The sequence below is a fragment of the Anas acuta genome, chromosome Z (assembly GCF_963932015.1).
Source record: "Anas acuta chromosome Z, bAnaAcu1.1, whole genome shotgun sequence".
NCBI classification, from domain to species: Eukaryota; Metazoa; Chordata; class Aves; order Anseriformes; family Anatidae; genus Anas; species Anas acuta.
Window position 1 is genome coordinate 73167498 of NC_089017.1, and position 144179 is coordinate 73311676.

The following is a 144179-nucleotide window of genomic DNA, read 5'->3' on the forward strand; positions in this document are numbered from 1 at the left end:
CATTTTAAGAGTCCTTTTAAATCTTTTCAAAGGCTTTGTTTTATGTGTTCATGAAATAACTCACTATTTTTTAGCTTTCAAGAATGGTAATTGTGGTAAATCTTGTAAATTAGCATAAGTAGTAACAGCAAGACACTCTGTTAAAATTCATCTACATTGTTGTTGGAATATTTATTATGTAGTAAAATATTTAAAGGAAACCTACAACTACTACAATTCAAATCACATTTTGCCTCAGAAAGACTTTTTTTTATAGCACTTAGTATTATTGTTTTGTCACTGTATAAAAAAGCATCTAATCCAACTCCTAATCTTCAACAGAAAAATTTCTTTTCATTAGATGGCTGAATGAAACCATTGTATTAACTGGATATTCCCTGTTGCGTTTTATCAGTTTGCACAAGAAAATTGCACTGCTTATTGTAGTAATTGACATATTCAACATTTGCACATACAATAGAAATGTTAGTACCACTTATGAGCCAGTTAGTTCTTGATAGATTAGTGACCTTCAGAGGTCCTTCAGTATGTATTTTCCTAGCTACAGCTGTAGCAGCTGCAGACATAACCTCCCCCATTTTCTCATTACGATCCCATACCCTCTAGTGCCCCTTCATGTCAGAATCTCCAAACTTGTTCCAGCCCAACTGAGTTAGCAGACACCTATTATTTAAATTTTTAACATTCACCTCACTCACTCCCCTCCCCTCCCCCCTCTTTTGCCTCCCTTAAAATACATTTGTATTCTCTGCTCTAGTGGATTTTCACAGGAGTCAAGGCTTTCTGTCTATACTGCAGCACTAGCTCCAGCTCAGCACAATGTCAATGCATCTGCTTCTCAGGCTCAGTTCATATTTAGAATATGTAAACCTGAGCTGCTTTGAACATTAGACATCCCATCAACGTTAGTATCTTTTATAAGCTCCTCACGAAGCAATTCAGAATAATGGCATTCCAACAGATGATTATCTTGCAAGTTTCTCTGTAGAAGAGACCATATACTACTTCATTCATATTTTAAAAGACATTACTATATAAAGATCAACCTCATATGCTGTATTTTTCCTTCTCCATAAGAAAGTGAACCAGAGAAAAGAGCTGCACATATGGACTTGACCTCTTCTGCTTGCTTTACAGGTAAATATATAGCCAATGACAGAGAAGAAAATAACAGAATTTGGTGTGTCGCAAACACAATCATTAACATAATATATTAAACTGTAGCTCTTAACATGATTGTTTGTGGGGTTGCTTTAGGAGCAAAAGCCACAGAAAACAGTGAAAAGTAAAGATAATCCAAGTAACGATTCATTTTCAGTATGTGTAGAGTTTCACATTCAGCTCCCCAGAGACAGATGAAATGAATTTCTGAACATCTCTTCAGTGCTAAGAAGGTAAGATACAAGCACTTTGCAGATGGAAAACAATCATCATGCTGTGTATGTAATGTTGCAGGTAGTTCCTCCACTTCCTCTCCCCCACTCCACACCCCCCCACCCCCCAAAAAAAGGTGTTTTGTTGTTGTTGTTGTCGTTTTATTTTTATTTTATTTATTTATTTATTTGTTTTGTTTTTAAGAGACACCATTTGCTCTGTATTTGTTTCTGAGTAGCCTAACCTAACTTCAAGTCAAATATTAGTACAAAAAATGGAAATATTGGCAGGGTCTGATTTTTTTTTTTTTTTCCGAACTTTCTCTTCCATCTCATGTCATTGGTACAGGAACTTTCAAATAAGCTTTAACTGGTTCTCTCAATTATCATCATTTATATATACCTGTGGTGAATGCAGGTCATACAGGTCTTGTATCTGCTTTCCTTGGATAAAACTACCAGAGTAAGACACAAGGCAGCAGGCAGGATTTTCACCCTATAAGCTCTAGAAAACCTGTTGAGCTTGCTATCAGGTATCCTATAAATTCTCACAGATCAATGTTTTACACTATTAGATGAGTCTGTATTTTTATCTTTCCTCAAACAATTCATTTATTGAATTGAGGCCCAGAGTGACTTTTTTCTAACATTTAATTTACATCTTTGCTAAATATTATCTTTCTTCCACTCTTATCTAATATCCACAGAAACAGGAGGATAATGTGTTGTCTTACTTTCAGAAGTTTATAACTGGGTGGGTGAGGTTTTCTGTAAGGAATAATGCTTCAGCTGGAAATCTTTTTCTTTCTCTTCTGCTTGACATCACTGCTTGACATGGTTGTAAGAAGGACCTGCCTTCTTAAGCAAGGCAGAGGCTTACTTTTTCACAGGCTTTAAAATAAGTTGTTTTGAATTAAAATGAGTCTAAACCCAAGTAAACAAGCTCCTATCAGATAACGCTCATTTTCAGTTTCTTCTCTAAAACAAAAAGAGAGAGCACAAAGTCCAAACAAAGTATTTACATTCTTCACCTCATGAACTGTCAGAAACAAAGTCCTCTCTGTTCACTCCAGCAGAATCTTAAGTCAAAGGCATCAGAAACTATTGTTCCACAAGGTTAAGAATGGAGCTATACATGTAAGATCTTTATGGTCCTTTCCAAACCAAGCTGTTCTATGATTCTATGCAGTGTTTTGTTTTGTTTTGTTTCATCTGGAGAACTCTCTGGTAATTCTAAGTCCTGATAATTCTGAATCCTCCATCTCAAAACAAGGGCAGTTAAAGATTTGAAAATGTCCACTCTGTAAAATAAATCCTTTGATTTTAGCTTCTCACTTAGAGGTATTCTGGTAAAAAGTATCTCAGAGACTGATACACAATTTTCATTTCAAACCATTGGGAAAACAAAACAAAACAAAACCTTTACAGTTGAAAGTATTACTGATATATCTGATATATACTGATATATCAATGATTTCAAACATTTTCCCAGGAAATTTCTCTGGCTCCAGTTTCAGAACAAAAAAGAAGAGAACAAAAGAATACTCTTCATGAAGGAAGATTCTACCTGAAAATAGCCGCTTTTTTGATTATGGTATTTATAGCCATATCAAATTATACTGTATATATGCAGACTTATATACACACTGCACACTTCATTAAGTTATCATTACCTTACTCATTAATTTAAGGTGTTCTTTCTGTCTGTTTATACTGCCTGAGCTATGTTGGATTTATTCATAACATTCCCACTTTTCTAACTATTCCAGAAAACTGTGAGTAAACACCTTACCAGCACAAATCTGAAGCTGAAGCCAACCAAGGGAGGTTCAAAGCCAGTATCAGGAAAAATAATTAATTTTGCTGCAGGGTAAAACAAAGAATATATGCTCTAGTGAGGACATAAATCTGTGACCTATACAACGACCAAGGCTTTGAAGCAATCTCACAGCAAGAACAAACTCAAACTTCAACCTGTGGTTACAGCCAAGTGCTACACCAAGCACTGACCACCAACTGGAAAAGTTTCCTCACATACTAAAAGTTATGAAAATAAATTTACTTGTTACTCCTCATCTGGTCAGCCTTACTCCAGCATTAACCTCTAAATAAAGGGCTGTAACTGAATCTCTGATAGAGTCTCAGAGATTGTCACTTAGCTAGCAATGGAAGTACGGTCTTGGACTGACAAACAAGCCAAAATTTCAGAACAATCTGGGTCAATAAATGCAAATTTGCACTTTTGTAATTTTGAGAATTTGGATATTTTGAAGTTTTAGATTAGTTCTGTAAACTCGAGCTCTAGATGGGCTCTGTACATAATTGCAAAAAGACTCCCAATGCTCATCACATTTCGCAGAAATGAAGCTTTGAGACAAGATAACAAAACCAAAATATTCCGTTAAGAAAAAATAAATATTTCTTTGTTATATCTGCTACTCCTTCCTCCTGGATTCTTCTTGCACAAGTCACCCCTATGGCCCCCTGCTACTAGAACCTTGCCATGTAAACCCACTACAACATGTTACCTCATTTTGCATATCACTATATTTATAACCTTACTCTTACACAGCAGAACTTATAGTAACTACAATTCTTATGTTGATCATCACCACAAACAGCTTTTCTTATGAAGTACATGCACTTTTGAAGCTCACATGGGAGGGTATGGACACTGTACTGGCATTCCCTAAAAATAAGGGCATAGCTTTGATTTCAGAGTACTGTGATCATTCAGAAGTGTTTTAACATAGCCATTCTGCCATACCAAGTAACATGTACAGGTTCTATGTGCATTTACGTGCAAACAAAAGATTAACTTCTTCTGCTCTGGAATGACACCCATTGAATAGAAACAAGAACAGTTCATTATCTTTTGACATACTGTCATTTAAGTCTCCTCAGTTAAATTAAAAAGGTTATAAAATATCTGCAGGCAAACAGAAATCTAGTCACAAACCATAATATATTGTTTGGAAAAAGAAAAAAACATTTATTTAGTTAGTTATTTACAATTTGCCCTGAAAAAGAATCGTTAGAATGAACTGCTGAGGGAAGTCTGGAGTCAGGGAAAATATTAATACATGGTAAGAACAGCACAGAAAAACACTATACATCAGCAGAACACTCTCCGCACCTGTGTTTTCTGAAGCAGTCTCATGGCCAAGTCCTACTCATTACTGTATTACTGCTCCACTCAGTCTGAGTGGAGTAATACAGTCCTACTGTATTACTGCTCCACTCAGTCTGAGACTTGACAAGACTACCTCCAAAGATTATATAGCATCAGGCGCAAGATGAAGAATTAAAATAAGCTCATTCTTTACGTGCATCAAAGAGCATAAATCCATACAGTCAGCAGCTGCTGCTGACCCTTTCAAATCTAAACCACAGATTAAGGAGAAATTCAGATCCAGACTTTGTGTAATGAGGTTATCTTTTTATGCTTACCATAAATTCAAGCATAAACTAAAAGCTGATCTGATCTACTTGTGCCTTACATAAGGAATGAAGATGCCTCAGAATGAAAGAGGCCTTGAAGCTACAGGACACCTGAGCAAGTGACCTGATATTTCCTTTGAAGTAAAGAGCCAGGTAACCTTCATAGCTGATCAGCTGAGAAATTGTGAGAAATATCCCAATAACTTTCTAAGACCGGCTCTCTTGTGAAGCTAATTTGTTTGCAATTGCAACGGTGGGTGTCCTGCAAGCAGGAGCACACAATGGAAGTGTAGCATAGCCCTATATCCCCTACTACCCAACTCCTGTCTCCTCATTGGCTGAGTACTACATCTTCACAACCTACCTGACACTTGTTACTGTGCCCTGTATGTACGGTTTTATTTGACCAGTCTTTAATTTCCCCATTTTTGGGGACTGGAGGGGCCCATGATTTTGTAGCTTCCTGTTCTTGTTGATTCCACACCTCTTTGTCTTGTTTTTCTTAGCCATCCTCCTTATTTTGTGACAGTGGGACCTTACCCTGTCCCCTTATCTGCTTAATGTACCCTGCACTGTTATGACTCCTTAATTGCTTTTGTATATACAAGGTTAGTGGAATTTTTCCACTGCAAAAACACAACTTTAATTCTTACACTATGATCGAAGGCTTAGTCCTGAGAGAACAGTTGTATAATCACAGCTCAAACTTCTGATAAATTTGTTCAGTTGACAGAAAAAAAAAAAAAAAAAAAAAAAAAAAAAAAAAACAACCTATGAAAAAGCCCATAAACTACAGACATGAAAGATAAGAAAGCTAGAATTACAGATAACGGCAAAACAGTTACGAAAAGAACAGTTAGCAGGTCAAGATTTGAAGAGGAAAAAGATTAACACAAAAAGGTTCTTAGAAACATAACAATATAAGTGGATTCATAAGACCAGGCACAGAATGCTAACAGAAGAAAATAAGACAAATGGAGCAAATGGTTATTTCTTTCTTGCTTTACTCTTGGAAACCTAGGGAAGGAGAAAAACTGCATATTCAGTGACATTTTTAAATAGGAATCAAAATTAAAATTCCTTTCCAGTTCAAAAGTTATTGTTCTGATAATTATCTGGGAAAAAAAAAAAAAAAAAAAAAAAAAAAAAACATCTATATAGCTCCAAATTGTGGATGGCCATAGATTTTTAAATTTATTTCATATCAATACATATCTATAAGGAGATGAGGAAGAGAAAACTTTAGTAGAATATATGTGCATATCAATAAGCTTACCGTATGTTAAATCTAATTTTTTCACGTAATGGGAATATAAAAATATAACTAACCAGAGACAGTTGGTATCTAACTGTAAAATATGTTTTTTATATTCACTGTGCAAAAGCGAATTGCAGGATGAATCTTTCAACAGTGTCAAAGCAATTAAAAACTACAAACTAACATAAGCAAATTTTATCATAATCTCATGTAGCACCAGCCAAGGTTTACCTCCATACAACATCCAGACATTGTCTTACTAATGAAATGCTTAACTAAAAGAGCAAGAAAGGTAAAAAATATTTATACTCTCAACAAATATATTACTCTCAGTGGGAGGCAAAAGAATAAACACAACACAAAGCACAATAAATAAAACCTGAAAGTGTTCATTATATTGTCACTTCCCATTCCAAAGGTTTTAACAGTTAAAATGTTTGTGTGCACTTTGGAGATTAATTGGCAGAAGTATGTATTGCTATTTTACTTTTATCTAGACACCAGTTCAGATACACCCATAAAAGTGGGCTCACTTATAAGGTCATTCTCAGTTTCAAAAGCACGTCAGCAAATACTTGAATACCACATATTCGTACAGTAAAAAGCCTTGCTGAATCCAGGCTTGAATGGTAACACAAAACTCAAGCTGATGCTGTTGAACCCATGGATATTCAATATCCACTCCACTAAATATATATGTCCTTAGTTTCATTCTCATTTATTTTTTCCCAAATAGACTTCCCTGATGTATTTACCTCCAGCCATAGTCCTCTGCTTCACTCCTCCGACTTCCCTGAAACCACTGTCCAGCTATCATAGAATCACAGAAACATTAGCCATTGTAACTAGCCTGGAGCAGAAGAATGGGTGAAAGAAAAAAGCGAGAGCATACAAGTGGGGAAAACCATCTCCACCTGTCCCCTGCATAGATTGGCTCCCTGAAGAAAAAAGGTCCTTGAAATATCCTCTCCTGAGGTAGCCTATTCCAAGGATGCACGGAGCACTGGGGCCAGTTCCAACAGGTGTGCTTTTGCCACTCATTCCCAGTTGGGCTCACGCTGGTATACACCTTGGGTAGTTCTTGAAGCCCTTATGATATCTTGCTCTCTGTCTTCCTGTTCCTCTGATGGCCCAGCCACTCTGGAGTAGCCTATCTCGTCCTCTTCTCCCTTCCCAGTCTGAGCTGGAGTTCCTCTGCTTCCTAAATGACTTGATTTTCTCATCCCTTTTCAAAAGGGGCATGATATTTCCCTTTTTGCACTCACCAGGGATATCGCCTGACTGCCAGGACTTTTCAACTAGGATGGAGAGAGGCTTGACAGCTACACCAGCCAGTTTCCTCTGCACCCTGGGATTCATGTCAACAGCTCCCATAGAGCTGTCCCTGTTTACATTCATCAGGTGGTCTCAAACCCCCTCTTCCCTTACCGTGGGTGGGACTTTGCTTTCCCAGCCTCCATCTATGGTGTCCTGGTTTCAGCCCCACCCCACCCCGCCGCAGAGCCGCTCTCGCCCCACACCACCTTTATTGAGCCCGTCACAGCCTGGCCATGACATGCCACCCCTTTGTGTCTGGAACAGCTGCAGGAGCTGCAGGTTGAGCAGCTGAAGGAGCAGGAGGAGGAGCTGCAGCGGCTGCAGGAGCTGGAACTGTAGCAGTGCAAGTTGCCCCTGCAGAGAAGGTGGAAAAATGATATAGAGATTCAGGTCATTTAGAATGCAGAAAGTCTTCTGTTAAGTCTAGGTATAGAGAAGATGATGCTGGGCCATCAGGGATTCAGGAGGAGGAAGATGAGGGTGTCAAAAAATCAACAGTAACTACCCGAAACCTATACCAGCGTGAGCTACGAGATGTGCAAAAAGATTTTGGTCACTGCCTAGGTGATCAGCTTGTCACCTGGCTGCTCCAGTGCTGGGACACCAGAGCCAATTGTGTGGAATTAGAGGGCAAGGAAGCCAGGTGGCTGGGCTCCCTTGCTAGAGATGCAGGCATTGACAAAGCAATTGCAGATGGAGCACGATCTCACAGCCTCTGGAGGTGTCTCCTCTCAGCTGTAAGGGAAAGGAAGAACGTGTATGTCTACCAGGCAAGTAGACCACTATGGAGAAGGTAATCCAGTACCTGGGGGAATTAGCCGTACGGGAAGTGATTTATGAGGACACAGACCTCAGACAAACTTCCACAGATCCAGATGAAGTCAGGTGTACACGCCCCATGTGGTGGAAGTTTGTATGGAGTGCACCATTATCATATGCCAGCTCATTGGCAATAGCGGACTGGAAAGAGGATGAGGAACAGTGGATGAAGTGGCAAAACAACTTCTGCAGTATGAAGAAAGTCTCTCTTCTTCCTTACAGGCTTGCATCTCAGCTGTGGAGAAACTTTCTGGAGAGTTTCACCAACTTAAAGAGAATCTGTCTTCCTCCCCACCTGAACAAACCAGTGTCCACCAACTGAAAGAGAACACTTGGGAGAAATTGTCTGAAAAGTTCGACCAGCTTGAAGAGAGATTATTTTCCTCCCCACTCGTAAAAAACAGTGTCTCAGATATCTTGGGTAAGCATTCATCCGCACAAGGAGGATGATATAGTGGGTATACACCCTGTGCCACCCTGTGGCTTTACCTGCAAGACCATGGAGAGGACATGAGAAAATGGGATGGAAAATCTACTGCGACCCTAGAGGCACGGGTACGTGAGTTGCAAAAGAAAACAGTCAGGGAAAAAAGGGTTCTCTGAAAATCTTGCTGCTCCAGCTTCCAGCAGACAGTCCTTCAAACACAGGAATGAAGAAGATTCTGACCAGGATTAGAGGGGCCCTGCCTCCAGACAGGTGGAGGAAAGGGACAATCGAGTTTATTGGGCTGTGTGGATTCGATGGCCTGGCACATCAGACGCACAAAAGTATAAGGCTTTAGTAGACACTGGTGCACAATGTACTCTAATGCCATCAAGCTATAAAGGGCCAGAGCCCATCTGTATTTATGGAGTGATGGGGGGATCCCAGCAGTTAACTGTATTGGAGGCTGAAGTGAGTCAGACTGGGAATGAGTGGCAAAAGCACCGCATTGTGACTGGCCCGGATGCTCCATGTATCCTTGGCATAGGGTGTCTTAGAAGAGGATATTTCAAGGTCCCAAAAGAGTTCTGGTGGTCTTTTGGCATAGCTGCCTTAGAGACAGAGGGCATTAAACAATTGTCTACCTTGCCTGGACTCTCAGAGGACCCCTCTGTTGTGGGGTTGCTGAAGGTCGAAGAACAGCAAGAATTGCTACCACAACTGTGCACCGACAGCAATATTGCACGAACCGAGACTCCCTGATTCCCATCCATAAGCTAATTCATCAATTGGAGAGCCAAGGAGTGATCAGCAAGACCCATTCACCTTCCAATAGCCCCATACGGCCAGGGCGAAAGTCTGATGGTGAGTGGAGACTAACAGTGGACTATTGTGGCCTGAACCAAGTCCCGCCACCACTGAGTGCTGCAGCGCCGGACATGCTGGATCTCCAGTACGAACCGGAATCGAAGGCAGCCAAGTGGTACGCCACAACTGATATCGCTAATGCATTTTTCTCCATCTCTCTAGCAGCAGAGTGCAGGTCACAATTTGCTTTCACTTGGAGGGGAGTCTAATATACTTGGAATAGGCTACCCCAGGGGTGGAAACACAGCCCTACCATTTGCCATGGGCTGATCCAGTCTGCGCTGGAGCAGGGGGAAGCTCCTGAACACCTGCAGAACATCGATGACATTATTGTGTGGGGTGACACAGCAGAGGAAGTTTTAGAGAAAGGGAAGAAAATAGCCCAAATACCTCTGAAGACCGGTTTTGCCATAAAGCAAAATGACAAAGTCAAAGGACTTGCAGGAGAGATCCGGTTTTTAGGAATAAGATGGCAAGATGGGCACTGTCAAATCCCAATGGATGTGCTCAACAAAATAACAGCTACATTTCCACCAACTAGCAAAAAAGAAACACAAACTTTCCTAGGTGTCGTGGGGTTTTGGAGAATGCACATTCCAAATTACAGTCTGATTGTAAACCCGCTCTACCAAGTAACCCATAAGAAGAGTGATTTTGAATGGGGCCCTGAGCAACGACAAGCCCTTGAACAAATTAAGCAGGAAATAGTTCATGCAGTAGCCCTTGCACCAGTCCGAACAGGACCAGATGTAAGGAATGTGCTCTACACCGCTGCCGGGGAGAACGGCCCCACCTGGAGCCTCTGGCACAAAGAACCTGGGGAAACTTGAGGTCAGCCCCTGGGGTTTTGGAGTTGGGGATACAGAGGATCTGAGGCCCGCTACACTCCAACCAACAAGGAGATATTGGCAGAATATGAAGGAGTTCGATATGCTTCGGAAGTGGTCGGTACTGAAGCGCAGCTCCTCCTGGCACCCCGACTGCCGGTATGAGGCTGAATGTTCAAAGGAAGGATCCCCTCTACACATCATGCAACTGATGCTACATGGAGCAAGTGCGTTGCACTGATTACTCAGCGGGCTTGAATAGGTAACCCCAGTCGCCCAGGAATATTGGAAGTGATTATGAACTAGCCAGAAGGCAAATACATTGGATATCATCAGAGGAGGAGGTGGTACATGCTGAAGAAGCCCCACTGTACAAGTTACTGGAAAATGAGAAGAAATATGCCCTGTTCACTGATGGGTCCTGTTGTATTGTGGGGAAGCATCGGAGATGGAAGGTTGCTGTATGGAGTCCTACGTGATGAATTGCAGAAGCTGCTGAGGGAGAAGGTGAATCAAGTCAGTTTGCAGAAGTGAAGGCCATTCAGCTGGCTTTAGATATTGCTGAACAAGAAAAGTGGCCAGTTCTCTATCTCTACACTGATTCATGGATGGTAGTAAATGCCCTGTGGGGGCGGTTACAGCAATGGAAGCAAAACAACTGGCAGCACAGGGGCAAACCCATCTGGGCTGCTGCATTGTGGCAAGATATTGCGGCCCGGGTGGAGAACCTGGTTGTAAAGGTATGCCGCATAGATGCTCATGTGCCCAAGAATCGGGCTACTGAAGAACGTCAAAACAACCAGCAGGTGGATCAGGCGGCTAAGATAGAAGTGGCTCAGGTGGACCTGGACTGGCAACTTGAACGTGAATTATTTATAGCCCGATAGGCCCATGACACCTCAGGCCATCAAGGTAGAGATGCAACATACAGATGGGCTCGTGATCGAGGGGTGGACCTGACCATGGATACTGTAGCACAGGTTGTTCATGGTTGTGACACATGTGCTGCAATCAAGCAAGCCAAACGATCAAAGCCTCTTTGGTATGGAGGACGATGGCTGAAATATAAATATGGAGAGGCCTGGCAGATTGATCACGTCACACTCCCTCAAACCTGCAACGGCAAGCACCACGTACTTACAATGGTGGAAGCTGCCACCGGATGGCTGGAAACATATCCTGTGCCCCACACCACTGCCCAGAACACTATCCTGGGCCTTGAAAAGCAAGTCCTATGGCGACATGGCACCCCAGAAAAAATAGAGTCAGACAATGGGACTCATTTCCAAAACAACCTTATAGATCCTTGGGCCAAAGAGCATGGTATTGAGTGGGTGTATCACATCCCCTATCATGCACCAGCCTCCGGGGAAGTTGAACGATACAATGGACTGTTAAAGACTACACTGAAAGCAATGGGTGCAGGGACATTCAAAAACTGGGATACGCATTTGGCAAAGGCCACCTGGACAGTCGATACTAGGGGATCTGCCAACAGAGCTGGACCTGCCCAATCAAACCTGTTACGTACTGTAGAAGGGGATAAAGTTCCTGTAGCGCACGTAAGAAATATGCTGGGTAAAACAGTCTGGGCTACTCCTGCCTCAGGAAAAGGAGTAGTTCCCATTCGTGGAATTGCTTTTGCTGTTTGGATTTTGCTTTTGGATATTGCTTTTGGATGCATTTGGAGGGTAACGCAAAAGAATGGGGAGGTCCCGAGTGTACCTCAAGGGGATTTTAATACTGAGTGAGAAGAGCCCATGAGTCGAATTGTATCATGTCAATTATTGTATAATACTGTATGTCATCACTACCATGATTGCTATATACCCTAGATGAAAATGGTGATTAATTAGAATGTATGAGAAAGAGTGTAACCTGAGCATGACATAAATGGTATGGAATAAGGGGTGGATAGATGTCCTGGTTCCAGTTAGGACAGAGTTAATTTTCCTCCTAGTAGCTGGTAGGGTGCTATGGTAGGGCTTAGGATGAGAAGAGTGCGGATAACATGCTGATGTTTTAATTGTTGCAGAGCAGTGCTCACACCAAGCCAAGGACATTTCAGCTTCACCCTGTCCTGCCAGCGGGCAGGCTGGGGGTGCAGCAAGAGCTGGGAGGGGACAGACCCAGGATAGCTGACCCCAACTGCCCAAAGGGGTATTCCATATCATCTGGGGTCATGCTGAACAATAGATAGGGGTGGCTAGCTGGGTGAGGGGAGGGGGGGGGGCGGACTGCTCGGAGTTAGGCTGGGCATCGGTCAGCAGGTGGTGAGCAATTGCACTGCGCATCACTTGTTTTGTACACATTAGTCTCCCTAATGCTATTATCATCATTATTGTTATTCATTTTATTGATATTACTATTTTTCTGTCTTCATAAAGCGTCTTTATCTCAACTCACAGGCTTCACTTTCCCGTTTCTCTCCCCCATCTCAGAGAGGGAAGGGGAGGGGGGTGCGAATGGCTGCGTAGTGTTTAGCTGCCGGGTGGCATAAACCACAACATACAGGTTCGGGGAAATGAAAGACTTGGGAAGCCCACCTAGCGGTGCAGACGGAGGCAAAGAAGCAGTTGAGTACCTCAGCTTTCTCCACCTCCGTCGTTACCAAGTACTCAGCTAGAGAAACTCATGCCTAGGATAAGGAATTAGCCACCTCCAATCGCTTACACACTCCTATTTTCACCCCTCAGTCTAGTTGCATAAATGGTTGAGGTGCACGGTGGCCCTCGGGGACTCCTGCTGTCACCCCAGTGCAGCAGCCCGAAGGAAGCTGGGTCCTCTCTTGTGCTCTTCCTCCAGGCTCTGCACAGAAGGGATGCCACCTATGGCACAAGAGCTGGGGGATGGGAAAGAAGTACTTGCACAACCCCTGAGAATCAGCAACAGAGTGGTTTATTGCCGGGACGTCTTGCAGGTAAACCTGTGGCATGTCCATGGTGTTTGGGAGCACCATCGCAAGCTAATGCTTGCATTAGCAGGCTCTAATGCTTGCGATAGAGCCTGCGCGGCGACGAGTAGGGGGCTGGCCGCGCACTCCTGCGACGCTCTTTGTGCGCTTGGAGAGTAGAGAGCAAGGACGCGCCGCGGGAGTCCCAGCTCAGTTCTGGCGGAGGTGGATCCACATCCATTGGTTCCTCCACGTCTCCTGGTGGGTCCAGCTCCATGGGCTCCTCGGTCCTGGGCAGAAGGCAAAGCCAGTCCCTGCCTGGGACTGCCCAAATGGGATGCCATCCACTTGGCATGTTTTCAGCCCAGGGTGCCGAACCAGGGGCTCGTCCGGTTCCACGCCTTGCTGCTGTGCCTTCGTTGGCTTGATTTTCCTGCGTGGGTCCGACGCTGCCGTCTGGTTTTTGGCTGGGTCCTGCACTGTGTTCCGTATGGTTGGCATGCCCGTGCTCCCTGTGTCTGTCTGGCCGATGGTCCTCCTTTTGCCCCGTCCCATCGTGGTGCCTATGGGAAGGCCCAGGCCCCCTGTCGCTATGTGGTGGAGGGGATGGCCTGTTCCCTGAATCGCTGCGGTGCCAGTGGTACCGCTGGTAGGTGTCCGGGCTTCTTCGATAGGCACACATCTGCTCCATGCGGCTGTCTGCCCAATGGACGTGCCTTTACCCTGTGCCATCGTGGCGCCTATGGGAAGGCCCAGGTCAGTGCAGAAGGAGGGGGAGAGGTGCTCCAGGCGCCGGAGCAGAAGTCCCCTGCGGCCTGTGGTGAGGACCATGGTGAAGCAGGATGTCCCCCTGCAGCCCATGGAGTACCACGGTGGAGCAGGCTTCCACGCTGCAGCCCGTGGAGGAGACCACGGTGGAGCAGGTGGCCCTGCACCGACGGAGGCTGCCACCTGTGGAAGACCCCTGCCCAAGCAGATTCCGGGCCGGACCTGTAGCCCGTGGAGAGGAGCCCATGCAGGAGCAGGTGACCTGGCAGGAGCTGCTGCCCGTGGGGGAGCCAGGTTGGAGCAGTTTGCTCCTGAGGGATGGACCCCCTGGTACGGACCCATATCTGGAGCAGTTCTGGAAGAGCTGCTGCCTGTGGGAAGCCCACGCCGGATCAGTTCATCAAGGACTGCATCCCGCGGGTGGGACCCCACAGCACAGGGGACGAGAGTGACCGAGAAGGAGCGGCAGAGAAGAAGCGCTGTAGACTGACCATAACCCCCACTCCCCCGTTCCCCTGCACTGCTTGGGGGGAGGAGGTGGAAGAGGGTGGATGGGGGGGGAAGGTGCTTCTGTTTTCTTTCCTTTGTTTCTCACTTCTCTAGCTTGTTAGCAATGAGCAATAAACCTTACTATCTTCTTATGCTGAATCTGTTTTGCCCGTTGCAATAATTATTGCGTGATTTTCTCGTCCTTATCTCAACCCTTGAGCCCTTTTCACATATTTTCTCCCCATTCCTCTTTGAGGAGGGGGAGTGAGAGAGCGGCTGTGGTGGAGCTCGGCTGCCCACTCGAGCGGAACCACGACACTCCCCCGGGCCATTTGGCTTGCCAGAAAGAAAGGCTGACTCCCTGCCACAGGGACTGCCCTGCATGTCCTATCCTCTGCCCTGGGTTTATTTTTAAGAAGAATTTCTTCCATACGTCACATCTAATCTAAACCTCCCCTCCATTTGTTCTAAGCCGTTATCCCTTGTTCCGTGGCTACCCTCCCCGACAGAGTCCCTCTCCGGCTTTCTTTTAGGCCACTTTTGTGGGTGAGGTTAGGTGTCAAAAATGCAGGACCTAGCAAATGGCAGCCCCATCTACCTTGTTCCACACGTTCCACATGACCTTATCCAGCTCAGGCTCTAGCCTCTGATCAGTGTAACACAGAGTCATAGAAACATTAAGATCGGAAAAGACCTCCAAGATCATCTGGTCCACCCATCACCCTGCTACCAATGTTAGCCACCAAACCATGTCCCAACGCACCAGGTCCAACCTTGCCTTGAACACAGAACCACATAGAATGGCAGAATCATCTAGGTTGGAAGAGACCTCCAAGATCACCTAGTCCAGCCTCTGACCTAACACTAACAAGTGCTGCACTAAAGCATGTCACTACGCGCTACATGTAAACGTCTTTGAAAGACCTCCAGCAATGGTGACGCCACCACTTCTCTGGGCAGCCTGTTCCAATGCCTAACAACCCCTAGGTAAAGAAGTTCTTCTTAATATCCAACCTAAACTCCCCTGGTGCAACTTTAGACCATTCCTCCTTGTCCTATCACCAGGCACTTGGCAGAACAGACCAATCCCCACCTCACTACAGCCTCCTCCTGCCCAAGACAGCTCCCGACCACCACATCTCCCACCAGTCCTTTTCAGTTTGTGAACAGAGGGCCTAGTGGGGCACCTCCCTGGTAGGCTCACCAACCAGCTGCATCACGAAGCTATCTTCCACGCTCTCCAGAAACATCCAAGACTGCTTCCTTTGAGCTCTGTTCTATTTCCAGGATATGTCTGGGAAGGTGAAGTCCCCCATGAGAACAAGTGCTGGTGATTTTGCAACTTCTGCCGACTGCCAGAACTCCTCATCTGTCTCCTCATCCTGGTTTGGCAGTCTGAAACAGACCCCCACCGGCATTCTTGCCTTGCTGGCCACCCTGCTGATCCTAACCCATAGGGACTCAACCTTATCGTTCCCAGTCTCGAGTTCCACAACATGAAAACACTCTCTAATATAGAGAGCCACCCCACCACCCGTTCTGTGCTGCCTGTCCCTTCTGAAGAGCCAATAGCCAGTCACTGCAGCACTCCAGTCAGCATTCAACACCCCCAGGGACAGTGACGCCACCACTTCCCTGGGCAACCTGTTCCAATGCCTGACCACTTTTTCTGAGGACAAATGTCTCCTGTTACTTTGAATTGTTGAAGAGCAGTGCTTACACTGAGTCAAGGACTTTTCAGCTTCTCACACTGCCCCACCAGCGAGGAGGCTGGGCGTGCAGGAGGACCTGGGAGGAGACAGAAGCAGGAAAGATGTCCCCAAGTGGCCAAAGAGATGTCCTGTGACCTATGGAACTGCAAAACTGGGAGAGTTGTCTGGCAGCTTGCCACTCCTAGGGGAGAGGCTGTGCATCGGTAAGTGTGTGGTGAGCAATTGCATTGTGCATCACTTGCGTTGTTCATATATATGTTATTATCAATAATTAGTCTTTTCCATTATTTTTCTTTTCTAATAAACTGTTATGATCTCAACCCATGAATTTTACTTTTTTTTTTCTCTCTTTTTTTTTTTTTTCCCTAACTCTGACCTTTATCCCACTCGTAAGCTCTGTTGTGCTTGACTGCCTGCTGAGTTGCACCACAACGACCACAAATGAGAATGGCCAGGAAGACCAGAAACATATCCTCTTGATGAAACAAAGATCCAAAATGATATGACGAAATCTTTGTACAATGCCTAATGCCAGTAACCTTTTTTCACATCTTTAAAAACAGATATTTGTGTCATGGGGTAATTACGTTTGTGTACAAATGGTTTGGTATCTTCTGTTTAGTTCAAGGAACTCTACTTTTGTAATTTCCTCATTGTTATGCCCTTTGCCTTCTTCAAGAAAAGCTTCCTCCTTTTTCATGCTGTGCTTGATCTCATCTTCCATTCTTTCGTTTATTTTTGAATTCATTCAAGCTTCATGTCCAGAAGAAAAAGACTAGTCTAATGCATGTTATTCAGTTTCTAGGCACTAAAGATAGTCTATAAAAATACTTAAATTCATGTTGCAAATAGTTAAACCAGAAATAACAAGTTGAAAAACGTGTAAAATGAAAATGGAGCATCACTCCAAGACATTAGTAAAAAGGAACGATTACGGTTATAGAATTGCAAAACGCAATTTATTTATCACTGAATTAGCTGGAGATGTTATTTACAAATTCTTTAAATGTCCAATATCTTTCTTTGAGATCTGGCTTTGTTAAAGCTAAACTTATGATGTGAGAAAAAAAAAAGTAAAAAGAAGGGCAACAGTTATTTTATACTGTTATTCTCTGTTGTAGTGGTTAAGTGTATTTCATCTAGCTAAGGAAAACACAATGGAAATATTAATTCAGTCATACATAATTGTGTTGTGAACTGTGAAAGCAAATGCAAAACAAACATTAAAAAATCAAGCTACAAAGAAGGATCTGGGCATTTAAGTATAGCTGCTTATAGAAACCTCTCTGATAACCTTTATATTTACTTCATTCCAGTAAGAGTCTAACTTGGAGAACCAGTCACACCATGACAACAATGCTTTTTTGCCTCTTTCTCCTCCTTTCCCATACAAAAGCTGAGATCCATGAAGAAATTAAAATAGGTTAAACCACAGTTCTCTTCAACAGGCAGAGATGGTTTTTCCCACTTGTTCGCTCTCCCTTTCTCCTTCACCCACCTCTTCTGCTCCAGGCTAGTAACGACAGCTCTTCGGGTCTTTGAATATCCTGGGGATGTTCAGACCACCATGTTCTTATTGTGATGTCTCCTGAGTGATGTCTCCCACAACAGCCAGAAGCTTACCTGTTCACTGGACATTGAAAACACCAAAAGATGAAATGGGCCCCAGGAACTAGGACTAGAAACAGACTTTGGATTTGGGTGCAGGTTCGAGACCCTCCAATTAACGGCGCGGGGAAGCAAGTGATCGACTCAATATGAGTGGTAATACAAGCTTCAACTTTATTGCGCAGATATCCATATATTTATACACACAGCTATAATTATGCCTACTGCTCGCTATCCTATTGGCTAAGCCTAAAAGTGTTGCAAAAACACTTTTTCTCCTACTTGCGGTTACAGCGCATAAGCTACGCCCTCATCTTCCCAGGCCTCAGATCCACCTGTTTATCTCTCTCTCAAGGACAGACTACTCCTTGCATATTTTCACAAGAATGCTTCTCATCCAGCCTACTGCATGGCTATAAACTCTGCATTTTCTTTGCCTTGCTTGTACAATTCCTCTAGGGACCCGTGCCCTTGCTCTTTGAGCCATTCTTCAACATTTGGGTAAAGATAAAACATAGAATATATTTTAACTCTGGCCATATGACTGGCAGAAATAGTTTTTGGTCTACATTCTCAATCTCAAGAGACAAGAAGTTTCTTCCTCTCACACTTCAGACATAATTTAATAGGAATTGCTTCTGGTAGCAAGGGTCTCCTGGCCCTGCTCCCCATTCTGAGTCAACAAGTTTAGCCAGAATTATCTATGTTTTAGTGCTGCTGGAATAGTAAGAATCAGGTGAGTATCAATCTGCTTGGGTTTGCGTAGTTTTAAGTAAGAATAAAACTTTATTCGTTTTATATTCTGATCAAGACAGGGTATAAATAACCTTTGATTCAATCTGACTGCGCACAGATAAGGAAAACGAGATTTTTCTGCTTCAGATTTCCTCGATTTCAAGTCCGGTTATTTTTGCAAACAAGAACTACTTGCTCAACAGTAATATGACACTCTTGAGCTGGATTAAATACAGTGTATTATTGCAAAGTTAGCCATTTTTACACTTGAGTAGTCAAAGCAAAAACTGCAAGTATCTTACAACTCCAGTCAGGAGTCAAGTTTCCAGCTGTGAAACGAAATTCTGTGAAGCAATTGAATATGTGCAGTAGAAAAATAATAATAATAATAATAATAATAATAATAATAATAATAATAATAATAATAATAATAATAATACTGCTACCCCTATGGCTAACCTGTAATAATTCCGTTATATAAAATGTATTGAATTGTCATTCACAAAATGAACTGTTTTAAAGGAGAGAGCTGGATCCTAGCAACAAGCTGCTGAAACGATCAAATTCTTCAGAGAAGCTTAGCACAGATTTCCTCAAGACACAGAATAAGATGAAGATGACACGTAAAAAAAAAAAAAAAAAAAAAAAAAAAAAACCTCTCAAGCCACAGAAATTTTTCACGGTGTTTGATAAATAAATACATCAAGCATTTGATAATTTAGAGACATATAGGATTAAAAATGTCAGTAAATTCACTGAAAATCAATTTCAGGGTGTATTTCTTCAGACATTAAAGAGGCTTTTTTTTTTTTAATTTTGTGAGTAACTATTGGGTTGATTTAAAAAAAAATATATAGATGTTTAAGTAAAGCTCTGAATAGAGATTTTGGAGTTTCAGGTTCTACACAGCCTTCACACAAGGTACTGGATGCATCCTCAGGGCCTAACACTCAAATGTTAGTACCTCCATACTGTCATGAATGCTCAGGCATCAATTTCCATTTGCATGCAAACTCACCTTTGTCTGCGTGCTGGTTCACAAGCTTGACTGGGAGAACCGACCAGCTTCCAACCTGTGAAAAGAAAGGGGGAGAGAGACTGTATGGCTGGAGCTGTGACACCACTCCTTCTCACAGTCAGGCCACGTTTGTCAAAGAAAACAAACACATATGTTCTAGCTTCATTTCCCTTCCTGATGGACTTGCAGTCTGTCTCACTATCAAGCTGTCCCATTTCTCAAAGATTTAGAATTCTATTACTAAACCCATACCCTGAGGAGTATAAAAAGTCTTTTCACTTCTAGAGAGCATTTCTAGGCATTCTGTCAGGTGATTGATCAGTGTCAAATGAGTGTACAGAGAGTTCAGTTTAAGCATTCTGAGATAAGAAGGGCAAATCTGCATTTTCATAAAACCAGGTGGCTGTTTCAGGACCCAAGGTAGTGCCATCCTGAATATGGATCTGTATTAAATTTAAGCAGAGAAACTGCCATGGTCTTTTAGCAATACATAACTTCCTTACACAGCAAATAGTTCAAGTAGAAGGGTCTGAGCTCTAAGGCTTTCTAAAGATCAATCCCTTTGGACTCCTGCAGCGTTAGGTAAAAGATGTACTGACATCCAGACATGGACAAACCAGGTTCTAGCACTGACTGATGTCCAAGAGCCTACTTGTCAGAAGCCTTAAAGAGTGACCCTCCTGATTGCTTAGCCTTCTACAACAGACCATCAATATAAGAAAGTTTCCACAACAAAGTTTGTGCAAAGCCCAAGGGCCAAGTAACTGATTTTTTTTATTTTTTTTTTCTTAATGGGAATGTTAAGCACATCACTTGCTGCAGCCTGTGGCAGCGATCTGTTCTTGTGATGTATTCAGGTGACTTACTGGAAGGTAAGCTGGATTTTGTTTCTGTGTGAACTCCTACTCTGGAATGCCCTGTGCATGCTTTTCTCCCCCACAAAAATAAGGAGGTATCTTTCTACTAGAAAGCAATGTTTACTTTGTTCACACTAAGGTACAAAGGAACAACTGTATCCTATGTTGAGTTTATATGGCAAGTTTTCAGGAATGGGGGGCAGACATTAGCTCTTTGTTGACCTCATAAGCAAAGGTGTAAAGTGACCTAGAGATGCTGACACACAGCATAAAGTAGAGACCATCGGTCCATTTTGCATTCAACATTTTGAACAGTTGATATTTCAAGATAGTGATTATATAGATGACACATTCAGTTTAGCCAGCGTGTTACAAAAACATTCTTAAAAAACAACGTTTAGAGCACAGATCAAAAGCAGACAGGTCAGTGGAGGGAGCGAATTGTTCTCCAGTAAATAAAATATCTTGACTGAGCTGAGATGTTAGTAACTGAATCAAAGTATGATAAGAAACGCACATAGTTTAAGGTGCCATATTTACAGGAGGGAGAAACACTGCTTCTGGAAAACAAAAAGGAGACTCCTGGGACATCATATTAAATGGTGCAGTATAACTGTAAATGCTGCTTCTCTTTTCTTTAATATATATATTGGTATATATATATACATTGCAGATACATATACACACACATGTATATATAGGTTTATAGCTATATATATAAGATCAATGTGAAGCAATAGAGCCACATTAGGTTTGTCCTCTAAAGAACCCTCAGTACGGAGGTTAACAATAAGCAAACTGCCCAATCAATATCATCACTACCACAGAATCAATGAGTATTTCAACACATTGTCAGAGGAGCTCCACTTGCCCCAAGGCAAAGCGGAGCAGCTCACTATTTCTCCTTACGACTGTCAGTAGATGAACAAACCATCTTCCTCAAAAAAAAAACACAAACCACACTGCAGATCAAGAGAATATATTTTAGACGTGGGCTTTGATGGAAGATCCAGCTCTGAGCCCTACGAACTAAGATATTAAATTCTTTTTAAATCCTCAGCAATGTCAAAATTGAAATCACATAATTTCACCTCCTGTCAACACTGACATGTCTGCTTAGGGTATCTCAAAAATACTTTTTAGAAACACCAGCTACTACTCTTTATCAATGTAATTCTGAAGTAATTCCATTGGCAGCATCCTTGTAAAACACACAGTTAAAAGCTGTTGTGTATGGAATGTCACAAGTGAATTTATAGTCTGACAACACAGAAACAAGAAAAATGAGAGTAATACTTGCTTAACCGATGAACAATCTACTGCTATTAAGGAGAGAATTTAATAATACAGATAGCTATTGCTTATGACTAACTACAAGTTTCTGAACATGTCGAACCAGAAAGTGCATGCTGAAAGTATTTAAAACAATAGCAACTAGAGATGTAACTGCATTGGTCCAATAAATTACAGGCAGATTCAGTCTGGCATTTTTTTTCATAAAGAATATAAAGATCATCCTTTTTCCACCTTTATTTCCATTTATTTTAACTGTAATTTTTTGTTGGTTTCATTTCTTTTTATTTTAAACCAGGTGTTTGTGGTTTTGTTGTTGTTGTTTTGTTTTGTTTTCTTTGAAACTGAGTGTTTTCACAGAAATACTAACCAGCTAATCGGTTTAAATATCAAGGGACAATGAGCCTGCAATCAACTCAGGTTTTTGTAAGTCCCACTCAAATTAATTGCAGTTCTCTTTTCCCTTATTCCCCAAAATATTATGTAATAACATAATAACATTGGTCTAAATTTAGAGCTGAACAGAAGTTTAAGCAAATGGCACTTCAGCAGCCACATCATTCCCTAGATATCCCACCTGCAGGTTACGTCTGTGCTGCAGTCCAAGTACAATAACCACTTACTTTTATGCCTCCTCTGCACTCTGTTATCTGATCTTTGTGTAACAAAGCCAGAGCTCCACCTGCCTGCCAGGTTGGTCACAGCAGAAGCACTATTTCAGACACCATCATGAAGACACTGGTCAGTGGGACTCCTGCCTCATGGCACAAGTTTAGTCTCCCAGGCACTCATCTTCCTTGAGTCATCAGCACCCGCATGGTGCACGACCACTCAGCTCCCCCTACAAACACAAGCAAAACACATTGTGTGTCCTCTGTAGCAGGCAAGCTTCCAGGCAGACCCCCCAGCCTCCCATCTAACAGCTTCCAGCTCTGACCACCTGCCTCCTCTACCCTTCAGCAGTCCTGACACATTCTTGGTGCAAGGATGTGCTGGTATCGGCTGGAGTGTGCATAACATCTAAAGGACTTGATCGCTTCTCAGCAGGCCGTGCTCTTTCCACAAGGCTTACATCAACCTCACACTGTACGGGTCTTCATAATGAGGGAAGATGCTACATCCCTGTCAGCCTCAACCATGAGCCTCTGCATTTCTTCACAGTGTTTTAAATCCAGGTAGTTTCACTTCTGGTGAACAAACATGCCCTTTTATTGCCAGAACCACTTTTCGCCAGGTACACATAAAAAGCTTTGGCAGGTGATTATTCACATCCCATACTGTGGAGTAAGTTCAGCACCAGCAAGATTTTATTCTGAGTAACAGTCAGAATGCCACACACATATTTTCAAAGCTTTTAACATTTTAGCCTCTTTTTTTTTTTTTTCATTTTTTATTAGACTAGTTAAAATAGACCAAAATAAATAAGTGAAGAGCAAAGGACAAACAGTCCATGCTAATGATAATCATACTTCCACCAACACAAATTCTCACTGCAAATTACTCCACACATTTTAACTATTAATTTTGCAGTCTCTCTAGCCTGGGCAAACTCCATTCCCCTTGTTAGGCTCAACACCTAATGTTCAAGGGCAGCCTAATTTGCCCAATTAAATCCAGAGGTAATCACAGAACACGTAGTTACCATGACTAAAAAACAAAACAAAACAAAACAACAACAAAAAAAAACACATTGATCACAGTTTTCATTGATCACATGTTTCTCAATTTCTTTCCTACACATTGTAATTTCTTTTTGTGGTGATTACATGAACTTTGTAGTATCCTTTGTCAAATATATTTGCAAGTGACCAGAGAGTTCAGATTTTATCCAAGGAGGCATATAAACATTCACACATAGCACAGTAACATTAGTTTCACTTAGGCTGTAAACACGACAAAAAAAATGCATAACATGAAAACCTCAAAAGCTAGGTAAAATTTTGGAGGCTATCCTTAAGACCAGCTACCTCTTTGTACCATACTTCACCATCAAGTACTAACGTGTTATTTTTAAGCTAAGATCTCCAAATATCTGGAGTTTAAGATATCACAGAATCACAGAACTGTAGGGGTAGGAAGGGACCTCGAAAGATCATCGGGTCCAACCCCCCTGCCAAAGCAGGTTCCTCAGAGCAGGCTGCCCGGGTAGATATCCAGACAGGCCTTGAATATCTCCAGAGAAGGAGACTCCACAACTTCCCTATGCAGCCTGTTCCAATGCTCCATCACCCTCACCGTGAAGAAGTTCTTTATGACCTTTTACTCAGATTTATCAATACTTACTTTAGGCATAGTAAATAAATAGGTATCACTAATCTGCTTTAAAGTGTGGTGGAGGTGTTGTTTTTGTTTGTGTGGTGTTTTTTTTGCGTATGTGTGTGTGTGTTTTTTTTTGTTTGTTTGTTTTAATTAAAGTGCATATATTCGAACAAGCTGTAATCTGCACATAAGTGTCTAAACATGCGAGTGAAACTGACAGCTGACATAAATCAATATGCTTGACAGGAATGCCCGTATTGATGTAAAGCACCTCTTTTCTACCAATAGCATTTGTATTCATGCTATGTATGTGATACCACTTTACCACGTATACAGTAGGCCGGGTTTGGTACACTAACAAGCCCTTTTCAATTCACTGTACATCAACCTCTTGATTTGGAATTTTGAGTGTTATTTGGTCTCTTAACTATCCACAGGGAAAAAAAAATAAATCAATAAAAAATAATAAAACAAACAAGAAAACCTTCCTAGGTAGGTTAAAGACCTGCTTCAAAACTCGACAGCATTTGTGCATTACACTAGGCTTTTCAGTTAACCCAGAATCCCAGAATATCAAAAGTTTTAGCATACTATAATATATACTGCCTTGATACAATACTGGAAGAAACAGTAAGACAACTTCTAACCCTTCTGATGGGAAAAAAAAAAAAAAAAGAGAGAGAGGTAGAAAAATTAAGGGCATTTTGGGTTATTATTAGCTATGTAAATTGAGCATTGTGCCTGCAAATACATTTAGGATAAACATGATGATTGCAGGGCTCACAGATTTTCTAATAGCCAGGAAAGCTCCTTGAAACAAAAGTTTTAGTAACCAAGTCAAGATTGTTACAATGAGATAGTTCAAAATGCAAGCAATTACAATGGTTCTCACTGTAATTATAAACCATTTCTGTCTTGGTGAACTCTGACAACAAAAAGGGAGCTTTAGATACATCATTTTACAGGAAGACTTCAAAACTAAATGAATACTATAAAGTAGCTCAGACCTACCCTTTACATGATAGATTCTTGCAAAGCCTCTAAAATACATTCCATATAACAAACGTTCCAATACCTATTTTATGTGAACTTCTGTGAGATACAATTAAAGGGCTTTAAGAGGCTGACAATTTAAGGGTTGAAAGGGCTTTGAGGTTAATGAAAAAATCTGTCAGGGTAAAACATTATTGTCAGACACTCATTTTTGCCTGTGAACCATGTTTTTGCATATACAAATGAGACTTCACATCCATAAGGAATCATTTATATGAAGGAGCAATTTTTTTTTAAATCCCCCATTGTGTGAAAATAATTTATCTAGGTATATTGCAATATTGTAACTAAGCACAACCAGATTCAACTTGCTTTCATAAGTAACATTTAATCCATAAATGTATGCCCACCTTCTTATAATACCTGTGCTCTTCAGAAAGATTTGCTACAGTCTTTAGAAGTGACTTGTCTGCCTAATACTCAGGAATGCCACAAAGAAGTTCCTATGACTTTCATAGTCGTGATTTAAGAATATGTATTACACTGGTACAGTGTTACTTCTAATTGCAATCCTAACAGCAAACAAACTGGTACAAATGGTAAACAAACTAGAGCAAACAGAGTAAATATGAACACATAGACCTTCTTTCAGGTTTCAAACAGAGAAACCACAGCACTTCAATTCAGGTTGAAAACAGAAAATCTAATTGCTTATTTCTGTTCTTTAACATTTACGTCTGATACAATAATTGTAATATGTCATTAATGGTAATTACACAATTCTAAACAAAAACTTGAGTTGCATATGTGGAGCAGCAATTGATAAAGACAAAATAAAACAAAAGGCAGATGGCTCACACAAAAGTGTGAGATAGACTTTTGCATGTAAAGATATTCCAGTACAAAAAGAAATCCCAATGATTTTATCCTCTTGATTGGAACATGTCAAGATAAATTGAAATCTATATATAGAATCACAACATACTGTAACATCTATCAGAGTAATATCTTAGCTTGAATATCATCAAGGATGGTCCTAGGAAATAAAATTTATAATTGCACTGAACATTAAGAATCTGCAACTCAGTAGATAATTGATTTGTGCATGTAATAATATTCTCATGTCTTAATCCTTAATAATCTCTCAATGCTCCTTACGTGACTATATGTATCCATCACTGAAAGGATAGTTGTACAAACTTTTTGCCAAAATAAAGTGATGCAGCCACCAAGAAAAGCACAAATTCTATCCCCTCCCATTTCCAACTTTAAATTGCTACAACTATTCCACACCTTTCTGTGGACCTGCATAAAATTTTATACAGCTGTATAGTGAACTGGATCTGTGAAATGGTCCACTCAAAAAATAAAAGAAAAAAAAAGTAAATAAAGGAAAAAAAAAAAAAAAAAAAAAAAAAATAAAATGAAAAAAAAAGAAAAAAAAGAAAAAAAGGAAAAAAAAGAAAAAAGGAAAAAAAAAAAGACATGGCAAAAACAACCAGCATCCTTTGAACTAGGACTTACATAAGTTATTTTCAGTCTGTATATATCTTCAGAAGTTACTGCATCAGTTTCAGACCTGACAATAGGCTTGCGCATCTGAAAGCTTAGCAGTTTCTAACAGCTATAACCAAAATAAAATATTAAAAGATCTCACCCCTTGCAGTGACCCTCTGTCACAAGCATACTTTTACTAACAATGCTACAACTGTATTGTAACTGTTTCCACAGGACAACAACTCTTACTAGTTGATTTTACTTTCCAGTGACTTACAGGGGATCTTTGGAAGCAAAGAAAGTAACTTCTTAAAGAATTATTTTAAAGTAACAATCTTTCTTTCCTTTTCCAGTTTTTCAGCCTTTCCTTGTGTTAAATACAGATGCTTCACAAGCTATCACTTTTTCAGTTGGTGATCCCCATATCATTTTTAATACTATTCTTTCTTCATGTATTTAATACATTTTTAAAATTTGGAATATTCACTTTGCTAAAAAATAGACCTGCCATATATAAGGTAAGCTAAATTACTGTTATGAAAGGAACTCTTCTACAGTTGTGAAATTAGAGTGAGACACTGGCAAATTATCCTGTTTCCATCATGGATATTTCTGTTAGCCTACAACTTTACTAGGAATATGTAACTAATACCAATTATATAGCACCTCTTATAGCTTATTTTCAACCTTTCCCTTTCATTATTTGAAATTTAATAATTGCTTGAGCTTATGGTTAATAAGTCAGTTTTAGGTGATTCATCCTGACCTTACAACCAGAGTGAGGGGATTTCTAATTTTAACTGTTACACAAAATAGTTTATCTTGCCAAAAAATACGTGGGATGATTTCTAAAGAAAGCTAATATTTTCCTATATGTCTTACATAATAGTTGTTTAGTGTCCTGAGGCCACTGTCCATGATACTACTAAAAATGTTGGGAATATATGCTACTAAAATATTTTCATGAAGTGCAAACAGGTGAATTTAACCACATACTATTTCAGTACTGAAAAATACCCATTTACTTCACTCATAAAACAGGACTGAAAAATCAATATGACCTGTATCTTGGTACCATTTTATCTGTGACTGGCACAAGGAGCTTAGAAACAGATGGCCCTGCTAAGATGTCCCTAAGCTTTCTATGCTTCTTTCATCAAGATCACAAAAGTTAGACATCCAGAATTACCTGCTTTAGTTACCTGTTTTTCTTCCTTACTTGGATTTTCCCTTATAGCTCAAGAAAGGCATTTTTTTTCTAGTGAAAAGTGAGCAGCAGTGAGAAGCAGCACCTGAAAGAATTTATAAGAAAGTCCTATTCACAAGGAGAAAAAACATAATCTATAATTGAAGATAAAGAAGATAACCTGACAAATCTAAAGTAATAATTGATTTAAAAAAAAAATAATAATAATTGTACATATAAAAAGATGGATATAAATTAAAAGGCTAGATTGAAATATCTGTAAGTTTAAAAGCCGGAGCGTTCCATTGTACTAATCTGTTCTGGCCCTCCACATAGCACAGGCCAGAGAATTTTACCCAGCAATTCCATGTGCAAACCCCACAACTGGTCTGTCTGTTAGACAGTATTTTTACAAGGGCACCCATGGGAAAAATTACTATCTCCTACAACAATCCATTCTGACACTGATTACCCTCATTATATGTATCACTCACACATATATATATCACTCACAAATACAGTATATATATCCCTCATTATAGTATATATATCACACTTCTAATAATTTACACGTCACATTTCTAATAATCTGAAAGCCGAGGCGATCGGCTCCAGGGCAGACGCATTCTGCAGCGGAGCAGGGGATCAGGACAGCCAGGGCTAATTTTTCCAGCATCAAGCGTATTTGAGGGAGCCGCCAGGACCCGGCAGCCTCATGAGGGAGGCTGATGAGGTGCAGGTGGAGCCAGCAACATCCCCTCCCCCCGGCCATTCATAAGCTGCCCCTAGGGAGTGCAGCGGCTTGGGTGTGGTGAGGCAGTTTGAGCAGGGAGGGCAGAGCGCTCCCTCCCACCCATACGAACACCTCCTATGGCAGTCTACCACTAGCTAGTCTGCGATGGTCTCCACCAGGCACGGTGTGCTCTCCAGGAAGTCAGTACACACCCAGACTGACTGCCCATCCAAAAATGCGGCAGTTCAGGTCATTGGGTGCAGGGAGTGCCTGAGCCCTTTGCTGCCATCAGCGGGAGGCAGAGAGACTGTTCTCCACCTGCTCTGCTCCACCAAGACGCACACCAGTTACATCAAGTAGCTGATTTTTATGCTCCTAGGCTAATACATATTCATTACTACTTCTAAAAAAACAGGGTTATTATAATTAGTTTCCGGAATCCAAACCCTCCCACTGGAGCATGCATATCAGTCTCCGGTGGTCCCTCTGGGGGTCTCTCGTGCTGAAGGCTCATAGTCTTCCTCCCTCTTGTCCTTCTCCTTGGCTGTATGGCAGAGACTTGTGCAATGTCCCCTGCAAGCTTTGTCTTTTAGTTGTTCTTCAGCTCTCCCTGTCTCCTTAATCTCCTGGCTAGATATCAGAGACTTGCATAGTGTCATGCAATAGTCATAATAGTTAGCAGTTATTCTGAAACCCCCCCAGATACCAGAGACTTCAAGGAAAAGCCTACAAATACATTTACCTTCAAGTTCTCTATTGACACGAAATGCTAAAACATTCCTTTGCAAAATACAAGAATTATATACATTAACCACTCTGTTTTTCTTAGACTTGTGGTTATTCAAGGGTATGTAAGACAAGGTCACATTCATCATACAGTGCAGCCCTGGTATTGTTCCATACTGACACGAATCAGATGATCATATCTCACACCGTTAAAGACAACAAAAAATCTTTTTTTTTCTAACCCAACGCTTTGTTGGGTTAGAAACTGGCTGGATAGTCAGGGCCAAAGAGTTGTGGTGAATGGAGTCAAATCCAGTTGGAGGCCGGTCACTAGTGGCGTTCCCCAGGGCTCAGTGCTGGGGCCTGTCCTCTTTAATATCTTTATTGATGATCTGGATGAGGGCATCGAGTGCACCCTCAGTAAGTTGGCAGATGACACCAAGTTAGGTGCGTGTGTTGATCTGCTCGAGGGTAGGAAAGCTCTGCAGGAGGATCTGGATAGGCTGCACCGATGGGCTGAGGTCAACTGCATGAAGTTCAACAAGGCCAAGTGCCGGGTCCTGCACCTGGGGCGCAATAACCCCAAGCAGAGCTATAGGCTGGGAGATGAGTGGTTGGAGAGCTGCCAGGCAGAGAAGGACCTGGGAGTGATGGTTGACAGTCGGCTGAATATGAGCCAGCAGTGTGCTCAGGTGGCCAAGAAGGCCAACAGCATCCTGGCTTGTATCAGAAACAGTGTGGCCAGCCCGGCTAGGGAGGTGATTGTCCCCCTGTACTTGGCACCTCGAGTACTGTGTTCAGTTTTGGGCCCCTCGCTACAAGAAGGACATCGAGGTTCTTGAGCGAGTCGAGAAAAGGGCGACGAAGCTGCTGAGGGGCCTGGAGAACAAGTCCTACGAGGAGCGGCTGAGGGAGCTGGGCTTGTTCAGCCTGGAGAAGAGGAGGCTCAGGGGCGACCTTATTGCTCTCTACAGGTACCTTTAAGGAGGCTGTAGCGAGGTGGGGGTTGGTCTGTTCTCCCACTTGCCTGGTGACAGGACGAGGGGGAATGGGCTTAAGTTGCGCCAGGGGAGTTTTAGGTTGGATATTAGGAAGAACTTCTTTACCGAAAGGGTTGTTAGGCACTGGAACAGGCTGCCCAGGGAAGTGGTGGAGTCACCATCCCTGGAGGTCTTTAAAAGACGTTTAGATGTAGAGCTCAGTGATATGGACTTGTTAGTGGAGGACTTGTTAGTGTTAGGTCAGAGGTTGGACTCGATGATGTTGAGGTCTCTTCCAACCTAGAAATTCCATGATTCTGTGATTCTGTTAAATTCTGTGATTCTGTAGTATCTTTCGTTTCTTTGCCAAAAAGGCAAATGAGTCTATTTTTCTAAACTCTACCTGCATGATTTTCTCAAACCCTGGACTGGACAGCATTACTGTATCCTGTTAATAGGCTGAGGTACTTCATTTCCTAGTTCACATTTTGAAGACAAACAGATGGGAGCCATCATATTAATTTCTTCGCCAGGAGTAAAACAGCTACTCCTGAAAATTCACCTCTGTTTATGTCTAGATAGAAAAGATCTGCAAACCATCAGGTATAGGAGTAAACTACCATTTCTAATAAAAGCCTGCAACAAACAACACAGAATCCACTACATGAAGAGAGGGAAAAAAAAAAAAAAAGGAATAAAAATTCAGAAATTATATCTTTGTAGGTGGCATGGTGACCACAGAAGGTAAGCAGACTACCATGTAAGAAGCAGAGCATCATTGCAGTATTAACTTCAATTAGGAAAGGCTTGAGAATAGGTAGAAAGAGGCCTGGCTGGGCTAAACAGCAAGAGAAGCTAGCAGAAACAGGAAAGCATTTTTGGAAAGTGAAGAAAAAGAATTGTAAACTCTGACACGTAAAATTAAAAACATAACTAGAGAGAGGAAAACATCTGAAACACAACTAGCTAAACGCCAACTAAATCTGCTGACTGGAAAATGGTGTGCTAGAGATCTGTATTGCCTGTTAACGATCGAGGAATAAAGAAGCACTCACAAAAGGCAAGTTGACTGAAAACAAGCTTACGTGTATCCTTTGTACTATTACTCACTGCTGAAAAAAAAAAAAAAAAAAAAGAAAAATGTTTAGGTTGTATGTTGTGGTTCAATCTGGCAGGCAGCTAAGTACCACCCAGCCGTTTGCATCCCCCTCCCCCCTCACTGTGAGGTGGGGGAGAAAACCTAAAATACAGGGTAAAAACTTATGTGTTGAGATAAAGACAATTTAATAGGACAGAAAATGAAGGGTAAATAATAGTAATGATCAAATAATAAACAAAGCAAGTGAAGCACAGTGCAATTGCTCATCACATACTAATTGTTGCCTAGCCATATCCTGAGCAGAAAGTGCACATGTGCGTGCACACACACGTGCAGATTTATTGCTGAGCATGACGCCTTATGGTATGTGGCATCCTTTTGGCCAGTTTGGGTCTCCTGTCCTGGTTGGGTGTCCCCCAGATCCTTGTGTGCCCAGATCCTTGCATGCCCACGACCTCCTGGTTCATGGGGCAGTGTGAGAAGCTGAAAGTCTTTGGCTCTGTGTAAGCACTGCTCTGCAACAACTAAAATGTCAGTGTGTTGTCAACATTGTTTTAATCCTAAATCCCAAACACTCCTCCATACCAGCTACTAGGAGGAAAATTACCTCTATCCCAGCTGAAATGCACTACACTCTGCTTTTGTGAAAGATGCAGCACAGGACCTGCATTAAAAGCCTATGGTAGATCTGTGGACAAAATAAGCACTAACAGATAACCAAGACCAAATTACATGCTCATACAACCCCTACGAGAAATCTGTGAAAACCAGATGAATGACTAATGATTAGGTTAAGCTCCCCATAAAAAACTTACTCGAGCGGCAACTACAATACACATTTATTCCAAAAGTTTCCAAGAACTACATGATTGTAAGACTGTAAGCCATACAGTACATTTTAGTAGATGTATAACAATTCTAGAGCAAGCAGGTGTCTGAATAAATAAGATCATGGCCACAGTAGAGGGAGGAGGTGACTAATGATATCATTTCCATAATGAGAAGTGCTGCATTAGAGATCTCTTGAAGCTCTATGACAACACCAATAAGGGTATAGATGAGGATGACTAGACTCAAAATTCTATTTTCCAAATAGATTTCCACAAAGTCCCTATACAGTCAACAGAACAACAAAGCAAAAAAAAAGTTTTTTTTTTTTTTAAAAAAAAAAAAAAAAAAAAAAAACAGTTGGTGATATTCCCTATTTTTGCAAAACATTCAGTTATAACTACACAGCTAAATTATATTACAGATAATTCAGGAACTACATTCCAAGAAAGTCAAAGATACATCTTGGCACACTTTATTCAAGAAAGTCTTTATGTGTCTTTTCTGCGTCTTCTGCCTGAATAGATTTTGCCTCTCAGTACAACCTGTAATAACAGCTCCTTGCTGTTCCTTAATTACGCTATTTTCCAGAACAGATTTTCTAAATAAAAACTAACATAATTACGTGTCACTGCTCAAATTTGCAGTCCAATTAACCCACCTATACAAATGTGTCAACAAGGAAAAAAAAAAAAAAAAAAAAGAAATCCTGGTTTTAATACTTCCTTAGATACTATGTAATTATGCAGAAAAGCTTTGAAAAAAAATATATATATATTATAAAATATTATATATATTATATTATATATATATATATATATAAAACAAGAATGGTGTGGGGGGCGGTGTGCCGCGCTGCCCGCCTCACAGCCCGCCTCACAGCCCGCCTCCATTTCCCGCCCCCCACCTGGGGCGGCCGCCGCTCCCCTTCCCCTACGGGGCGCGGCACCGCAGCCACAAAATGGCGGCCGGCCTCCATCAGCGCCGAAACGGCCCGGGGCCGCCTCGCGGCCAATCGCGCCCCGCCGTTCCGGCCACGTGACCGCCGGCCGGACTACAACTCCCATCGCGCCCCGCGCGGCTCCGGCTTCCTTCCCCTCCTCCCCGCGCTGCCGCCATTTCCCAGAGGGCGCCGGGCCGCGCTGCGGGAAGGTCGCGCAGGGGAGAGGCGGCCGCGCTCCGTGTCGCTACCATGCTGGCTGCCGGCGTCCGCAGGTTCGCCACCTCCGCCCTCCGCAGGAGCCACTACGAGGATGGGCCCGGGAAGGTACCGTGAGGGGAGCGGAGGAGGCCCCGGCCCCCTGCGGCGCGGCGCCAAGGTCGCGGGGCAGGCCGCGGCCCGGCGGCGGGAGGGTGGCGAGGGCTGGGGCTGGAGGCGAGCATGGGGGTGACCCCAGGAGCCGTAAGGAGGCCCCCTGTGCCTCGGGCGTGCTCAAGGTGAGCTCGTCCCTCAGCCATCCCCGCCAAGGTTTTGGCACTAAATCGGGTTTTAAGGTTCCGGGGTGCCCTTGTGAGTGCTCTGCTGCCGCTTCTGCAGCTGGTATCCAAGGGGATTTGGAGCCTTGAGGTGTTGCTGTTATGGCTGCAGCAAGCAGGGTGGTGCAGATGGCTTCGGTGTCCTTCTGGTTCTGTGGTGCAGATGATGAGCTTTTGCGGTATGAGGAGAAACAGTGATACTGTAAACGCTTTCTGATGTACCTTTGTGCTTAGCACACTCTCTTAAAATCTACACCTAAAGCTTAATTTCATGTACTTCACATAATAAAAACATTCTTTGTCAGGAAAATAATGAAGCAATGGCAAGAGTTGCCTGGAGGCTGTGGGGTCTGTGTCCTCAGGGGCATTGAGACATTTACAGTTGACTGGATGAGCTCCTGACCAACCTGGTTTCCTTATTCCCTAATGTGAATTGTGGGTGGGAGGGGTATTGGACAAAATGACCTCCAGAGGTCACTTCCAAACTACTGCAAGGGCAGGGTCAATTGGCCTGAAAGGAAGGGAAAATGTTCTGAGAGTGAATATTTGCAGTCAGTTGTGATCTGACTGTTAGCACTCTGGGCCTCTCGCTACTGTCAAGCAAATGAGGAAGTAATTTAAATGCACTGTATTGATTGCAAACTAACATTCATTTTTCCTTTTCTAGAACCTTCCATTCTCTGTGGACAACAAATGGCGATTACTTGCAGTAATGTGTGCATTCTTTGGAAGCGGATTTGCTGCCCCTTTCTTTATAGTCAGACACCAGCTTCTTAAGAAATGAAGGGGACAGACTGTAATCATGCTAGCTGGGTAACTATCTTGTTTGTTATTCTAGTGGAGTGGTTGAAACAGCTTGAGAGAGTGTAGCCTCACTTATAAGCAGTATAACTTTTAACACCTCCCAGACCAGTCACTTGCAGTTTGCAGTTCCTTCTAAATTCAAATGATGAGTAGGCTTGAGTTTGCCGTGCTGAGCTGCGGAACTCACTGATTTGTGAACTTTGACTGCCCCAAAGCCACACCTCTCTAAGTGCAGCTTCTTGATAGTCTTAAACTGGCAGTGGAGCGGTACTAAATTGGATGATAACTAAAAAACAAACCTATACCTTACACAATGTGTATGGATATCTGGCATACGTGATGTGAACAAAACAGTATGAGAATCTGTGATACTGTAAACGCTTTCTGATATGCCAGTTAAAACTCAGAAAACAAAATCCCTCCATTTCCAGCTTGATGTCAAAGCAATCACATCAGCATTAAACATCCATATTTACTTTTAATGTAAACTGCATTTAACATAAGGTCATTAAGAGCAGATGCTGTTAACTGATGCTTATTGATGATCTTTTTGAAGACAAAACAAGCCTCAGACATTGTTCCAGCCTCTGGAAGCATGTTATTTCCATTCGGAAATCCACTTCTGTTTATCTTAAACTGATTCCAATTTGGAAATACCTGATTATGTTAATTCTGTAATCTGAAAAACAGTAGTTTTGAAGAGCTGGGATGACCTATGTAGCTTTTGGAATGAAATACAGTGATTGCTGGAATGTCAGAGTTGGCACAAATTGTAAAGTCACCTGTATAGTGCTTTTGCCAACCCGATGGCTTTGTTACCTTAAACTTAAATAAAGAGAGGACCTGTGCAGTATTTGAGCATTTAGGAATGTATGTAACATTCATATAAGTAAAGGCCTTTACTACAGAAGTTTGTGTTGGATGAATTAAGGCATGTCAAAACTAATATACGTCATCAAAATTAAATTTCTCCTATAGCTTTTTCTAGATGCAGAGGTAATACAGAGTCCTTAAACTTGTTAATTCTTCTACATTTTCTTGCAGAGTTGAAGTCTTCTATATGGCAACTTTAAATGGAAAAAAGGATATCTGCAATTGTGTACAATGCTGAAGGTGTCTAAATAAATGTTAAATCTTAAGGTCCTGGGCTGTGTATTTTGTGAAGTTCTTGAAGTGCTTTTTACAACTGGTTTATACTGGGAAGCCTTTCAAATTGTGCTCCATTGACATTAAGTTAAACACTACTAGTCTAGGAAAATGGAAACATCCAGGTTTAAAATCGAAGTTGGGCTTAAAATAGCCAGCTGAATGCTTAAGTAGTTTTACTAAGCTATGTGGTCATCTCTGGTAGTCTTTGGACTAGTCAGAGAATAACTATTTAGGATAGATTATATTTTATAAGCCTGACAATAGGGATATACTGTCACCATAATCCATGCTGCACTTTTTTTTCAGGATTTTGGGCTGACTAGTTGAGAACATTTTATTTGACTTTGCTTTTACTAAGTCATTCCGAAGAGCTTGTGTTACTGTAGCTCCTTGCTGTGCTGCATTACTGTGGCTGTGAGCCCTCCAGATCTCATTAGCCTTCAGACTAAGATGATGCTGTAGCCTTGAAAACAAGTACAGCAACAGTAACTATGACATTGAATCTTTGTTACCAACATTTTCTAGTCAATATCAAAGTCTTGGGCAAGATAGTACTTCAAATTAGTAGCTATTTGGAAAGAATTGATAGCTTCACAGTAGAAGCTGTAGTCTCTGCATGCAAGGTTATGCCTAATATTGGGCCTGTGTAGTGGACATCAAAGAATTGAAGAATGCTGCCAGGATCTCTCTTCCAGGTGGAGCATATCTTCAACAGTCCTGTTGACAGCATGGGTAGAAAGTTGCTTTCATCTCCACTGTCCTTATGACTGCCTCATTGGCTAAATAGGGTGTCTGAAAAGCACTAATGTAACCCAGTAATTGTTACTGTTATCTACTATAATCATAGGATATCCTGAGTTGGAAAAGACCCATAAGGATCATCAAGTCCAACTCCTGATAATTATTATTTATAATAATGTTAAGTGGTAACTATTCCAACTTGCTTTCATTAAGTGATGTTTTCTGGTTTATTTTTTCCCCTCAAACAAGTCCATTTGTTCTAGCAGTGTATTCAATATAGCTTGCGACATGTCAGCCATTCAACTGAATGGTTGATCTTTAATAGAAAAGGCTATTTAATAGAAAAAAATAATAGAAAAGTCTAAAGTAAAAGTCTCAGAGGAAAGATCCCAAGCAGCTATAAAGGATTTGGTAAGAATGCTGTATGGTCACAGCTGAGGTGTAGTGAGGTGTAATGGTATGTGGTATAACATTTCTTGCTGAGTATGCCCTTGCATCTCAAAAGAGCAACCAGTGTGCTTATTTGCATCGGTAACAGACTGATGTGACACTTGAAGGATCTTGAAAAGTTGACCATGTCTTGGTCGAAAGTAAGGACTTCATAGGAGAACTTAGGTGCTACGAAAATAACCTTTTTATGCAAAAATCAAAATGGAGCTCATAAATGACAAAGTTGTCTCATATTGATGATGAGGAAGTTGAATGTACTTGCAGCTGGGTTGTTTCCAGGATGAACCTTTCAGTCTTGTTTGTGCAAGGCAGGTTCTAATAGAAGCCTTTTTTGTCTTAATTTTCCTCTGAACTCCCAAGTCCTTGATGCATTTGAAGGGATCCAGTGTCTTCTGTGAAAGTTTATTTTGTGGGCTGGGCAAACTCGTGCCTTTAATCTGCTTAAAAGATCTCCCTTCACCTCCTCAATCGAAGCACCACAGAATGGCTGAGGCTGGAAGGGACCTCTGGAGATGATCTGGTCTAACCCCCTCTTGTAATCTTGTACTGGGGAGCCCAGACCTGGACACACTACTCCAGGTGAGCCCTTGCCATGGCTGAGTAGAGGGGGAGGATCTACCTCCCTTGACATGCTGGCAACACCCTTCTTCATGCACCCCAGAATACCTTTGGCCTTCTTGGCCACAAGGACACTTTGCTGGCTCCTGGTCAGCCTGCTGTCCTCCAGGGCTCCCAGATCCCTCTCTGCAGAGCTGCTGCCCAGCGCGTCAGCCCCCAGCCTGTAGTGGAGCTTGGGGTTATTCTCCCCTAGGTGCAGGCAGGATGCTGCGCTTGCCGTTGTTCAACTTCATGAGGTTCCTCTTGGCCCAACTCTCCACCCTGTCCAGGTCCCTCTGAATGGCAGCACAGCCCCCTGGGGTATCAGCCACTCCTCATAGCTGTGTGTTATCAGCAAATCTGCTGAGGGTGCACTCGGTTCTGTTGTCCAGGTAGGTGATCAATAAGGTGAGCAGGACTGGACCCAGTGATGTCTGGGGGACACTGCTAGCTACAGGGCTCCATCTAGACCCTGCAGCACTGGCCACAACCATCTGAGCTCTGCCATCCAGACAGTTCTCAATACACCTCATCATCTGCTCACCTAGGCCATGCTTCCTGAGCTTGCCTACGATGATGTTATGGGAGACAGTGTCAGAAGCCCTGCTGCAGTCAAGGTAGACAACATTCACTGCTCTCCCCTCATCCACCCAGCCAGTCATCCCAACACAGAAGGCTACCAGATTGGTTAAGCATGATTTCCACTCAGTGAATCCATGCTGACTACTGACCACCTTCTTACCCTCTGCGTGCTTGGAGATGACCTCCAGGATGAGTGATTCCATCACCTTTCCAGGGATGGAGGTGAGGCTGACTGGCCTGTAGCTTCCTTGTTCCTTTTTCTTGCCCTTTTTAAAGGCTGGGGTGACGCTGACTTTCTTCCACTCCTCAAGCACCTCACCTGTTCTCTGTGACCTTTCAGAGATGATGGAGAGTGGCCTAACAATAGCATTGGCCAGCTCCCCCTGCACGCATAGCTGCATCCTGGTGGAGCCCATGGATCCGTGGGTGTCAGGATTGCCTAAATGATATCTAGCCTGGTCCTCCTCAGCAAGGTGAAGCCCTCCTTTCTCCAGACTTCCTCTCTTGTCTATAGGGTCTGAGGTTCCGGAGGGCTGGTCTTAGTGATGAAAACTGAAGCAAAGAAGACGTTCAGCACTCTGCCTTCTCTGTATCTTTCATCACCAGGGCTGCTGAATGGATTTAGCAGAGAGCACTTGTCTTCCTTTTTCTCCTAATGTATTTGAGGAAGCCCTTGTTGTCCTTGTAATCCTGCCCCCTTGCAATGGGCCTCGCCCTTCCTTGTTGCATCCCCACATATTCTGGCAGTATCCCTATATTCATCCCAAGTGGCCTGTCCCTTTTTCCACGTGCTGTATACTTCCTTCTGAGTTTTGCCAGGAGCTCCTTGCTCATCCATGCAGGTCTCATGCCACTCTTCCATGCCCTCTTACTTATAGGGATGCACTGACCTTGAGCTGGGAGGAAATAATTCTTGAATACAGACCAGCTGTCTTGGACCCCCCCTTCCTTATAGGGCCCCAACCCATGGGATTCTTCCATGTAGGCCGCTGAAGAAGCCTAAGTTTGCTCTCCTGAAGTCCACTGTTATGATCTTAATTTTTGTCCTGCTTCCTCCTTGCGAGATCCTGAACTCCACCATCTCATGGTCACTGTGGCCAAGGCTGCCCCCAGCATTCACATCTCCAACCAGTCCTTTGTTTTTAGTGCAAGGTTCAAGAGCACACCTCTCCTTGTTGGCTGCTCCACCACCTGTGTCAAAAAGGTGTCTGCAGGAACCTCCTGGACTGTTTGTACCTAGCTTCATGGTCCTCCCTGCAGACCTGGGGGTGGTTTAAATCCCCCATGAGAACCAGGGCCTGTGACTGAGAAGTTACTTCCAGCTCTCTGTAGAAGCTGGAAGCTCCATATACCTCCTCCTCCAGATCAGGTGGCCTGTAGCAAATACCAACAGCAGTGTCAGCCACGGTAGCCTGCCCTTTAATCCTTACCCATAAACTCTCAACTCACTCTTCATCCACCGCTAGGCAGAGCTTCAGATGGCCTCTCAAATAAAGAGCATCTCCAGCAGCTCACCTTCCTGGCCTGTCTTTTCACAAAACCACGCAGCCCTCCATGACAGCATTCCAGTCACGTGAGCTATCCCACCATGTTTCCTTAATTGCAATGAGATTGTAGCCTTGTAACCTCACACAGATCTCCAATTCGTCCTGTTTATTCCCCATGCTATGTGCATTGCTATGCAAGCATTTCAGGGAGGCGAGCAAGCCTACAGGTTTTCCAGGAGGTGTGCAAGAGGATTCTCCGTAGTCATGTCCTGCACTCCTCAAGCTGCATGCACACACTGGAGACATCCTGACTTGAGCCATTTTTTGCTCTCTACACTGTCCATGTTAACTTTCCCCGTCCTTCATCTTTTCCAGTTTAAAGCCCTCCTACCATGTTGGCGATCCTGTTAGCAAAGACATGTGTGCCCTTCTTAGTGAGGTGGATTCCTTCTCTCCCCATCAGTTCTTGATCTTCAGACAGGGTTGTCTGGTCATAGAAACCCAAACCCCGTTGACAGCAACAACAGTACAGTCAGTCATTAGCTAGGAATATCCAGCTCCTCTTCCTCCTGTCCTTCCCCCTCACTGGAAATATTGAGGAAAAAATGACCTGGGCTCCCAGACCCTTGATCACTATGTCCAGAGCTCTAAAGTCCTGATTGATGGTTTTTAATTTACCCTATACTTTTTCTATTTAAATATATATTTAATCTGTGGGGATTATTTTAATTATAACTTTAGATAATATTTTTAGAGTCTTCTGTAATGTATTCTAAAGCTGTAATCTTTTTTTTTTCATAGTGGTGTTACATTGATGGATCACAGTCATTTATGAACAAAAAGGTCTAGGAGGTGCTAGTTAATGAATTTTCAAACTAGGACCCTTTTTCCAACCCTGTTACCAACTTGCAAAAATTACCAATATGAAGCACAGTAGCCATAACCTTACATATCCTTACATAGCCATTTTTATATATAATTAATGTAAGGCACATACTGGGGGAATGATCTGGGCTTCCACTGTGTTGATGGTTGTTGTCCACTTTCACATATTTTAACTACTCCGGGTGTGCTGGTAAGAATGATACAAAAACTAAGCCACATCATCCCTGCTTTGAATAAGCTGACTAAATCACTTGATAAACTATTGCTTAATAAACCCATGTTCATATTGTCCTGTTATAAATTGATCTTTCATTTAAGCGGAAAGTTTAGTAAAACTGTAGTCTCTTTAATCTGCTCAGTTAATTTTCTCAAGCTTTCTTGATTGTTAACTATACTTGCTGATTTTGATCCGTGCAGTTCTCCAGTTTTTAATTTGTATTTTTAATAGAAATCTGCTCATTGTAAGTTTCAAAATGAGCCACCATATTCTCCATTCATTGTAAACTCCATTTATTTTTACATGCCTTCAAAGCCATAATTAGTCCCTTTAGATTTGATCTATTTCTCTATATGACTTGCTCAGGCAGTTTGCAGTAATTTCCAAGTCCCATCAATTATCAAGTCTGTAAGTTCTCTCTCTGACTTGGCAATTGATTCTCTTAGGTTTTCAGACCTTTTGCTTCTGTAATAGAAACATTAACAGATCTGTTTTGATCCAAATATTTATACCAACTGAAGCATTCTGCCTTTTACCACAACACATTTTTTACTACCAGATTATGTATAGTCTCATCACTGTTCAGTAAAGCAAAGTATAAAACACTTCATTTGGTTGCTTGGCTGGAAAACACTGGTTGTCATACAGAGATACAACGCTCCTATGGCTCCTATCATTAATATCAGACATCTGATTCTAATTTCACAGAGACAAAATTCCAGATTGTATTTGTTTTTTGTTTTCTTTTTTCCTTTTTTTTTTTTTGTTTGTTTTCTGCTGTTATATGATTATCTTTGTTTATATTCTAGCTTAATTTTAGGAGCATGTTCAGTCCATAGAACACGTTCCCCCTTGAACCATGTATTTATTTATTTATTTAACTGCTACTCTTAAAGTGATTCTGGCTTAAATCTTATCGACCCATTCTATGAAAATCAGGTTGGTCTTTGAAATATATGTACCACTAACCCCTCCGTTGCATCTTTCCACTATCTCCTTCCATTCCTAGCTTCATGGGGTGAAAAGCCCCTCCATCACAACAAAATGCTAGGGCAGACCAAATGATAGCCAACGGAAAAGCTCTCTGTGCTGGGATCAGGAAGCAATGCTGTGAATAATAATAACAATAGTCCAAAAATAGTGTTCCATCATGCTCAGTTATATAATAGCTTGAGTATACACCTAATGAAATACTTACTTTTAAAAAATTGACTTGTTAGAATATAAAACAACTGAAAGAAATGAGGTGGGAAAATAAGAGAGGCTTGATGTTGCAGGTAAAAAGTAGTATGTAAATAGTGCTTTTCTGTCATTAAAACTGTACAAATGAAACTAGACAGTGGTTAAAGGACATGTGTGTGAATGATAACATTTTTAGCTTGCTAGATGAGAAAAATATCCTTTACAGTCTCTGATTTTTTTTTTCCAATTTTCTTGTCATAGTTTTCCATTTCACAAAGTCTATTTTGGCTCAAACTCAAGAGTTTCACTTTTGTTTCCAGCAATGTTCACACTTCAGCATTTTAATGATGTTAGTTACCAGTAGTCTTAAAAACTGCTTGAACTTAAATGCAAGAAGATACAATTTAGATGTCTTCATGTTTTAATACTTGGAGTCTTTCCAGTTTGAAGATCTTTCTGGCATACTCTGGAACATTACTTTTTCTCATTCCCATAAACATAGCTGAATGTTCATAAAGTCTTTATAACAAGTGCTCTGAAGCTGCCAAATCAAGCATTTAGATGGGGAGAGGAAGAGTGTTTCAGAGGTTAGAAATGTTCAGAGGTAACAAATAGTGAAAACGGCAATAGGACAGTGAAGTAACCTTCCACATATATTTGTCTGATGAGTTTATATTATATATCTCAGAGGTGTATAGAGGTAGCCGGTTCTTAATATGATAGCAGATGAAATTCAGTTTTGAACACTGGACGGTGATAATGGAGCAATTTAAAGTTCTTGTGGCAGTGATGTATTGTGAATGAGTCATGATTACTCAAGCATGAAAACATCTGTTGTGTACAGTGGTAATCAAAAAGGCAAGGACGGTGTAAAGCTCTTACAAAGAAAGGGATGATAAACATAATTGCAGGTATCCCAGCGATATTGTATGTGTAAGTGGCATGCCATTTCTTGAACATCATGTGGAATGTTCTTATTCTACCCAGATATTGTCTGAGGGGAAAAAAAATAAAAATCTAACAGTTTCAGACATGGAAAGGTTCCAGGATGAAGGAGGATAAAACTATTTGAGCTTTTTAGTTTAGCAAAGGATGTGAGGAAAATGATGTCTTCTCTAACTCATCCACATCTGAAAAATATTACTATTTCCAATAAGAAGAATTCACAGCTCCAAGGCGTGATTTCCATGGAGGGTAAGGGACAAAAAGATTTTGTTTGTTTATTTGGGGGGCAGAGCAGATGGAACATCAACTTACAGCTACATCAGTAAGCAATATAGTTACCTACGGTAAGGGAATTTAGTATCAAATGGGAGGGAGGGAGGAATGAAGCACTTGTATTCAGTTATATAAAATGGAGTAAATATTTTTATATGGTGAAAAAAAAAAAATCAAATTTATTGGTTTTCCAGTTCAAATCTTCCTGGATTTCCTATTCAGCAATTAACCTCACAACATATCTTTTTCAGATCCAATTTTCAGAGAAGAATGAGCATTAGATAAAGAACAGTTTAGATTAGATAAAGAGCAGAAATTCCAAGTTGTGTTCATCTGTGCCTGAAAGCACCTGGTGTTAGCTTACATTGGAGATAGGATACTGGATTTGATGACCTACACTCTTGAACCATTGTGCACAACCCCTACATAGTAGATCTGCATATAAGTACAAGAGGAATCTAGGCTAAGACTACTTCTTGCTTTAAAATTTAGAATTAAAACTTTTAAGATATTGACAGCCATTTGAAGTGATACATTACCCTATATAATAATTGGAGCATGAATTACAAAACATAGTGATCTTTTAACTACCAATTAGATAGTTTAAAAAAAAAAATCTTTTCTAATGTAAGTTGCTATTCCTTTCTTTTCTTTTTATTTTTCCTTTTTTATTATTTTTTTTATTTTTTTCCTCCTTTGGTCACAGATGTTTAGTTAGGTTATGGAGGTTAATGTAGGAAACTGAAACAATTTTAAGGTACATAAACAAATTGGGCTTGAGGAAGAAAATATGGAAGTAGAGATGTGGTCGTCATGACAACCAAATTAGCAGCCGTTCTTGTTGAACATAAGCAGTGGATGAGCGCTTGGACAGTATTGTACTGGCCAACACATGAAAATTATCTTTGTTCTTCAAAGACAAAGGTCATGTATACAATGTATTTCATTGCCTTGGCTGGCTTCCAGAGTCTCAATGTAGTGGTATCATTGGATATTATTAAAAAAAAAAAATAGCTTCAACTTGAAAGAAAAGGAGAGAAAGGGAGAAAGAGAAAGAGAGAGAGAAAGCAAGAAAGCAAGAAAGCAAGAAAGAAAGAAAGAAAGAGAAAGGAAGAAAGAGAAAGGAAGGAAGGAAGGAGGGAGGGAGGGAGGGAAGGAGGGAGGGAGGAAAAGAGGGAAGGGAGGAAGGGAGGAAGGAAGGAAGCCACTAATTTTGTTGCTATCATCTAAAGACAATGATTTATTTTTTTTTTCCAATTTCATGAAAAACAAAATACAGTTATAGAAGGGTCAAATAATTCACCAACTAAGTCATAGTAGAGCTGGGATATAATGCAGCCTGTCCAGTGCTATGGAGATATTCCTGCCTGCTTCCACCTCATCGGGTCATGTTAAATAGCCATAAGTACTATGTGTGATCATGATTTTCATGTGTCGAAATATTTAGAGTGGGGCAAAACAGCTTAATTCTCTACACTGAAATTGCAGTGGATATTAAAGGAACATGATAACACAATTTATTTTTATAGACATCGTAATTACGCCTCCAATTACCACTAAAAGACATAGGTAGAAAAATGTGAACACTGCAGGTTTAGTGGGCATATGGTTTTGGAAACACAGACTTCAGGGTAGCATTTACTAGTTTACAGCAGATCTGGAATGTATTTCTGAAGTGACAGTGAGCGTAGGATTCTCTGTGCAGATGGGAATGCATGCAATTAATCATTGTTCCAATTAAATAAAACATAAAGGTAGAATTGCCCCTCCTCTGTGGTATCTGTAGGTTTTATCAGAGCCAGCTGTGCTAATGGCCTGTTCCTGCAAACTGTGAATGTCAGCCTATGACCAATTTCCTAACCCACGACTGTTTGCTCTGATTATAGCAAGAAGATAAATGTTAGTCGCTCTCTAGGATGATATGCTCAGTAAGTTTGACTTGCATTTAAATGAGTTTAAAATAATAGTATTTGCTGGAATTAATGTGATCCACTGCTCCATTTTCTCTTTCAACATCCCATGAATAATATTAAGGGTTTTTTTTTTTTTTTTTTTTTTTCCTGTGGTTGTGCCACCTTTTTCATTAGCTATGTAGAGCATGCAGCTCTTTGAAAAATGTCGGTGTATAAATAGCGTTACTGAGAACCTAATTAAACCTCTAAGAGCCAGCAACAAAATGTGGAAATGTACCTTGTCGATGGAAAAAAAAAAAAAAAAAAAAAAGGTGGTGGAAGATGGGGAGAGTGTAGGGAGAGTGGGGAAAAGATTGTGATTTGAGGTTTTGTTTCTTTTTTCCACAATTTTGACTGCAATCAGAACTGCTCAAGGGTTCTTTAGACTAAGCTTAGCTGAAAAAGTGCTCCATAATTCTGGACTAAATATACTTTTGTAACTACAAAAGGAAAGATTTCATCCTTTGGGAAGGAAAAGCCAGTAGCCGCTAGCCTGCTGCATAATTCAGCAGTGATATTTGCCTAAATTGGGCTTTGCAGCTAACCAAAACTATTACATCTTGCCTGAAGCAGTGGCAGGATAGAAGAAGAAAATAAGCAAACATATATATACAGTTCATTAATATGAATGAGCAATTCTTTTTGCATGTGTTCACGAGCCATCCAGATAATTGAAAGTGAAAGCTAAAGATCCGTCTCGCTAAAGAAGATCCATCTCTTTAAGTCCTTGTCTGTCGGAGCTATTTTCTGACAGCCTGAAGCACTTCTGCTTCAGATTTCGGGGCAGATAATTGGAAACTTTTCGCGGAGACATGCTCGTCCCCACGCTCCAGCACTGTGTGGGCAGTGCACCTGCTCCCTTGCACCATGGCCATCCTTTTTTTTTTTTTTTCCCTGTTTGTTTTTCCAGACGAGGTGCTGTCCTCTGAATCCAATATTGCAGAAAACTGTTTCCAGCCAGCCAGCAGCAGTTATGCTGTTAACTCACAATTATCCCAGCCTGCCGTCAGGAGCTCTAAATGCCTCTCCAGAGCCCGGCTGGCAGTGTTTCAGTGCGAGCTTTCCAAAGCAGGGGGGTGCCAGAGGTTGTTTTTTTTTTTTGAGAGAGGATGGGGTAAAAAGGATGGTGATCCCTGCATAATCTCTTCCTTTTCTTACTCTGAAGTGGCAGCACAAAGGGAGAGGTGTTTTGCAAAAGCATTTAGATACAACATCGTTTAGCTTGTCATCACTGTCACTCCCACTCTAAGCACTTCTGCCCAGCATGTAATACAAAAGGGCACTTTAGAGATTGTCTGTAGGGTAATTAACAAACTGAAGGTGCAACTTCAGAATTACTTCAACTTTACTTAATTCCTGTTTTGACACTGCTTTCAATTTAGAGCAGCCCTTTATCAGTTTAATTTAAATTTACCTATAAAATGAATTCACACAAACCGATTTGCTAGCTACTCTTAGTTCTAAGTATGTCAGAAAAAAAAAAAATGAAAGAAAGAAAAAGAAACTAGTAAAACTTTAACTAGTTTGTTTGTTGTTGTTTTTGTTTGTTTGGTTGTTGTTTGAGAATTTCATTCAAATTAATTTTCCAGATATTTGCAGTGGAGGCAACTGTAAGAATGGGAAGTGCAAAACCCAGAAGTCCAAGCAAAACAGCAGTACAGTATCGCACACAAGGACGGGGCTCAGATCCTCCCATTTGTCTGCAATGATCTGGGTGCCTCACTTGTAGTATCGAGGTAGGAGCCATGCCTAAGGGAGGGGACATGTCCAGCTGCTTTTAGTGGTTCAGTTTTCATTTCATTATGAAAAGCCCATAACTTGATAATCAGCCTAATATTATCTGCAAGAAGACTTGATATTTGGTGCTTGCTCTCCTTGCCCTCCTCCCTCCCCAGTTTAAGTACAGTTTAAGTACATTGTATACAATTAATATTTTATATTTATTAGAACACAAACTCAGGTCTGTTCTCTCCTAGCAAAATGCTCAACCCAACCTTCCTGTGAAGCAGATGCTAAACAATCCTTGAAAAGTCGCATTGCTCCAGCAGGTGGTACTGAGACAACAATTTCATCAGTAAACTTTAGCAAAGCACGCTGTCAGTAAGCTTCAGGAGATCACTAAAAACTAAACCTGGGTCTCCCACATTCTGTATAAAAGCTCCCCTGGATGGGAGGTGGCTCCATAGAGGTGTTTTCTCCAGGATCCCCCTTGAGAAGCCACGTGAAAACCCTCTAAATCAGGTCATGCAGGAGAGAAAACAACCAGAGATTCTGCTTTTGAAAATGGCATTTCTGTCAGATACAAATTCTTGAAGGTTTCATGAAATTATAGGAGAAGAAAAATACAATATGTCAGCAGCTGAAAACATTCCTTTCACAAACCTACCCTGCAATTTTCAGTTAAGATTACTAAATAAAACCTTTGTTCTCCCTTAGAAGTCAGTGACCTTTGAAAAGATATTGACCAAACAGAAATACAAGACAACTCAAGGTAAGTTTACAGAGCGAAAGAAAAGGAGTTGAAACCATCTCAGTAAGGATGAGAAAGTTGAAGGCACTGACAGATGAGGGATGCTAAGGTAAGGCTAGAAAGGCCCACATTGGCAACAGAAATAAAAATGCTAGAAGGGTCTTTGTCCACATACTAGATGGAAATAAAAAAAAGAAAGGAGAGGGAAGAAAAGAAAAGGAAAGGAGAGGGAAGGAGATGAAAGGAGAGGAAAGGGAAGGAAAAGGAAGAAAAAGAAAGGCAAGGCAATTAAGGAACGGAAAATTTGTGCTTATTTTTTTCCCAGGTAATTCTCCTCACTCCCTCATTCTTTAGCACAGGCAGGTGAATCTCCACTGTGCTTTCCCTACTGTGTAGATGCTACGATATTAACCATTACTGATTTAGGCTATCTACAGTCACAGGAGGAGTGCAAAAACAAAGCAGCAGAGTGGATCTCCTTATTCTGGCTTGTATTTTCTAAATCATTGGTTATCCAAGGTATACAGTTCTGAATCCTCAATCTCAAGTAATTCTGACAGGTGCTTTTTTTATTATTATTATTTTTTCAGAAAAAGTCTGCCAATCTGCTTTGGGAACACCAAATCTATTTGCAGAGCATGCAAAGATTTATTCCCAAAATTAGAAGTTATGAAACTGATGGATATTTATCAAAAATAAATGGCCTGTGTATTTAAAAAACTATTTTGCTGCTTACCTTAAGCCCAAACTTTTTCTTTCACACAAATCTGTGTCATCTCACTAGCCATTTTGATAGTGCTTGAACACTGAAGTTTCTCCATTTCTAGCAATACTTATGAAGCACCAATGCTCTTCCCATTTGGTGCTGGTGATTGGCTCCAATTCAACAGATGACACTTAAATTTTTTCCAGTCTTCTAGTAGAACTCAAAAGTCAAAAGCAATTTAGAAGGCAATATGCCATCTGGCCTTGTAACATCTCTCCTACTCAGTCAGGATATCAAAATTCACTGCTCCCTTCCCGTCCATCATAATCTTCTGCAGGTTCTTTTGTCTCATCGTGCTTCATTTTATCTTAGAAAGATAGTAAATTCAGCAAGCATAGAAGCAAAGTCTGGCATCACAGGGGCAGTACAGAGCTGCAGTTCACATCTGCAGGGAGAAAATGAGAAAAACAAAACTCAGCTTGAGCTGACATTGGCCACCCTGGTATCAGATGGACAGAAAAGGCTTTTTCAAGTGTATCAACAGCAAGAGGCCAAAGAAAAAAATTGGACTGAAACTTGTAGTTGATGGTCATGTAACAAGTAAGAATAAGAAAAAGGCAGAGGGAAAAGAGGACCATGTCTGAGGGAGCAGTGACTTTCCTTTTGCAGTCACTGAAATTGTAAGGGAACGGCAGTATCAGCTCAATGTTCCCAAGTCCATGGGGCCTGACGGGATTCACCCCCAAGTGCTGAAGGAATTAGTAAACGTTATTGCTGGATCCCTCTTAACAAATAGATAAAAGTCATGGGAGACATGGGAGGTCCCTGCCTATTGGAAGCTAGCCAGCATTGTACCCATGCACATGAAGGGCACATGAGCAGACCCAGGAATCGACAGTCCCTGAAGAGGTTACAAAGATTGTTCACTACAAAGGGTTGTAGTGAACAGGCCTACATTGGGCTGGCAGCCAGTCACTAGCAGTGCTCCCCAGGGCCCAGTTCTACTCAACATTTTTATCAACGACTTGGGTGCAGGCATGCAGAGCATCCTTAGTGGCTGTGCTGATGGTACCCAACGCAGAGATGCTGTTGACTCTCTAGTGGGCAGAGAGGCCTTGCAGAGGGATCTACATACATTGGAGCACCGGCTGTTTGGCAACAGCACGAAGTTCAACAAAGGAAAATGCCAGGCACAGGCACAGACTGGAGGATAGATGGCTGCAGAGCAGCCCTGGAGAAAGGGGCTTGGGTGTGCTGTTTCTTACCAATTGTTTTCAGACCTTGGAAAAGATAAGTGCGTTTCTTGAAATGTGTGCTGTACTGTGTCTGGTATAGAGTTAACTTCCCAGGAAGTGTCTGAACATCCCCTGCTGATGTGAAGTAGAAAATATTTTTTTTTTTTTTTTTTGCTTTGCTTGACTGTGCAAGACCTTTGCTTTTTGTCATTAAACAGCCTTTATCTTGACCCATGAGGATTTTTTGTTGTATTTACTCTCCCTGTCTTGCTGAGGAGGGGGAGTGAGGGAGTGTCTGGGTGGGCACATGGTGATCAGCCAAGATCAACCCAACACATACGTATATTAAAAAAAAAATGCAGAATTCCTACAAAAAGTGCAGTTGGTTTGGGTTTGCCAGTGGAGCTATAAAATAGCAATTAGATATATTCTTAAGGCTAGTTAATTAATAAATTATTTTGAATTTCTGATGGACTGAAAAGCATTTGTACAAGAAGAAAGAAAAGCAGAATTATGTCAATGTGTTATGCCACAATTTTATTTAACACTATTTGATGCATCTTTCCCTAGTAATTGATTTTCTTCCTATTTTTGTATGTGTCTCTTATTGTAAGAACAGTAATTTACAGAACTGTCTGAAGTGCACAGAGTTGCTCTCTGTTACAGACAAACAGTATTTGTTATGTAGGAATAGATGTGCTCAGATTAAAGAAATTAAAATTATTTGTATAATTTTCCAATTAACATTTTTATCTATACTGTAACGGTTACCCATAAAACCTCACTTTCCTATAAAGTCATTCTCTGCCCAGAATGATTACTTAAATAGCACTGCAACATCCAAATAAATGTTGTCTAATTCTTACTTCATTTCTTTGTTCAGTTAAAGTGGTCTTGTATAAAAGTCTAAAGGACTGCAATCATCTTCATGCCTCAGTTTATCAGCAGGCAGTGTTTTTACATTGTTGTGTTGCTATAATAAAAATTATATGGTTTTGACAAAAAATAAATAAATAAATAAATAAATAAAAATTCTGGACAGTTACCAAAGAAAAGGAAAAGATTTCCAAGGGAACAATTCAGCAGATATTACTCACCCATTCAAAGAGAATTCAAAAGACCAGAATACTCCTTCATTTAGTGAGGCTCAGAATTAGAGGCCTTTTCATGTAGGTTTGCACAATTGCTTGATTCCTCTGTAACACCTACAAAATAATTTGTTAAATGTCCGAGTTTTCCCTAATATACTAGTTGTGTCTAAAACATCACTTGTCATTAAGAAATGACCTTTCCATGAAGAACAAAATTGCTGCTTATGTCTTTTTAAACGCTGATAAACTTACGTCAGACCAAAAAGAATATCACAGTTTATTGTGCAAAATAAAAAAGTATATATGCAACATCAGGTAACTTCACAACCTCTGGTGAATAAACAATTGAAGTCGTAATCATTTCTGCATTCCTGAAAATGTCAACCAAATCAAACATCTGTCATGCCAGATAAGGAAAGGTGACTTACTTAATATACTTAGCACTCTGCTCAGCCTTGAAAAGGTCACTCAGATTTTAACAAGCAGTGCTTACTTTACTGGCTTCTAGCAAATGACCACGTAGTGACAATAAAGTGATGGCCACATTTGGTTCCCCTTCAAATGACATATTTGATTATGATAACACATATTAGCACAATCTGTTTCGTGTTTTTTTGGATATGCTCTAACCTTTTCAATTACAATGGACTTTATAAAATAAAAACATTTTTACCAAAGCAATGTTCATAACCCCCAGTCCCATCCCACCAAAATGTGCATAGCAATCTAGTACAGTTGACTTGAAAGCTGCCAATTTACAAAACAGACATACAAAGGGAGCATTTATTTTTTTTGCTATCTTCTGTAGCAATAAACAAAACCTGTACACAGCTCAATTGTGGCTTCAAGCCACCACCTACAAGCAGGTATTGCTCATTTGCCAAGAGTACAAACACTAACCATCCTTTTGATCATATTTTGGCTTCCTGCACCAGGCTCCTTGATCCAGTCCTGAATCCTGTCAGAAATGACTCATGGCAAGTGTTGCTTGTTATCCTCACTGACCTACACCAAAAGGCTGTTAGGAGAGCCCAGGAATGTCTCCCTTTGCACAGAGCTATTTAGCTGAAAAAACATCTTTTGAAACCATTCTCAGTAACCTTCATTATTCTCCTGTTGGTCTGTACCCAAAATAATTGCTGATTTCAGTGAGACAGAGACATTTAGGGGTGAACACAGACACAGTATGGAAAAGAGGATCATGCTTGCTTTACCAGATGGTGCTAAGGCATGGGCTACAGCCCCTGGATCATTCAGTCAATTTTTTATTTGATGGCTATTGCAACCTAATGCAAGAATGTAGTGCATCGGGTCTACTTGACCGTTAAAAAAAAAAAAAAAAGTGTTAATACTCTTGGTAGTCATTAGTTGATGCTCTTCCTCCTTAAAACATGGAAACTCATCCTGAAAGATACTACACTACAATAGTATAGGAGATCCAAATAATCAATGTATTTCACAGCCTGGTTGGCAGGTTAGAGTTAGCACAGATGCACAAATTAGTTGATCATGTCTCTGGACAGCTGGTGGGAGCTGGCCCAGCTCTGTTTTCTCTCTTCTTCTCCCAAGTATCTGACTCCTGAGCCAATTCTGGGAACTGGCTCCAGAAATTCATTTATAATCTATGGGGGTAATTTGGGAGGATAAAACAATATTCTGAGAAGGTCTGTGCTTTGTGTAAAGGTGAATTTGAGTGCTTTAGATGTCTAAATTATGGAAGCACTTTTACAAATCTCATGAGCTGTTCTTCCTCTCCATTCATTTTGGGCATACAAGAAAGTCACTCCCCCACTGAGCCTGATACTACTTATAGAATGATTTTACATCCCAAAAGGATTACAAAACACTTCATTAACTCTTGGTTTATTTAACACCTGTCAGTAATGGAAATGCAGATTACAACACATTGTGCCAAGGCTGATCACTGCTCCCTTGAGGTAGGACAAGCAGGTCTGTGTATTCAGTCCATTCTTGAAGGACTCCCTTGGAGAAAGGAGGTTGAATTTCGTCTGGTACTTAGCTAATTGAATAGGCAGGGTTTGCACGGGATTGCTTACAGCTTCTCTCATTGCCTACTCCTCCTGTTTTAGAGTTTGAGCTGTGCTGACCCTTTCTACTCCTAGTGCGTGATAGGTACTGACATGCAAGCAAAAGTCAAGCTTGAGGTAGAACATGGCATCACTGTGAGGTGCTGGCCTACCTTATCTAGAAAAGTCCGTTCACATGATTTGCTCTTGTATGCATATTTGCATGCAGAGCTATCCTACAGTATTTTGCAAAACACGGTTACAGAGATAAATAGCAGCAGAACTGAAAGAATTACACATCAGGAAGAAACAATGCATACAGACTACACTCCACTTTCCTGACAGCTGAATAATTGACCAAACGGAATCTAAAATTATTTCAATGGGAAGAGTAAAGAAAAATATCTTCAGAATAGATCAAATTACATCTACAGTCTTCCTTCAAAATCCATAAAATTATAATGTGCATGTACAAAACAGCACCACCCATGGAGCATGGATGGTGGTCCTTGTGCACGGGGGAAAATGTAGCTGATGGGGAAGGGCGTGGGTGGCTGAGGCAGATCTCACAACTTGAACTAAGAAAAGTGGTTAAACTACAAATGTAGGAAAAAAATGTGAAACTCAGTGCATGTGAGATTTCAGTTAACAAGAAGACACAAAACTTTTATGAGAAAACTTTAGAATTGGAAGAGCTACAGATAAGAGAGGTGACATACAAGGACAGTGTAGCCAGCAACTTATGTCTCATGACAAACATAGTCACTCAGAAACACTCCATTTCAGTACTGCCAGACAACTTCTGCTGAACAGAAATAGTCAGTATTTCTCAATTCCATACCAATTAGGACCCTAAGCAAACAGAAGGATTTTTTTTTTTTTTTCTTTTGGCAGAGTGTGTAATTCCATCACAGAAGACATTGCTACAAGGGAATAGAAAGTGTGGAAGAGATAGCAAAACGTTTAGACAAACAGGTCGGGCTCATCAATACAAAATAAACAACATGGGCCAAATTCAATGTAAACTGTTGACCATAAACCAGAAAGGCATGGTATCCCAGAAAGAACCTCTATATGATTCTGTAATTAGGACCGCTACATAATTCTGTAATTGCCGTACTTCTTATGTTCTTGCATGTCTGCTGCTGGCTGACCTCAGAGAGAGGACACTGAATTAAGATGATCCTGGGTCTGAGACAGTAGGGACATTCTTATGCAAAAAGATTTTTGAATATTAAATCTTAAACAACCAGTCCTTTTAGGTGCGCCTTTAAAAATCTAATTGTGTTTCAGACCTGGCAAGTGCATGATTAATCTTGATCAGGAAGATATATTTCTCTTTGTTTTATATTTTTAATCATAATTAAGGCCATTTTTCTACTTTGGGCCATATTGCTATTTCATTTACTTAAACTGTAATGATTAAATCTAATTTGCTACTCTGTGAAATCTTAATCCTACTGAAGACTAATGGGTATAATACACAGTTCAGTTAAGAAACAGATTCACCACGTAACCTCCATTAAGTAATTCCATTTATTTCAATGAAACTAGTTGGCACATGAAAGAAAGAATCTCTGGTGGTCTTTAGTCTCCAGAAAGTCATAAAAATTTTAATACAAGCACTGAAGAGATGTTTTGACCTCTTCCTGAACATATGATTTCTCACAGTCAGAAGTCATGAGAAAAAATTCAAAACAAATCCAACTCATAAAATCTGTATTCTCGATTTAAAAAGGAAAAGAAGAAGCAGCCACCTACATAATGTGCTCGATTTTATTTTACACGTACAGCATTATCCTTTCAAATGTATGAAATGTCAGCTTGAAAATACAGGGAAAAGTGTTTCTCTATCCACGATGAGCACTACTTCTTGGGAAAAAAACAAAAACAAAAAAAAAAAAAAAAAAAAAGAAAGAAAAGCTTATTACTAATAAAGCATTCTCACTTTAATCACATTTCCTTCATTACCTCCATATTTTAGGTGATATAAAAGGAGGAACAATTATTGCCTTGTTCGCTTTGATTTATTTGGCTCAGTGCCTCCTTACCTAGGTAATGTAAAATAAACTGTGCTACATGGGTCATTTATGATGTGATTTAATAAGATGCTTTATTTCTAGCCCTCAGGGAAACATATTAGTTTGCAAGCACCTGGAAAAAAAATTTCTTTCGTTGATTTTCTATTTTCATTCAGTAGACATCAGCCTACAAAGTAATTTAAAGCTACAATACACAGGTTGTCATAATGGCAATCTACTAAAACAAGACTTCAAAACCCACTGAGAGAAATGGTGACTAGATGTCAAAATTAAGAAGGTCATTACTACAAGCTTGACCAGTTCCTAAATTCCTTTGAGTATTTCTGTGTAAATTAAGACTTGTTCTTTTTCATTGCCTGAAATTGTTCACATTTTTCCTTAATAGGATATGCTATTTACAAACAAAATTATACATGTGCAACAGGCACATGAGACAGATCTGGAGGCAAAGTACAGAGCTAGGAAATTGCTTTTCTACAGACAGTCTGAAAAACATGGGCAAGTTTACTTGGCTCAAACTCATAAAGTCATTTATGGGGACATGGGTCCTGATTCTATGGCTTTTATTTTTTTTAATGGTTCATTTTTAACCATACTGTGGAAATAACATTTAGCTAAACTTTCTTGAGGGCAAAAGATTAAACTAACTGGTATTTCAATATGCTATACAGGGTTATTCCATATTTCATCAGTGGAAGAAAGTGCCATAGCTAAGATCTCGCAACTGTTTCTGGTATGAGCATGCTCCACGTTGTCAGCCCTTCTCGTTTGAAACAGCACTGCCAACATTTACATTCAGCTGCAAAGAGATTCTTCAGTGAGAAGCGCAAAACAAACCAGTGGCACATCCAACATAATTTTTCTGTTTCCAAAACCAAGTAAAACCTTACCTGCATAGTTTTGTCTTTATGTCAGCAATTGAAACTCACACATCCAGCACTGGATTTTTCTTGAGGTTGATGATAGAATGCTAGAATGTCCCCAGCTGGAAGGGAGCCCTCACAGATCCTCTAGTCCAGCTCCTGGCTCCACACAGGACCCCCCCCCAAAAAAAAACAAAGCACATGAGCATTGCCCAGATGCTTTGTGAACTCCAGCAGGCTTGCAGCCCTCATGACTGCACTGGGAGGCCTGTTTCAGTGGTCAAGCCTGTAAGTGAAGAAACCTTTCCTCACCTCCAGCCAGACCCTCCCCTGTCCCAGCTCCATGCCGTTCCCTCAGGTTTTGTCACAGTCCCCAGAGAGCAGAGCTCAGCGCCAGCCCCTCTGCTCTCCTCACGAGGAAGCTGCAGGCTGCCGTAAGGCCTCTCCTTGGCTTCCTGCACGCTGAACAAACACAGGGACCTCAGCCTCTCCTCATCCGTCTTGCCCTCCAGACCCTTCACCACTTTGAAGCCCTCCTTTGGACACTCTCCAAAAGTTTTATGTCCTTCTGATATTGCGGTGCCCAAAGCTGCACTCAGTGCTTGAGGCAAGGCCGCAGCAGAATAGAGCAGAGCGGGAGGCCGATGTGCTGTGCCTCGAGGTCCATCCCCCATGTGTGCTGATAGCCCAGGCAGCACTGGGCACCGCCACACAGCCATCATTTTAACGATGCTGATGTGCTGGTGGTAGGTCAGGCGGCTCGGCTTCTGCCAGCAGGCTCCTCAGGAAGAGGGGCTGTGGGCACATACACCTGCAGGGAAGGTACTTCAGAAATTCTCTGTAAATATATTCCTAATGCAACAGCCAGATCGAGCAGGCAGATCAACATGCTGCAGTCCCCTGAAATAGTAAGAAAACTGCATTTGCACAATCAAGTCAAAGTTTTTCTGATTACCGTAATCTATGTTAGACTGACCTAGGCAAGTTTCTTGTGCCAAGTTTTGTTTCTGGACATGGGAAGAATCCTTCCACAACATGCAAGAAGAAACCTACTGTCTTCCCAATGAGAAATTAAAATTTCAGGTTTCCAATATTCTTTGATTAAAACAAACAAAAAAAATCTCTAAGTCTAAGACACATACAAACATGCTTTTAAGTTTACAGCCAAAGTATTTACTAATTTGCAACTTAATTTTTTTCCTCAGGAGATAAGGATATTGAGGCAACTCTTTTTTTTTTTTTTTTCTTCTTTTTTTGTCTGTTTTTCTTGTTTGTTTGTTTGATTTTCCTACTGCACTAATAACATCTGATGCTATATCTTTTGGCAGTGTTTATACATGTGAAGTAAGAATACAAGGAAGCACTTGCCTAATGGGATATGTGGTTAGTACATCACTGTAGTCACATAATCTATAAACATTTCCCTTATCATATTATCACTGATTATTTAGAAAAAAAAAATCATTATAGGACATTGGTCTTATTTTTAGCCTTAAGTGCAGTTAAAACATTCTGAGGAATAGGGATATATGATGGCGAGCGATTTGAGGCAAGAGTGGAAATGGAATAATTGGATCCACTTCAAAGCTCTTACAAGTTTTAGCTCTATTACTCCATTTCACAAACTACAGCCTGTAGACATCTGGTCCGGGGTTGGGTGCGAAGGAACACTCATGGTGTGCCAAGAGCTGGGTTTGCCAACCCAACCAATTTGCCACGCTGGATACATAAAGCAGCACAGTTCACTACTCAAAGGGCAGAGTGCGCAAGACCAAGCTAAAATAGATATTTGCTATGACGTTCTTTTCAGCTGAAGAAGCAGAGACAAACAACGTGTCAAATGTGCATGTAAGACTTTCAGAAAGAAAATCTACGTATAGACGAAAGACACTAAAAACATCTCTTGACACAAGTCACCAGGAATCACACCAATTCCTCTGGAAAAGCAATGCTCCATCGCTCACTGAAATTAGCAAAATGAATTCTCTTAACTCCAGTGGGGAATCGAACAAAGACCAAGTGAATGTGTTGATGCTGCTCTTATATATTCAACAAAACATTTTGTTTTGTTATTTTACTGTAGCAAACCTGACTGCAATAGCAGATATGAGGGCGCTAAGACAAATGGGTATAAGCAGTTATTTATGACTAGATTTTTGTCTCATTTCCCTTAAGCTGGCTACTGTAGTTAGGTTTACTTTAATAAAATAACAGGAAACAATCTTAGTATCTGTCTCAAAGATTAGTATTGTACTTTCAGAGAAAATAATCTCTTCCTGGGCTCCCTGCTGAGCTGTATTAATTGTTAAAATTTCCTTCTGCACCTTTTTTAAAAAAGACACTGTCATGCCGTGTACATTTCTGTGAACCACTGAGCTTTCTGCTTTGTCTTTTCTTGGGTTATAACACTCATCAGTCTTGGTCTTCCATTTTACATAGAGCAAGGGTTTTCTCTTAAAGCTCATAGGAAGCACGTGTTGCATGGAAACCACACACCACAATGAAGAGAGCATGAAGATTCACTGGTTTTGATCATAACATTATGAGAGACAAGGAGACCTGTCTCACAAACAACAGCATCTAGTGGAATGTGTCCATACTAGGAGAACATTAACTAATGCACTTTTTAAAAGCAAAAGGAGCCATGCTGGCAAATGACCTAGCATAATGTATTTCAAATGTTAAAATGAGTCAAAGATACCACTGTCCAATTTGATCAATTGCAACTGTATATAAAATTTATCTATGGAGTTTCTCCTTGAGGCAATCAGTGGCCTGCAGTAAATGCTGGAAGCATGTCTAAACAGCCTTTGGGAGTGAGACAGCAAAACAGCCCACGTGTAAAACTTTGCAAAGTCACGGACTTCTGGGGTTGTCACATCTACAGTAGAGCTGTGCAAGCCTGTTCTTCCACGTGTTAGTGAAAGGAAAGGAAATAAAATGTCATTGCTGACTCCAATTCTACCCATGATCTTGCGGCTGCACTGAAAGGTTATCAAAAACTAAAAATCAGCAGATTCTTGTCATAAGCATTTTGTTGTTTTTTTTTTTGTTTTTCTCCAAAGATTACAAAAAACAAGCAGCTGACACAAAAGCCAGCTCACATTCAACAAGTAAGACTGCTCAATCTCTGCAAAGATTTCCCCAACTAACTCAGCGTGAGGCTTCAACACAGCTAATCTTTGCAGGTCACTGGTCAGTAAATGGCAGTGCTGCTGTCTTCATTGTTAACTTCTGTGGACAAAATTGTTCCACCTGCGGGTGCAACCAGTACATTTAGAACTAACACTAGTTAATCCTGGTTGGGGGGCAACGGTGAGATGGCTTCCGAAAGCCTCCTTCAATTTCCTTATCTATGCTGTGACAGTGGTTTAGTTCTGAAGTTCAAACAAGGTTTCATTTCCTCATGAAGAAGTAATGTATCTACAGTTTCAGTTATAAATCTGTGACCAACTATTTCATCTGCTTATAGCAGAGGATGGAGATGTAAAAAGATCCTGTAGATATTGCTGACAGCTTAGACTGTGGTTATGTAGGAGCCAGTGAAAGCTTGCTATGCTCAAAATCAGTCTATTGTTACAGAAAGTCAGAGTTTAAAGCAGAAATAAAAGGGAGACATTAACACTACATTTCTAAACAAAAAGTTGAATTCTGACAGAGAAAAACCTTGCAAGCATTATTCTGTCTTTCCATCTCCCTGTGTCCTCGATACTTGGCAGAACAAGACAAATAAATGACATGAAAGGTTACATCTTAGAGGAAGCTGCAAAGCTGCTATTTCTTTAAAGCATTTTCAGGAAAAAAAAAAAAAAAAAAAAAAAAAAAAAAAAGGTATTTAAGGTATTTTTATTTTTCAAATGTGCACAAACTCATTTACCACTGCTATACATTTAGGGTCTTTTATTCCACTGCTTAAAAATAAGTAATCTTACTGTTGTATCATTTCCATATTTATACCATTGTTAGTGTCAAAATGATCTTATGTCTTCTGAAAGCATTCTCAAATGTAGATATGCTTGAATCTAACAAGTCAGTACATCAGAAGTTTTTATTGCTTTTTCTAACATTCAAAAAGCTAGCTCTTTCCTCTTCATAAGCAAATCACCTTATTCCCATCATAACAACTATCACATTTCCCTGACTTTTTTTTTTTTTTTTTAATGTGCCTAAAATCACCAGAAGTCTTCATGTGAAGAGGAGTATGTAACACTTTATTACCTTCATGTGACACACAGCAAGGGAGAAATTGGTGAATGTGCATAGTAGACACCTATGGTTGATGGAGCAGGGTTGAATGAGTGCTGGTAAATTTTGGGAAGCACAGTGAATCTATATTCTCTCCAATAATACAGCTGTATGATTTTTAATTTAATTTTGGTTTTTTGATGGCTTCTTTTCTTCAGCTGCAGAATTACTACTGTTGACAGCATAAAACAAATTATATAAATTACGCAGGTGTCACCTCTCACTGCACCACTTGAAACACTGAAAACTTCCAGCTCCATCCAGAGAAGAGGACCAGCTGCTATGGGTAGTTAAGCCAGTTCCTTTGCATCCTCTACACTTCCACTGACTAAAGCAAGTGACAAGGTGTCCTCTGAGACCAGGATATCTCAATGCATATTTATTTTTGGCTGCTTTGTGGGATGTACAGCAAGCAAGAAAATTGTGCTGTGGAGGTTGTATCTTATGACTGGATCAAGATTCAGATTTTCCTAATTAATATAATGGAACAGAGAGTCTACTTCAGTCTCTCGGCGAAGATCAAATCTCAGAGTTTATTAGCAACAGCTAAAGATCTGAGTGAAGTAACCTGATTTGGAGATAAAAGTTCCTTTCAAACTAACACTCATAAAATTGATCTGATTGCATGTTTCCCCATTTTAATTCAGTCAGGTAAAAAAACACCAAAAGGCTGCTGAGAACAGTTTCCACTGACAGAATGGGGTAGCTTGCATTGCTATTATGTGTCTGTGGAGCTGGAAGAGAAAGCTATTTCCCAGCCTTGTGAAAGTGCATGGGTGCATGTGCTGAACCGCAAGATGTCTGACGCTGCTTGCTACCACATTTGTATTGCTGTCCTCAAAAAGAAAACAGGAGAAGCTTTTGCTTAAACTTGCTACACACCAGTGAGAATTTAGCATAAGCGTATACTGAGCAGAAGTGATTTGTCCTTTCTTTGGTACACTAAGTGTTCTGCAAGTCTCATAAATAATTTTTAAAGCTACCTACTGCGATAAAATATGCAGTCAGACTCTGACTGGAATATTTTGATATACTGATATTGAGAGCTCCACATCTCCACGTTTTCATTCTTTTACCTGATATCTTCCCACCTCCCTTTTAATTCCCATGAAAATTCGAATTTGTTTATTGTGCAACATCCATCAGGGAGTATACAGAATGTAGATGATTACCAGCAGGATGGCTATATTTAAATTAACATACAAAATACTTTGTGTAGAGACAGAGAATGATATGCTCATCTTCTCTGAGAACATTAAAATGGTGAACTTGACCATCTTATCTTATTCAGTCATTTTATTAGTTCTTTTTATTTATGTACTTATTTATTTATTTTTGCAGAAAACTACAGAATAATGTTAGTTTCTATGAGATTACATCTTGACTTTTACATCATTTTACAGTGAATTATTACAGACCAGAATAAATTCAGAATATAAAAAATGCCTGTCTCACACATAACATTTTGTCAGATAATATCGTCTTAGTAAATATTGTTTTTTCATTGTATTTTATATATTTATATAAATATATATATATACATAATCCTGAGAAAATTCAGAGTGTAGACGTTTCTAGATGTATGAACTTGGGGGAAAAAAATGAATTGAATCCATACTTCATATCTGATTAAAATGAATAAGAAAATAGATGGATCAAAACACCCTGTGTGTTTTTTAAGCATTGTTCACCCCTCTGAACCCATGTGCCTATGTTAATTTTCTTGGTAAATACTGCCCTCTGCAGCATGCATTCAATTTCTGCAAGGTTCTAAGTACAATGTACTCTTTCACTGACCCTTAATGCATCACAGGCAAGGGACATTGTGCCAGAAATATGTAAGTCCAGCAAACCTTCATAGCTCCCATGTTGCTTTGCATTGTATGTTGGCTGTCTAAATGTTTCTCAGGCTTCAGTCTGCACCAAGAAAAGGATTTTTGGATGTGAGAGAAAGATGACGACAGTAAGGAAAACAAAAGCTAGATACATATAAAGGAAAAATTAAAATAATAAAATAAAATAAAATAAAATAAAATAAAATAAAATAAAATAAAATAAAATAAAATAAAATAAAATAAAATAAAATAAAATAAAATAAAATAAAATAAAATAAAATAAAATAAAATAATAAAACGCCTTCCCATTCAAGCAGTTAAAGCAGCATAATAAAATGCTGTACATGATTCTTTCTAGTAATAATAGTACGCATTTGTATGCTGTCTTTCAGCCAAGAATTTAAGTAAGCAGTAACTGTTTATTCATATGAGCTTTCTATGTGTCATTATAAGCATTATTAACACCTTTTAAAGGATAATTGATTTTTTCATTGTTTTTTTTATTTCATTTTTTATGTCAGTGTATGTTGTAATGATTATTTATCTATTAAATCCTAAATTATTTTTAAAAAGATGTTTTAGTCATGATAGCAGTATCTGGGTCAGATATTTTCTTCTGATTTTTTCCCTTGCCTGCTGTACATATTTTTTTTCTTACAGTGTACAGCCTCTTATTCAAAGAGAACTTTTAATCTTTTATGGAGACTTGATAGTGCCATAATAGAATAAGTTCAGCCAAAGACTAAAGGCATGCTGGGATGAGAAAAATAAGAGCTAGATAGACATCTGTCACAAATGGTTTAGCTATAATTGGGACCAGAACATTGACTAGGTGACCTCTTGAGGTCGTCTTTGTTTTCCAATCCCATTTTTTATTATTCTGTGAAAGCCTTTGCTTGACAAGATCGCTTTTCTTTTCTACTGTGTCATTCTGCTACAGAAAAGATCAACACGAGTGTCCACACTGAGGAGCTATCATTATACATACATGAAAAAAGAATTACAAGTGGATTGTTATACAGGCCTCCTAAGACATGGACTTCATCTAATAAGCAGCCTGAATCAGATGACATTGAACTGCATGCTGCAATATCTTAACTGCTTACCAAAACCTTCTTAAAGTCCAGCTTGGGTATCTATATATTCAAGGTTTTAGCCACCTGTAGTTAGGACATTAAAGAGATTTTCCTTCAACTCTAAGTATGCTTCTTCAACAACAACAATTTGTAAATTCTTGGGGGTTGTCTTTCCTCTGAGTGCTTCTGAATATGTCAGAGAAGGCACAGCTAACCATTTAACCTGTATTTTGCATTTTGGGGATACTTCATCCACCTCCCAGCTTCAAATTCCTCACAGCACTCTGGTGTTTCCGTGTTCATTTTACACACAGATAGGAAGTCTGTTAAGTCTGTGACACTTCCACAAGTATGTAAAAAAGCAGTGACGGATCTGCCATGGAAGGAATTCCCAGCTGAATCCTCCAGGGCAGAAAAGCAAACCTAATTTTCCTCTTCTGACTGAGCAGAGAAAGGCAACACAGCATGCATCGGACCAAGGCAGGGCCCTCTGTACAAAATCTCCTCCAGGCCTGGAGTTGGAGGCCAGATCGGGCAAGCTGTAAGCTGCACCAGGAGCTGAGGCAGAAGGTAAGCTGCTGATATGAAAGAGAAGCTGAGGGCAGCTGTGTTCAGCAGGGTGTGTTTATTGTATCACCAGGGTGTGCAAAATTTGAGGGGAGAAAAGCAGAGACTGACTGAGCCCTGCAACAATGTCCTGGTTCCAGTTAGGACAGAGTTAATTTTCCTCCTCGTAGCTGGTAGGGTGCTATGTTTTGGCTTAGGATGAGAAGAGTGCTGATAACACGCTGATGTTTTAATTGTTGCAGAGCAGTGCTTACACCAAGCCAAGGACGTTTCAGCTTCACCCTGTCCTGCCAGCAGGCAGGCTGGGGGTGCAGCAAGAGCTGGGAGGGGACAGACCCAGGACAGGTGACCCCAACTGCCCAAAGGGGTATTCCACACCATCTGGAGTCATGCTGAACAACATATAGGGGTGGCTAGCTGAGGGGGTGGGGGTGCCAGACTGCTCAGGGTTAGGCTGGGCATCGGTCAGCGGGTGGTGAGCAATTGCATTGTGCATCACTTGTTTTGTACACATTATTGGTAGTAGTACTATCATCATCATTATTGTTAATATTATTGTTATTTTTCTGTCTTAACAAACTGTCTTTATCTCAACTCACAGGCTTCACTTTCCCATTTCTCTCCCCCATCCCAGAGAGGGAGGGGGGAGGGTGAGAAAACAGCTGTGTGGTGTTTAGCTGCCGGCCAGGATAAACCACAAAAAAAAAATAAAAATAAATAATAAAAAAAATTGAGCATCATTAAGGACAAAACAATGAGCAAAAAAGCAGTGGAATTGTTGGTCCTGAGTTTTGTAGGAGACAACTAGGGGTGTCGTGGCAGCTCTGCACAGAATGTGTCCCAGACATGTCACAGGAATGTCTCAATTTAAGACATGCCCATAGGGTTTCAGCCACAAGCCACAGCTGTGGTGTGTTTGCCGAGCTGGGTAGGTGAAAGTCTTTTAAGGATCCTTTGAAAGAAAGGAGTACAAAGAAGAACAGGCAGAGAAAGGGTGAATATGCTTTGAATCTTTGAATATATATATATATGTATAAGACTGAAAGAAAGGTAACTAGTCCTGTCAGAGGACAATTCTCCTTAGCTGCAAAGTGGAAATGATACGGGCTGAGAAGAAACGTGGGGGCAGGGAGTTATCGGGTGCCTCCCATATCAGGTTAGCAGCACCACAGTGGGGAATGGAGTCATCCCACAAGTAGGCCCTGATGGCAAGTCTGAGAAAATCTGGCTGCTTCTGGTGGCTCTTGGGTGCCCTTCCTGCCCTCAGGTCCTGGTCGTGCTATCAATTCCAGTACCCAGTCAGCTCTAGCTCACCTTGAAATGCAGCTGCAGGGCATGGCTGTTTGTAACCTTCCCCATGCTGTCATTTTCCGTGAAATGAGCACATGTGGTTCACAGCTAGGTGCTCCACAACGTTTGGTGCATCACCACAGGGACCACTATATCTGCTGTGGGCCTTCTGGTAGAGATGAGGATTAACATCTCTAAACAGCCTAACAGGTGGTATTACCATGTGTTTTGCATCCACAACTCAGTTACTTGCCACTGGGTGGCCTGCTTTAGTGGTTGGCAACCCTGCCCAGAGCACAGGGCTTGAAACTAGATCATCTTTAAGGTCCCTTTCAACCCAGGACATTCTATGGTTATATGGTTCTACTTCTTGCAGCACAGGAAGGTACTGCTGTATCTCAAAGCCATGTAACAATGACATTCACGTCATTGCCAGACACGTCTGTAGATGCTGCTTGACCATTAGGGAAGGGTCTGATCTCACTGGAGATAGGTAAATGCTGAAGTAATGGGCAGCTGCAGAGCAGAAATCCTGACCTGCCTCACAGCACTGTCCTGATATGTTAATGTACCATATACAATGTACTAGCTCTGGATCTCATGCAGTGTTCAGTCTGGAAGAATTTGAGATGGGCTCTTTTCCCTGTCTCTCTGAATGCAGGAAGTCCAAGTCCCTATAAATAAATCCCTATAGCTACAGAAGTCTCTGCTGTCCAGAAAAAATAAATAAATAAAAATATATATATATATATATATGTATATATATATATATATATATATATATATATATATATAATTATTTTAAATTGCAGGATTGGACCTGATATTTTGTGTTCTGCTTGATAATTCGTTTGTGTCCTCCCTCTACTGGCGATTGACATTAGGAAAAGTCACTGCTATAGAATAGTACAAAGCCAATAATGTTTCAGTGTTTGGCCCTCTAATTCAAGAGAGGACATTTTCACCTTGAGTTTTCAGCAATTAATATATATGTATACAAATATATATTGTAGAAAAACAAATCTTTCTCCTCTTTTATGGCCTGAAAATTGAATTAGTACAGGTGGTGCAGAATCTATGCTTTAGCACTTTATGCCAGGTAAAGGTAATAAGAAGGAAGGACAAAACTATCACTGAATGAAGCATTGCTGTTCAGATTGCTCCTATTTTATCCTTCTTTCTTTAGGTTAGACTGTGAAGTGGAAATAGATACAGAAATCATAGTGGAGCTGAATAAACATTTTTTTTCAGATTATATATGCATATTTCCTTTTTTTTTTTTTTTTTTTTTTTTAGAATTTTTAATGGATATAAAGTGTATTCATATTCTATTAATTTTTTTAAGGATGTCTTTTGCTGTTCAGATAACTGAGTTATACCTTTTTCCCAATACAACCATGCTACCACATTCTTGTTTAGACTCTTACCTTCCCAGTTCAGCCCAAATGCACTCATATTAAGCAAGTAACCAAAAGATGTGAACAGACGTGTTAATGGTCTCTGCCAACAAGATGTGCAAAACTCAAGCCTAATCTGTGTTGCACTTTGTGTTTATTTTAGAAAAGTAGAGTCTTAGAAGCATATATTGACATATTGACATATCCTTGACATATTCATTGAAGATCAAGTTCAACACAATTCCCAATTGTTCTCCATAACCCACATATCCAAGGAGAAGTCTTGGGTTGGCGTCTTCAGAAGACAGCATGGACACCAGCTGCAAAGGAATAAAGATACAGAACAGAAGTTGTTGTAAAGTATCACGGTTGGTCTGTAGCTTGAATGTGGACCAACAATAGTACTTTTGCCTGGGAAATAAGATCCTTGTTGCAGGACATCAATGATGCAGGTCCACAGACACGCTGCCAAGCCAAGTGAACAGGAAAGGTGAAATAAAAGGCTGGCAGCAGATGCCAGGCTAACCAACAAAGTCTGAGAAGCCACTGAGCCTGAAATCAGTACAGCTACTTCAAACACATGGGCAAGAAAAAAGCAGGCACTGGGCTGTAGGACTAAGGGAGAGGTATCTAGAGGTTAGAGGAAAGGAGAAGAAACCACTTACACTCAGACAGGAGAAAAAGTACTTTGGTTTCTCATTCCATCACCAACACTAAGCAGGATGTGCCACTCATTAAGAAAGACTTGTCCATCCCTCTTTCTGTCCTTCCATGCCACAGCAAGACAAAGTTGCACAGTTTCTTCACTGAGGCCTGAAGGATTCCCCCTGAGACAAACAAATGATCCAGAAGGAAGACACCACCACCACAACCTGCACATAAACTGTCTGTGGTTTGCATGTTCTAGGTCAGGCATGCCATGGGGAGAGACAAAAGTGCTGGAAATGGGCTGCCAGGATCTCAATTAGTAACACAAGGCCTTCTTAAAATTGTTTGGAGCACGTATATAAACCTATGAGAAAGCTAAGGACTCATAGGATGCAAAGCTGTCAGAAATCCAATTTACCCATGATATTTGCTTTTCATATGTTTTTAGAGGTGTAGGAGAAAATTTGCTCTTAACCTTTAGTTTTAATCAATCTAAAATGTTCTGATAAAAAGGAGCAAGAACGAAAAAATAATAAAAGAAATGTTAAGCATGTAGCATATCTGACATCAGGCGCTTTTTTTCTTTTTTGCTTTTTTTTTTTTTTTCCTTTTTCTGTCCTGAGGGATAAATATATTTTGTGCAGTTACTGCCTGAGAAGTTATAGATTCACTGAACCTTCTCAGTTTGTACAAATCTAATTGCTGGAAATACATTGCAAGCCTGAATTATCATCATTCCCAGATGAGTTCCTCGCTGCCTGTAATTAACAGCAACTAACAAAAATAAAGTAAGAAAACTGATTGATTTAATGTGTGTTTTTCTCAGTTAGCCCAAGGAATTCTTTCAGGCTCCCAACCTTAAGATGAATTGAGTCATCCTACTCTACACGTAGTGATGCTCAGCTGGGTTATTTGGCCTTCTGTGGCAAAGAGGCCAAGACCTTGAAGACAAATATGTTGCTAGTATGCCTGTTCAGTCTTTAGGCCTATTGAAAAGGATTTTTTTTTTTTTTTTAAATCATATCATACTCGGTCCAAGTTTAGAGAAGAATTAGGCATGTGCCCATACATACCATATTACTAGATGGTTTGCTTACTAGAACAGCACTGAATTTGTGTTTGTCACAGGAGGGGCTGTGAACACAGAGAAGCTCAGGAAGATGGTCCAAGGATGAGCTCTCAGCTTGAGGGGATGCCTCTGCCCAGCAGAGAAGAACAAAATGTGTGGAAGCAGTGATGAAAAAGAAGGGCTTCCTAGGTTGAAGTTCACCTTCTGCAATGACAATCCACGCATCTGTGTCCTTTACTTTCTTCACCTCTTTAAAAAAAAAAAAGGAAATTTCACCACTAAGCAGCAGTGAACCAGTGGTAAGTTTTTCAGACTGCTTTGTACAATGAGAAGCAAATGAATCAAGGGTGGAAATGGAACAGAGCAAAGAGCAAGCTGATGCTCTGCCGGACATATTTTGAGTTTTATAGTATTGGTCTAAGGGCAAAAAGAAAGCTAAAGTGCAAAAAATTGTGTCACACTTTAAATTGACCAAAAATGTGTTTTAATGACATCATTTGATTACAACCCTTTCCTCCACCATAACTCTTGTGTTAGCAACTTTGGATACAGAAGAAATAGGACAAATTCTCTTGGTTTATTATAATAATATAACCATTATATTAATACCTTTAATAAGTCAATACCTAGGTGATCTTCACAAATGTTTAATATTTGAGAATTTAATAAAAGTGTTCCACTTAATGGTTCAACCTTATTCAAGGAGGATTTTATGGGGAGAGTATATGGTTTCATCTATCACTCTCTTCATGTGGACATATTGGTAATAAAAGTATATGTATTAGAATTCATCTTTAATAAGAGCCATATATTTAACCAAGGCAGGATTCTGAGAGTGGACAAGTTCATTTACAGATTTCAAAGGAACCTATAAAAAAACTATTCATCTGCCTTAATTATGTCAGTTCTGGGACTTGGATTTACTCCATCTTCGTAAATACTACTTAAAATTTAATTTCAGATGTTCTGCATGGAGTACACTTAAAAATTAAGGTTCACAGAACTTACAGCTTCAAATCAGACTAGTCTTCCAGTGTCCTGAATTTAAAACTTCTGGAGTCCTGATAAAGAGATTGAGAGATTCTTTTTATCATGAGCATCATGAGAACAATATTGAGTAAGAGAGTGTGAAGAGCTCTTAGCCTTTTGGAGAGTCTTGTAGGTAAGCCTGTAACACTGATGATTATTCTGGCAGCAGACAGGTGTTATAAACTCTGCTATGCCTTGTATCAATCTTTCCCCCCCCCCCTCCTTCCTTTTAATTTTAAAGCTCGCTCACATATTCAACCTATTCAGTAATCAGAATAAAGAAAACAAAAAAAAAAGTGGAGCGGGTGTCAAAAAAAAAAAAAAAGACACCTCAGAGATAACAAAGTTGTTATCAAGAGTGGAGATGAGTCTGCCTCTTCATCAGCTTCAGCATGGGTGTAGACTTAAAGTACTTTCCTGGGCTGACCTCAAAATGTCTGAGACATAGGAATGGGAAAAGGTGGAAGAGGGTAAAACTGAGTTTCTCTGAGCATAGGTGTGGCTGGCCTCCAGCCACGTAAGGGTAGCAGACATACAGTATGCTGTTTTCAATCAAGTTATAATTAAATCTAACTGAGTAGCCTGATAGATGGTTTGTCCTGGTCCTATGTGGAATTGTCCATCACTCTGACTTATGCTATCTAGAGAAAAGCTAAAGCTATCTAACATAAAACCAACATCTCAACAAGAGCCCAGACATCTGGCATTCATCCTGAGAGCTTCATCCCTGCCTACAAATGAGATATTTTTCTTCTGGGATTCATTAAGCAGGTGAATTGTATGGGAGTACCATCCTCTATTCTGCTCCATTGCGTATTTCCTCCTTTCTCCTTGTGTCATGCAGTGATAGGACTTGGAGGTGTCTGGGTGAGGAAAGGTAAGAGAGGGAGAGGATGCAGATCCTCTTTATATTTAGGTCTCTCCTCAGAACCAAGACAGAAGTCCCTTTTTTTCACACTAGGGTATCATGACCACCACACAGCAAGCTTTTGAAACCAAAGATAGTGCACTGACAGTCACTACACACAAAGCTGGGGGTCTTCCTGACCTGGGCTGTGGCACAAGTGCCAGAGGCTGGACCTGAGCACTCCCCTCACAGTGGCACTGGGCTCCTTACTTGTTCCTTACAGTAAAACAGGTCTGAGAGGAGGACTGCCTCGTCCTCCCCACTTCTGAAGGTACGGACTCAACTATAACCAGCACAGGAACAACTGCTGGAAATACTGAAGAGAAAATACTTTTTGCCCACCCATTTTGACTCCTTTTTTTTTTTTTTTCTTTTCTTTGGTGGCAGGGCAGCAACTTCTGCTCCCAATTTACAGATGTCAGAGAGAAACAGTACCTCTAATGCTGCTCTTCCAGCTGCTTTTCATCATATGACAGCAGAGCATCCTGAGAACTTGCCATGTAAGTGACTTTCTTTCTTGCTGTTGTTTTTTTTTAATGAAGATAGTCACTAGGCTTCAAAGAAGTTAATTTTCATTTAAACACTTCCTGAAATTAACTCACTTCTCCCAGTTTTGAATATAGGTAACAGAATATTTTAAAATGGGAAGGTTGTTGGCCATGAAGCCACAGATCTGATATTTTGTAAGGGCAATCAGGAACAACCAGAAAATTGGGTTCTCCAGAAGATGAAAGAATATATTTTCAAAGATTGTGTTTTTGCCTCCTCATCACTTTACAAATTTTTAAATAGTCTGCCAGCAGACTGCTAATTGCAGAGTGAATAAAATAGAGAGCTACTGACACAGACACAGCTAAGAATTAAATATAAATCTATGCAACATTTAACACTGTCTAAATGCAACCACAGTTATGGTTATTGGTGCTTTTAGACACAATTTCTTTTCCCATTGGCTGACATACCAAAAACTGGGACTCTCCAGTCTTGCCCTAGGACAGCAATGCCTGCACAGAAGTGAGGCACACAGCCGTGGCTGGTACCCACTACATCCTCTCCATGACTCCTTAACCACACACCTGCCTTTTTAAGGTGAGCTTAAAAGTGTTTAAAATAAAACAATCACACAAGGAGATGTAGAGTCTATCTTCTCAGCTGTGTAACCTTCTTCAAGGCCCGACAAGCTGGAAAATACGTCTCTGGGACACAGGACCCCTGAGTTTCAAGGGGTGTTTATTTGGGGCCACATTCATTTCAGCTGAGCTGTGTTCAGCTGTTTCCATTACACCCCAGAATGAAACTGCAGCTACTGCAGATCAGACAGAAAATAGAGGTCAGTGTTCATTTTACAGCCGACAAACAAGCAAGCAAAAGATTGGTGTAACATGTTGGCATCTCAGCGTATCTGAAGAAAAGTTGTGATTCATATCCTTGAACAGCCTGATTTCTTATGTCATGTGTCAACTCCAACATAGCAGGTGTTAAAATCTGAACACTAAACCTAAATACATAATTATATAGATTATCAAAATTTCATCAGAAATCAATAGCCATGAAAATTGAGATTTGAGTCATTTTTGTTCAAGAGTTCATCCTGCTCAGAAGTTTCAAATCATACGAGTCCAGCAGCTGGTAAAGTACAATCTTCCTGTGTACACTCAGCGTTAACTTCTCCTTTGGCTTCAGCATTTGGCTTCCAACTAAGGCACTTTCAAACCTTTCTTCACTGTCTTTTATAGGCCTAATGCAGGGGTTGCACTTACCTTTTTCTGGAGAGCTCTACAGATCTAAACTGAGGTACAGCATCCCTGGAGGGCAGACCATTTTACCGTGCTTGTAGTTCCCAACTAGAGTCTGGCAGAAAGGTGGCTGTGCTATGACTCGTCCTGTTTGCAAAACTGGTGGGGAGGTGGCAATTATCCTAAAACAAAACAGTGCTGTGCACTTTTCAGTGTCACAGTGGTATTTACCAGAGAATCACTGCTGTTCTTGCTGGAAACTAACAGCCATCAAGGATAAAATTAATGAATTTAAAGGATCTACCACAGGAAATGCAAAAGAAAGAAATGAGCATACTGTGTTTAATGAAACTCATACACAACAGCATGACTCAATCCAAAATAGCTATTCAGACTGTGAACCATGTTTGCCTGACAAATGAGCTCTACTTACCTCTCAGAATTAACCTACATTTTCCTTTAAAACGCATTAGTTTAGAAACAGACTGTACCACTAGGCAACAAATTAGACAGAAGAACAGTAAGACAATTAAACTACAATAGATTTCACTCTAGATTGTGCTCTTAAACATACACTAATGGCCTCCCTCTAATTTCTTTAATGCTTGTTGGGAAATCACTCTTGGACCAGTCATACATGGAACCTAAGGTATGCTCATGACAAGAGTAAAGACATAATTGTTTGAGACTGAATAATAAACACCCTTTTATTCACACTTTAAAATTACTCCTATTGCCTATGAATTAGAGCGTGTTAGAATTTGTTAGCACACCTACACTGTGTATTTAATTTGTTATTAAGGATTTGTGTTAAGCTACAGGTTCCTGAGTCACCAACATTACACAAAATGTAATAACATTTTGTGTTGAAACATAAGTAAGTGCTCTAATTGTAAGCACATTTGAAATAAAAACAACGGAATGTGTTCATATTTAAAGCGACGATAAGAAATACCAATAAGAATACCATCAGATACAAGTATCAGGGTAGGGACCCCATTTCATCATCCTCTTTTAGATAACAGCAGCTCCCATATGATGTAGGTCTTTACTTTGTGCCATGGGGAAAGCTGCTGATATGGAGCGATAAGCACAGCGTATGTCATGGAGCTGCATTATCCAACAACTTCTAGCTCAAACACCTCTGTGCTAATTGACTATACCCATTTGTGATAATTGCTTCCATACTCAGCAACTGATTTTCAAAAAGAAAGGCTTTGCAGCAGTCATTACAACCACTGAACACTGCCACTTGTTATATGACACAGCATAAGCAAGGTGAGGATGTGAAAATGTTAACAGCTATCTTGATATTCTGACCGATCGCGAGCACCTTTGTGTCAGCCTGCCAAAGGCAGTGAATCTTTAATTAAGCCCCGAAATAAAGTTGCATGATTTCCAAGGGACTTAAACTGCAAATTTTTGAAAACTGAGAGGTGGGTTTTAAATAATGGCAAATCATGAAACAATGATCTGTTTAGTCAGTTATTAAAATAAAGCACATCAAAATTTATGCCATCATTTTCGTTCTTCTCTCATCCTCCCTACTTCTGTAAGTAAAGCCACAGCCTTTCCTTCCCTGGAAGGCAGCATTTCATTTGCTAAAGATAAAGCTTTGGCATTAAAACAAATGATGATGTTAGTACAGTGGGGGGAGGAGGGAGAGTGGGGAAAGGCAGTATTAAAACAGTCTTTACTGTTTCAAAATTAAAATAAAAACTGCTTCGCAATTATGACTCTGTTCATGTTCATTTCAGGGGAAAAAAAATGTGATTTTTATGATCGAGACATTCCACTTTTACTGAACTATTACCGCATTGCACCACACTAAATTCTAATCCGATATTTTGAAAATTGACAGATCTCCACTAATAGTTTCACTGACAATAGTAACACAAAGTCTGCAACATTGTTAGCAGCAAGTTTGTACTTTTCCCCACCTATCACGTCTGTCTGAATTATTTGGGGAAAATTTTATCTCTAAGCCTTAAATGAGTCCCAATGTGAAGATATTTATTAGATACAGGACTATAAACTGATGCTCATAATTCTGCTGCTTCTGTTGTCATGTGCAATCCAAAACCAAATTCACTGATGCTAAAAGTTTCAAAATTATACCACAGAAGTCTAATTCTGGGGTTGCCTGGACCCCCTTCCACTGACTTTAAGAACATTAAGAACATGTTCTGGCAGTTGCTAAGAAATAGCCACATTATGCTCAAGGGAGCTGGTTCATCTGAATGGAGACAGAACAATGCCAAAAAAAAAAAAAAAAAAAAAAAAAAAAAAGCACTGATTTTACAGAAACTCATCAGAGACCAGTTAAGATCAACACTGCCAGACAACAATGAAATAAGTATTCAGGACATTCAGATTTGTGAGTTGGTAGGAAGCATCACTCCCAAAGCAAACCTGTACAAGAAATATTTTCTTAATAAAATCGTTGATCTAGATGTCCTTCACCATAGATAGGGGTTATTCTAGAATATAGGTATCCTTTCACATTTCATTAAAAATGGAAATCAAAGTGTCTTGAAAATATTCGAGAGATAGGAGGTGGAAGAAGGAGGCAGGAGTAACACAGGCACCATATTTATTTAGCTCAAATGAAACAAGATTTCCAAAGGGCCACCACCACCAACAGCAAATCTAGCTACCCAGTGCTGTTAATTTGGGAATTCATTGCTCTTAAATTCATTTTGTCACTGTCAGAGTCCAATACTCTCTGGCTAGGCTGTGTCAGAAAGTTTAATATAAAGTTTGCACCTGGGGCGCAATAACCCCAAGCAGAACTACAGGCTGGGAGAGGAATGGTTGGAGAGCTGCCAGGCAGAGAAGGACCTGGGAGTGATGGTGGACAGTCGGCTGAATATGAGCCAGCAGTGTGCTCTGGTGGCCAAGAAGGCCAACGGCATCCTGGCTTGTATCAGAAACACTGTGACCAGCAGGGCTAGGGAGGTGATCGTCCCCCTGTACTCGGCTCTGGTGAGGCCGCACCTCGAGTACTGTGTTCAGTTTTGGGCCCCTCGCTACAAGAAGGACATCGAGGTGCTTGAGCGGGTCCAAAGAAGGGCGACGAAGCTGGTGAGGGGCCTGGAGAGCAAGTCCTACGAGGAGCGGCTGAAGGAGCTGGGCTTGTTCAGCCTAAAGAAGAGGAGGCTCAGGGGTGACCTTATTGCTCTGTATAAGTACATTAAAGGAGGCTGTAGCGAGGTGGGGGTTGGCCTGTTCTCCCATGTGTCTGGTGACAGGACGAGGGGGAATGGGCTAAAGTTACGCCAGGGGAGTTTTAGGTTAGATGTTAGGAAGAGCTTCTTTACTGAAAGGGTTGTGAGGCATTGGAACGGGCTGCCCAGGGAGGTGGTGGAGTCACCATCCCTGGAAGTCTTCAAAAGACGTTTAGATGTAGAGCTTAGGGATATGGTTTAGTGGGGACTGTTAGTTTTAGGTCAGAGGTTGGACTCGATGATCTTGAGGTCTCTTCCAACCTAGAAAATTCTGTGATTCTGTGATTCTGTGATTCTGTTTTCTAATTTGAAGATATACGAGGTTACACAGGATTTATGATTTAGCAGAGTGGTAAAAAAAAAAAAATACTAAAAATACAATACAGGTATAAGTTTTGCATACCAAAATATAACAATTCTAGTACACAGTTCAACCACCATATGAATGTGATTCCCATCGTTTCTCGCTGTAGTGTGCTCACCGTCACAACTCTGGGCATACCCAGTAGCCAGGAAGGAACACATGGGCTGAAGGCAGTTCAAGCCTGTTCTCTGCAAAATTCTTTTGCTAGTTGTTTAGTTTCTATACTCTACATTTGGCTGAGCCACATATTCACTCACACAGTGCTGGCCTCTCTAAGTCATGGAGAAATATTTGCACCGTCATTTGACCCACTCAACTGACATAACTGTCTTTCTAAGACAAAGGGCACCCTCTGGTCACCTTTGTATTGAGATAAAGTTGTTATCTGCAGTTGCAATAGTCAGTCACACCCTGGGTTATCCTCTGAGCTTCATGGGTGTAGAGCCCAACATGGACATATTAGAGCTGGTCCAGAGGAGGCCACAAAGATGATCAGAAGTTTGGGATCCTATCATCTCTCCTATGGACAGGCTGAGGGAGTTGGGTTGTTCAGCCTGGGGAAGAGAAGGCTGTGGGGAGAGCTTACAGCTGCCTTTCCATACATAAAAGGGCCTTACAAGAAAGATGGAGAATGACTTTTTACCAGAATCTATAGTGACAGGAAAAGGGGCAATGGCTTTAAAATGAAAGAGGGTATATTCATATTGGATATAAAAAAGAAACTTCAAAGTGAGGGTGGTGAAACACTCTGATGAGTTGACCAGAGGAGCTGTGGCTGCCACAATCCTGGCAGTGCCCAAGACCAGGCTGGATTGGGCCGGGGGCAGCCTGGGCTGGTGGGAGGTGTGCCTGCCCATGGCAGGGGGTGGCACTTGGTGGACTTTCACATCCCTTCCAACCCAAACCATTGTATGGTTCTATGATCTCCACTGAGCCTTATTTCATTGTAGGGCATTGTAGGGATTTATTTGTTAGTCACAGGTATCATACCTTGGTATACTTCATGACTATAAGAACAGGGTAATTACCTTAAATTTTATAGCCTTTAAAAAAAGGGGGGTAAGGAATGCAAGAGATATTATTTCATATCCAATTATTTTAGCTTGAGGATATGTGTTTCAGCACCTGTTAGTCCACTATGCATTTAAAAATAAATTTGTACAGAACGGTCCCTAAAATAATCAATATGGAGAAAAAAAACAGGCATAATACAACATAAGGGAATGCCTCACAAAACATTTTGAAGACAAGCTGAATTTCTAGTCAGAAAAGCCAACTCTTTTTATCAAATTGTTTTTATCAACTGTAAAGAAGCCTCTGGCAATGAACTTAGGGTTTAGATAACTCACTTTCTGATGAATCAGAAGAGAAATGTTAAGTGAAATGAATATCACCCTGAAAATATTATTTGTCTTCTCACGTTAAAGGAAGGAATTATCAAGAAGTGAATTTATATCACTGGTCTGAAACAGCAACATAAGAAACTTCAGTAGTTATCTCACCTAGGAAGAAAAAGGAAGAAAAAATGTATTTCACTTGGTTTTAGTATGTGACAAGGAGCCTGAGTAGTTCATCTTGAAAATTAATGGTTTATGGAGTCACTTCAGAGGCCAAGGCAGTTCAATCATACATTAGAGCTGAGTAAAAGTCCAGACTGATGCAAAACCTGATTGTAGACATTATGCTTTGCACATGTAGGGAATTAATTTTATTTTTGTGCACCTCTGTTTAAAATCTGGAGTTCTCAGATGAGCCAGAAGATAGAAAATAATCAAGAAACACAAAATTTCCACTTTTCATAAGACTGCAGAGAAAAAGTTGCTAATAACATTAATTTCACCATATATTACCTCTCAAACTAAGCGAAGCATCTTTAAATTATAGATTCAGTAGTAATCAGACAGTTAGACTGGGTAGGAAGTTCTAAATCTCTGTGCCAGAGGCTCTCAAAGCAGAGATTCGTGAGCTCCCACCTGAACACTTCAACTGTACATGTATATTTTTAACTAAATTGTATGGTCACCATAGGTGTGGAATAATTTACAGAAGTGATCTATTTCCCATGCATTTATCACATTTATTTCAAAACAATTAAGTCATAAATTTTATTATGTCTTAAATGATGAGGTGATATCTTCTGGAAACATATACATGAGGGAAATCATGTTTGTGACAAAGTAATATGCTGGGTTCTGCAGCCGGGACAGAGCAGTGCCGAACACAGGCACAGACTGGGGGATGAGTGGCTGCAGAGCAGCCCTGCAGAAAGGCATCAGGGATGTGGGTCCAGCAGGATCCACGCGATCCAGCAGTGTGCACTGGCAGCCAAGAGGGCAAACTGCACATTGGGGTGCACTAAACACAGCACAGCCAGCTGGCCTAAAGGGATGGTGTTCCCATTGTATTGAGTGTTGGTGCGGCCTCACCACTGTGTGCAGGCCTCACTTGGAGCACTGTGTGCAGCTGTGGGCTCCCCAGCCTACAACGGGTGTTCAGGCCCCTGGAAGCATGCAGAGGGCTGGATGGCCGTGCTGTGAGGAGAGGCTGAGGACACTGGGGCTGCCCAGCCTGGAGAAGAGGAGGCCCAGAGGCGGCCTCAGGGCTCCCGGCAGCTCCCTGAGGAGGGAAGCGCAGAGGCAGGTGCCGGCCCCTGCTCCCTGGGAGCTGCTGGCAGGGCACACGGGAACGGCACAGAGCTGCGTTGGGGAGGGCCTGGCTGGGCATCAGGAAGCCTTTCTTTACCCTGAGGGTGGCCAGACACTGCAACAGGCTTCCTAGCAGGGTAGGGTGCTGGGTGCCCTGAGCCTGTCGGTGTCCGAGAGGCATTTGGACAATGATCTCTGAAGGTCCCTTCCAGCTGAACTATTCTGTTCTGTTCTGTACTGTTTTGTTCTGTTCTGTTCTATTCTATGCTACTGCTCAACTTTTTGTCTCTTTGCTTACAGAGCCACCAAAGATCAAGGTCTTGCAGCTCAACAAGTTGCCCCAGGCTCTCAGCTCCCCTGTCAGCTTTAGAAATTAAAATAAAACACGTGATGGGGCTCTTGCTACCCAAGCCAAAACACTCTTGGGTGAAGTCCACAGCAAAAGCTCTGCTACCTTTAAAAGTATTTGGACTGAATCCTTTAATGTCATCTAACTGAAAAAGCACTTAGATAATACCCCTCAAATTAAACTAAATACTTAGGAGTAGATGAATTGCAGTCTATAGTAGATCCAAACTAGTAGGAAAAAAAATGGCTTGGATAAAAACATGCTAAGAAAAAAAAAATCTTTAAATGTTAAGTACATCAGAACCTCCCAACAATAAAATATGTTTGGATCAATATTCCTAGAAAACAACTTGTAATAGATGTTAGGAGAAGCTATTGAATTGGTAAGAAAACACACAAATCAAACCCTTCTAAGTTCCTTCAGTGACAGTGTTCTGAACGTGTAATTAGTTTCAATACATGTGTAATTTTTATCACCAGTCTGAAGAGGGAGATATAATCTGTTTCCATTTATCTCCAAGACTGTGAATACTGTCCATCAGCCTATAAAATATCTTGGTATTGATCACTGAAACAAAACTGCATTAAACAATTTATGCTTTACATTACTGCATATCATGATTTGAACCATTAAAAATGATCATTCATGTGAATGATTTAAATTTTTTCTTATGATGTCATTAAGATCCATGAAGTCAGTCCAGCATGCATTAAAGTCCACAGAAGAGCTTTCATTGGGATCAATGAGCTTTGAATTAAGTCTAGTAATAGCTCATCAGATAAAGGCTCAGAGAAGTTCCCTGAACCTTTATGAACCTTCATGAAAGCAGTTTTTCTGAACACTGTGAATTTCCTCTAAAGATGCCTATCTTTAAAAGTAGTTGCACATAAACTATGCAGACTAATTTCTCACTCCACTGGCCTCATCAGAATGATGTGACATTTGCTATGGAAGAACAAAGGGATATGTAAACCTGAATCAGAAACTTACTTATTGTCTGTGTAAGATAATGATATAAGATATATGCACCTGGTGTATATTGTAGTATAGGTATATAGGTATATTGTAGTGTACCTATCGGTATATTGTAGTAAAACATTTAGAATTGAAGACAAGAAAACCATCACACCTGATTAACTTTCTTAAATTTTCACATGGAGGTTTTCTTTTGAATGCATCTCAGATCTAGGTAGGCATTCAAAAATGAAGTTTTTGTTGTCTGCTAAGACAGAAGGGAGATCACCTAGCAAACAGTATAACCAAAGAACAACTGGCCATCCCCAAGACTCTGTCTCTGATAGCACAGGAGGCAACTTTACAGGACATGTACAGAGGTGATATATACACAGCCCATGGGAACCAGATCATTAGCTCCTTTAATTCCGTTGAACATACAGGTTGTTCCAACAGTGATGTGATGAGAAAGGAAAGGAAAATTAGGTCACTTCTATAGAAGAGATGATATGAAAGGTAGGATAAATCTGACAAAGTCACAGGAGAGACTGAGTTACATTTATCTAACACTACATGAGTCCCTATTGAGGCCTATCATGTAGGGATTTAAAATGCTTTAATTTAACTCAGAGGCTGCATTTATCTAAGTGCAGGGCCTGTAGAGACACCTAAATCTCTCCTGTTTCAATTGTTGTGAAAAAACGTAAAATCCATGGAGTAATGAACAGAACCATAAGACACGTATTTTTTCCATGTGCATTGAAATGCTTGACATTACTCAGACTAGTACTGCATAATCAGCAGTCATAAAAAGCCAAGGTGGACTTTTAAAATTGAAAGCTTCTTACATGCATTTTGAACCTCTGTGGCTTGAACCTGGCTTGTAGGGCTTTCCAAATATCAGCCTTCTAATTCATGAAACAATCTTTTTATGAAGTTCTTTTGAATAAAAGATTGGCCTGCCAATAACATATATTCATCACAAGCCTTCTCTCTATAGCCTACAAATGTGTCCAATTATTTCACTTAATTAACTGGCACAGCATAACAATTTCAATCTCTTTTTACAGTATGTTCTCTCCTCTTCCAAAGGTCAAGATTAAGCAGGACAGATGTCTGAGAAATGATCCTTTGCAACTGTTTTTAGCCCATCTGGCAGCTGTTTATGAGAATCATTGTACAGCTTTTAATTATTCCTTTTTAAATTATGCAAACTAAAATAAATTTTCTAACCATAATTCTCATTTAAAATAAATAAATAAATAAATAAATGAAAGAGCTACATAAGTAAGTAACAGCTAACCTTTAAAAACTTCCCTTTAGCCAAGAACCAGCAGTTCACTGGAATGACCTTACATCAAAACAACTATAATTGCTTTAATTTTGTACTCATATTTCACAGGAAATGGCACATTGGTGACTTTGTTCCATGAAACTTGACACAGACAATAGTAATGATGAAGTGATAAAATTACATGTATAAGTATTAAATCCTAAATCATAAGACACTTACCTACGTAAAAAATAAGAACTGGGCTCTACAGAGCTCTTCCCTCTTCAGAATACATAAAGTATTCTTCAAAACATGAAGATAGCTGAAGAGGTTTGAGCACATCCTCAAAAGTATTTTGAACCTCCCTTGTGGTTTATTACCATGTTTTTGGTCCACCAGGAGTGCAGAAAAGTGATTTTTCTCCTGCTGTATCTGTCCCTGCTAAAACAACAATCAACTGCAGTGGGGTCATGGGACTGGGTGTAAAGTGTGGCTATTTCCTCATGTTTCTTTGCTTAACTTTCAAGTTTTTCCCATACTGATTTGAAAAGGCTTCTAAAGTTCTAACATGTCTATAGCAGACTTCAAAGATTTCTTCTGGGTTAGTCTACATCATCTGCAGATGCCCCTTTGCTAGTCTGTGAAACATTTTAGTTTGAGTAAAGAGGCCCACTTACTTAGAGAGGGATATATGAAGAAGCTGAGGTGGTTTCTTTCAAGTACGTAAATGATAATGAAACTACAGTGAATGCCATGCATTCTTCTTTCCATACGCACTGCAAAAATATCTTGTAATAATTTAACTCCCTTGATAACTGTCCTTTCCCAGTTAACTCATTAATCTCTGTTAGAAATCACTAATGCGAACATTTTCCCATTCTTGAAAAAATGTAAGGAAAGAAGAAATTAACAGATTCAAAATGGATTTGTTAAATGAAGTTACTACATCGCTTCACATTCTGTATGCATATTAAAAAATAAACAAAGATATAAATGTTGAATCTATGTTTGGATACTAAACTGTTAGGTCAGTAAATAATATGAAGGATGTGCAACAAACTTATGGGCGAGTAGTTTCACATTGGTGGATTTTACTGCTTTTTACTATTGTTTAGAAGACTATGGTGTTTGCTTATTTTAAATGGACACCTTATCACAGGTAAAGAGATTGCATTGAACAGGTTCAATTCCTAGGCCCTTTGATACAATCAAAGGAAGAAATTAAATATACCCTTTAAGAGGAAAGCAGCATTTTGACTGTGCTTTGGTATTTGGCTGCCAAAACACAGGGAACTTAAATTTGTGCTCTTGAGTTCCAGGGCTGGGCTGTGAATTGAACTTGTTCCTAAAATTATGACTGTCTTCGTTTGACTAGCTTGTTCTGATCTCCTTTAAATTACCTCTGAAATACCAAAGATTATTTATAGCATTTTGTTTGGTGCTAAGAAGTCTCCATTGCATTAATCATTTGCAATAGAAATACTTTAAAAAACAATGCAGACATATCAGAGATGTGAACATAATACTAAGCAGTATATTGCCTGGATAGAGCCTACATGAATTTAGGAGTTAACATTGATAGTGTTATAACTAATGGAAATATTCTAACATGTACTCCTTGACCTCATTTCCAGCTCACTGCGTAGGTTATTCTTAGCACCTCAGAAGAGGAAAACATGGAAAAAAATATCATGTACTGATTTCTCTACCAGTGCATATCAGCCACAAGAGACTTTAATGAACAATTTTGAGAAATTAGAATGTAATACTGCAAGTGACCTGAAGGATGTGGGAACCTTGTGATGCAAGAGATAGAAGCAATGGGATATCATTGGTCATGATGTCATAGGAGGGAAAGAAAAAAGAAAAGAGAAAGAGAGAATAACCAACTGTGTTTACTTGGTCCCTTCTGTATCTTGTAGGAAATTACAATGGAATAGATTGTGGCACTGTGTTTCACAAAGTGTCTTCAGTGATTGAAATCCAGCACCCTTCACACAGCCAAACACGTGCAAATAAGCACAGCAAAACAAAGAAGGCTCTCAGGGCCCTGAGTGATGACTTTGATGTGTTTTGAATTTTGAAAGAAGTGTTTGTCCAGAGAAAGATGAAGGCTGGACAGACGTAATGCAGCTGTGAATTTCCAGGAAGACTTGATGCCTTGCAGTTGTAGGCTGGAGAAGAGAACAAGGTGGTGCCACAGCAATCAAGATTAAAGGTCTTAGAGCTGTTTAGTTTGGCTGGGTTTCACTGCCAACATGAATGAATACTGCTATTTATTTTAACAGTTCTAGCTGTGCTCTGTTTATGGCTGTAACATTTTACTTACATTATTTCCTCTCTTCCCTTCAACTCTCCTTCCCATCCTCTTATTTTACCTACTTCAGTTCCTTTTAACAACTCACAGTATTTTCTCCGTTTATCCTCATTTCCCCAGTGTTACCTGTGCCATTTTCTGTCACAGCAGAATCTCTAAGTCAATAAAGTGATCTCACGCATGAGGTCAAATTATAGCAGCCAGCTTAAAAAGCATTCAAGCCAAGGGTTACTGAATGAAACCCTTTTTCAACTCATGAATAAAATATTCTGGCAGTTTTTTTCATAGTTTAGTGAGATATCATTTTAAAATCACTTGAGAAAGAAATTCAGGAGAGATAGCTATATTTTCTGGGAACTTTGTCGCTCTGGAGTTGAAAGTTCAACATCAGAGTCAGTTTCTGTGTTTTGGCAACATCATCAAAATCAAGGCAATTTCATCCCTAATTGCAAAAGGTTAATTGGGTTATCATGAAAGGCCATCCCTTTTTAAGTATGGATTATTGCTCACAACTTCAAGTTTTATACTGGAAAGATGAACCAGTGGAAATAGATAGTAGGTAGCTATGGAAACAGATAATTTTGGTGACCTGTTACACAAAGCAAACAACAAATGAAAAGAAAATTATCAAAGATGCAGTGAAAGCTAATAATTAAGAGAACTCCCAGATGGAAACACATTCATATAAACTTTATATTGAACACCTGCATGCAATGTTCCTTTTCCCTTATTTTTTTCATGGCAAATTTAGTAAGGAAAGAATAGTGATGCATTTTCATATCAAATATTACTCCTGTCTATCCAACTGAATTTTTGAAAAATATTCATGCTTTTTTGTCTTCAGTTCTCCCCAGGGAACTGACTTTATCTAGGTCTAAATAACTTCTTGCACAGGGTTTTAATGTGTATAGGTGATGTCTTTCACAACAGTGTAGAGTACGTTTGTTACGTAGAAACAATATAGTAGGTGAATAAAGCATAGTTAGTTCAATTTGTGTACTTGTATATATGTGTGGAAAGATTTTTAAAGACATAAAAAGCAAGAAAGTTATTTCTAATTCATTATTATTTTTCCTCTGACTGTAATGGTATACTCCTCTACATAAATCACTGGATTTGTCCAACACTGGAAAATTATTCTTAGTTTCAGTGATAGTAATTTTAATTTTAATACAACATTATTGAAGTCCTAAGAGTGTCCTAAGAGAAGGACAGACTCTCTAATGACTTAATTATGAAAGTGGAATGGAGAAAGTGTAAGCTTACACACAGTTTCCACCTGAACCTTCCTGTTTGTGTTCCTTCCTTAAGACAGAAGGCAGATCAGAGGAGGCACAGAGCCTGCTTGGAGAGAGCTGTGCCACCTGCCTTCATCGGCCCTCTCAGCATTCTCATTTCTAGTGAAGTCAGAGATTGTTTACCTGCAATATGCATGAGAGACACAGTTTCAAGAATAGCAGGTCCTGTCTCAGAGTGCTCTTCTGAGTGCTGTCCTGACCCAATTTCCACGGTTGTGAGGCTGGCACAGGGAACTCAGAGCCTCGTCTCCTCTCCATGCGCAGCCCTGGCAGGAAATCAAATCTCCCTAAACTGTTTATGAATTATTATTATGAACTTTTTCACTTCGTGACTGCAGTCACTGTAACACAGGGTCATCCTCTGCTGCAGTTAATTATTCAAACCAAATTTGCAGGTCTGTACAGGGTTATGCGGTTTGGCTTCAGTTAGATTGATAAAGACCAGCTGTAGATGGAAAACACATTTGCACTAAAAAGGTTCTCTTAATTTGGAATTAAGCAGTCTCTTGCCCCATGATAGAATAACATTCCTTCGGTTAAGGAAAGATAACATAATTTAATGTTACTTTTTGCCATGTATAATGCATGATCTGTCGACACATACGGCATATTTTTTACTCTAGTTTTCTTTTGTAGAATTATCATGCAGAGAACTCAAAAAGAAACCTCGGAGAGACAAGGATGAAGGCTTTTCAGTAAAATAATCTGTTAATAGATTAAATTTCCCAAAGGTGATTATTAAATTAACTCAGCCTGGATGACCTTTGGATGATGCTGGAAGATTTTTTTTTTCTTAATAAACCTTTGCACCATGACCAGAACAGTGCTCATAAAGCAAGGGAATTCCGACTGGTACAACTTTCTTTAACTTGAGATAAAGTAATTTTTTTTTTTCTCAGGTTCTCTGAGGACTTCACCACTGTTAACCTGCTTTACGTAGATTTTTCTTGGACTCAGTGGTGAGAAACCTTTACTAAATAGAGAAAGAAGTGGGAGGAGGAGAAGGCCAGATGGGAGATTGCCAGCAGGACCAGAGCACAAAGAGCAAGAAAAAGCAAGGTGAGAATACCCAAGGAATAACAATTTGAAGGAAAACATTAGGCCTTTCAAACAGATACCAGATTCACTGTTGAAACATAATGCTGAGACCAACTCTATTCTGAGCAAAAAAGACACATGATTGAGTGGGTTTCAGAAAGGCCCAGTGAGTGCATGGAGATCACATTAACTGAAGGAAGAGATGTATTTTGTACAGATTATTTAACTTTTTTTTTTTTCTTTCATTTTTCTTACTTTATTTTATTTTACACAGGTGCCGTCCTGATGACCACGAAGTCTTTCCATCAACAGTTGTTCCCTCCAAATAAAGGAAAATAGTCTTAAAGGCATATTTCTTGTTTCATCATTGGGTTAGAAATTTGTGACTGACTGCTGCAACATGTGGCTGGTGCCCTTTGTTGATGACTAGCTGATTGTTGGGGGCATTATATTCTTGTAAACAGTTTTCAGCTGCCTGTTCCATGAGCCAGCCGCCTTACCCCGATGATTGAGCCATTATTCCTGCTAAGTGCTGCTGCAGTTTTGTCATTCCTGAATAAGACACGTTCTCTGTTCTTATGTTTGCAGTGGTTTTGGTTGTGTGCCAACTTTTTGAAGAGGGTTTGATCTGCGATTTGAAATACTTGGCGTTTCCTAAGTAATTGGATGATTTTTGAGACTCGGGCTGTGCAGAGCTTTCAGTTTTCGGATATTTGATATTTTCCAAGGATTACATTACAGGCTATAGTGCTGACATGTTTTCAGGAGCAAACAAGGTGGGTGAAGTTGGTGAGAAACAGTGTTTGTGGGAAAGTGGATAGGGAAAGGGAAAAAGCAGTAAAACTGCACTCCTAGGGCATTGCTCTTAGTTTGTTTGCAATGGCTGACAGGTCTGAAGTGCAAACACTTCCTGAATTCTGTTAAATATAAACATTTTATGTGCTTAAAATTTTGTAAGGGGAGAAAATACGAGACTTGTATTTTGTACTGTCCTCCACTCTGGCTTCAGTGCAACAAAGCAAGGCCGGGGGAAGTTTTTGTGCATTTTGTTTTGTTTTGCTCTATTGGCCTTTGTGGCAATTTCTGTTTTAAAAGTGTTAGTGGTGTTTGATCCCTTTTGCAGTTGAGCAGGTAGGAAATAAGGTACTTTCTCCACTTAGCTGCAGTCATTTCTTCCAGGTCAGAAAAGGTCCCTGAATAGCTTTTTGTCTTTGCCAAGGACAACTGGAAATCAGCACAATCAAGTCGTATGTAATGCACAGACAGAAACAAACTCAGACTGTCCTCCTCGTTAAGTTTAAAGAGAAGCAAGGTCTTGTTTACCGACAGGAACGGCTGGCGGGGCAAGGTTAGTGAATTATCATCTCTTCCAGGCCTTATCTTTCTGCCTGCACTCTGTCAAACTTCTGCTGAACAGAACAGAAGTCATGCCACTGTATTACCCCCTCTAAGCCTGCAAATTTGACACCATGTAGATGCTGTGCAGGCTTCGGTATGAAGTGTACTGGCTTCCCCCAAAGGTGAGCCCAGCATGCAATGATTATGATCTTACATTTTCAACTACTCACAGAAATGTCTCATCTCCCATATTTTATCCAGCTTCAGAGAAAATAAATTCTAAAATCTTTGTGCTAAGGTAAGATGCACAGGGTTTCCAATAGGGTGTTTATGTTCTCTGTTACTCTACTACTGAATCGCATATAACTACATTACTCAGTGTTCAGAAAAATAGATAGCAAACTGTAGTGTTCCAGTGTTTATGATGTGATTAAAATTACTGGTTGCATAAAGCCTTGTATGGATTTTATCTCTTTTTCCCCAGGAATATGACGAGTTTGGGGACCCATCTTCACAGAGCCAACTGGAGGATCAAGGCTTACCTAGATGGGAAGCAGGGGGTAACAAAATCATTGCCATAGTTTCACTCACCTACTCACCAAAAGTTACGTATCCAAGTCAAAACATAACCAGAAATGAAGGGAAAAGGGAGATCAGCTGGTCAGAGAGAACATCAGAGACAACATCCCTACTGCATTTACATCAGGTCACACAGCAATTTTCTGATAACCTGCACAGCCTCATTCTTCCATGAAATATGCTGTTCAAATCAGAATAAAAACTTAGTGCCTATGTGCATTTGCAGTACAGAAAAGATAGTTTATGCAAGCTATTAATTCAGTATTTTGACAGAATTACTGCAATTTGTGTGAATGTTGTTTTGATAAGTGCAGAAGACACTCATCCAAAAGAGACTACCACAGCAGCATTTCATGAGCTAGCAAAGTGACATAAAATAAATATGGAAAATGCTCTTGTGTCATCTTAGAAGCCAGTTAATGTACTGTCATTAACAACACTGAAAAAAAAAAAAAAAAAAAAAAAAGTAGCATGCTTAAAACCTCGATGCCTCACTTTAATTAGCTTTGTAATTTGATGGGGTTGTATAATTTAAAATTCATTCAGGTGCCATTTAGACTGGAGGGAAAAAAAATCAGTTTCTATTTATAATTAGAAATTTATGAGCTGGCTATAAACCCAACACTTAAACTAAAGCATTTATGGAAACACTTTTGCTATGGAGTTTGCTCCCAATCCAGTTGGAATGGATGGCCACCTCTCCATCACCTGCCACAGCTTGCCAGCTTTTTGCCTTAAAATCCCTTTTGGCAGCAAGCACCAGGACAGTCTGAGAGGGGGGGAAGATTTTCATGCTATAATCAAGCCCACTGAAACCTGAAAGTGGCAAACCCTTAAAGCAGTAAGGTAGCATAAGGAAGACTGGCAGGAAGATACAGTGGAAATGATGCAGAAAACAAGAAAATCATGTTGTAAGAGAAATAATAATCAAAGGAAGCAGGAGGCACAGTGCAGCATCCTGGCAGATCTGGATCTGTGTTGGCAGGAAGGTGTCAGCGGGCAAAACTGATGGAGAAATGTCACAAGAGTAGGGGCAGTGAAGTGCTTATTGCCGATCAGCCCATGTAAACAGTTTCCTTCCAGAACGAAGCTAAATTACAAATATTCCTGGGGTTATAAAGAAAACCAAAACTCTGCAAGTATGAGTTCCCAAATAATTCAAAACAATATGGAAAACAAAAATGAAAAAAATAAAATGCCGGAGCAGATATTAAAGACTTCACAATTATCTCCTTTAAAAGCACGCATGCGAGACACTTAATTGCAGGGTAGAAATACTTGCAAGTTAATAATGAAAATGTGGAATATTTACCATCTCTGTTATCAGCCAAGCCTTGGAGCTGGCAGTCAGAAAAAAGACTGGAGTTAAAGGCTTGTTGTTAGCTTGAGAAGCATGTTTCTGTCTGAAAACCTAGCCATTACTGTTGACCATGCTCTCCTTTTATGAAGTGATGCTTTTTGCAGCCCTGTAGCCCAGCAAATGCAGCACAGCTATTGCTAGCAACATAATAATAAATTACTGCACTTATGGTGTATTCCTGTTATGCCCATAACAAATACTATGAACGCAGATCATAGGGTAAAAGATATTTACTTATTTTTTTGTGTGTGTGGTTTTTTGTTTTGTTTTGTTTTGTTTTTTGTTTTTGTTTTTGTTTTTTTTCTATCAGAACATAGTAGTGATTACTGCATGAGAAAGTGGAAGTTCTTAAATTACTCTCAAGGAATAATTTGCATCACTTTACTCGAACATCAGAGATTAGGGCGAAGCAGCAGCAGTTCAGCCAAGGAGTTGACTATGTGCACTCAGCATCTCATCTGGACTTAGAAATCACATAGATAAGACAGTAGAGGCAATGTTGCAGGGAATTGGCCCTAGTAGTGCTAAGAAATGCATAGGGAAACTGATTCTGGAAAGCAGGCCCTAAGCTTGGACAAATTAGTCCCAGCAGTGCCAGGATGGTCCCATCAGAACACCTTGCTCCCATCTGGCAGCTTCAATGTGCTTCTGCTTCCACATCCCTGTATGAAGCTGACGCTTGTTTGCAAACCCTGCAAATCCCCAGAGCGGGTGGGACGTCTGGGCAGCCACGCAGCGGGCAGCCCGGCTGTAATCATGAGTTCGCTGTGGATTTGCTGATTCGATCAATGTGATCTTTCTGCTCTGCTACCTGCTTTCCTAATCTGATTTCCTCATCCCTAACCTGCTTGTTCCCAGTACAGAGAATGCATTTGTTTCAACATGAAAAAGCAGTCGTTCCTAAATCTGGAGCTGATTACACCAAGGCAGATCCTACGGGGCGTTTCGGGAAGCACCCATTAGCAAACCAGAGCACTGATTCCTGTCCTCACGGGTGGGGGTGCTTGCTGCCCCTCTGCGCACAGCCAGATGGACATCGGCACTCTGCTCCTAGGATCATCACCAGCAGGAGACCAGACCCCAGGCAAGGCCTACACCCTGTTGACACCACAGATTTTGACAGCACATTTCCACTCTCTGCTTGCCAGTGGGTACCGTCACACTGTTTTGGGTGGGGGGCTCCTGCCTGGGACTTCTGGCTCCATAAGCCCTACAAGAAGCAGTGCACAAACATCCTCCTCCTGCCTCGGAAAGGGAAGGAATCATCAAGCAGGATTTCTGAGGATCTCAGTCTTGTAGTCTAGCACAAAAAAGTATCTAAACTGTTATGGATGGTGATGGACATCGTATTGCTAATGTGATGCAACCTATCAGGCAGGACTGCAAGAAACCTGGTAAAACCATCAGCTCTAGAGACTGACTATGCACTCCCTGTTCTTTTTTCGAATAAGAGTGCAGGTCTGCTCTGGTTCTGTAGCTGACAGTGTCCATTACTGCATTAGCAGCAAATTATGCCACTTACAGAAAAGCACCTAAGCTTTCAAACCACCTATGTCACAACTACTCAGTATTTTCAGTTCATTTTCACAAGCTGTCTTTGTCAGAAAGCCAGTAACAAAGATGCAGTACCGAGCATTTAGCACTTGGGCAGCTATGTGGACAACAATGCTGTGAACAAGTGTGGGGAGGCTGGGATGTTTATTTTGAACCTAATTTTGTTTGCACACTTCCCTGTGTGCAGCATAAACTACTCACTCAAAACATTTCAATCCAGAAACAGCCAGGTGGGCTGTGGTGGGGTCATTGCATACATTCAGCTTTGCAATGTTGCTGCTTCATTTGGATTCACTTGTGTGGTCCTTCACATTAAGTCCCCTCTCCCAATGAGGTGCTATCAGTGCAAGACAAGCACACGGCAGAAGTGGATGCAAGTCAGAAAGATTCATGGAAAGCTCTCTATCTGCTCACAGCCTCCCCCTTATTTGTTATGTGTTATTGCTGGTCATCTTCTGGTGCTGTACAGCTCTTCCAGCCGCACGGTGACTGATGTCCACCTTCCCGCGGAGTGATGCTGGCTGTCACACTCAGCCTGCTGCATCCCTGCCTCTCCGAATTTCTTCTGACATCTCTGCTCTGCCACAACACCTCCTAATAAGCAGGTCACGTAGTGGGAAATGACTTGGTAGGAGAACGCAGTCAGATGAAAGATAGACCTGAGTGAGGATCTCTGATGGATTGAAAAGGACTCCATTTCACACAGTGCTGCTTGAGTTGCTCTCCTGCAGAGACAAGTAATTCATCCTGAACAGATGATCGCTGCTTTCCTATGAGATCTGAGAATCAAGGGAAAAACTAGATAACAGCTTTCCAGATACTTTAATCTATGTATGAGGTTAATTTTCCTAGTCTAGTGAAAATCTGAAGCTGCCAGAGGAAAAAAAAAAAAAAAAAAGAAAGAAAGAGAAAAAAAAAAAAAAAAAAGAGCTCTAAGTCATAGTATCAGAATTAAAATGACTTCAGAATCCAGATTTTGATTTCTGGTGAAAGCATGAAGAATTTAACATGACTTAAAAGATACAGAGAGCACAGATTAAATGAATTTAGCAAATACACTCTGAATGAGATACAGAGCTAAAAGAAGACCTTGCAATGAATATTGGCATCATATCAAGCCTAACTTGTGTGCGTTTTCTTGCACTCTTCCTGGTTTGATGGCTCTGGCATTCCTGAATTGGCAGTGGCCAGACTTCAAAAGGAAGCTGTGCATGGGCTGTCTTGGTTCGTGGTGGCTAAGGCTGCTAATGGCTACCCCGGGGCAGTCACCAGCTGAATGCATTTGCATGGATCTACATTGCCTATTCCATCCTTAGACACAATTAGTATGAATTATTCTTCATACTGCCCAAGGATCCACATTGTTTGTCTTTGTGCCCAGCCCCTTCACAGATTTGCCCTGCTGGGCTAGATGCTAGATTTTTTTAGGCGCTGTGAAACCTACATGGAGCTGCACAGTGTGCCCTTTTCACTTTGGCACAAAAATCTAGGTTCCTTTAAAAATGCTGTCCTTAGGACTTACACTGTCCAACATAGCCCAGCATCAATCAAGTTAAAAACCTTTGTTCCTTTGCCTGTAGGTGTTGTCCTCTGTAGCTAGCACGAAATTCTTCTGTCAGTTCTCTCATTTATTTCAGCAAACTCTTTCTCTCTCTTCTGAACAGTTTTGTCATTTTGGCCTTATCTTTGGCTAGAGGTTAAGAAAACTCTTCTGTCTGATGTTGATCGGCCAGCAGGGAATGCTTACAGCATCAGCTAGCCAGCCCCTGCTCTACCTCCCAAGAAACAAAACAAGTCATTCTCCAAGCCAGCTTCCCACAGCCTGGAGGGCCTGGGATTTACAGCCTGTTTGAACTCTCCCAGATGGTAACACACCAGGCTGCTGCAACACCACGCTTGGTGGCTAGTCCAAAGACACTTCCTCATGCTGATTTATTTGTTCTCTCAGCTTCAACAAGATACTTTTCTGTGTTTCTCTCTGCTCTCTGGCATTTTCCCTCCACTTCCAAAGACTATACAAATTATGCCCTGTACAAATTATACCCTGTACCATTCTTGTCCACCTATCAAAACACATACATCTGAAAAAAAAAAAAAAAAGTCCTATGTGATTAAATGGATCAGATCTATTCGATATTTCACACCTATGAGTTTAATCAGATCCAGTAAAAGCTTTCTCACAGCTCCCTGTGCTATTTTTTCTCTTGTGTTCGAGCTTGAAAGGAATAAGGAACAGGAAAGCAAGTGCAGAAAGCTTGTTCAAGGTATGTGGACTACCAGGTATGCCCCACAGACCAGCAGCTATGTGAATAATAAGGTGACTGTCAACAGTTAACACATATATGTCTATGCCTGGGAACTCTGCAGTTTTTACTTTTGTGGGTTTTATTCAGATACGACATACATAGTAGTCATAATAACTTTGGAGCAAAACCATTTGTGTCTTAATTATATGAAACATGCTGTTCAGAAAGAAGACAGCTTGTAGACTTTGGAAAGCACTTCAGATATGCTTTGAGCTTATAGGATCAGTCTGGCATTAAAAACAAAGGAGGCAGTGTATGTGTGTGCATTTATATAAAAATAAATTATCATACAGCCCTTTACTGCACAGTTCCTGATAATTCCTTCAGTTTTAATGCATTAGCAAAGAAAATGAGGAAGTGACTATCAAAGGGTGAAAGGATAAATGGCAATCCTTTCAACTCTATGAGGAGTCAGGAAACCCCATCATCTGCACAGTGTAGCTCTGCTTTGACAATCTCCTGGGAGGCTCTTGAAGACACTGTTGGGTTGATACCAGCCTTATCATATGGAACCAGGACAACAGTTTGGAAGGAACAGAAGCAAAGCCAGAATATATTCACGAAAATGGAATGGAATGAAATGAAGCAAAAACCTAAAAAAAAAGAAAAAAAAAATAGTTTCAAAGAAGCCTTTTCAATTAAAACATAAAAATTAAAAATGTTCTATTACTCAAGGGCATAAAGGGAGGCAGAAATATTGAACAGAAATTTTCCAGATGAATCATGCAAGATTTACAGTTATTAAAGGTTTTTGTTGCTGTCATTTATGAATGTTTCTAAAGGGAGTACTTTAATTTATACGCTCGTTAGAAATATTTTTTTCTTTTTCTTTTCTTTTTTTTTTCTTTTCTTTTTTCTTTTTCCCCAATATGCAACCTAGTAAGAATTCATATATTTCCTATGCCAATCTACAAAAACACTTATCCTTTCTTTCATTCTTTCTGGTCCTTTGCTACCTAATTTAGACTAATTTAGATGCCTCTGCCTCTGAAATTCTACCTGTAAACACCAAAAGACATGAAAGTAAACAACATTTTCAAATATAATTTTGCCCTCTAAAAACTTTAGAAGATTTGTTAATCTGCCTCAGAATGAAATCTTCCTCACCTCTTTGCAAAACAGCTAAGGAAATAATTTTTTTTTGTTTGTTTGTTTGTTTTTTCAAGCAGAAATTAAGAAAGAGACAAAAAGTTGCTTTCCTTCACCAGGTCTGTGACAGAACTAACGATGGAACCCAAAGCTTGTTACAACAAAACCTCTCACCATCACATTTTCCTGGTCTCTCCATGCTTTAACTCAAAATGAAGAACTCTGGGTTCTTCTAATGAATGCTCATATTGAATTCTTCCAATTAATCTCATGTTGTGACAGTATGGCAGAGGAAGAAGCAGTTGCCACCGGATCTCCACCCCGTGTATCACACTGAGCGTCACCATTTGGGACAGCTAGCTGTCATGGAGAATGTGCATGCACACGCACAAGACCAGAAACCTGATTCTTGCCTTGAGATTCTTAGATTCCTTCAACTCCTTGTTTTAAAGTAATTTTCCGATGAAGTTCTCATATAACTGCTGGATATTAATTGATGAACTATATCTCATTTCTCTGCTACTTTTAAAACTTTTTTTTTTTTTGGTATTGCAATACAGTTTGTTTGTTTGTTCTTGGCATATGATCTGCCTAAAGCTATTTCTTCTTTATTGCTGTACATAAAGTCTTAAAAAGTTATTTTCTCAGCCAAAGAACTCATTTAAAGTCAATTGCACTTTTCCATGAGAAAAAAAAAAAATAAAAGCAGGGTGTTGTCCCAATGAACTTTGAGTGTCTTTCAAATCTTAAGAGCATTCCACACCACCTATAAATCTAGCTGCTGTTCTATTTGATTAAAAACTGCATTTTTCAAATTAAATTGCTATGGTGGGTAAGCTGTAGGATATTTTAGTTCCTATATACCTGTGCATAGTCTCCACTCTGTAAATCTCACCTCCCATTTCCTTTCTTTAATAAGCTGGCAAGACATCTGTGAAGAATTTAAACTACATATCCAACAGGAAATATTGGGATTTCCCAATTGGACCAAGCTCAGGCCAACTGAGTCTGGCACTTTATCTCTGACAAATATTTTATTTTTGGTAAATGTTCTGCCCTCTATGAATTGTTTTTAGGCTTGTGACATTTTGTCACAGCATTCCAAGTGAAAAAGTGGTGACTTCCTCTTAATCGCATTAAAGGACCCCATTGTTATTCTGTGTTAAGACAGCAAAAAATATTGATCTGTCTCCAAAATGTATTTTACCTACTTTCATTATCTATATCTATACCCACATCTATATTTGTATCAATATGTCTATGCTACTTGCTTTTTCTGTAACACTGTATGTTAAGTTATTGCAACTGCAACACCCAAAGTAAATAAATGCATGTTTAAATCCCTAATCACAGTGATTTCAATCCTGTGCAATCAGTGACTGTACTTATAAACAAAATTCCATGATAAATTTAATTTCTTTTCAAGCGATGGATTATCATACCTTCTGTAAATGTTTTTGAAATAGAATCAGTGAACATATTTAAGAATTTTGATAGCTATGTCTAAATCAGGAGCCTCAAAAGCAGGCAAATCTTATTCTCCTCCTACTGTCTACGCAAGCAGAGAGACTTGAAGTGAAGTCCAGGTCATCCACAGTTTAGATGCTGAAGGTCGTCTTGGTCAGAATGATATGAGTCAGTTCTCACCACCTTGAATCTTGCCCTTGGATTTTGTATTACAGTTTTCAGTGTTTGGTATAAAAGGTATTAATTAACAGATCAATTTATTAGATTAATATCTGCAGATTAAGATCTCCAGAAAAAAAAAAAAAAAAAAAAAAAAAAAAAAAAAAAAAAAAAAAAAAAAACCATCAGACAATCTACAAAACACCATTGGACACACACACAAACAAAAAAATCCCTCAATATATGAAGCCAGTTAAAATATCCCCCAAAATTCTTTAAAATTAATCTAGCACATATTGGTGGATACTGTTACTGTAGCTGGCTGCCTTACCAGGTATGCCTGTGGGCACCTCATAAACAAACTCATGCATTGTGGAGCTCTCTCTGTTGTATTTAGGGAGGCTGAGACTTTGGGGTGGTTCGATTTCCTAGCTACAGCTCAGATAAATGCTAGAGCTCTGAAATGTTACACAGCAGCTCTTTGTATTTTCTGTTCAAACAGCGACAGAATTTCTTTCCAAGGATCACTTAAAATTTGTGATAATATTTCCAGAAACTCAACAGACTTTACAATTATGTTAGACATTCTGAAATAAAAGCATAATGAGAAGTAGAGTTCTTCTGTGCATTTTATTTCTATTGCATACCTTATGAGTCTAGAATAAACGGGGCATGTAAATCTTAGAAAGGCATTTGATTTTTCATCATAATGCACTGACAGCAGAGATGTTGTTTACATCTTTAACTTAATGGAAGGGGGGAACTGTCTTTTTGGCTTACTGTCTCTGTAACAGCCAGGAGCAGGGTGAGTAGTTTGTGGGTGAATAGCGCCAGTGCCATATATTTGGCTTTAATCACAGTGTCTTGATGGAAGAACCACTTAACTACCAGTTGATTGAGAATCAAGCAAAGGACAGGAGAAATTGGTGTGGTGGTGCTTTTCCCTTCTAGGCTGTTTTCGTTCTTTCTAGTGTCTGCTTCCTTCCTTCCTTCCTTCAGACCTCTAATATTTTTCATCCTCTTTGGTGATGGGGGTGGAGAGCCAGCATAACACTGGTGAAATTCAGTCCTAACCTACCTCTGGCTTGTGATAGAAGAGTCTCAGCACTTCAGGGCTTTGCTGATTTCCTTGTCATATAGGTTGTTCAGACTCAAAAAACTTGGAAAAAAAAAAAAAAGGAAAAAAAAAAAGTGCGAGTATATCATTTATATTCGGTTCAGCATGAATATGATGTGATAAACAGATCACAGAAGCTTACATCAAAATGTTCCTGCAGCCAGACAGGGGAGAAATACACCCACCTTTGAGAAAATTTCTCTGAAATTGAAAGATGTTTTAATAACACAGATTTTTTTTCTGGCATTCTGCATTGCATTAAGTAGGTGTTATTTCAAGATGTATTACATATTCAACCTGCTGTATCAGGTGTCCTGGCCAAAAAATAAAAGATTCAGAGCTCAGGGATATCTGTAGCACTGACATAGGTGTGAGAAGAAAGGTGGGGATGTGGAGCTGATGCAGTCACAAGCAGTAGTAATAACAGAGGAGGAAAAGAGGAGGTATAGTCCTTCTCAGCCTGCTTCCAAATCTGTGTCTGGATAGGATAGACTTAATATTTACTGCATGTCATTCACCCGTGCATCCAAAAGTAGGAAAGAAATAACATGTAAAAATTGTATCGTGGATCTAGCAGACCAGAATGATGTTGTGCATATCATTCCAGCTAAATTTCATTCCAGCAGCACCTCGTATTGCAAACTGAAAATAGATATTTACTCACTGCCAGACTAGTACAAAACAAAGTTTGAGAAAAGCTACTCATGATTTGCATTTAATGTATCAGAGTGCAGCCACTTTTACCTTCCATGTAACCTTTACAAAGGTTAAATACCGCATAGTTCATAAAGTGGTCTAACATAACAAATCTTCTCCCTTTTATTTAAATGAGCAGGTGCTTGTTCATATTCACAGAGTTGTGTTCATGGACCATCAGTGGAGGGGCAACACGGGGCCATGCACCCAGATCTTCTTCCCACTTGTTCTGCCAGCACTGCTGACGGAGCAATGCCTCTCTGGCTTAATCCAGCAGGCAGCTCAGCACCACGCAGTGGGTTGGGGGGAGCACCATTAGTGAGATGGAGGAGGTAATTGGGGAAAAAAATATAGTAGAACTTGTGGATTAAGATAATGACATTTTAACATGAGAGAAAAGGGAAAGAAAAAGAGAGAGAGAGAGTAGATCCAAAATACTTGAGGTGCCCACTGTCCTAGGCACTTGACCATACTATCCTACATATGCTGCCACTCGTAACTATCATGCCAGGGGCAAATCTCTGTGTGGCATTCCTTAATAGTTTAACCTGAAACACATTCAGGAGACAGACCAACAGGAATCCGCCAGTTTGAGCATCCCAAGGATTTTCAGAATTTTCAGGTGTTATTGTAACTGGTCTGGCAGAGGAGGGGAAGGGAAAAGGGAAGGGGAAGGTGAAAGGGAAGGGAAAGAAGGGGAAGGTGTCCTCCAGAGATTAGCTTCTGAAGTATGAAGGTGAGAGCAATACTAGATGAAGCTCCCAGTTGGTGTAACATAAGCAATGGTTATGTATGTAACAAACTGAGTAAACCAAAAGCAACCCTAAGCCAGCCATCAGATGTGACAAACAGTGGGAGAGGAGTTACATAAAACAACCTTGTGAGCAAATAAATAAACTTGGGGAGTAAATAAATCAACATTGTGATCAGCAGCTCTTAAATGAATACAGTACTTATAACAAACTATTTTTAAAAATGTTACAACACACAGATCTTTTTCTTTCCTTCCTCTTCTTCTCCTTCTTCTTCTTTCCTTTTTTTTCTTTCTCTTTTTCTTTTCCTTTTTCTTTTCCTTTTCCATTTTTCTCTCTTTTCCTTTATCTTTTTTTTTCTTTCTCTTGTTCTTTTTCTTTTTTCCTTTCCCCTTTCCATTTCCTTTCCCTTTCCCTTTTCCTTTCCTTTTCCTTTTTTTTTTTTTTTTCAAATCTTCCGCACAACAACATTTATTATTTATGTTCTTTGGGGCATTTTGGCAGGAATAATTATATAGCTTTCTGTGGTTGTGGGAGAAAATCTTCACTGTAAACAAAATCTTCAGCCTGGGAATAGATGATTTTACCTCACTATAGGGAAAATGTTGCTTCTCATTTAGACCTCCCAGTTCAAATACTTAATCTTCTATTTCTAGGGAAAAAAAAAAAAAAAAAAAAAAAAAAAAAAAAAAAAAAAAAAAACAGCTATTCAAACTATGGGAGTGGCTGGATTTATTTTTTTTAATAGTTTTTTGTTTTGTTTTGTTTTTTATTGAACTTGGCAAAGGGTTTAACAATACAGATATTATTGGGCAGGTAATATTGGGTCTGTAGGGCTCATTAAAATGTTAGCAAATTTGAAGGGTATCAAGGCACTTTGTCCAGGTAAATCATCAGATGCTTTCTGAGGCAAGATTCTGGCTGTTCTGTGCTGCTGGGCAGAATATTTTCTCCTACAGGTCCAGGTCATAAATAAAATGAAAAATAAGACAAATTTAAGAAGGCTAAAAGGACAGAAAAAAAAATAAAAAACCATTGCCCTCTGTGTTGTGTTCTCTCTTGTCTATCATCGCATGGTCATGAAAATGGAGTTAATATTCTAAGCTATTTTACTCTGATATGTTTTTCTCTTCCCAATCCAACCATTAGTGAAGCAGCTATAGGACCACAAAAGCACCATGAGATTACCCAGCTCATCCTCTTGGAAATCCAGGAAGATTGTTTGTTTGTTTGTTTGTTTGTTTGTTTGTTTGTTTTTCTTCTAAGCATTCAGTTACTCATAATTATATACCATTCCAGGAAATTAGAATTTCAGCACTTAAACAATCCCATTGCCAAAAGTGCATTTGTACTGTTGGGCCTGTGTCATAAGAAGTATAATTTGCCTGGTACTTTCAGTGAGTTTTAACCCCTCCAGAAAACTAGTCATTTCCAAGAAAATGATCTTACACTGCAAGGAGGACAACTGCTTCATATCCCTGTGGCTCCTGAGCTCCTGCCGTGTCCCTTACGTGGTGAAATATCACAACATTGCAACTGACCACGGCAGGAGACCGACAGCCAGTTCTACAATAAGTGTGTTGCCTACTCTTGTGAGGAAAAAAAGTAGGATAAAGCAGCAGCGTCCATCTTACAGGGAGCAGAAATGCTGCCGGAGATGCTCTGGCCATGCAGGAAAGACTCTGGAAATGCCGCCAGCATTTAGCACCGGCTCTGCAAACAGCTGGGCACCTCCAAGGGTTTTAACCCTCTTGAGCTAAACAGAACCATCCTTATCAGCAGTCTGGCTGTGTCTGGTCACAAAAACACTTACAGCAATTGCAGCGTTCGAGTCAACACAGGCTTCCTAAAGCAGCTTTATGCTCTGGGTTTAAAGCAGGCTGCAACGCCGAGGTTCAGCTTCTTCCTTAGGGCACAGTGACATCTACTGGTCCCAGGCGGAGTGGATGGGGCAGAGAAAAGGTACATAGAAGCACAGATTTTCCGTGACCATATAACTTCACGTGAAACTAATTTCACACAGCTGTGCGGAAATTATGACAAAATTTTCAACGCCACTCAAGGCTTTGACCCAGTGAGGTATTTTTCAATGGGAATTAGATACATATATATATATTTCTGAAGCTGGCCTTGGGGACTTGAAGTGTACATGTAACTGAAAACAGACACTCAGATACAATAGACTGTCTATTCACGGTTATATGTATACAAATAACATAGTTTCGTTTTTGTTTGTTACAATTAATTCTTGAAAACTTTGCATGGTTTTGCGAATACATTTATATTGCATTAAATGCTTTCTCCACTAGAGGTGTTGGTAGATGCTGCAGAAGAGAAGAGAAATTTGAGTATTTATGCTGTTCAATGACTTCATTTCAATTCCATTAAACTCATGCTAGGATGGGGCTTTTACAGCTATACAGTTAACTAAATTTTGGGTTTGGTTAATGCTGTCAATTTCAGTGTTTGGAGTACTTGGTAGTCATATATTTGAGAAATCCGATTATTAAACCAACCATTCATTATGGTATCTTCAACTTGTTAGAATTTCAAACACCAAAATTCTTCCCATTCTCTTTTCAGTGATTTTTGCCAACATTTGTCATGATGATGAGTGGTAAAGAGTGTTTTTATTATTGAAGCTTAGTAAGAGAGGCGAGCAAGGAATTATTTTGAGATTTTTAGTGCAGGGATTTTATGCCAGTGAAATGGTCTGTGACTAAACGTCTCTAACCCTCTGAGAAGGGATTATACTCCAAAGTTATCTGTTTCATCTTAATGAGAGGACAAAATATATCTTTCCACACCTGTTTTTAAGCATCTCGCATTACAAACCAATCCACCTGAAGAGCAAAATAGCTCAGTTTGATTTCCAAGTCAGCGGTATTGACACTTTCATGGCTCATGGAAGCAATACCATGGGTCTCATCAGTCACTTTTTCACTCTCAGTGTATTTATATTGTATTGTTATTATTATTATGTATACTCTATACATTATGCTACTAGAGGAGAGGAAAGCAAACAAGAAACAACCCAAAAAAACACAAACATACTCATTCAATAAATACAGCATATCACTGATTTGGAGCCCAGCCTTGCAGAACTCTATGATAATTTTAGCTGTCAGATTAAGACATTTAAAATACACTTCCTTAGGCAAAATAAAACCTGGAGGAAAAAAAAAAAAAAAAAAAAAAAAAGAGTTCTGTTATAGTGATTAAATTATTTTACTTTAAACCCTCTTTGTTCCTTGAAACTACATATATCTTGAATGCAGGTAAGGTGCATGATGGTAAACAGCTACATTCAGAAGAGATATTGCTGAAACAGTGCATTTTCCATGAGTTACAGATAGATTCATAAAGTCTTGCCATTGATCTATTGCCAGAAACAAAAAGTGCCTAATGCCTTCTAGCCTCCCACTTTATCTGGAGAACTATTCTACATTGTTTCTGCAAAAGTTCCATTGTGCAGTGGTCCATTCTTGTGTGTGTGTGTGTGTGTCTGAAATAAACAGTCTTTTCTTTAAGGTTTGCCAGTACAACAGAGAAGAAGTCCTGAATCAACTCAGAAATGAAAAATGTTCATATATGATGTCTTTTAAAATATATGTATTGTACATTGTTACAATAACAATGATTCGGAGAGCAGAACTACTCTATTAGACCACATCGCCTAAAATAGCTACTCCAAAACTCCTCCCCAGCCTCTGACTGTGCTCAGGTGGGACAAGCAATTGCAGCAACTCTACCCATATTAGTATTGGATTTTAATCTAGTTTCTATAGTCAAGGAAGACACAACAGCATTAAGCATAGGTAAAGACGAACCCTTACATTCATTCATTCATATGGCTAGTTTTGCCATACCTTGTACACTACTGCTAATGAGGTTAAATATTTAAAAGTGACAAAGAATGTCTTATCTAACACATAGATTTAGTTATACTGTAGATAATTATTAGAACTTTGCCCACCTTCAGCTGGAATTTTCCCTTTTTAAGGTTTTAAGTGAAGTAAGAGGAGTGCATGTAGGTATAGACACTTTTAGTTCATAAAAAAAAAAAAAAAAAAAAAAAAAAAAGAAAAAAGCCTGGTTTCAAATTAAATTAGATACAACAAAAATAAAATCAATAAAACCCACTTCAGCAGAGAGATTTAGAAGAGCAGTAAAACGCTAACCAAGTTTATTATAGGTTACACACAGTATTTTATTCTGACAGTCTATACTTGAGCAAGAAACTAAGATTCTTCTGAAAACATAATATATATTATTACATTCTAGTCTTATTACAGTATGCACAAGTGAAAGACTCAAGAAATCAGCCTTTAGACCCACTGGCAAAACTTCCATGAAAGTGGTTATTCAGGTTCATACAAGACAGCTGAGTAGCACTCTTAAAACTTCATTCATGAGGCAGTTGTCCAGGTTTGCAAAGCTACATGTATGCCCAAACTCGTACAGATAGAGCCGGGCCTGAGCAAAGGACAGTGTGCCACCATTAGACAACTTTCAGAAATAGCTAGAAATATTACACACAGCTAAGAAATAATATATGGTAACAGATTTTTATGAAGAATTACATGGTAAATCAAACAAAAGAAACAAGCTCTTTCCTCTTCATCATATGGTTGTGACTATTTTTCAGTTTTCCAAGCTTTAACCAGGTTTTTCTCTGCTAACAGAAAAATACAGTTCTCATTTTACAACCTACTGATGTGGCACAGTCATGTGAAGACATAATTAAAATAAACATTGCTCTCCAAGATCCTTGTCAGGTCTAGCTGAAATGGATAAAGACGGTGTGTAACATTCAGAAACGTGATGAAATGAGAGCTAGGGCAAAGTGATTTTTGGATCACTGCAGGGCCATACACTGGGAAGATTGTTTCCCACTCTTGAAGGAGACCTCACAGTGTTCACATAAAGCTGCTGTATGCTGCTGTATATTTGCACAGGGTTAAAAGGTGTTTTACACATGTGCATGCATTTTAACAGGTTTGCCATTTGTGTCTTTACAGCTTGTGGCTGAAACAAGTTGGGATTTTTGTTTGTTTGTTTCTGTTTTTATTTTGGCTTTCATGTTTACCCCAGGTGGACTATATGTGCTTTCTTTTACAAAAATAAGCAAACACACACACAATAAACACTGTCTGCTCCAGTTCAGGAATGTCATTATCCTTTCTGCTCTCCTGGAGTTTATGCTCCCTGATGGCAAGTCAACTGCAGTCATCTAATCAAACTTCACAATCTGATGAGATTCAGATTACTAACTAACCTGATAACTTAAAGGATGTGGAAACTTCATAGAATAGTGTCACAGAATCATGGAATAGTTTGGGTTTGGGAAGGATACCTTGCACTAGATCAAGTTGCTCAAAGCCTCATCCAAACTTTCCTTGAACACGTCCAGCGATGAGCCATGAAATGAAGGGATGCAAGACATGGACTCCTGCTGGCTCTTGAACAGAAGACCTTTTTATAGAGAGTGCAGCACACTTTCCCTGAAACAATTAGTTCAAAACATATGTTTTGTGTGTATGTGTGTGTGTTTTGTTTGTTGTTGTTTGGTTGGTTTTGATTTTTTTTTTTTTTTTTTTTTGAACCTGATCTCCTTCTATGACAGTGACATGCTGGGTGGATGAGGGAAAGGCTGTGGATGTGGTCTACCTTGACTTCAGTAAGGCTTTTGACACTGTTTCCCACAGCATTCTCCTCAAGAAACTGGCTGCTCATGGCTTGGACTGGCATACACTTTGTTGGGTTAAAAATGGGCTGGATAGCTGGGCCCAAAGAGTCTTGGTGAATGGAGTCAAATCCAGCTGGAGGCCGGTCACTAGTGGCGTTCCCCAGGGCTCAGTTTTAGGGCCGGTCCTCTTTAATCTCTTCATCGATGATCTGGATGAGGGCATTGAGTGCACCCTCAGTAAGTTCGCAGATGACACCAAGTTAGGTGCGTGTGTCGATCTACTCGAGGGTAGGAAGGCTCTGCAGTATGATCCGGATAGGCTGGACCAATGGGCTGAGGCCAACTGCATGAAGTTCAACAAGGCCAAATGCCGGGTCCTGCACCTGGGGTGCAATAACCCCAAGCAGAGCTACAGGCTGGGAGATGAGTGGTTGGAGAGCTGCCAGGCAGAGAAGGACCTGGGAGTGATGGTGGACAGTCGGCTGAATATGAGCCAGCAGTGTGCTCAGGTGGCCAAGAAGGCCAACGGCATCCTGGCTTGTATCAGAAACACTGTGACCAGCAGGGCTAGGGAGGTGATCGTCCCCCTGTACTCGGCTCTGGTGAGGCTGCACCTCGAGTACTGTGTTCAGTTTTGGGCCCCTCGCTACAAGAAGGACATGGAGGTGCTTGAGCGAGTGCAGACGAAGCTGGTGAGGGGCCTGGAGAACGAGTCCTACGAGGAGCAGCCGAGGCCGTTTCAGGCCTTCCACCCTTGCCCGAGCTGCCGGCGGCGTCCCGCAGCGCTACGAGCGGGGCCTGCGGGCTGCGGGGGGGCTGCGGCCGGGCGGGGGGCGAGCGGCGGCGGCGGCGGGCGGCGAGCGGGGCCCGGCGCGGGGGCAGCAGCGGGCGGGGGGCGGCAGAGCCCGGGGCGTGCGGGCGGGCGCTCGAAGCGGAGAAAGGCGGCGGGGGGCAGCAGCGGGGCGGGCGGGCAGGGGCTGGGGGGCGGCAGCGGGGCCGCAGCCGGCGCCGGACCCCGCGTGAGCGCCGCGTTTCGGCCGCTGGGTCGCGGCGGCTCCGGCAGAGCCACCCGCAGCGGGTCCCCGTGCTGGGGCGCCGCCCGGCGCGGCTGCTCCCGTCCTGGCCGCGGGTCGCAGGCTCGGGGCCCCGGGGCGGCGCTGCCCGGGGTGGGCACGGCGGCAGCCGGGAGGGTCAGCCCGGAGGGGCGCTGCGGCGGCGTCCCGCGGCCCTCCTCCTTGTCACCCCCCGGGGCCATCAGCTGGCACGGCGCTGGGGACCCCGCGGGCGCTGCCCGGGCAGCGGCGTTGTCTGCTTCGTGCTCTGCCTGCCACGATCGCAAAGTCTCCGTCACCAGATGCCACGTAGCCATCACCTCGGCAGCATCGGTGTCCCCACTGGACGCGGCTTCGCATATTTTTTCCCCCGCGTGGTCCCAAGTTTTTACATCGAACACCGTGGAGGCCATGGAGGGGAACCCTTGCTTTCGCAAAAACTTCAGTAGTAGCTTTATCTTAAGCGGGTCATTTTCTACTCCCCGTTCTACGAGGAGCTGCGTTAGCAGTTTCACTATGGCCTCTTCCTCTGCCGAAAGGCTAGCTCCCATGCCCAACGCCCAGCCGCTCACCTGCCCTCCAGGTGATGTCCCGGGGCTGAAGCTGCCGTCCAGCTGCGAGCTCGACTCGTTTGGCTCGGTTCCCTTCGGACGCTCGTGCAGTGCTGCTCCTCCCGCGTCAGGGTCACCACCGACGGGATGCAAGACAGGGACTCCTGATGGCTCTTGAACCGAAGACCTTTGCTGCCCTTTTTCACCACTACATATACGTTCCCCGTAGCCCAGCGCGCTCTCCACGTTCCCGAATCTGTCACACAATTGGTCAGAGACCCTCGGACACGCACCTGGAGCCAGCCAGCCAGGAATTGGCCACTGCCCCAAAGCTCATCCTTAACACTGTAGCCAATTTTCTTTATCTCGACCTTGCTCAAGTTTTTGCTTCTTCCGCTTGTTTCCTCATTATCTCTAATCCAGGGACGTGTGAAACAGCGCGGAGCCACCTGCAAATTCCTTTCCCGCAATACACAGTTTTTCTGGGCAACTTGTTAGAGGGTTTAGCCACCCGCATTGCAAAAACTTTCATTTTTATATGGAATCTAAATCTAGCCTCTTTCCATTTAAAACTGTTGCCCCTTGTCCTGTCACTGAAGACTCTGGTAAAAAAAGTCGTTCTCCATCCTATAACCTTATAACCATCTTATAATCTTTCTCCTCTTATAACAATACCCTTTTATATACTGAAAAGCTGCAATAAGGTCTCCTTTGAAACTTCTCCTCTGACAGGCCTCCTCCTGAGAGGCCTGTCTCAGCCTCTCAACCCATCTTCACAGGAGAGGTGCTCCAGACCCTTCACCATCTTTGTGGCTTTCCTTTGGACTTGCTCTAACAGATCCATGTCCTTCTCGTGCTGGGGTCCCCAGAGCTGAGCACAGGCTCCAGGTGGGGTCTCACAGAGCAGAGCAGAGGGGGACAATCCCATCCCTCGCCCTGCTGCCCACACTGCTGTTGGTGCAGCCCAGGGTACGGGTGGCTTTCTGGGCTGCAAGCACACATTGCTGGCTCATGTTCAGTTTTTCAGCTAGCAGTACACCCAAGTCCTCCTCCTCAGGGTTGCTCTCAGTCCACCCAACTCCACAGCTTTACTTATATTTGGGGTTACACCAACCCAGATGCAGGATCTTAGGATCTTGCACTCGGTCTACTTGAACCACATGTTGTTTGCACAGTGTATTTGTTTTACATGACAAGGTTTTGGTAGTGGGGGGTTGCGGGGGTGGCCTCTGTGAGCAGAGTGTATACACACACACACCCCAAACACTCTCCTCTACTTCCCCCCCCCCCACACACACACACTGCTGAGCTGACAGTAAGAGAGACTATTAACTGGGTTCAGAAAGGCTGTATCTTTACTTACTGCACCATGGTGGAGCAGGTGGAGGCTGCGGCCTGTGGAGAGGAGCCCACGCAGGAGCAGGGGTCTGGCAGGAGCTGCTGCCCGTGGGGAACCCAGGTTGGAGCAGTTTGCTCCTGAGGGATGGACCCCATGGTATGGACCCATATCTGGAGCAGTTCTGGAAGAGCTGCTGCCTGTGGGCAGCCCACGCTGGATCAGTTCATCAAGGACTGTATCCCGTGGGTGGGACCCCACAGCACAGGGGACGAGAGTGACCGAGAAGGAGCGGCAGAAAAGAAGTGCTGTAGACTGACCATAACCCCCATTCCCCCGTTCCCCTGTGCTGCTCAGGGGAGGAGGTGGAAGAGAGATGGTGGTGGGGGAAGGCACTTTTGTTTTCTTTCCTTTGTTTCTCGCTTCTGTAGCTTGTTAGTAATAGGCAATAAATCTTACTGTCTCCCTATGCTGAGTCTGTTTTGCCTGTCATGGTAATTACAGTGTGATCTTCTTGTCCTTATCTCAACCCTTGAGCCCTTTTCATCGTATTTTCTCCCTGTTCCTCTTTGAGGAGGAGGAGTGAGAGAGCAGTTGTGGTGGAGCTCGGCCTCCCACCCAAGTAAAACCATCACAGCAGGCATATTTATTCTGAATAAACTCATATTAAAGTATGTCAAATGCAAACATATTTCTAGACATAATTAATAGGAAAAATAGAGGAGAAAAAAATCATTATTCTCACTGCATCGCAGATTTTCTCTCATCCAGTAACCTGAACTATCTTGAGCTTTTACAGAGTTTGTTGTTAATCTTTAACCTTCATGTAAAACTGGTAATGAAAAATATCCAGTTGATAAGAGAAAGTTACCCAAACATGTTTCTAGATCATTGGCACCACTGACATGTTTTTCTCCTAAGCGTAGCAGGGAATCACATCCAAAGAAGGGCAAGGAAGCTAGTGAAGGCTCCAGAGAACAAGTTTTATGAAGAGTGGCTGAGGGAGCTGGGGTTGTATAGTGTGGAGAAAAGAAGGCTTGGGAGACCTTATTGTGCTCTACAATTGCTTTAAAGGAGGTTATAGCAAGGTGGGGATCTCTCTCTTCTGCCAAGAACGAAGTGATAAGAGGAAATGGACCTAAGTTGTGTCACAGGAGGTTTAGTTGGGATATTAGGAAAAATGTCTTCACTTAAAGGGTTGTGAAGTATTGGAACAGGCTGCCCAGGGAAGTGTTTGAGTCACCATCCCTGGAGGTCTTCAGAAATGTGTAGACGTAGAGCTTAAGTGGCATAGTTTAGTGGTGGACTTGGCAGTGCTAGGTTAAAGGTTAGACTTGATGATCTTGGAGGTCTTTTCCAACCTAACTGATTCTATGTATCTGTGAACCCCTGCCTTCTCAAAACTTACCTCTTCCATTTTTAAGAAGTAGAAAGGAAACAAACAGAAAATATAAATGTATTATGTGCTCATGAGTTATCCAACTTGGCAGGAGAAAAAAAAAAGTAAAAAAACAACTCACATGGGAAAACCGTCTACACTCCACAGCACCCCTCTATGATGCAATATATGGCTGAATGTGTTAAATAGTGTGTAGATAATTTGTAATCACTCACTGCAATAGCTGAATAATTTCAGGTGAAACTCAGGTTTCTGAGTAAATCATTGCTTTCCAGGTCTTTCCAGAACTGGTCTTAGCTGTCCTTCTGTGACCATGAGTTCTTTTGCACTACACAACAATAATCAGTCGTGACAGGCACTTTCATCAAAGAAATTGGATTAGACTGTAACTGAGATGAGGCTTGCACACAGCAACAAGTGTGCTTTTCCAGGAGCTGGCAAGTACTACAATGAACTTTGAAGAACTGATAGTTCTTTTTCCTCTGTTCTTTTTACACTACTTTCCAAACTCCTCACCTGGCAAAAGACACTATTGTTCTCTTTGGATAGGAACTAAATTTCAGGGTAGATCTTTTGCCTAATTTAACTTTATTCTATGCTAGGATACAAAATGCAGAAATTCCTGTATTCCATCAGAAAATATACCAAGTTTGTAAAAAATTATCAGAAAGGAGAAAAAAATATGTTACATGATCGTCAGTACTCCATACCAGTAATATACTGGGAATTCATGAAGAAAAAAGACTTATGTACTTACGAGCAGAACACAAATATTTCCATTGCTGATAATCTATATACTGATAGCCAAATTCTTAATTGCATTACAATTTATTTTAATTTTCCCTGCCGTTAAGTGACTGTAATTTTAAAAATTGCTAGTTTTATTGAGTATCATTACAAATAAAGCACAAAGCGAAGTAAGAGTTATAGTTTCCTGAGAAAAGAACTGAAGATGTGCTCCATTATGTCCATTATCTTTCAGGATATTTTATTAATGATATTATTAATATCTGTGTATCATATTAAAATAATATATCTCATTAATCTGAAAGCAACATTGACAACATGTGTAGCTATGTCCACTCTGTAATGACAAGCAAAGTTTCCAAGACGGCCAGTACTTGAAGAGGAGCAGGACTTTATGTGAGAAAAGCCAAAGCAGATGCATTGCCTCCCTGTTTTTCCAAAGATCCCAGGCACCCTTTTACTGCAAGCAAGGTACAGTGCTATGGGAAGTCAGATCAGTCCTCACAGAGACAAGGTACTGCAGTTTGCTTTTGAAGGATCCAGATGTGGTTGAGCTAAATTATTTCACCTATGTGGAAATAAAATCTGCCATGCTATGGCACCATGGGATTTACACTGAGATACTCAGTTCCACATAAAACCTGCCTTTCACTGGAGGCTTCAGCATTCATGTCACCACTTCCTTGCTGAAACACAGAAAAATAGAAGTGTCCATTCATCTACCTCAGTTAATATTGACAAATGGATAAACTCTTGAAAACCTCAAGACTTCTCAGCTACGTGCTCTGGAATGTAATGTAATCTGCTGCTAAACTTTAAATCTATTCAGTAATCTACAATTATTTTTTTCCTACATGTAGCTACTGTGTTTTTGTTGTTGTTTGTTGAACTCAAACCTCCTGTTTGTTTGATTGACCACAGAAGTGTAGAAAAAGATGTGACCCTCCTCTCTTTTAGTGTCTTTCATGTAACTGATCACAGATAAATGCTTTTCTTCCTGTAGCCTTCTCTTTTCTAGGCTCACTGCTCTGATTTTTCCAATATTTTATTGGAAAGAAAATGAAGTCAACTGATTAAGCTAGCTGAACAAATATATTTTGTTTCCTTACACAATATATTGCATTTTTAAAGGAGCACAGTTGTTTAAATAATTTTTATGTAAATTAAAAATTTTATTTTTTTTAAATAAAAAGTATGACTTTCCTTTGAAATGTGAAATTGAGAAGTATATTTGCTGCCTTTCAGAGCAACAGAGTTTCCGTTTTAGAGTTTTAGTTGAAGTAATTAAAGACTTGCATATTTTATACTGAGATTTTGAAAAGGTACTTTCAATTCAGTTGCGCCTCCTGGCTGTGGAGACAAAAGAAATAATAATTATACAAAATTATATTTTAAACTCTCAAAATTATATTTTCACAGTTGGACCAAAAGACTGAATGAAAAGCAAGTAATCCACATTACTCTTCTTACTCTGGATGCATTTTTGCAATCTGACCTTGATGTAGAATGACTTATTTCTTGGCCTTGCTATGACAAGAGTTCTTCCATATCAATTGATCATTTCTTCTCTAGCAATTCTGAGTTTTGCTTCTTCAGTATTTGAAAAGGGCCTACCGTATTGTGGGTGTTGCTGAAAAATAATTATAAATCCATCAACACCATTTAGCTTGAATTAAATAAGTGCTAAAATGAAATTAGAGGTCATGTGTGAGGACTTTTTCCCTTTTTGATTTAGTGTCTCCTCTGCACTAAGCTACACTAGCTTAACTTGACAAAAATAGATATTTTTACAAGGGCCAAAGGCTAGGGAGATCAATCTTTTATTTCTGAGAACCCACTTAAGGGTTGATTTTGCTGCCATTGTTGCTGCCACTCTTTTACTGACTTGAATAATAATCAAATTTTAATTAATGAGACTATATACACAGATGGTGACATAAATAGCTTATGATTAGAGCAGATCAAAACCTTTTCTTTTTAGTAATTTTTCAATTTCAGTTTATGCAGAACCATGGGGTAGTACAGATAAAATGTGTTTATGTCCACCACTGCATTTGGAGGGTGACTGCATTCTCAGTCAGTAACCAGAATCCAAATTCTGATCAGCAGATAGAACTTCCTTGAAGGCCACAAACAATTTTCAGCTGTTTAATTGTTGAATAATGCAGTGTGGCCTTAAGGTTGTCTCTGCTCAGGAAGGTACACTGCATGAGCTAGCACTGGTATTTAGAATAATATGCTGCTGCTGACATCTTGTGGAAATCTAAAATAAAACAAAAACTGGAAGATTTTGTTTAGCATTTAACAGGAAGAATCTTGAACAAATGAGTAATAAAAAGGATAATCCAACTCTGAACATTATAAAACTCAGCAAGCTGTCCTTGAAGAAATCCTACAGCCTCCCTTCTATCAGAGGAAATAAAAGTCCATATATGAGAAAACAGGTGCATTTCGTTTTAATTGAGAAATTAAACTGTATTGTTGAGTTGGAAAGCAAGCAAGGGAAGAAGGTAAATAGCTGTTGTTTATGGTAGGAAATAAGAGAAACATGAAAAGTCCTGGGAGAATTATTACAAGCTTACCTTCCTTCCCTTTGGCCTTCTTAAGATCAGCATCATGGCATCTTGCTTCTACAGAGATAACCGTTATGGAGAAAGGAAATATATTTAGGTGTGTTTTGTTTGTTTGTTTGTTTGTTTGTTTGCTTTGTTTTTTTTGAGAAAGTTGTCACATCTGATTAAACATGCATTTTTTCTTATGAATATATAGGTGTATATATATAGGCACACACAGTGTGTTCTTCTATTGTAAAGAACAATTCAGGAGTAGAGTTTTCATTTACATATCTCCATTATTGTTTTCTTCACTGTTTTAAATCATAGAATCACAGAATGGCTCGGGTCAGAAGGGACCTTAGTGATCATCTAGTTCCAACTCCCCTGCCATGGTCAGGGATGCCACCCACTAGATCTGGTTGCCCATGGCCTCACCCAAACTCGTCATGAGCACTTGTAGGTATGGGGCATCCACAACTCCTCTGGGCAACCTGTTCCAGTGCCTCACCACCCTCTGAGGGAAGAATTTCCTCCTAACCTCTAATCTGAATCTCCCCTCTTTTAGTTTAAAACCAATTCCCCCTGTCCTGTCATTATCTGACCAAGCAAAAAGCTCCTCTCTGTCTTTTTTATAAGCCCCATATAATTATTGAAATGTTGCAATGAGATCACCCTGGAGCCTTCTCTTCTGTAGGCTGAACAGCCCCAGTTCCCTCAGCCTTTCTTCACAGGAGAGGTGCTCCGGGCCTCTGATCAGCATTATGGCCCTCCTCTGGACCCCTCCTTACAGACCCACATCCTTCTTGTGCTGGGAGCACCAGGCCTGGACACAGCACTCCAGATGAGGCCTCCAGGAGCAGAGCAGAGGGGTGCAATCACCTCCCTCACCCTGCTGCCCATGATTCTGTTGATGCAGCCCAGGACGCAGTTGGCCATGGCTTGACACACTGCTGTCTTGTGTCAAGCTTTTCATCCTCCAGAACCCCCTAAGTCTTTCTCCGCAGGGCTGCTCTTCATGAGCTCTTCTTCCCATCTGTAAATCTGTCTGGGATTGACCCAACCCAGGTGCAGCACCTTGCACGCGTTGACTCTCTAGGTTCACATGGGCCCACTTCTCAAACTTGTCCAGGTCCCTTCGGATGGCATCCCTTCCTTCTGTTGGATCACTCCTCAAAAGAGGAATGACCAGCAGGTCGAGAGAGGTGATTGTCCCTCTCTACCCTGCTCTTGTGAGGGTGACTTGGAATACTGCATCCAGGTTTGAGGCCCACAGCACAAGGAGGTTAATCTGTTAGAACAGGTTCAGAGGAGGGCCACAGAGATATCAGAGGGCTGGAGCACGTCTCCTAAAAAAGAAAGTCTGAGACAGCTGAGGCTCCAGGATAACCTCATTTCGGCTTTTCAGTACTTAAAGAGGACTTATAAAAAAGATGGAGAGTGACATTTTGCTTAATCAGATAATGACAGGACAAGGGGGAATGGTTTTAAACTAAAAGAGGGGAGATTTAGATTATCATTCAGAGAATCAGAATTTGTTTATTTGTGAAGATGAGCAGAGAATCCAACTGTTTCAGAGATTACCCAGTGCTACAAAGATACAAAGACTAATCTCACTGTCATCAGAAAAGAGCATTGCAACCAGCCTGCAATACTGGGTGGATTCTTATCCAATATATCCTACGCATAATCATTTGGCTTCACTTTTATGCCTTTTGCAGCATCTTCATTATAGCCAGTTTTCAAAAGTGTGCATTATATTTCCTGCTGAGTGTATATGCTTCTGCCCTATTACGTACTTCATTGCTTTATGTGCCGATATACTTGACTCTGTGCGTGCATGTGCATAATGCATTTAAAGTCTTTTTCTGATGAGCTCTTCATTGATTTTCACTTTAATTTCAAATTGCTTTAAGAGCTGAGAAGTTGTTTATATTGTACATGAGGACTTTACAATGATGATACTGATAATGGATATGAATTTTCTGAGTTTTCTATTGTTAACACACATCTAAACTATATTGAAATCACAACACAATGACAAAGCTGGTGCTATGACTTGTGTAACAATTCATCATCTTCTATGCATTTGTATGTCACGGCAATACATGGCTCCAAAATATGGCATAATCCCTCTAAAAATGTGAAATAACCAACAGAATATTGGTAACATTTATGATTTAAGTTCAATGCAGTTTTATAAGCACTGTAAATATAACAATGTTCAAGCCGCCTGATGTATAGTCTCATACTGCATATTTGTACAACGCAAGTTTTAAAAACACTTTCAGACAGCCAGTGAAAATTAATTTAATTTTGTATGTGTCTTTTGGTTAGATGCACGGCAAACATTTCATTAAACCAAGGCAGAGTACACTGAGACAGTCTTAAAGAGCAAGCTAAACATTTCAATAATGTTGGGCAATCATTACCAAAAGGAAAAAAAATGTTAAATAAATTAAGCAATCCATTGTAGTGCATAAAATTAATTGACAGCATTTTAAATTCCAGTGCAAAGCATTTTCCATCTGGAAAAAACAATTTATACTTTCTAGAATAGCTTCTTTAACCATTTATCATATTGTTTTTTCAAAATATATTCAGGAATCTTTGTTCTGTGACCAACTTTACATCTTAAATGTAGTTCTAGAATCATCCAGAAGTAGATACTAAAATTTCTACATGAATAATAATATTTCAAATGGACTCTTAGCCACACATCAGTTTAAAAAGCTTAGTTATTTAAAATGTTTGGAAAAAGAAGTTGGGTAGTAAATATTAAGAGTTGTCAGTTTTCCTGTCACAGAAGTATTGCATAGATGAGGTGGGTATTTTAACCAGCAGAGTTTGTATGCCCTGTATTTATGTTATTTATTTTTGTCCATTGAAGCCACGTGACTAATTAGCTGGCATGGAGCATCAGTAGGTGGTGATCAAGAAAGCCTATCACCTCAGGTGTATTTTCTCCAAAATTTTCATCTATTTTTAAATTTTAAAGTCTCCTTTTTTTTTTTTTTTTTTTTCCAGTAAGATTTTCTGCTGTGTTACGCAAGACCTGAGTAGCACACTGCTTTATGACCACTCCACACATCCTTCCTCCACACAAATCTCCCTGTAGCCAGACCCAACCATCGGTGTGCACTGCCTGGGCTAGGTTTTGGCCTCAGTTACAACCACATGGTGACATCATGGTGATCTCTGTGGATGTACTCCTGACATACGGAGGCGTGACTAAGGCAAGGATCTGAAACAATTTTGGTGGCATGCATTCTTAGAAATGAGCCAGTCATTTTCTCCCAGTGTAACTGAGGTGGACTGCCCCTGGCTGACCACCACATGCTGCTCACCAAGACAATCTCTCTCCCCCCTCCCTCTTCAGCAGGACAGGGGCAGAAATTAACAAAAAAAAAAACAAACTGTATGGTATGATAAGGACAGGGAAATCACATACGAATTAACTCAGGAGCAAAACAGACTCCACTAAGGAAAAAAATGATTTAATTTATTGACACTTGAAGTAGGTCTGGAGAGCGAGAATAAAAGACAAAATCTACAACACATTCTCCTTATACGCCCTTCTTTTTCCAGGCTCAACTTCACGCTTTCACACCTCTTCTACCTCCCTGCATGGCAATGGGGAATGGGGGCTCTGGTCAGTCCATAACAATTCATATCTGCTACTCCTTCCTCCTGATGCTTTTCCTTCACTGAACTGAGGGCTCCTCTCCACGGGCTGCAGCTCCGGCCCGGGGCCTGCTCCTGCGGGGGCTCTCCATGGGCCGCAGCCTCCTCCAGGCCACATCCACCTGCTCCACCGGGGGCTCCTCCACCCATGGGGGGGCTGCAGCGTGGAAATCTGCTCCATGTGGGACCCATGGGCTGCAGGGGGACAGCCTGCTCCACCAGGGGCCTCTCCCTGCACAGCCCGCAGGGGAACTGCTGCTGCCTGCCTGCAGCACCTCCTGCCCTCCTGCTGCACTCACCTGGGGGCTGCAGGGCTGGCTCACACCCCTCTCTCCCAGCTGCTGTAGCACAGAAGTCTTTTGTTTTGCCTTTTCTTAAATCTGCTCTCCTAGAGGTGCAGCAAATATCACATAATGGCTCACCTCTGGCCAGTGACAGGTCCCTTTGGAGCTGGATGAAACACACACTTATCTAACATGGTGCAGCTTCTGGATTCTCCTCACAGAAGTCATCCCTGCAGACCCAGCTACCAGAACCTGGACATGGACAGCCAACACTCAGAAGGTCCTATTTCAGGCGCTGATGTCTTTATCTAAAACAAAGAAAAGTCCCTGAGTCCATGCAGGAATAAATGGTTCAGTTCCTACATAGAACTTCAAAGACCAAAAATAATTAATAGTTGGATTTGCTTTCATGAAGGTCTGCGTTTCCTTAATAGCTAAGGGCCCATTCCAAAGATGGCAGCAGAAAGACTTTCTGATACAAATGTTGATCATTGGTGTTTAAAATACCATCTCAATAATTTCAAAAAAAGTGAGAGGGAACTTAATAACACAGCTGCAAAATGCAGTTGCCTTTTTTTTTTTTTTTTTTTTTTTTTTTTTTTTGAGTCATAGAATGGTTCAGGTTGAAAGGAAACTTAAAGATCATCTAGTTCATCTAGTTCACAGACACAGACACCCACTCCCCTCCCTCCCACCCCCCTCATCGCCAGGATCATCTCCCACCAGACCAGATTTCTCAAAGCCCCATCCAGCCTGGCTTTGAGCACTTCCAGGGATGGGGCATCCACATCTTCTCTGGCAGCCTGTGCCAGCGCCTCATCATCCTCAGAGAAAATAATTTCTTCCTTATAACTATTTTAAACCAACCCTCTTTTACTTTAAAGCCACTACTCCTTGTTCTATCCCTAGACCCCCTGACACAGAGTCCTTCCCCAGCTTTCCTGTTGTTATAAATGAAGTCTCAACTCAAACTGAATTTAGTAATATTTATAAAAGGAATATTTATAAAAGGCAAGTAAACAGCACTGGGTGCGCAGGGAGTCTATGCTCTACCAACACGCACAGACGAACATTGAACCTTCTAAATACACAGAACACTGCTTTTACATACTAAACCCAAGTATGCCTATACATATGTACAATCAGAAAAGGTAACAAACAATCCTTTAAGTTCCATCATTTAATGGTCTCCATTTTCCATTCCTTCTGAACAATATGTCTTGCTTTAAGCTGTCAAGCAACTCAGCCTTCGGGCCTTATGTATCCCGTTCTTCACGGATTGAAGAAAAACATATCCAGTTCCTTTTCTCCTTTTCAAGGCCAATAGGGCCTGGGTCAAAAGGCACGTCCAGGTCACCAGGAGGCGTAACAGCAAAAGCCTTCGATGGCTGTAGCAGCAGAGGGGCTCATCGGATCAGTAAATGAGCCCGCAGCTCCCTCACTGTCTGGCAAACCACACGTTTCTGACTGTGGTCCCACAGGACTCTTTAAGGCCTCTGAGACTGCTCGCCAGATGCCGAGCAATCCCACTGCAACCTTGTCATTTTTAGTTGCAGAGTCCCACAATTTGAACTCAATTTGGTCCCATATTTCAGGATCATAAACTGTCTGATTGTTAATAAAGAGAATAAGCTGTAAGGTTACCAGGACAGTCTTTGTTCCTAAGGACATATGATTCCCCATAATGCGCAGCTGCTGAGCAGTGAGGGGCAGTTGTGTGCGTGGGTCCGCTTCGCTCAGCTTGAGCTTCTTCCCAGCTCCAGTGCGCCCATTTCCAGTGACTTTCAGTACGATCTTCTTTGAGCAGTTTTCTGAGTCTGGCCGAACCTATCTTCATGAGGCGATCAATGTGCCTGTTCCCGTCCCGGTCTCCATTCTGCTAGCCTTTTCCTTTCCTTTCCTTCTTTCTACTTCTTTATTGATGACATAACTTCATCCTGTTGCCTTTTTTCATCCTGAGGACAGGCTCCCCTCTTATACCCTTCTCCCCACAGCAGTCCTTTTCAGAAACAACTTTGCTTATAACAACAACAGCAAACCCCCAGCAACTTCCATGCCTTAACAGCTGGAGAACAAGCAACCCGAGACTGCATGGAGTCTCCTGAATCACCCTTCTGTGTTCCCTCTAAACTCTTTTACATTCCTGATGGCCTCATCGTTAAGAATCTGATGTTATCATCAACCATGGGGCTTGCCAACCCCCATGGCCACACTCCCAAATCTCCCCCTTCTTTATTAATATCAACCATCTTCTTGACATGAATTATTATGCCATATATCACACTGCAGTCCCCTTTAGGCACTGGCAGGCTGCTCCAAGGTCTCCCGGGAGCCTTCTTTTCTGCAGGCTGAACAACCCCAGCTCTCTCAGCCTTCCTCTGTAGGAGAGGTGCTCCAGACCCTTGATCATCTTTGTGGCCTCCTCTGGACTCAGTGTAATACTTTGCTGTCCTCCTTGTGCTAGGAGCCCCAGAGCTGAGCACAGGCTCCAGGTGGGGTCTCATGAGAGCAGAGCAGAAGAGGACAATCCCCTCCCTCACCCTGCTGCCCACGCTGCTGTTGGTGCAGCCCAGGGTACGGGTGGCTTTCTGGGCTGCCAGCACACATGGCTGGCTCATATCAAGCTTCTCATCAACCACCACCCCCAGGTCCTTCTCCTCAGGGCTGCTGTCAATCCATTCTCCCCCCATCCTGTATTTGTCTTTGGGATTGCCCCAGCCCAGGTGCAGGACCTTGCACTTGGAGGCTTGTAGTGCTTTTAAAGTAAACTGTCTTACTTTCTTTAACTTATGGATCAAGGAGCCAGAAGAATGTAGCACATCAAGAAAAACAATTAGAAGAACGGAAACAAGGTGGTTTCCAAACTACGCATCCACTTGTGGGTCATCATGAGATGGTGATGGGGTATTAAGCTTAGTCCTATGACTGTGTTGCCCTTCTAGCATTTTCTGTAAAGGACTAATCTGCAAGGGATCTGCATGCTTCTTTGTGTATGTAAAGAGTTTAGCAAAATTCCCAGTTTAATATTTTTCTGGGTCCCATTAAAAAGTAGTAGTTATGGTAGTGGACAGATAAGAAAAACAAAATAAGGGATAATCATCCCATGAAGTTGGAACTGACAACTGTAATCTCACTGGGGGAAAGAAGACACTGCATTATATTTAAATTTCTTTCATTTTGCCTGAAGGAAGGATGCAAAGTCAGAACGATTTTCTGCTTTGAGAACTGAAACTAGCAAAGTCTTGTCAACCCAGCAACTTACAAAAGTTGTGCCCTAAGTGTCTTTCTGGAGCAACTTTCTAGGGAGATCACAGCTTTGTTTAGGATGGCAGAAATCCCAGGACACATTGCCACTTTCAATTACAGCACTCGGCAGTCATACCAGACTCAACCTGGTTTAACATGAATTCCTAAACCTTTGATTTACACCAAGAATTACACCTGATCTTCTCAGTCAAAGAGTGGGTTGATTATGCATTGACAGCAAGGAAAAAATGTTATGAGAGAGATACAGCCTGGCATAAGAAAAAAGAAAAATATTGTTACAATTTGTTGAAATTCTCTCTAGACTCCTTCACTGCAAATGAACACTCAAATAATGAGCATCAGAATGTAGGAAAAAAAAATAAAGAAAAAAGGGGGGAAAAAAAGAAGAAAAAAAACAGTGATTTATTCAGTAAAAACATTTTTTCTGTTCTTTGTTATAAATCCAAAAACAAGGCAAAGGTTATGTGCTGTAGACTGCTTGAAGGGAAAACAAAATGTCCTAAAAGATTGTGAAGCCTGAAGACAGTAATCCTTTCTTCTCATAGTTAAAGTCTTGTGATAAATAATACAAAGTTTGCGATGTCATGTTTTCTCTGGACTAGACAGTAAATACTATAGAACTGGAACACAAAAGGTTAGGTTAGTTATGGCTGCTCTAACCTGAACTTATAATTATTATGACAACAATGATTCTACTGCGAACTAAAGCACTGAAGATTTTGCTAAGCATTTTATTTATACTTTGTATTTATGCTCAGAAAAATTCTGATCACTGAAACAGCATCTACTACAAAAACAATCTAGCATGGTGAATTAAGACCATGTTCTTTATGTTTGTGTCATACAGAAGTTCCTACTGAAAGCTGAATGGGAGTAAAAACCAGTATGACATCTCGCATCAGTGACAAAAAGGTCATGATTTATTTAATTATTTATTTAAATACAATAAATTAATAAAAACAAGAAGATATGTTATGGATACATTCTTCCACTGACACTTTATAAACTCTTAAAAAGAATATTTTTTACATGATTAAAACACAATGCAAATAAGAAGTGAGCCACTTTATCTTATTGTCTGTCAAGGTTTCACACCACTGAAATTACCAGTCAAGTACACTTAGAGTAAGTGAGCAAAATGCAGTGCCACCTTGTCATTATCTAACAGTGTGAGCCTGTTTTCTTGTTGGTTGCTGTGGTTTCTAATAGCAATAAGCTCATTCTCAATTCCTGTTTGATCCCTGAAATATCACAACTTATATTTCTGACAGTGAAAGTAAAGACTTTTTAATATTCTAGGTAAATCTTAGTGCAAAGAAATGCAGAAAAGATCATTCTGAACAGAAAACTCTAACTACAGTAAGTCTCTGTAGGGTAATTTGAAATAAAAAATCACTTTCTATTCAAGATTCCTGAGTAAGCAACAAGGTGAAAGTCTATGAGCTGCTTTCTTTTCCCCTGTATTAATAGCTACTTAGGTACGCAGTGTTGTATTTCAAGAAGGGCTCATGGGCTCTGTATTTCAAGGGTATGCACGTGCAAAACTTACTATAATTTTGCATGAGCATGTTTGTCTAATTCTTTTCCCACTGAGAGTGTTTTGCAGAAATCTAGTTCAGACTAGGTGCCATCTACTGTAAATCACTGAAAAGAAATTCTGCCATCACTTCTCTGTGAACGATAGACATAATCCTAGGTGTTCAAATTCATGAACACAGGAGGCAAGCCTCCACTGTGGAGATGGGTGTGAAGAACAAGTTCTCTGCACAGCCTGATCTGTCTGCCCACTGGTGTGACGGCTGGCAAAGTTTCCCAGCAGGTTCTCTCTCCTTTTTCTGACCTGCACTATGATAAATACCAGAAAGTCTCAGTAGCAGGGATGGTTCCCTCTGGAGCACCAGCTCCATGGATCAGACCATCAAAGAGCCACAGCCCACTGGCTGTAGTCCCCAGTGTAGACCACTCTGTTTCTCAGTGTAATTTGCTTCTTTTTTCTTCTGTTGCAAAGGGAACATGGGAAGATGTAATTTCCTTCTGAGCTATCTCTTCCTCTCTGTTGAAGTCAAGGGAACCATCCTTAATAGCCAAAGATAAGGTCTTTTCAAAATATTTCTCTCCTCCATAAAATGATGGGCCAAATGATTGCCTTACAAAATTAGTATTTCTAAACACAGTTTATTCTCAAATACCTTCCAAACCTTCTGCATTTACCCAGACACTGGTGTCTGAAACACCACATTAAAAGAGCAACTAAAATGTAATTAAAAAAAAAAAAAAAAAAAAAAAAAAAAAAACAAACAAACAAACAAACAAACAAACAAAACAGAAAAATGAACTTCTTAAGTTTTGGCTTTAAATATCTTATAGATTTCACCACTGGATAGTATCCTATAGTATAAAGTCCTGTAATTCAGAACAAATGGGATTTGATTATTTGTGAGTCAGCCTTCCCAAGCAATAAAACATTTATATATTTTTAATTATAAGTTATTTCACGAACAAACCTGCTGTCTTTGATGAGACTGTAAAAATCTAACCTGCATATTAATTGTAGGTATAAACCTATTCTTCCTTTCTCATTAGAAGATACCTGGCATTATTGACACAGATGGGGTAGAATTTTCAAATTCATTTTAGTCTGGACTCAGGAGATTTAAAATCCTTAAGAATCTACCACACACTAAACGTACTGTTTGGAATTCCAGTAGAACAATATAATGTTGTATCGCAGGCTCTGAACCAAGGAATACTCGTTAAGATTTTATGTACTGGTTTATGTCACTAACACTATAGTGGTTCCAGACTGAAACAAGTTTCCATGAGTTATGTTTAGCAATTTATTTGTGACTTGAATTTTCTATAAAAATATAACTAAGGCAAAAGCAAGTAATTACTCGGATTCCATGTAATTCAGTATTCAAACAACTAGCTACAATTGTAGAAATGTTCATAAATCCCAAAAGTTTAGTCACTTAGAATTCCTATATATTTCTGTTTTTTTCTTCTCATTAAATAAATTCAATATGGCTATCAAGGAAGAACCTGACTATACCGCCAGACAGATAACAAAAAAATAATTAAACTATAATAACAAATAATTAATTGAATTAAAATTAATCTTCCAAAGATTTTTGCAGATGCCTGTGAAAATCAAATTCATTCAAATAAAACAAGATTAATTTGCAAATGGATGCAAACCAAGATTCTTGCTTTGCAAACACGTTTTCTCAGACAGGAACTCAGTGAACTGGACTATATTTATATAATGACTTTTGTAGGTTCAGTTCCTGAACTTATTTCAGAAAGGACAGGTAGGACTACAAGAGTTATTTTATTTTGTTACTTGGCTTGAAAACCTTTCGGCCCATGACAAACAATGATTTTTCCAGCTGCAAACCATTTGCACAGTGCTAGGGACTCAGGTTGGAACGATTCCCCTGCTGTAGTGTATGTGCTAATTACTCCTCTTGAAACTGACCCGATCACTTTCTCCAGCTGACGTTCCTCAATCACCACCAAAAAAAAATGTGAGTTTCACATTTGTGAAAATGTGAGTTTTTCACAAATGTGAGTTTTGCAATACAAAAAAATGTCTTGGGTTGGAAGGAGGTGACACTGCTCAAACTTACCGACTTTCATTCCCGTTAGCCAGACTGCAGGATTTCATGGACAAGATATACTGAAAACTAATCCCTCCCAGGTGTGCAGGGAAGGCTTCCATGGCAAGGAAGGCCTCAGAACTGTGGCGTGATGTTCTGGTTTGCTCTTCTTTGTCTCCAGTCCAGGAATAATACCAGTTAGCCAACATCGGTGACTGTGCTTGAGACTCAAGTGGAACGAGATTCAGTATCTCATCAAAAAACAGAGAAATTATACTCTTGTTAGAGTAGCCTTAATGACATGAAGTTGCTAAGCAAGTTATCTTCATAAACTGTTTTTCCTTTTCACTGTCTAGCATGGGAGAAATAAACTGAAGTAATTCCAGAGTCTATCAAAGCAAACTGCTCCAGCCAAAGATCCCACAACAGGAAGGATTGGATTTACATGTTAAAAACAGTAAGTACTTCTTTGTCTATTGTATTTTGATTACAAGTATGAGCTTTCAAAAGCAACACAATTATTCTCTAATTGCTAGCTATTACAGTACTATAGGCTGAAGAGAGAATTAAAGCTCTTAAACTTCATTTGAGCTGCTCTGGCACAGCAGCGATAGAGTCCTTAATACCAACTGCAGCTGAGCCAGTATTTCTACAGAATAGCAGGGTACATTTCACAGATTGCAAATAAACATCTGCTATTCCAGCCACAGCTGTGTGCCAAAGCCTTTTGCAAAGATGTTTGTCTGAGGCAGATGCAGCCTCTTTCACTAAGGGCATGTGCTTTGACTTGTTTCATACTGTTGGTTTTTGATAGGATCCTAGCAATAGCACTGAAAAGGCTAAGGGAAAAAAAATAAAAAATGTCAGAACAAGGCAATTTCTGTACTTGTCAAAATGTCTGTGGCCAGTTCTCAGAAAGGGAGCCTGTACAAGTTACATAGCCAAACCAGCAGGTGTTGCAAATCTGATTATTTTTGTACAGATCCCAACTTTGCAGATTACCCCTACTTTTCATAGAATCATACAATAATTAAGGTTGGAAAAGATTTCCAACATCATCTAGTCCAACCATCCCCCTACCACCAATGTCACCCACTAAACCATGTACCTAAGCACCACGCCCAACCTTTCCTGAACACCCTCAGGGACAGTGACTCCACCACCTCCGTGGGCAACTAGTCCCAATGCCTGACTACTCTTTCTGAGAAGAAAAGTCTCAAAATTTCCAACCTGAACTCCACTCCAACCCCCCCCCATGTGCAACTTGAGGCCATTCCCTTTAGTCCTATCACTAGTTATTTGTGAGAAGAGGTCAACACCCAGTTCCTCACACCTTCCTTTCAGGTAGGTGCAGAGAGCAATGAGGTCTCTCCTGAGCCTCCTCTTCTCCAGATTAAACACCCCCAGTTCCCTCAAGGAACAGGACTTGTGTTCCATGCCATTCACCAGCTTCGGAGCCCTTCTCTGGACAAGCTCCAGGGCCTCGATGTCCTTCTTGCAGTGAGGGGCCCAAAGCTGAACACAGTACTCAAGGTGTAGCCTCACCAGAGCTGAGTACAGGCGGGCGATCACCTCCCTGCTACTGTTGGCCACACTGTTCCTGATACAAGCCAAGCTGCCATTGGCCTTCTTGGCCACCTGGGCACACGGCTGGCTCATGTTCATGTTCATGGCTCAGGTGAGCATCAATCAGCACCTCCAGGTTAGATCCAACCTGTCCAGGTCCCTCTGCAAGGCCTTCCTACCCTCTGGCAGATCGACACTTCCTCCCAACTTGGTGTTGTCTGCAAACTTATTGAGGGTGCACTCAATTCCCTCATCCAAGTCATCAAGCAAGATCTTAAAGAGGATGGGTCCCAACACTGACCACTGGGGAATACCACTGGTGACCAGTCGCCAGCTGGATTTCTCTCCATTCACCACCACTCTCTGGGCCTGACCCTCCAGCCAGATGTTAACCCAGAAAAGAGTGTATGCAAAGAGTGGACCTGTGCAAACCGTGGGCTGCCAGCTTCTCCAGGAGAATACTGTGGGATGCCATGTCAAAGGCCTTGATGAAGTCTATAGACAACCTAGACTAGTTTTATGTGTAACTTCAGCCTATGCTTAGGTGTTTCGTTGGTTTGGGGCTTTAGCTTTCATGATTTTTTCTGCAAATCAGTTAGCTTAGAAACAAGCTTTAGTACTTGAGAAATATTCTGTAAGCTCAGAATGTGTTCATACTAAGAGACCTCTTGAAAGGTTACAAGTTTCTTTAACAAATAATGATAATTTAAAAATTCCTTTGGTTGCTGCCTTTCCTAAAGTTTGACTGGCATTTTCAGTGCTAAGATGAGAATCCAGATCAGACACATTTATGAAAAGATTAAAAAAAATAAAAAAATAGTATAGCTGTGAGAGCAGTGGTCTTGAGGAGTGTATAGCAACTAATTACAAATAGCAGCAGAACAAAAGCCAAGAAAACAAGAAGAAAAATGAGGGAAAAGACCAAAAGACTGTAAGCTTTAGATAATGACTGGTTAATGTAACCTTCATGAAGAATGGCAGTTCCATGGGTAACATATACTGAAAATGATGTAATGAAATAGGAATGTATTTTAGAGTTTATCTACTGACCAAAAGCAGTTTGGGGGGACAGTTTTTGGTTTGGTTTGGTTTGGTTTGGTTTTTTTTTGGTAAGGGGATGGGGAAGGTTGTTTTGTTTTGTTTTAAAGTAAAGCTTCATTTCACTTAAAAACTAGGTCCTCAGTTAAAATGGGAGATTAATGTGATAACCATGTACTTCAGACATTCTGAATAAAAATATATGTTTCAGCTTTCTAGATGGATTCAAGCAAGTTTCCAGTCCAAGTAACTACTGTGGTGTTTTTTTGTTTGTTTGTTTGTTTGTTTTGTTGTTGTTGTTTGTTTTTAAGAGCTTTTTATTAGATACATATATTCACAAAATTAGATACAAAGATTCACAAAACAAGCAGTGGAGAGCCACCTGCCTCAATGACTTTGCCTTCACCTCTTCTGAAAGATGCTATTATTTCTCTCCAAAATTGTAAAGTAAGACAAGCCATATTCCACTAACATCCTGGTCTTGTCTGTTGGAGCAGCATTATGTAGCATAAAAAAAATATTTAACTGCAGATAGGGTGAGTATGACTATGCAAGGCCTTGTTACAGGCCTCCTACTCAAAACCACTTTCCCCTTTCTGTAGGAAAAAACAGAAGAAAGTCAGCCCAGGATATTCTGTACCCTATTAGCCCTACCACTTTGCTAGCAAATAGGCCATTTCAGCTTAAATCCTTTTGCATTTTGGACAAGTAATGACTGCATGCTCAAGGCACCACTTCAAAATCGGTAGCACTTTTCCTGTGTTAGTTCTGAGAAGGTTGCCAGCATCCCCCTGCTAATCTAGCGCAGTTATGCAGATAAGGTGTGCCAGGTTTGTGAATAACTGTGGATCCTTATACCAAAATACCTTATAGAAGGTATTTTGAGCAAGTTTGCTGATGACACCAAACTTGGAGGAGTTGTGGACTCTGTTGAGGGTGGAAAGGCCTTGCAGAGGGATCTGGATAGGTTGGAGAGCTGGGCGATCGCCAACCGCATGAAGTTCAATAAGAGCAAGTGCCGGGTCCTGCACCTGGGACGGGGAAACCCTGGCTGCACGTACAGACTGGGCGATGAGACGCTGGAGAGCAGCCTAGAAGAGAGGGATCTGGGGGTCGTGGTAGACAGCAAGTTGAATATGAGCCAGCAGTGTGCCCTGGCAGCCAGGAGGGCCAACCGTGTCCTGGGGTGCATCAAGCACGGCATCGCTAGTAGGTCGAGGGAGGTGATTGTCCCGCTCTACTCTGCGCTGGTGCGGCCTCACCTCGAGTACTGTGTGCAGTTCTGGGCACCACAGTATAAAAAGGACATGAAACTGTTGGAGAGTGTCCAGAGGAGGGCTACGAAGATGGTGAAAGGCCTGGAGGGGAAGACGTACGAGGAACGGCTGAGGGCACTGGGCCTGTTCAGCCTGGAGAAGAGGAGGCTGAGGGGAGACCTCATCGCAGTCTACAACTTCCTCGTAAGGGGGTGTCGAGAGGCAGGAGACCTTTTCTCCATTAACACCAGCGACAGGACCCACGGGAATGGGGTTAAGCTGAGGCAGGGGAAATTTAGGCTTGACATCAGGAGGGGTTCTTCACAGAGAGGGTGGTTGCACACTGGAACAGGCTCACCAGGGAAGTGGTCACTGCACCGAGCCTGACTGAATTTAAGAAGAGATTGGACTGTGCACTTAGTCACATGGTCTGAACTTTTGGGTAGACCTGTGAGGTGTCAAGAGTTGGACTTGATGATCCTTAAGGGTCCCTTCCAACTCAGGATATTCTATGATTCTATGATCTAGCAAAACCGTATTTTTTCAGTCAATGAGCTATGCCCCAGTGCAACTCCAACATTCAGTGATCATCTCACTGAACTTCAGTGTACTGTTTCAGGTCTATCTGAAAATTTGATGGCAGAGTAAGGGTAGAAAACATCTAACCACCAGGGATAGCTAAATATTTTCTGTCCTTACAAGTTTGCTCTGCCACTTCACATTGCTTATGTGTGCAGTATCCTGTTACAAGAGGCAAATCTAAACAATAATCAACACGTACATGTTTTCAAGAAGGAAAATCTGTTTTGAATCACAAGGATAGCTAGAGGTACTTTGCAGCAGATATTTCCTAGTAAGTCTAGTTTTGGAGGATATTTTTCCCCTCTTTCTTTTGAGCTGTTCACAATGGCAGAGTGAGTTAGAATTCAAGTTACAGGCACTCAGACAAAACACAGTGGAGATACAGTGCTTGATCTGGCTGAAAGAAACTGATAAGAAAAACCAGGACACAAATTGGAACCAGCAAACAAAATTAAACACAATAGTACAAGCAAGAAAGAACAGAGCAGCAGCACTCCAAAATCAAAAACTTTACATATTGCTTTCCAGGTAATAAATATAAAATGCTCATCATACGCCTCAGTCATTGTTGCTTGTCCTAATAGCTCAAACAAAAAAGAGTGTTTGCTCAAAAAAAAAAATAATTATAAAAAGCAGCTTTGTGGTCTAAATACAGAATAATAACAATAAATACAGAATTTCTAGACTCAACTCTCACATCCAGTAAACCACTCCAGTGTCAATGTGTAGAGAGGATGGTAAGGGTTTCTCTAGTAATTGAAGAGCACAGCAAAATAAGAGATTTAAACATTTTAATCTACTTAGAGGTTTATGATAATGCTTTTCCTTTTGTATTCATTAATGTATGAAAATTCTTGGTGCAGACATTTATTTTCATTCTAGGTTCAATGTTTCAAAACTCTTTAGTCTTACTTTAATGTGTCACTATTTAAAATTATCTTGCTTTTAAGAATATGTGGAAGCATATTCAGAAAACCAAATAGAAGTACAGCCCCATAATCCTTGTCTGGAATGTATAGTCTTATTCCTCCTAGGAAGTCTCATATATAATGTACTTGTAAACAATTTTCTTATTTTTTTTATGTTTTTATTCAAAAACATAGAACATGTAAATGATTTTACTTAGTCATCAAGCAGTCTGAGAAGTCAAATCACTAGGAGGTGGAGAGCAGCAGGGAGGCCAATTATCAAATGAAGGATGGGAAGATTTTATTTTGTTTTAATAAATGAAGGTTTCATCAAGAGCTCTTTACAGTACTGGCTTTAAGAGATGTTAACTGTCTGCATGGGATGTAGGGGAGAAGAGTTGAGCTGACACTTCTGTTCATAATAGTGCAGTGTAAACAAAAAAACACATGCATTTTGTGTCAAACTGGTACCAGCTACATCCTCATTCTGGAGATATTAATGTTTCTTTGAAAGAAAGTGGATTTGATGATAGTTATCCAAGACATACTAAAATAATTGTGAGACACTTCTTTCACTGGAAATGCACTGAGTCAGATCTCCAATATATCTTTCATGTCTAATTACTGTCATCCCATTAAAGGAAGAAAGAAGTAAAAATCTTCAGAAAACATATGCATAATACCTACAGTTCTAAAACATTCAGCCTGCTTGTAAGCCTGTGTTTTAATGTCTGAGACCATTCATAATAAGTAAAAAGTATCTATAACATGTAGAATCTGTTCCAAAATGTCTGCAAGGCACAAAAAAAAAAAAAAATAATTCCTAGTTGGGACAGTTTATTGCAGTGGGGACACCCTGGTGCACACCAAGAGGTGTGCAAGGAGAAGCCTTGTCAGAGGTCACCATTAGGTACCACAGTTAGAATAGGTGAATTGTCATTTGGTCCAAAACCTGGAGGTAGTAGGATGCTGGCTTACATGGCTACATCAGGAAAGTCACTTAGCTCCTCCTCTTCCCATACAAAAACCCCAAAGTCATAATTAACTCAGAAGAAAATGTGGATGAAATGCAGAGCATGACTTAAAACCAGATGCTATCAAGCTTCACTAGATATGTAGCATTTTGAGCTAATAATACACAACTTACAAGGCAGGTGTTTTGTATAATCATTCCAAAGTAAACCTAGCAATATAGTCAGAGATAACTTTAGAATACTGTTTAGCCTTAATGTCTGATTTAAACTGTTATGCTTTGTTCAGTGTCATGGTGAGGCTGTTTATGAGCATTTACATTAGTACCAGTGATCAGAATTGCATCTAACAGTAACATTAACAAAAATATCCTATTCTCAAAGGACCAGATGTTGCTTTCTGAAGTGATTTATTTATTACTGATTTATTTAGCTTACCCCTTGAAGCAGTTTATTTGGTTATTAAAATATATTCGGACAGGAAAAGTATTAAGTCATATGCCTTGTCTCAAAGTAGAGCATCTTGGACAGCCATAATAACAAATGTTGTTTCTGAGCTCAACTCTATAAGCATGCTATACTCAAGCATTATAAAATAAATCAGTACATAAAGTTTTAAAATATGTCATAAAATCCTTACAGTTTTCTGACATGATTATTTCCAGTTTGTGCTGTAGATAATTTCTACAGAAAGCAAACACATATGGAACGGATATCATTAAGCACTGACAAGCTTTTGAAGCCACTATAAACTTGGTCATGCCTCTCCACTCACACTGGGATGAGTAACTGCATGGAAACCAATCAAAATATGTCAGCATAACTCCATGAAAATTGGGAATGGAATGAAGCTCAAAACAGCTCTAGCTCATCTTCTCCAAGGACAGGCATAAGAATGGGAAAATAAGCAACTCTTTAATACTGCTCCCTGAAGCAAAACTGCATGCAGCTGAGGTGCACAGCTTTCTGGGGGTTTCTGCTGCAAAACACCATGTCAACTCTACTGAGATCAAGGGCTTCCAGCCTCATGTCATCGGGGTATAAAATACAGAAAACTGGGGCATGGTCAATTGCTGAGCATGCTGAGGACACTGCAGTCTTCCTGCCTGTTGCTCTAGGGCAGCCACTCTGATGGGTCTGTCCCCGGCTGGGACACTGGACTTCTGCTCTCCTAGATCTGCACTAAATATGGAAATATTACAGATTTTCCCTGAGGATAGCACTTAAACGTGGCTAGCATAATTCACTGGTTTTGTAAAGCAAATAAACTTGCTTTGGGGCACACATAACAGCTTTTTTTTTTAGGCTGTTGTTCACATCTTAGTAAAGATCATGCAGCTGTTTTTTACATCTTAGTAAAGATCATGCAGCACATCATGATGTTTTATAGATATGGTTTGTAGTGGAGATTTTGATAATAACCTATTAAGTTTTCAAGGGTAACATCAACTGAAAATGTTAACAATTAACTTAAAATGTCTCCATCAGCAATTTAATATATATATATATATTTAAGAAAGTGGGTATCAAGGCCAGATACAGCTAAGTATAATCAGAAAGGTACCCAGTGATCTTCACTGTACACTACTGCAAGCCTTCCAAACCCCTTTAGCTACAAGAAAGCAAGAAAGCAAGAAATAAGAAGAAAGTGGTATAAGAAAAACACATTAGTACATACATTTGTTTATATGTGTATGTTGATATTTCAAACAGAACTTTAATTTTTAAAAAACTGTTATTGGAGGTAGAACAAAGTTGTTTGGTTGGTTGTTGTTGTTTGTTTGTTTGTTTGTTTTGTAGGAAAATGGATAGGAATCTTACTTCAACAACTTAGTAGTACTGTTTGCTTGCAGATTGTTTTCCACCAGAGATGTTCCATTCATTGATTACTGATGTTGAGAAAAGGAGTCAGAAAGACAAAAGAAGACACAAACCTCCACCTTGCTATTTACCTATCTGTGTCTCCATATGAGTGCTCTCAGTGAGGCTGAGATCTGCTGTGGTTTAACCCAGCCAGCAGCTAAACACCACACAGCCGTTCACTCACCCTCCCTCCTCCTCCCTGGGATGGGGGAGAGAAACAGGAAAGTGAAGCTTGTGAGTTGAGGTAAAGAATAAGACAGAAAAATAATAATGATAATAATAATAATAATGATGATAATAGTATTCAAAACAAATGATGCACAATGCAATTGCTCACCACCCGCTGACTGATGCCCAGCCTAGCCCCAAGCAGTCCAGCCCCCACCCCCCCAGCTAGCCACCCCTATCTATGGTTCAGCATGACCCCAGATGGTATGGAATACCCCTTTGGCCAGTTGGGGTCAGCTATCCTGGGTCTGTCCCCTCCCAGCTCTTGCTGCACCCTCAGCCTGCCCGTTGGCAGGACAGGGTGAAGCTGAAATGTCCTTGGCTTGGTGTGAGCACTGCTCTGCAACAATTAAAACATCAGCGTGTTATCAGCACTCTTCTCAACATAATCCAAAACATAGCACCCTAGTACCAGCTACTAGGAGGAAAATTAACTCCGTCCTAACTGAAACCAGGACAGATCTAAGCAGTAAAATGCCCTGGGAGGAAAGTTTGCCTTGCTATAAAGACGGACAACCTGGAAAATACAGTTCTCATCAATTCCATTCTCTTGGAAGTTACCTGTGAAAAGCAATCTAAATGTGGTTAAACTTTAGAGTATACTTGTCTTCCTTCCTTCCTTCCTTCCTTCCTTCCTTCCTTCCTTCCTTCCTTCCTTCCTTCCTTCCTTCCTTCCTTCCTTCCTTATTTTTTTTTCTTGTGACTTTCAAATATTCTTGTGATTTACAAATTAACTACAGGTTATCTACAGATAATGCACATATTTTCCACCATGTTGGGAATAAAGAGAGGTAGAGATGATATCAAGAAGTACAGAAGTTTTAGTAATTTTCAATGTTTGTTCACTTCTCTTCCTTACTTTATCAGCTAACATTTCAACAAAATATTTAATAAATACTTGCTTTGCTCAAATACTTCACCCATATTTAATCCACCCCAGCAAGAAGTCATAGCAGTGAAGTTTTTTTGTGTCTCTTCCAACTGTTCATGGAGAGCACCACAACAACTGAGAACTTGTAAGGAGGGTGTGCTCTGCTCTGAGTTTCAAGAGAGCAGTAAATTAGATCATTTACTGCATTCCAGAAGCAGTTCGATCACAGGGGTTAGAACTGTTACCAGAGTAATTAGAAGAGCTAATGCTGTGGCTTGATTAAGAGTCAGTTTTGCTTTAGTGCTAAATGAGCAGCTACCAAAGGGAAATCAAAACATTGCCAAGTGCAATAAATAGATATCACCGATTTTGACAATTTTAAGGTTCTGACCTTTTGCCCTGGATGATGTTCTGGGAATTTAGGGAATTAGGGTGTTCACATATACTTACAATACCAAATGGATTTTACAGGAAAAAGGGATCAGTCTTTCCATATTTGCACTTACATATGTAAGTACCTTGATTTCTAACCACGTCAGTAATCTGACTTAATCCAAAATAATCAGCATTTGTTAAATTAATGTAAATAATCTACATTCTTACATACCTGCACATAAGTATCCTGTTAATAATATGATTTGAAAAGATATCTAGAGAAATATGCACATATATTATTTACATTTGGAAAAAAAAAAAATGAGTTTAGAAAATTTGGATGAAAGTTTCATGTAAATCCAACTCATTAATATCAGCAGCAAGATTCAACTTTGCTTCTGCTCCTAAAGCATTTTACTTTTAACTTTCTCATTTTAAAAAGTGCACTAACTTTGGAAAACACTTTTCAAACTGTTGTTATTATAAGTGTTTTTCTCACTATTGCTACTTCTGCTTATGCCTTTTATTTTAACTTCCTGCTGAGCTACATGATAATAGTGATGAGGAGTATGAGTGAAAAAAAATAAACAATCTTGCCAGATACACCCCATTAAAGAGAACCCTTCTGTACTATGCATATGGGATTTTTTAATAAGTGCAGAGTGGAATGTCTTTTCTTCTTTTATTATATTTTTCTGGTCTATGTGTATTGCCCTGCTGAATGTAGGAAGGGGAGAAAACAGATGAAGGTAGAATAGAGAAAGAAAACCTCTTCTTACAGTAACACTGAAAAATCCCCTCAAACACAGGGTTGAAAGACAGGTTTCTATCCAGCTTTCACAAAGATGCACAGCACACCACAGATGCACAAGTTGAAATAACTTAGTAAGTTGTGTTTCAACAGTGATAGTGGCAACAACTCAGGGGGTGAGCAGTTCTGACATACCAAGCCACTCGAGCAGAATGGTAAAACCATTCAGCTACTTGTTGGGTACATCCCACGGAAAATCCTGGCTGCTGTTCTGCATCCTACTCAGTGAGATCCTTGGCAGTGTTATCCCACTGATGCTTTCTGCAGAGGAAGAGCTGAGAGGGCAGATTCCTGGAATGATGCATCAAAACATGCAGCCTGAACTTTGGTAACTTTCTCAAATACGTTCTCCCTGGCTAGAGAGAGAATCCTGTCCTATCCTTCCCAACCTCACTTTTTCTTCTCACTCCATCCCTTCGTATTCACAGCGAGGTTCTGTGCATGTTTTTGCTACTTGGTCCCTTTCACAGAGTATCAGTCTGCATGCAGGGTAGTCTAGCACCACATTCCTGGTGTGATAAGAAGCACAGAAGGTTTGAAGCGCTGCTGTAAACAGGAAGGGGAGACAATGTTTTGCCTGGTATTCATAAAGGCATGCAAAGACTCAGAGAGCTGGCTTCATGCTTCTGGTTTGTCACCCAGGAGAAACTTAAGTCAGGTGTGCTCTCGGTCATGTGTGTCTGCATCATGCTGCTGTGTGCTGTAGGCATTTATCCATAAATACTCTGTTCACAGCCAGCAGGATCAGCTAAACTGGGGTAAGCAAGCTGTAGGCCAGGGGATGGCTGCAGGAGGAACAAAATCAGCATCACTGCAATCAGGAGGTGCCAGTGGCAGGGTGCTTGGAAGAAAACTGAGAGTTCTTTTGCTATAGAAGAGCAGTCTTAAACAAAACCACAGGTCCTTGTCAGCACCAGAAACAAAGGAAATGCCTATGCAAATATTTTGCTGGGATGTGTTTGGAAATATAGTGTGCTTTCATCTTGGAAAGAAGAATAAATGCTACAGAAATAGCACACCCACACATAAGCACAGACAAAAGCAAAGCTGGATTACACCTAAAAAGAGCATCAGCCTGAAGGCAGAGATTTTTAGCCAGCTATTGGACAAAAATGGCTTGGGACTGTGAGCAAGGGGATTAGCTCCTGTCATTCAATTTTTCTCCCTTCAGGAAAAAGAAAAAAAAATAAAAATAGAGGAGATTTAGTGTAGCCTTTGCAAATAAACATCACTGCATCACAGTTGCCTCAATCCACCATCGATCTATAATCCTAACAAGCCTTCAGGATCTGTAACTTTGAACCAAAGAGACAATAAAACTAATCAGTTCCGTGTTTGAATCCAGCTTCTCTGTTTCTTCACTCAATTATGTAATATATTAGTTGTTTTTCTGGGTACCTCCTGCATCTCACTGGGTTTACAGAAGGGAGTCACGAGGTCACAGTGAATGGGGGTAGGTTCTTGGGCACCTTCCCAGGGCTCAGAGCACTGCACCCGATCCCGTGCTTGTTTTGTTCTGGTAGAGCAGAAAGCAAAGGAGGCTAACAGGGCCTTTGGGAAAGGATGGAAACACTTTGACAAAAGATCCATTAACTTAATTGGGCATGATGCAGGAAAATAAGGTTTTGAGAGGGACTTTGGTCTCACCATGACACCAAAACACAGTTGTTTTCAGAAGCTTTAAGAGGTCCCTGCATTCAGCAGATCACTGCGACCCTCAGAGCTGGCTCTGTGACCTGCCATGCAACCTATGAGCGATTGCTCTCACACTTTCTAAAGGTGATCCAAGCCAAAAGCTTAATGGAAAAACAAGATTAATTAGAAGCCTACAGCAAGCAGAGATGATGGCCAAACCTGTGGGGCGGGAAGGAGGTATGTTTTTAAGCCTTTTCATTGTTTTGGACTTAATTTCTTGCAACCTCAGGAGATGGCTTTCAGCAGCCTTTCATTGCCATCTTCCCATGACAGGTGTGATGTGTAATGCTCTAAGTTTGACCAGGTCAGGCTGTTCCCAGAACTGCAATTTGACAGACAAATTACTGGGAACGAAGGTTTCTGTAAAGGTCCTGGTTGTTACTGGACTAAGATGAACCCAGTTGGTCAGAAAAGTAATAGAAGTCACCAACTTCATTAATTCCCATAGAAGAAAACATTTACCCATTCAAATGGGCAAAAGGCTGTAATTAAAACTATCAGAAAGAAATGTGGACATTAGCAATCAAATGCAAAGGTAGATGAAGAATAAAATAGGAAGACTTACACAGGCAGTTTAAGGAAAAAATGCACTCAGTTATGTGTTATTTTTTGTGGACAACATTTTGATTTCCATAAAGTAGAATGTATTTCAGATGATGACGACATTAGAAGGAGCCAGAAGGGGATGAGCAAGCAATATCATCATGCCACCTTTAGTGCTGTGATCAAAGGGCTGTCACACAGAAAGGAAATCTGACCACATCCACCATGATGGCTGGCAGTGACTTTGGATTTTAAATCGTTCAAACCCTGACTCAGGCTCTGTGTGTAGCAATACTGAATTTCTAAACCAGAAGAGCTGGGAGGCTTGTTACTAAAGCAGTGCTATTCTGACTGAATATAAATGACATTTAGTCACTTGTAGTACCCATTGGCCTGGTTCTCAGTGGACAAAAATTGACTAAAACAACTACTAAAACAGTTTACTAGCAAGGACATTTTCCTGTTTTTCTCCTTTCTTATAGTGATATCTACAGAATAACTTCTTTTGACTGAAAGGTGCAGATTCTGCCCCAGTCCACATCAACTAGCCTGCTATGGAGGCACAAACAACTTTTTTTTTTTTTTTTGTAAGTTTATCAAGAATTATCTGCTTCTGTTTAACGTCTCAAGTAATTTCCTACTTTAGTAGATATTTTCTGTAATTTTAATATACTTCTGTTATTTCTTCCCAGATCAGTAAAAGTCTGAAAGAATTAAAAACATTTTGCATTGTAGGTTTGCCTCATAGCGTGAGAACTGACATTTTCAGTAATTGTTATTAAAATAGCTTTTAAAATAAAGAATAAAGGAACAAAATACTTTGCAATATAAATTTCTCTCTTATAAATGAAATGTAAGTAAATTATTTTGTATTTTTACTTAAAAAAAATAAACTGAATACAGAAGCAAATGACAATGGAAGTAAAGAAAAATATAAAAAGTGAATTGTATAAACAGGGAAACAAAGCTATGCAATCATACACTTCACTACATTTTCATTTTAACAACATAACAACTTTGAGTCTTCCCACTCATGCACTCATCTTCCTGCTCATCACTCTTCTAAAAGGCAAAGAAGGCATGTAAGGACCTTTCTTTTATTTCTTCTTCTATATGTTTTATCTTGTTTCACTTTATTCTGACTGGCAGATAAGCAATGAAATTGCATACTGAAAACCATACTGGACTTACTCCAGTTGCATTTATTTTTATAGTTTTTACAATAGTAAGAATATTTCTGGGTATCAGTCATCAGTACCTTGTCTTGCACAACAGGATGAGGAGATGCATCAAATTCATTTTTAGGGACACAGAAACATTCCCTGCTACTTCAAAAGATGCAGTCACGTTGAGTGAAAGTGGAGATGCAGAGAAGAGTTGGGTTGGAGAAGATGGATGAGGGGGCAGAAGGAAAAGGAGAAACAGCCCCTACTTCTGCCAGCAGGCCCCTTATGTCATTACCAAAACTGGCCAGTGAATCACTTACAGCAGACCTCACCCTGAAGATCTACAAAGCACCACCAGACTACCTGAAACCTCACACACTTTACATCCCCTAGTTCCTCCCACCCAGTCCTCTACTTCTCCTAATGCCTACTCAGCTCTCCTGGCACCGTCCCACTGAGCCTTCTCTACAACTACTGCAAACATAATATTCTTCTATTCTTCCCATGCTCCCTTCAGAAAGCATCTATAAAATGCTTTCCCCCACAGATAAACCATGACTGTTAATCAATATTGTGTTTAGAAGGTCAGTGATCTTTTAAAAATAGAAATCAGATTATACTGAAGTGATCTTAGGTTGTCTGTTGCTACAGTGCAAGACAAGAAACATTCATGGATTGTTTTTTACATGGGCAACAGAGGAAGTGCTACAGTTCTGGAAACTGACTGATATTAAAAAAAAATGAGTTTTTATCAAAACAGATAACTTTTATCCAATATGAAGGGTTTGTCTTAACAATATCAGTGGGATCAATATTAGGATTGTTCTGTTTTCTTATTCAGTGTTCTGTCAGTAGGGAAAAGGAAGGCTTTCTTGTAGGTATTGAAGAGGGGAAGGGAAGGGAAGGGAAGGGAAGGGAAGGGAAGGGAAGGGAAGGGAAGGGAAGGGAAGGGAAGGGAAGGGAAGGGAAGGGAAGGGAAGGGAAGGGAAGGGAAGGGAAGGGAAGGGAAGGGAAGGGAAGGGAAGGGAAGGGAAGGGAAGGGAAGGGAAGGGAAGGGAAGGGAAGGGAAGGGAAGGGAAGGGAAGGGAAGGGAAGGGAAGGGAAGGGAAGGGAAGGGAAGGGAAGGGAAGGGAAGGGAAGGGAAGGGAAGGGAAGGGAAGGGAAGGGAAGGGAAGGGAAGGGAAGGGAAGGGAAGGGAAGGGAAGGGAAGGGAAGGGAAGGGAAGGGAAGGGAAGGGAAGGGAAGGGAAGGGAAGGGAAGGGAAGGGAAGGGAAGGGAAGGGAAGGGAAGGGAAGGGAAGGGAAGGGAAGGGAAGGGAAGGGAAGGGAAGGGAAGGGAAGGGAAGGGAAGGGAAGGGAAGGGAAGGGAAGTCTGGCCACCCTCAGGATAAATAAGTGCTTCCTGATACCCAGCCTGACCCTCCTCTGTCAGAGTTTTTTGCCATTCCCCTGTGTCCTGTCATTGTTTACCCAGGAGAAGAGACCAGCATTTCCCATTCCACTTCCTCTCCTTAGGATGGTGTAGAGAGAATTTTCTCAATTGAAATTTATCCAGACTTGAAAAATAAAGTATGTTATCTGGTTTAAAATAACCAGAACAAAATAGAGGTTTTTTGTTTGTTTGTTTGTTTTGTTGTTGTTGTTTTTAATACAGTCCTATGCAGCATATTTGAAAAGATTATTATTATTACTGCCATTAACATTGAAGAGCAGAGGAAGCATATGGGAGGCCTTTGAAGATGAAAGTAAAAAGGAACAGTGGTTTATCAGCTTTGAAATGGTTCAAGTCTTGCATACAGCAACAGACAGATAGTGGCAATCAGGAAAAAAAAAAAAAAAAAAAAAAAAAAGCAGATTTCACTTTTTCTATCCCTGTAGGCAATCAAGCAACACCAGGAATAAATTATAGACCTATATGAAAGAGGTGGCACAGCATGAGATGCCAAGAGAACACCTGAGGATCTTTTAAGATGCTTCTTCTCTGCTTTGCAAGTATGCAGCCAACGGGAAACTCAGAAACATCCTAAAGGTCAACTAAAAAATTCATAGTTAATGTTATGGAAACCAAGATAAACACATAAAAATATAGATACAAAATAAACACACCTATATGAATATTGAAAAAAAAAGTAATTTTTAGCTTTCTGCAGTGTTATGGAATAAAGGATTAGCATGAGAAAACAGATGATCCTACTGGTAGTGTAGTGCCTTGTCAGATATATATTCTCAGGAAATGGCCTATTACCAAGAATTTGGGCCACTACTGTGAGTGGAGCAGGCCAGATGCTCCCTCTCACCCAATGACTGGGAACTTCCTTTTAATTGCCAATGTTATGGTCTTCAAGTGTAGTTCTACCCACACGTTCTCCTGCCAGCATTGGCATATGGTTTAAATACCTTTGTTTTCTGCTGTGATATTTATCGTCCTGAAACAGTGTAGAGAACAACACATATCCACTCAGCCTTCCTTGTGCTAGACCAAACAAGCAGAGCTAGTGTTGTGTTCTCTGACATGTTGGGAACAGTCAAGACAGTAGTGACTTCTCTTCCTGGACTCAGCTCATCAGCTGTGTTCTGTCTTTAAAAATGTAGGACATGTGCTAATCTTTGTTTGTTTGTTTGTTTTCTCCCTGATAAAAATATGCATAAGAAAACATGCCGTATACTCCCCAGTCTTTACCAATACTGCTTTTGCATTTTTCTCTAAACAGGTAGTATCTTTTGTACAGTTATACCACTAACTTTATTAATATCACCGATATTTCTAATATGACTTCTCTGTCTAGTAAAGATACTACAAAACATTCACAGAAAGCTTAGACAGCACAGCCCAGAGAACACACTATGTCTTTGTTGTGTCTTTGAAACGTATGTCTAATAGCTACATACTCAAAATGCTGATGCAAACACAGGCCAAACACAAAACTGTGTTTAACTAGAAATCATTATTTTCCTATTTGATTCTGTACACAAGGTTTTTTTCTCCAGCAACGGTCTGCTAGAAGGCTACAAGTCAAACTTGGATGTCAGACCAAACTGGTATCATGCAAAGTGTCATCCTTTATTAGCTCATCAAACCACAAGAGAATTAACACTATAAATTCCTGTCTAGCAACTCAAGTTACGTCTTCTTATGGAAGAAGACACTATTGTCCACATAGAAGTACAAACCTTCACTTTTGAATGATGGAGACCAGAGAAAGGAACAAAAGCTTTTCACAGGGTCAAACCAATGGAAAAAGAATTGAATTTAATATTATTTATTTATTTATTTATTTTGTATTTAATTTAAAGGTTTCCATTCCACCTGTTCTCATCCTGAAACATTCCCTTTTCATCTGTTAGGTGTAAATACGGGTCTTGTAATACATCAAAGGTATCGGAGATTTTCTGTTTGGTTGTGGATTAGTTTTTTTGTTTGTTTCTTTGTTTGTTTGTTTGTTTTGTTGGTGTTTTTTCATCTGTTTAGTTACATAAACTCCCGAAGCTTCATTTGTTTAATGTTGTTTTATATAGTGTTCTATAGTATTTAATATAGTGTTTTGTTCTCTCATAAAAAGAACTAAAACTTAGATGTTATAAAGAACTTGCAGAACTTGCAAATTCTCTGCCAGGATCCTTAATTTTTCTACTGTGTGGAAAAAAAAATGGATAGAGATCAGAAAGTCATAAATTAACCTTAGCTTTCTGAGGCATGAGACATTCATGCCATGTGGTACAAAAAAAATACGTTCTCACATTGACTTCAAAGTGTCTTGTTCATAGACATGAAGCCTTCTACTACACAGAACTGGGCAGTAAATTGTAAAGTATTAAACTCTGACATGAAATCATACACTTTACACCTTCTAGGGATTTTAGCACTAAGGATTTTGAAACGTAAGTATGTTTTGTAACTTTTTTAAGGAAAAGCACACAAGAGTCAAAGGCTTACTGGAAATGGTTTTACAGAATTTTGACAAAAGCAAGAGCAGAAAATATTCTGAGGAGTTTACAAAACTGTCAGAAGCAAACAAAGTGTTGTAAGATTCAAGAATAGAGGTTTATCTGTGGAACCCTGAGCAGATGCTTTGATGATATGTTTGGTCTATCACTTGATCATCTTTGAGCATCATTTTGATCATGTTGGAAAATTTGAGTTAGTTTAGTCCTTACCCAAAAAAATAAAATAAAATAAAATAAAATAAAATAAAATAAAATAAAATAAAATAAAATAAAATAAAATAAAATAAAATCACACTAATGTCATGCCTAAAATTTAATAGGATCAAGCCTTCATTTTTTTTGTAGATGCATGTGTCTATTATCTTAGATTTAATGATTATTAAAAAAAAAGAAAAAAAAAAAAAAAAAAAAAAAAAGGTACTCTTGTTTTCTTGTTGTCACAAATTTCCAGGGAATTAATTTTATAGATTGGCTTGTTTTTACTTCACATTTTATGTAATGATTTAATTACTTAATTGACATTTATATACTAGTTTGTATCCTGGAGAAGTAACCTTTTAAAGGATACTGAAATGAAATTCCCTTTATGAGTAGCTGTTAACTTTTCAAGTTTTCTTCCACAAGTTAAAGAAGAAAAAAATTATGATGCTCTTCAAATTTCCATAGATAAGATGCAAAACTTTATCTTGCTCTTCAAATTTCCATAGATAAGATGCAAAACTTTATCTGGATGGGTTAAACAAGGCTATATAAACATAAAACTAAAACACTATGTTTTCCTTTATACCAAGAAATCTTTTAAAATGACTTCACCAGAATCTACATAAATTTCAAAGCAGAACTACTAAATCTGAGGTGTTTTATTGCCAAGCTACATAACTTATATTTTAAAAGTTGTAAACAAGACCTTGGAAATGATTGTTTCATATCCTTTATTGGCACAGTGGTGAAAATATTGACTTTTTATTGCATTTGACAAACAGCATCAATTTCATCAGAGTAGTTAACACGTAACCAGGTAGAAGAAATATTATACTATCAGTTTTCTGCTACTTCAAATGGTGATTGCTTAACTTAATAAAAAAACTTATTGTATGTGTCTCACTATTGACTACTGTAGTGGGTTTACGTGGCAAAGGCTTGGTAGTGGAGGCTGTAGGGGTGGCTTCTGTTCTGCTGCCCCAAGTTAGATAAGGGACAGTTTCTGCCGGCTTCAAAGGACCCACTGTAGGCCAGAGACAATAAGTGATACTGTTTGCACCTCTCTGAGAGCAGATTTAAGAAAGGGGAAAAATAACTGCTAGTCAACAGCAGCTGGGAGAGAGGGGTGTGAGCCAGCCCTGCAGTCCCCAGCTGAGTGCAGCAGGAGGGCAGGAGGTGCTGCAGGCAGGCAGGCAGCAGCAGTTCCCCTGCGGGCTGTGCAGGGAGAGGCCCCTGGTGGAGCAGGCTGTCCCCCTGCAGCCCATGGGTCCCACATGGAGCAGATCTCCACGCTGCAGCCCCCCCATGGCTGGAGGAGCCCCCGGTGGAGCAGGTGGATGTGGCCTGGAGGAGGCTGCAGCACATGGAGACTCCTGCAGGAGCAGGCACCAGGCTGGCACTTCAGAGTTATCCGAGTGGCGCAGGGGTGTGGGGACTGGGGGCTGCGGTCAGTCCCTGACACTTTGTCTCCGCCGCTCCTTCATGGTCCCTCTCTGCCCTTGCTCCCCATGGGGTCCCTCCCACGGGATGCCGTCCTTCCCAAACTGAGCCTGCGGAGGCTGCCCACAGGCAGCAGCCCTTCAGGAACTGCTCCCACACGACTCCATCCCACGGGGTCCATCCATCCCCCAGGAGCAAACTGCTCCAGCACGGGTCCCCCACGGGTGGGGGCAGCTCCCCCCAGACCCCCTGCTCCTGCGGGGGCTCCTCTCCACGGGCTGCAGCTCCGGCCCGGGGCCTGCTCCTGCAGGGGCTCTCTATGGGTTCACCTTTGGCCAGCAGTGGGCTCATTTTGGAGCTGCCAAAAGTAGACATGTGGCAGTCCCTGGTCTCCTTTCATAAAGGCCACCCCTGCAGAACCCCCACTACTTCAGACCTTGCCATGTAAACACAATACACCTGAACATGTTCCTGTATGTAAACTCTAAGTTCAGTGAAAGGTTCAGAAATTTAAAAGGTGTTGAATCTAACACTAATGTTCAAGTACTGAAGAACAACTGTGTGAAATCACTATGGTTTCATTTCAAATATAGACAAAAGCAGTTTTCAGCACCTTTGTAAGATCCAAAATGGCAACTCAGATGTCAAGTGTCTCAAGTTTTGATGGGAGTGTCAGTCTTTGAATCAACTTCCTTTTGCCATACATGCTCATAAATCTGTTATTTTCTTCATGCTTTGTAGCAGTTTAAGTTTCAGTCTGTGCAATCACTTTGTACTTGAATATTTGTGGAAAGTGAAAAGAATTATGTCTAAGACATTTATGTGGAGAACTGGAGTGTTCTGATGAGAAGACTCAGAAAACTACAGTTTCTGTCAGAACTCAGCACTGTTATGTCCTGGTGGCTTCCTGCAACCTCATCTGGGAGGCTGATACTGACCTGTGATTTGTGGATTCAGGCCTAAGTATCTGCATTACTCCTGGTCAAAAAAAAAAAAAAAAAAAAAAATTACTTCTGGTCAAAAACATTTACTTCTGTGCCTCCCACAATCCCTTTTGGATCTCCATGAGGCTGGAGGCCTTGGTAGCCCAAGTTCTTGGACTTCTCATTGCTCTGCTCTTCACTAGAGCTCTGGGGGAGGTCCTTACAGATTGCAAACTTCTGTGGTTACCCCCAGAATGCTTCCACTGACCCATGGACATGTCAAGGTCATTATCAAACATTAGGACAGTATGAAAAGTTCCTGGGAACTGGGTCGGAAAAACAGAAGAAAATGTTTGATCCCATTTCTTCCTAAAACTACCTTTAAAATTTCTTCCGAAAGTAAAAAATATCAGTTGGAAGCAAAGGCCTCTTTTGACAAACTCCTCTTAGATTGTGTCTATTAAGGAGCCCTCTCCCTCAGTGTCTCCCTTATCTTGCCTGTAGCTTCTTATTATTTTGCATGTGTAATTAGTATTCTAATATATCTGTGAGATAAGACCCTTTTAGAGTATCAGTTTTGCCTGCAGGACAGGAGTAGCGGTATCATTGCAATGCAATGGAGATCACTGCAGTGATCTCTAAGCTCCATCTGGTACATCTACACAGCTCGGTTCTGATCATGCATCTATAAGCCATGACATTTTATTTTTTGGTGCCATGGGTACCTGAGCCAAGTAGACCAAGGTTAGAACTGGCATATTAAATCCCACTGCAATCAGCTCTCCTGATCGGTCTGTGGCTGCAGCCTCAAGTTCTTATGAAAATTATGTGGTAGAACAGGGAAAGCTGGCCTTTCAGATGAGTACATTAAAATAGTCCTGTCCTTCTGACAGATTCATTTAAATACATGAATTATCAGAATGGATTTTTTTGTTGTTGTTGTAATTTTCACTCATTGATATGTTTACAATTGCTATGTCTGTGTATTTGCAAGTAATAACCAATGTTCCCAAGATCCTTCAAAATACCAAATCTCCATTGACTTCTGGAGGAATCTGGAACGCAAAAGGAGTAAGAGGTCAGACAGTACCGTTTCCACAGCTTATTTTCTTACAGCAGTTATATGATTTTCTGCTGCTATTTTTTTTATGCTGTGTGATTTGAAAGGATTAGTAATTAATTGCATTTTTGATTATAAAGTGTCTCATACCTGAAAAGTGCAATTATGAATCCATTTTCTAAGGTCTCTGATTGATGTTCTTAACACAAAAGGTCAGCATCTGCTGAAGAAAACAAAGTAGTCACGTTTCCACACACAGGAGGGGCAGATCTACCTCAGTAGACCCTAAGGTAATTCTCTACATGAGAAGTCACTGTCTCTGCTGCACTCACCACAATAGAGGCAGCCTCTGTGTACTTGGCTCAGTAATTCTCATTCAGAGTCACTCTTCCTCTTGCAAACCTCCGATACTCGGTGTAATCACAGAATCACAGAAGACAGAACCTTTCATTTAGGCATCATTTTAAATTCACTTCATTTACAGGAGCTGAAGCTCTCCCTAATGCAAGAAATCAAGGTGTCCCAGAGTTGAGGAAAAGTCTTATTCGTTCCTTTTTGTAAATACAATTTCTTAGCGACAAATAGTATAAAGAGAAGCAATACTGGCCTCAGCACAGCACTCCATGGGAAAAAATGGGCTTGTTAGAAGGAAGCTGTGCTCTATGCCAGGTAATTTTTATAACCCATTCCCTCTATGTGCTGAGTGCTAGGGAAAAAAGTGCTGAATAGCAAGAAATAAAGTTTGGAATCTACTCACATCCCTCACTATATGTCACATAGATTGTTTTCTCCTCAAGTCATATTTATAAATTCGTAAGCATGTATACTAGAGTTAATTCTTTTTTTATTTTATTTTATTTTATTTTTTAATTTATTTATTTATATATATATATTTTTTTTTTTCAGAATTGTAAAACTGTAGAATAACTTAGTTTGGAAAAGACCCCCAAGATCATCATATCCAACTGTTAACATAGCACTTCCAAGTCCACCACTAAACCATGCTACTAAGTTCTACATCTACATGTTTCCTGAAGCTCTCCAGAGACTCAACCACTTCCTTGGGCAGCCTGTTCCAATACTTCACAACCCTTTCAGTGAAGACATTTTCCCTAATATCCAACTGAAACCTCCCCTGGAGCAACTTAAGGCCATTTTCCCACATCTTATCACTTGGTCCTTGGGAGAAGAGCCTGATCCCCACCTCACTATAGCCTCCTTTAAGGTAGTTGTAGAGAGCAATGATGTCTCCCCTGAGCCTTCTTTTCTCCAAGCTAAAAAACCTTCAGCTGCTCCTCATAAGGCGTGTTCTCCAGACTCTTCACCAGCTTCGTAGCCCTTTTCTGGATACACTCCAGGGCCTTGATGTCCTTCTTGTAGTGAGGGGCCCAAAACTGAACACAGTATTTGAGGTGCAATCTCACCAGAGTGGGGTACAGAAGGAATTAAACAGCTTGAATTCCTAGTTTTTACTCACTGAGTGACATTGTTCTTGAGGTCATGCTGAAGTGAGGTGTAGTGAAATCACCCTTTAAATGGTTCAATAATACAACCCTGGAAAAGCTTTTCTTTGCCCGAAAAGGAAATGGTGTGTCCTGGCAGGAAGATGCTGGCTGCACCACCTTTGTCATGCTCCACAGGCATCTAACATCTCATGAGACTCTGTCCTCTCTCATGTTGCTCCCAGGACACCTCTCTACTCACACACAGGCTGGGCTATGAC

The 144179-nt window shown here is 40.5% G+C and overlaps 2 protein-coding genes, 2 long non-coding RNA genes and 2 other non-coding genes across 8 annotated transcripts in view; 4 read left to right on the forward strand and 2 right to left on the reverse strand.

Moving 5' to 3' along the window:
* Window positions 1–29467: 29467 nt before the first annotated feature.
* LOC137848075 (uncharacterized) lies at window positions 29468–104467 on the reverse strand. Its single transcript, XM_068666964.1, has 2 exons — window positions 103159–104467; window positions 29468–29876 (listed from the first exon to the last, which is right to left on the reverse strand). Exon 1 carries the CDS (start codon window positions 104145–104147, stop codon window positions 103284–103286), a length of 864 nt encoding a protein of 287 aa, XP_068523065.1. The 5' UTR covers window positions 104148–104467; the 3' UTR covers window positions 29468–29876; window positions 103159–103283.
* Window positions 33094–35419, forward strand: COX7C (cytochrome c oxidase subunit 7C). The gene is made up of 3 exons (XM_068667271.1): window positions 33094–33267; window positions 34144–34289; window positions 35325–35419. Exons 1-2 carry the CDS (start codon window positions 33193–33195, stop codon window positions 34258–34260), a joined length of 192 nt encoding a protein of 63 aa, XP_068523372.1. The 5' UTR covers window positions 33094–33192; the 3' UTR covers window positions 34261–34289; window positions 35325–35419.
* Window positions 33634–33697, forward strand: LOC137848711 (small nucleolar RNA Z39). The gene has a single exon (XR_011091487.1). It is a non-coding gene; the product is annotated as a small nucleolar RNA Z39 (small nucleolar RNA).
* On the forward strand, window positions 34611–34672 carry LOC137848710 (small nucleolar RNA Z39). The gene has a single exon (XR_011091485.1). It is a non-coding gene; the product is annotated as a small nucleolar RNA Z39 (small nucleolar RNA).
* LOC137848356 (uncharacterized) lies at window positions 84220–94465 on the forward strand. Of its 3 annotated transcripts, XR_011091308.1 has the most exons (5): window positions 84220–84459; window positions 84713–85214; window positions 85812–85958; window positions 86261–86336; window positions 88574–94465. It is a non-coding gene; the product is annotated as an uncharacterized lncRNA (long non-coding RNA). The 3 variants fall into 3 exon arrangements; XR_011091307.1 differs by lacking the exons at window positions 85812–85958; window positions 88574–94465 and adding an exon at window positions 85618–85786 and having other exon boundaries at window positions 86261–88567; XR_011091306.1 differs by lacking the exon at window positions 88574–94465 and having other exon boundaries at window positions 86261–88567.
* Window positions 104468–141236: 36769 nt separating the features above from the next.
* LOC137848460 (uncharacterized) overlaps window positions 141237–144179 on the reverse strand; it is a 9791-nt gene continuing 6848 nt past the window's right edge. The window contains exons 2-4 of the long non-coding RNA XR_011091364.1: window positions 142789–143007; window positions 142607–142676; window positions 141237–142451 (exon numbers count right to left, since the gene is read on the reverse strand). This is a non-coding gene — a long non-coding RNA (uncharacterized lncRNA). The remainder of the gene's footprint in view (window positions 142452–142606; window positions 142677–142788; window positions 143008–144179) is intronic.

Bases quoted from the DNA above. Each gene is read 5' to 3' on its own strand.
- COX7C (XM_068667271.1), top strand. From the start codon at position 33,193: ATGCTGGCTGCCGGCGTCCGCAGGTTCGCCACCTCCGCCCTCCGCAGG. The intron at 33,268-34,143 runs GTACCGTGAGGG...TTCCTTTTCTAG, and splicing joins ACGAGGATGGGCCCGGGAAG to AACCTTCCATTCTCTGTGGA.
- LOC137848075 (XM_068666964.1), bottom strand. From the start codon at position 104,147: ATGGGAGCTAGCCTTTCGGCAGAGGAAGAGGCCATAGTGAAACTGCTA.